The sequence below is a fragment of the Nelumbo lutea genome, chromosome 6, assembly GCF_056320005.1.
Source record: "Nelumbo lutea isolate HS-2025 chromosome 6, American lotus-T2T, whole genome shotgun sequence".
NCBI lineage: Eukaryota > Viridiplantae > Streptophyta > Magnoliopsida > Proteales > Nelumbonaceae > Nelumbo > Nelumbo lutea.
Window position 1 is genome coordinate 1,983,351 of NC_142689.1, and position 113,835 is coordinate 2,097,185.

The 113,835-nt window shown below is 38.7% G+C and overlaps 6 protein-coding genes and 2 long non-coding RNA genes across 16 annotated transcripts; 5 read left to right on the forward strand and 3 right to left on the reverse strand.

The window, feature by feature from the left end:
* Positions 1-6,271: 6,271 nt before the first annotated feature.
* LOC148846774 (protein TIFY 10a-like) lies at positions 6,272-8,334 on the forward strand. Its single transcript, XM_088952475.1, has 5 exons — positions 6,272-6,664; positions 7,066-7,183; positions 7,287-7,561; positions 7,725-7,782; positions 7,930-8,334. Exons 1-5 carry the CDS (start codon positions 6,493-6,495, stop codon positions 8,081-8,083), a joined length of 777 nt encoding a protein of 258 aa, XP_088808601.1. The 5' UTR covers positions 6,272-6,492; the 3' UTR covers positions 8,084-8,334.
* Positions 8,335-20,006: 11,672 nt separating this feature from the next.
* On the forward strand, positions 20,007-40,240 carry LOC148846775 (sterile alpha motif (SAM) domain-containing protein). Of its 3 annotated transcripts, none has more exons than XM_088952476.1 (10): positions 20,007-21,825; positions 23,460-23,633; positions 25,220-25,573; positions 26,171-26,234; positions 29,251-29,468; positions 29,575-29,688; positions 31,495-31,600; positions 31,755-31,966; positions 32,733-32,836; positions 39,818-40,240. In XM_088952476.1, exons 1-10 carry the CDS (start codon positions 20,137-20,139, stop codon positions 39,960-39,962), a joined length of 3,180 nt encoding a protein of 1,059 aa, XP_088808602.1. In that variant the 5' UTR covers positions 20,007-20,136; the 3' UTR covers positions 39,963-40,240. The 3 variants fall into 3 exon arrangements, 2 of the variants coding, with proteins under 2 accessions (XP_088808602.1, XP_088808603.1); XR_016101410.1 differs by having other exon boundaries at positions 20,024-21,825; positions 29,579-29,688; XM_088952477.1 differs by having other exon boundaries at positions 20,024-21,825; positions 23,472-23,633.
* Positions 40,241-48,435: 8,195 nt separating this feature from the next.
* Positions 48,436-59,590, forward strand: LOC148846776 (oligouridylate-binding protein 1-like). Its single transcript, XM_088948870.1, has 13 exons — positions 48,436-48,633; positions 49,552-49,663; positions 50,018-50,116; position 50,197; positions 54,041-54,117; positions 54,193-54,254; positions 54,349-54,436; positions 54,693-54,768; positions 54,882-54,912; positions 56,056-56,175; positions 57,220-57,305; positions 58,788-58,961; positions 59,091-59,590. The coding sequence occupies exons 1-13, from the start codon at positions 48,564-48,566 to the stop codon at positions 59,379-59,381; spliced, it is 1,287 nt and encodes a 428-aa protein (XP_088804996.1). The 5' UTR covers positions 48,436-48,563; the 3' UTR covers positions 59,382-59,590.
* Positions 59,591-63,717: 4,127 nt separating this feature from the next.
* Positions 63,718-64,754, reverse strand: LOC148846777 (uncharacterized). The gene is made up of 2 exons (XR_016101173.1): positions 64,196-64,754; positions 63,718-63,933 (listed from the first exon to the last, which is right to left on the reverse strand). It is a non-coding gene; the product is annotated as an uncharacterized LOC148846777 (long non-coding RNA).
* A 540-nt stretch (positions 64,755-65,294) lies between these two features.
* Positions 65,295-73,068, forward strand: LOC148846778 (uncharacterized). Its single transcript, XR_016100387.1, has 4 exons — positions 65,295-65,754; positions 70,354-70,698; positions 70,831-70,903; positions 72,411-73,068. It is a non-coding gene; the product is annotated as an uncharacterized LOC148846778 (long non-coding RNA).
* Positions 72,269-73,736, reverse strand: LOC148846779 (FCS-Like Zinc finger 13-like). The gene is made up of 2 exons (XM_088948537.1): positions 73,064-73,736; positions 72,269-72,780 (listed from the first exon to the last, which is right to left on the reverse strand). The coding sequence occupies exons 1-2, from the start codon at positions 73,663-73,665 to the stop codon at positions 72,612-72,614; spliced, it is 771 nt and encodes a 256-aa protein (XP_088804663.1). The 5' UTR covers positions 73,666-73,736; the 3' UTR covers positions 72,269-72,611.
* Positions 73,737-79,276: 5,540 nt separating this feature from the next.
* Positions 79,277-91,445, reverse strand: LOC148846780 (protein FLUORESCENT IN BLUE LIGHT, chloroplastic-like). Of its 6 annotated transcripts, none has more exons than XM_088948873.1 (6): positions 91,176-91,374; positions 90,894-90,976; positions 89,844-90,139; positions 88,572-88,734; positions 85,965-86,285; positions 79,277-79,752 (listed from the first exon to the last, which is right to left on the reverse strand). In XM_088948873.1, the coding sequence occupies exons 3-6, from the start codon at positions 90,102-90,104 to the stop codon at positions 79,550-79,552; spliced, it is 948 nt and encodes a 315-aa protein (XP_088804999.1). In that variant the 5' UTR covers positions 90,105-90,139; positions 90,894-90,976; positions 91,176-91,374; the 3' UTR covers positions 79,277-79,549. The 6 variants fall into 6 exon arrangements, with proteins under 6 accessions (XP_088804999.1, XP_088805002.1, XP_088804997.1 ...); XM_088948876.1 differs by having other exon boundaries at positions 89,836-90,139; positions 91,176-91,301; XM_088948871.1 differs by lacking the exon at positions 90,894-90,976 and having other exon boundaries at positions 91,176-91,445.
* A 12,091-nt stretch (positions 91,446-103,536) lies between these two features.
* On the forward strand, positions 103,537-109,928 carry LOC148846781 (beta-galactosidase 15-like). Of its 2 annotated transcripts, none has more exons than XM_088948608.1 (19): positions 103,537-103,967; positions 104,110-104,205; positions 104,331-104,443; positions 104,541-104,607; positions 104,731-104,823; positions 104,949-105,092; positions 105,291-105,379; positions 105,639-105,744; positions 106,003-106,087; positions 106,290-106,408; positions 106,556-106,729; positions 107,120-107,319; positions 107,462-107,556; positions 107,855-107,964; positions 108,206-108,319; positions 108,417-108,527; positions 108,701-108,915; positions 109,206-109,485; positions 109,602-109,928. In XM_088948608.1, exons 1-19 carry the CDS (start codon positions 103,764-103,766, stop codon positions 109,710-109,712), a joined length of 2,526 nt encoding a protein of 841 aa, XP_088804734.1. In that variant the 5' UTR covers positions 103,537-103,763; the 3' UTR covers positions 109,713-109,928. The 2 variants fall into 2 exon arrangements, with proteins under 2 accessions (XP_088804734.1, XP_088804733.1); XM_088948607.1 differs by having other exon boundaries at positions 103,694-103,967; positions 106,535-106,729.
* Positions 109,929-113,835: the final 3,907 nt, after the last annotated feature.

Consider the following 113,835-nt stretch of genomic DNA (forward strand, 5'->3'; position numbering starts at 1 on the left):
TCCTAAATCCTTGCCTCTTCAATTCAAGAAAATTGAGTCACTAGAATGCCCATTGAGACATGAATAGAAGAGAAAATGATTTAGGACTGTTATTATTTTTTTTATCAATATTTAGATGGTTGATAAAAAAAATTAGATGATACTCAAAGGACATTTATGTCTTTTCAAATGCCATTTAACAGTTAATTAATATTAGTTATTAAATTTTTACATTTTAAAAGTTAAGGCACTGAATTGTCCCATTTTAAAGTCGAAAGACTAAAATGGCACTAGACGCAAAATACATTGGGTAATTTTTCCTTGAGGCTGAATTCGGAAGGGGTTCAAATGCAAATATGTAGAATACAAAACTTTATATTTTTGTATGTATTTATGTTGTACATATTTGCATTTATACTCTTAACTGACCAAGTCAATTTTGCGGTCTCCGTCAAACTGCTTCTTTGACCTATAATGCATTTTCTCGAATAACCACTGTATTTCAGCTGATTGAAGGGAGAATATAATTAATTGGATAATCAAAAATTCTGATTTGTTAGACGAAGATAATGGTGAATTGGTGATGGAAAGGTTATAAAGATGGGTTTTCATCAAATTTGGTTTTGAACTTTTGATTGGTCAAGGCCTTTTACGATATCGTGTCTTTCTAATATTATAGATTTTTTATATTAATCTGAATATTAACATTTATACATGTTAAGATGTTTTATTACCTAATAAATAAACCTTGAAAATCTATAGTATGGATTTTCAAGGTTTGAGCCTTCTAAACGTTGACAGTTGAATGAAAAGACAAAAGAAAGCGAACCGAACAGTTTTGATTGTTGAAGAGTAAAAGAAGATGACATAATTTATAATTTGCCATGTGAGGCTGGCTGTTTTGGGGTTGGTCCCACTTGAGTCGACCCAACCCCAATCAATCCGCTGTCCGCATCATCTTCTTCAGTCGGCCATTTGCAATTCAATTACAAAACGTGTTCTATTCATATCTTGTGCCTGGAAAGAATCAGGGGATTGGGACCCAATCACAGAGACGCTCTATGGACTATGATGTTTATGCGTCCACGACAAGCGATTCTCCGTATCAAACAGATACTGTGGGGTCAAGGTTTTCTTTGGTTTCGGTTTTTTGGGAATTGGGACCTGCTGGCCTGGATCTGGATGGGAATACTTCCGTGTGAACCGGGTTACGGAACCAACTACAACTACAAGGAGACACTTGTATTCACACTATATCCTTACTCTTGTATATGTCTTAATTGGCAAGTAAATTCATGCAATATATGGGGTTAAACAGAAGTTTGATTAAGTTTGGGTTTTTAACATCAGTTTGGATTCAGACGAACTAATGTATGGGTGGTTTGCTCTACCAAATCCCATCTAATTTGTGTATTTATTAGTGATTTGAGGGGTTATTCTATATAGATGAGAAATTGGGTGATGTGTTTGTAGATGAAAATACACCATCCCAATAAGATATCCAAATTTGAATTTGAGATTTGGCATAATCGAATTGAATTCAGATAGTTTGAATTGAATATTTGGTCAAATTCGAAAATCATTTTTTTACCAATAAATTATCGGATCAAATTCGAATATGCATTGATCCGATCTAATAAATATCCGAACCGATTATATATATAATATAAAGATTATATATATTAATATATTATATTATTATATAATATAAAGATTAAAAAAATAAAATAAAAAATAACTAATGACTTAATGAATAATGAGTTCGAAAATCTCAAAATCAAACTCTTTCATTCGAATGAGCCTGAACCTCCTTACCATCCTTCTCTCATCTTCTCAAAACCCTGAAGTAAATGTGTAAAACCCTAACCTTCCAACCTCTGTCACTCCCTTCGTTGTCGCCGGACGCCACCCAAGCAACCACCGTCAGTCCGTCACTGGTCATCGCCCTTCATCACCGTTGTCACTCATCTCATCACCTCTATCTCTCTTTTCTCAATCTCAATCTCAATGACAATGAGAGTGAATCACCGCCAAGAACCCATCACTATTCACCTTCTTTTCTCAATCTCATTGACAGTGAGACAATGAATCATCGCCAGCATCACCTTCTTGTGCTGCAATTCACGATTGCCGTCGGGAACCCATCTTCTTCTTTTCTTAGTCTTAGTGTGAATCGCCAGCATCACCTTCTTTTCTCAGTCTCAGTGTGAATCACCAGCATCACCTTCTTGTGCTGTAACCAACGCCTGCCGCTGTCCCCTGCCTCTTTTCCCAAGGTAATTTTCAAATCACAAATTTCTAATAGTGATTTAGATAATGATTTACTGGTTTTTGGGTTTTTAGTTATGATGTAGATTCACACTTTCTTTGCAAAATGTATACAATGTCTATTTGAATCGAATCTTATTTGAATCAAATCGGATTTGAATTCACATTTGAAAAGTCAATAGGTCGAATTCGAATCGAATAGGACATTCGATTTGATAATCGAAATCGAATTCAAACTCAAAGATTTGATATTCGTCGGATATAGAATCGAATTCGAATAACAATGTTCATAATCGGCTTTGAATTCGAATCTAGCCTGATTCTATTCGAATTCGATCCATTTACAAGCCTAATTGTAGACAAAGATGTGTGAATTCAACCACACCACACCTTCGTATGTGTTCTACAAGATTTGCTGCATTTTAGTCCACACCTTATGTTATGATTCCATGCGTCTTAGTTACAATATGGATTAACACACAATATGATAGTAATGGGAAATTGGGAATGCTTATCTCAAAATCTAGCTAGGTGCATAAATTCTTACTAGTGATGATGATAGTTGTTGCAATGGAAGATAACGAGGGTAGGGGTGCAAATGGATTGGATCATGATCCGATCTGATCTGAGTTCTGATTATATCTAGTCGAACTCGGATCACCCCTGTTTGGATCTTCGAGTCGGATAATAGGATCGTATGTATGTTATTTATTTATTTATAAATATATTATTTAAATTGTATTTTTGAAAATTTTTATATTATTTATTTTTTATAAAAAAACATGTATATATAATGAAAATAATTAAAAAAAATACTTGCATTTTTTGTTTTTCTTTATTTAAATTGGTATATTTGATTTTTCTTTTAATAATTTATTATTTTTTAAAGAAAACCCAATCGGATTTGAATTCAAATCATTGCCTATCAGATCTGATCGAATCGAAATTGTAATGAACAATGTATGATCAGATTTGGATATACCCTTATTCGAATTCGATCTGATCTGTTTGCATCCTTAATGGTGAGAAATGGTGAACAATGGCGAGCTTCTACCTAGCAACGGATTAGCAGCGGCAAGCCTTGTAATGACCAATAAAATCAAACGGTAAGAGGGAAATATTGCACAAAAAAATAAAAACAAAATGATAGTGAAAAACGGAGATGAATCACTTACATTTGATGGTCCAATCATGTAGTGGTGTACGGAGTAGCAATAGTGCCCGATGTGAGATAGAGAGGTAGCAGACGCGAGCTTCACAATGGCGAGCCCTAAATGCAACGATAATACATTGAGAGTAGTGTGAAGCATGGGAAAACACACTATAGAGTAGTGCAAAGCATGGAAATATATTAAAGATAAATATTTACAATAGAAATGGATTGTCCATGAGAAATAACTGTAGATGATATTTTGCCTTGTGGCATAGACCAATCCACAATATAGTATGATTTAATCCACCATGGTGCAACCGAACCACTAGTTTTGGGGTGGCGTGCTTGAAAACGCAAGATCTCATGGAGCATCCACACCACCTGAGTCAAAATGAATCTAAAGATACTTAAACTTAAATAGGAAAGCAACAATTCACTTTTGCTAAGATAATGTGTATAGTGGAGAGGTAAAGCTGAGAATCATGGCCTTTGATTATATTTATTGTTGTATCCCTACCAGGATGTTACATAAGCTAACTTAAGGTAGGGTCATAAAATTGTTACAAGCATTAACCATTGCATGGAGAGAGAGAGTTAATACCTAAGAGTTTTTCATAATTTTATTGCGATTTTATAGTTTTTTCTTTTTTTTTTGTAAAATTTCTAACATATATATATATATATATATATATATATATATTGTTTTGGTTATTGAATTTTTATTTGTGCACCAATGGTTGTTTGCTCCTATTTTGTGGTTTTCTAGATTTATTGTTAAAAACATGGTTTTTAAAAACGAACCGGTCAGGGTTCGGTTACCGGTTCGAACAGTCCAACCATTTGACCCGAACGGCCGGTCCATTCTGACAAAAAAATAAAAAATTTAAAAGATTAGAAAACGATCAAAACAGTTCGAACGATTAACTGGTCGATCCAGTGGTTTGCTGACCAAAATAAATGGTTTTGGGGGAAAAAGTAGTTTTGGAGGAAAATAGAACTAGTTAGGTGATCGATTCTCGATTTTTCCGGTCCGATTTTGAAAACAGTGGTCACTCTTCTGCGGTTTAGGGCGAACCGGGCATTGTTAGGGTTTCTGTTTGGATGAATCATGGCGGGGGTAGGGAGCAGGGAGTAGGGAACCTAATTAATCAATGTAATGACAACAACCACCAAACGACCGTCTTGTCAAACAATTTAATGTATTTTATTAACTATTTAATTATTATTATTATATACTTTCACATGGTCTTGTTGCATTATTAATGTGCGAAGATTGGGGGGATCAATCGACGGTAATTACAATTGCCACGTATGTATTGATATAAAAATATAAAATGGTAATAAAAGAAGAAAAACAATTAGCTTTATTCTAACAGTTGATTGAGTCAAAATGCATAAAACGTGGAGAGCGAAATATTAGTATATATTTCCTTTTTTCCCTTGTCGAATTAATTAATTACATGGTGGTGGACCCCGGCACCCATTATTTCATTAGTTGGAATCGCGTTATCAGACATTCTTCCTAATCTTTCCTAATATTATAAAAAATTTAATAATAACCATTTGCATTTTTTTATATTTTATTTTGATAGGCGCTTGCTTGGTAACTTGGTTCCACCAACTCTAGTCAATAAAGATAGATGGATAGTTTGGTTGCGTTTCTTGACTTAAGATAAGAGGGTCACAACTATGGTGGGTTTGTCACTTACTGTTAGTCGACCCAAGTCCAACAGTAAGTATTGGAAAGCCCAACCCAATGCTTAAACTCGTGCAGTCACGCTGACCCGACCCCCCAATCCCCTGAATGATCTTCCCAACCCGACCAAAAGGCTTCGGCCTTTGGGTCATTCTTTGTTCGGGTCAACCCACCACCATTCTGATTGTGACTCACAATACATGTACTTGTGAGAGTGGTTAGATCATATGAGAATCAGTTGTTCTGTCTCGCAACTCGCAAGGAAAAAGCACAACAACAGTGAACACGTGATTCTTGTGGTCGACGGTGCCCGAAAGAAAAGCTTAGCCTCTTAACCTAAATTCACACCATTTCATTTCGTAGTATATATCTACATGTGCACCATCAATTTGAATATGAATGCTTGGCCTTAAAAGAATTAAACTGAAAGAGAAGAAATTCAAAATGTTTTGGCTTAACAGAACAGAATGGACAATGGAGTCATGACGGATGGACCACCAGGTTCACCACTACAATACCAAACGACAAAAAGTCGAAGCCGCCCATCAAAGAAAAATCAATGCAATCACGAGGAAAACGCTTTATCCCTTCCGTATCCCAATATTATCTTGCCACGTCTCTTCTTTGCGCGTTTCCCAATTTTCAATGCTTCTCTCTCTTCTCGTCCTTATTTGCCACGTTGGCATTCACAGAAAACGTGTTCTTGACTCCTGAGTCCTGACCCATTCGTCTTTCTTCTCTTTCACTTGGTTGATTGGCTCTGTGTGGGCTCCTCTCTACTTTCTTTCTTTGTCGGTAGTTGGCTCGCCACCTAAAAATTTCATCTTTTTTTTTTCTCTCTCTCTCTCTGACGCCGTTAGTTACCGTCTGTTAATTTCAGTGGGTGATCTTGTTTGACACGTTATGATACCGTCAACGTATGAATTATCTATCGATCATGATTTGATGAATTGATGGCTCCACCCAACTTCACATCAAGAAAACGAAAATCCAGATTAGATCCACCATCATGATCGGATAGTATGGAAAGCACCATCAAGGTGCATGTGGGACCCCAAATATAGCAGTATGTTGTATGTCGTTTTCTACGTCTCCGTCCGGCGTCCGGCGTCCAGTTAACTTACCTAAAATTAGTAGTCAGTCATATATACAGACTAAAAAACACAAATACCACTGAGTACTAGCTCGTGCGTATTTTAACAAAGAACACGTGTTCGAGTCAAACTAGACTTGTTATAAGTGGGAAGATCAACCGGTGAGTCCGGAGACGAGATAGCTAGGGAACCGAGGCTTCTAGAATTTGCGTTTTTACAAGTGGGAAGACTTGATTGAGAAGACTGGATTTTGAGGGATTTTCTGATCGATTGCGTTCTTTGAGTGGTCGGAGTCGGACAACATGGCAAGTTCGCCGGATTCGTCGGACGTGACGGTGGGGAGGTACCAGGCGCGGAAGACGACCGAGAGGTCTAACTTCTTGCAGACGTGTAGTCTTCTGAGCCAGTACATCAAGGAGAAAGGCGGCCTTGCTGATCTCGGCCTTGGAATTAGTTCCTCTCTTGATGGCAAAGGTACTACCTTCAATAATTTTCCTTCTATCTTTTATTCTTTCTCCGATTCAGTAGTAGTTCGCGTTGGTTACTCGATCTGTTGTGTTTTAAATTTCCTCCCCTTGTAAGTTTGGATTTTTTTTTATGATCTTGCCGTTGATTTATTCAGAATTTGTTTTCGATAGGGTGTTAATTTCTTCAGAAGAAATCATGACCTTAGAATCTTTATTTTTAAGAAACATTGTGATCATTCAGCTTGAAATGTTTGACGGTAGAGGCCGTTTTAAAAGTTAAAACTTAAAAGAAATATAATGAATACCTCTCTTTAATCTTCTCCGAATGGAGAATATCTTACTTCATTTTTAGCCAGGCAGAGAAGAATCTGATGTTTTTGGCTATTTTGTTGGCCCCTTATGGTTCAGGAAAACCCAATATGTTTAATCAGAAGGCATCGATGACGACAACCATGAATTTGTTTCCTCAACTTGCCGGTTTTGGGAATTCTTCTTCTGAAGACCAACCTAAGACACCCGATTTCAGGTATCATTTGATTCACAAATACGTACAGAGAGCATGCAGCTTCAAGCTTAATGAAGTTCTCTTCGTTTAATTAGTTAATCACGATCCGTTTTGGGTGAAACAGACCGGCGGAAAAGGAGAACGAGAAAGCCCAGATGACGATATTTTATGCCGGAAAAGTGCTTGTGTTCGATGATTTTCCGGCAGAGAAAGCAAAGGAGGTCATGCTTTTTGCAAGTAAGGCAAGCTCCCTCGAGTCCAACAGCTTGGCCTCTACTTCCGGCGGCGACCAACCGAACTCCAGAGGCTTTGCCTCTTCCTGTTCAAATGTCGTTCCGATCTCGGCCAAGAATCCTAACCAAGACCGAGTACAGTTGCCCCCTCAACCGAATGGCTCAGGTACCCCTTTGGTTTCCCTAAAATTTCTTGCTTTGCGTACTGAGAATTTCATAGGCATTAAGAGCTAACGACTACTATATATGTTTCCTTACGATTTGCAAACCTTTCTTTTCTTCTGGCAACAAATAACTAAAGCTTTTGTTTATGATTGTTTGTATTGCAGATCTGCCGATTGCAAGGAGAGCTTCCCTCCACCGTTTCTTGGAGAAGAGAAAAGACAGGTGAATACATTATCTATGTACTTCCAACGAAAATCATATATATGGGTTCACGGAAACCAATCAATTAACACTGATTGGAATCAGATTGAATTGTATTGGGTTTTAATCTTATGGTTTTCTTTTTCTTTTTTTATGTAAAAATTCCAGGATTAACACGAAAGCACCCTACCAAGTGAGTAGTAACCCGGGTGAGCGGAAATCTGAAACCGAAAGTAATTCCGGCAGCTCCAAACCAAGTGAAAGCAAGACATGGCTCGGCCTGGCTCCACAATCTCCACAGCAATTTAACTTCCAACTATAGACATTTAACTATTTTATATAGGTACCTCACTGTCTTATCCTGGCTGGGTAGTGGCTAGTGGGTATCCCCGTCTCTGATATTATTTTCCCTTGTCAACTCCACTCCAGTTTTGTAATACATGCATGTAATATGTATATATACATGTCATTATTGATGTTTTTGAATTACGTTCAGTCCCACTCCCCGACCATTCTTCTACATCTCTTTCGTGTACTTCATAATGATTATATGAAAATCCGTTTCATTTGTAATTTCTAGCCTGCCAGCCCTACTCACTGATTCCAAAATATCAGAGTAGGGCCAATATTGATTCCTGTGACTGTGAGGAGAGCTTCAAAACAAACCACAGAAGATGCATCAGATCAGGCTCCTAACTAGCTAGTTGGATTCAGGAATCAGGTCGAACCTTCTTGTCAATGATTTGTGTGGTGCTATTGATTTGAGGAGCATCCATCCTCCTCGATCTCCTTGTTTAGTTCGGCAGATTTACCTTGTGGTTGGTTTCATTATGTTTTCCCTTTAGGCTTTAGTTTGGTTTGTTTTGGTCTTCTCTTATTTCTTTTTTACTTTGAGTTTCGCCGTGTTGTTTCTTGTTTTCCCTTTGTTTAATAATGTATGGCTTTATCTACCCAATAATAATAGCCCAACAGTCAAAAGCTTAGGCAAAATTAGTAATGTTCCATATATTTGAATTTTTTGCTTGAGTTTTACCAAAAGACCATTTTTGGCCCTAAATATTCAAAAGGATCACTTTTACCCTGAAATTATGATAAAAATGCCACATTTTAAGGTAAAAATAGACAACCTTAGAGATGTCGTCGACAATTCCATATTTCCATTAAATAAATAATAAAGCTCGCTAATATGGCATTGCTCAAATTAAAAAAAATAAAATTTTGAAAAATTACACATGGGTTCCACTTAAGATTTTCACCTATTCACATGCTATCAAGAATAAAAACAAAAATAATTATTTTTTAATAATTAGTAATTAATAAAACACATGGTTTTCAAAATCGGACCAAATTGGATGGTCAGACCAGAAAAACCGATAACCGATCAGCCCCCAAGTCTGGATATACTATAAATCGGAATTTTCTTAAAAACGTTGAAAAAGTTAGAAAACCATTGACCCGGGTGGTTGGACCGTTAAACCATTTCACCCGGGCAGTAATTCGTGGGTTATCCTTTTTATTTTCATTGTTTTAAATAAAATAAAAAAACAAAAAAAATAAATAAAATGATTTCAATATCCTCATCTCAAATCGAATGTTTAGGCCCTCTAGGGTTAGAACCCCCATTTTAATTCTAACCCTTTCCTCCTCTCAGCCCTCACACCCATCCGACCACCTACGGCAGTCAGCACCTTTGGCATCCGACGGTGGCACACACAGACCGACCGTGATTAGCGGTGAATTTGCAGCGGTGACCAACGTATTTTGTAGCACTTCCAGGCTCCATCAGTAATAGTTGTGGTAGGCGAATTTGCAGTAGCAGCCAATTTGCAGTGACGGGCGGCAAATTTGCAGCTCGGCAAATTTGAAGCGGCAAGCAGGGATTTGCAGTGACAGTAACACCACCATTGGCGATTCTGCAAATTACAGCAGCACTTATAGCAGCATTGGAATGATTACAAGCTTGACTGATTTTCTGTTGCTTCCTGTCACTGCCCCGTTGGTTGCCATCGCCGATTTAATTGAGCGCTTAGTCCTTGGCATTGAAATCTTGGTCATCGTGACCACTGTTGAGCTCATCCGCACACATGTTGTGATTCACCTTCTTTTGTCATTTGGCACCGGATTACCTCTAGTTCTTTTTCATGCAGTCTTTGGAATTGGAGATGATGATGAGGATTTACAAGTAAAGCTAATTGAGTTCAGTGTCAGATTCTCAATTTATGGATATAGGATGATCTAGTTTTATTTTCTTTTTTTTATTATTTTTTATTATTTATAAATATATTTTTATTTTTAATTTATTTATAACATCATGGGTCAAACTGTTCAACTCAGACAGTTAAATCGCTTAACCGGAAACGAATCCCCCTGACCGGTTCTGTTTCTGATTCGTTTTTAAAAATATTGATAAAACAAAATAATAAAGAAAAATTTACCCAAAAAAAAATCCTCTTGCACATCAAATCAAAATTCCTCATTCTCGTCTCCCTCCTTTGAGCGCCACCAACAATGGCGACAATATGCCAAGACATCCCCAGAGTTCTCTCTCTCTCTAAAATCCCCTTGCCTGCTTCCCATCCAATTTTTTTTCTAAATCTTCCCACCCAAAGCCCCTGGCTTGTAAGATTTTTTCTTCATTGTTGTTAGCAGTGATTGTTCCTTGTTCCTTCTTTGATCTTAGATTATTCGATTTTTATTTTTTAAATTTGGGTATACGGTCAAAGAATGTTGTAGCCTTGTAGATTGTGGCTCCACCGTCGTAGGAACAAATGGGTGAATCAACTATTGGTGATGGGTAGAAGCCTTTTCTAACACCTTTTTTAACAAATACATACCAGCTCACGGATGATCCTTCCATTGGCGATGTGATTTTATGGAATGAGAATGGTTCCACTTTCATCACTTGACGTTCAGCTGAGTTCACCAAAGATCTAGCTACTAACAAGCACGATAATTTTTTCGAGCTTCCTTCAACAGCTTAACATATGCATAAATAACCTTTCTAAGAAGAAAGAAGACACATTTGTTTAGTGCTCACTTTTGACCCTAAGAAGAATTATTTTGACTTGAATAGTACTATATCATAAAGCCATATTATTTTATTGGATAAATCCCTTAAACTACCCCTACTATTCTCTAAATTGATATGCGGTATTAACTTGCCGAATCCTTAAGTTTTTTGACAATTATCATTGTCGTTAAATGCTAATGGAAGGAAACGAAATGTCAAATTTACCTTCCACTATTCTTCTAATTTCATCATCTCTTTTGCAACTTATGAATTACAAAATTTTGGTGATCATACAATACTAATCAGTACCCACCCATTCACTACAGCAGATTTGAATGCCGGCGTAGGTTTCCAATGCCTCGGGAAAACTGGAATCTTCAAACTTCCATGTGTAGGTATATAGTGTTTGTTCAGTCCCTCAAATCACAGTAAACACTGCATTGATACCATATGGACGCTTGCAATCAGTCTGCAGCCAATCTTCCCTCCGTAATGAACCTTCAAAGCATTGCAAGTCTGCGGTGAACCCACAGCACATCGCAGGACTACGATGAACCCACGGGTCATCGCACGCTTGCAATGAACCTATTCCTAAGCTCAAACCAAAGCAAACCCAGGTCGAACCTGCGATGAGGTTCGCACACACTTAGCCCCGCAATAAACTCTCAATCAATACAGCACCCCAGTTTACCAAGAACTAAGCCCAGATGTTGCATTCGAGCATAGTTTCGAAGGAACAAAAGTGACAGGGAGCAACATAGGTCTAGTAAGACGTCGCCCGCCAGACGGTGACATCATTAACATCACGTCAGTTAAAAAATGCACACAAAGGATAGTAACACACATGGGTTATGAGGATCTTCGAGTGATAGGAAAGCCAATCCTTAAAAATATCCCCATAGGGGCACATGGTGAAACCCCAATAATGCCCTTAATGATTTATAGAAAATCCAATATTCCCTTTCCTAATAGGAAATGAACACCTTTGGCTCATTCCTTTTAGGATCTCGTGATTTCCCCCATAAATAGATATCCTCCTCGTAATGAAATTCATTCAGTCATCGAGCATCCTCATCGTTGATTCCCAACTTTGGCTTGGCGCCCTAATCTCAGACTCAATCCTCTTTACCCACGGTCTTTATCTTGTCTTTCAAAGAGACAGCCTCGTCTATTTAGCCACCATCTCACCTACACCGTGCATGTCTTTTTTTTTCTCCTTTGATTTTTGTTTATACAGAATTCAAGGACCTTTGCCCTCCCCCTCATCGTTACAACTTGCTTCGACCATCCTTCACCTCCTATCATCTCTCTCTCTCCACCTATCCCTCTATCTTCCTCTTCTTCCCCTTGTTGATCTCTGTAATTATCTTGGAAATAGAGCACCGCCACCAACATTGAACTGTGCTTCCACCGCTACCACAGGAAGCTCCCAATCACCCTTCCAAAGACATTTGTGTTGGTTCCCTATTTACGGCAAAGATCTGATTGATAACAATCGGTGAGACCCAAAATGCTGATGTGCATCACTTGTTCAAAGCACGTTGAGCCTCGTCGGTGGCTGCCGAACTGAATCAGTTATTTTCATGGAGGAAGAAAAGCCCAAGGAGTGGGTGGCATAGGTTGAGCCTTGCCAGTGGCTGTCGTCGCCTGCAATGGCTATGACGAGAGGGAGAGAGAACGACAGATGTGCTTGCGACGAGCCCTTCGTTCTCTCTCCCTCTAAGCTCCCCACCTCACCTCGCCGCTGCATCTCTAGTTCAGTCGATGAGGTGCTTACAGTTGTCGCCGGTGGCACCGGCATCTGCATACCAGACACAGCGAGGCTACCAATTGAATGAGGTGGCCATGGCAATCAGATGATGACCGCCTTTCGGCTGGCGTATCACCACTGCAAGATGATGATGATGGCCTTGTTCAACTTCAAAAATTTCACCACTTGCTTCACCACTGGCGTGTTGCCCCTGTAAGTGAAAGGCATGATTCATCCTGGCTCCTTCACCAAATGTTAATTCTCCTCCAGCTGAGGTCGTCCTACTTCAACTCGTCCTGCTCTCCGACGAAGACAAGTGGAAAAACCTCAAGCAAAGACAGGGCCCCGCCTGTGCATGGATGGAGCCTCGGCCGGAACCACCATCACGACCACCACCACCTCCGTTTGCACAAAGACAGGGCTCCGACAAAGACAGGGCTCAAACTAAAATATGGAGCATGATCTGATGTGGGCGAAGAAATGGGAGCCTAATTTGATGGCGGATCGTCCAACGACCTTCAAAGTGGAATCTAGAGCCCGATCTGATGGGTGAATACCGTGGCAAAGCCTCACGTTGCTCTTGGCTCTTTCCCAAACAATGATGGAATCCAATTCAAACTCCGATGGGTTTCACCGCCACCGCTGTAACTTCTAACAGCGGCGGTGAACAATAAGGGAACGGTTGTAGAGTGGTTCGCTATAGCTGCCACCAGGGAGAGGGATGGTGAAGAAGAAGGGAGAGGGACGAAGGGCAAATTGGGTTTTGAAAAAAACGTGATGTCACGTGTGTATGAATTTCAACGGAACATTAACGGCTGGGGTAGAATTAGTCAATTGTTGAAAATTTAAAAGACATGCAAGACGATATGTAAAGGTGCCGCATGTCAATTTCATAAACAGTAGGAATAATTTAAGAGATTTATCTTATTTTATTATTTATTTAACAGAAGTATAAACAACATTTTTAATGTGATCACTTTTGGGTTTAATATGACATTTTCCCATGATTTGAAGGCAAAAATGACACTGTTTGAATCTTTAAGGTTGAAAGTGATTTTCTATAAAGTTCAATAGTTGCTAGAGTCAAAATTCCATTTATATTCCAATCCAAACATCATAAAATGTTTAGACAATTATTATTCCTCCAATAATGGGACGGCTGTGTTTATTAAAGTATAGGGTAAAAGATTTAAACCTATCTTCATATTTATGCTCAATATTAAGACCTCCCCTTTCATTCTAAAATGGATTAAGACCTCCCTTCTTGTATGGCGATCTGCCAAAGATCTGGTTGCTTTCATTACTGGTATAATCTATACATCCAGTAGAATCTTTCTCCAATTAATTCCCTCTGGCTTTGACTTACCAATTCGACAAATGTACATGGACCTTTAGAATGCATCTAAAGCACTTTTGGAGAGAGAGAATGTGTATGCGCCATTTATATGGCAACTATGAATGACCCCAATTTCTTGTGGTAAATTTAAGGTTGGAGAGGAAGTGAGGGGAAGATGGAGAGGGAGGGGTGGTGCCTTAATGTTGGGGTGTTCTGTCATACCTTCTCTTTGTTCTAATGTTTTGGACTATTTATACCTTGTTTTGACTCATTACTTGATGAGCTAGATTTGGTCACTGGACTGGACCGGGTTGACTCGGTCTCAGTTTGGCCGGGGTGGTTAAAAGTTAAAACCAAATTTCTGGAGGGACATGCTCTTACAGAGAGAAAGATGCATGGCTTGCTTAACTTGATCTTCGGCGGCTGTAGCATTCAAAGCCATTGGCGGTCCTATTCTCTCTAGAAATCTGAATCAAATTAGGTGGCGTATATTTGTTGAAGCTCTCCATAGTCCATAGCTTTAAGCTCATATTTTTGGGTTACCTTCACCCGTGGAATTGAGGATGATTCCGGCCTACTTCTCGTTGGTAGCTATGGATCTGTTGAACAATATGATAGTTTCCTTTCAGATACCTCCATCCATGGTGGTCGTCTTCTTCTTCGAAAGATATCAACTTGAGTTTTTGATTTCTTCCTCCACTTCCAGTATTTCCAATTTGTTCATCTTCACACCCATGAACAATCGGGATGACGAAGGAGAAACACAAATTAAAGTGGAGAGAGAAGAGAACATTGGAGAGAAAATTGCATTTTTGTAGGGATGAGCAAAAAAAAAAAAACGAAAACTGAACCGATTGGAAAACCGATCAAAACTTAACAAAAAAATCAGTTAACCAAACTGGTCGGTTCAGTTTTGGTTTGATATTCTTAAAAATGACAGTTCCGGTTTGGTTTTAATTAACCTTTTAAAAAACTGACGGTTAATCGAACCAACCAATATATATATATATATATTAGAAACAGTAATATATATTATATATTTATTTTTATTTTTTAAAATCAAATAAGAAACCGCCTGTTCAGTAGTTCCCCCTTTCCCCTTCTTCGTATCTTCGAAACCTAAACCTAATACAATAATACCCTTTCTCACTCTCTTAGTCTTTGGCAACCATAGTTCCCCTTGCTTTCTTCCAACGTCGGTCGTCCTCCGATCAACGGCTTCTCCCCCAATGTCTTTGTCTCTGTCTCTCTCTTCTTTGTGAGTCTATGTCTCTATCTCTCTCTTCTCGCATGTCATCTCTGTCGCACCAACCACCAAGCCACAACACCGGTCGTTGCCTCGCCGGCAAGCAAGCACCAACACCGGTTGCCACCTCGTTGCTCTCCCTTTCCCTTATTTTCTCTCTGACCATCTGTCTCTCTCATCTCCACGGCTCTGCCAAGTGCCACCTCTCAGGCTATCACTTCAGGCGACAGACAACAACAACAACCAACTAGTCCAGCACTAGCAAATCGGCCACCACTTCGTTCTCGCCCCTCTGCCCTGGTTGTTCTTTTTTTATTTTTTATTTTTTTATTTTTTTGTATTTTTAGAATGAATGAATGTTTGTTGTATTTTTTATTTCAGCTAGAATGAATTTTTTTAACTGTTACAAATTTAAATGAATGAATGTTTATTATATCTTTTGCAGTATTATATTTTTCATATGCCTAAACAGTATTACATTTTTCATTTTTTCGGATAGTTAAGACATAGAAAAAATGAATGATTGAATGTTTTTTTTGGAATAAATAGTAGTCTATTTTTGGAATATCTATTAGAATAAGTAACAAGATAATTCTTGATTTAACATGGAGAATTGGAGATGAGATGATTCCTTATTTTATTTCTACTTTTTTGGCTTAAATAGACATAAATCATATGTCTTTTTTTCTGAGATATGGCGAAGAGAAAAACGAGCCGGAAGGCCAAAGCTTCTTCATCTTAACTGGAGAACAATGCAAAAACCAAAACATGAGGGAGGATTGGGTATTCAAATTTGAACTAGAGATGCAAGAGGGAAGGTTTTTTCTCCTTTTTTTTTTTTTTAAATTTTGAGTGCATAAAAAAAATCAAAATACTGAACCACAGTTAACTGATCCACCGGTTGCATTGGTTCGATTTTGGTTCACGAGTTCAGGTGGAATATGAAAACGAGTTCAGGTCATCATTTAGAAGGTGTTGTGTACATGAGATGGCGGAATGTCCCCTGCACCAACGGTCTAGTTGTCTATGCCTTCAAGGATAGGTTGGATTTAAGAAGGAATAATTTGAGTTCAGTCCACGTAGGAATTCATAATGGGGTCATTTTGCAGTTTGGGGGAACATTCTCAATTCATGGGATATTGTTTAGTGTTTATATGGGGTGGGGGATGGAATGGATTATCAAAACCATGGTTTTTAAAACCAACCCGGTGACCAAATTGGTCAGGGTCCGGTTACCAAGTCGAACGGTTTGACCATTCGAACCGAATGCTAGGTTCATTCTGGCAGAAAAATAAAAAACGGTCAAAACTATTTAAACAGTTAACCGCCTGGTTCAGCGGTTCGACCTGAATGTGTATGCAGTATCCTGACCAGTTCGACCTGGGGGGAAATCCAGTTTTTGGGGAAAACAAAACCAGTCACCTGACTAGTTCGACCGTCCAGTCCGGTCTGGTTTTGAAAACCATGATCAAAACTCAAAAGGCCTAATAAAAATTAGGGAAAATTTCTGGTTAGTGCATTGAATTTTAGGTATTGTGTCAAGTGAGTTCCCAAACTCCAAAATGTGTATGCAGTATCTCGCAGAATGTGTCTAATAGATCATTGTCGTTAACAGCTATTCAGCTCTCTGTATCATGTGATGACATGTGCCACTTGAAACTTTTAAAATATCAAAACTACCATTTGAAAGAAGACACAGTTCATTGTCTTCTACCTTGAGATTGAAGAATTGTGCCATTGCTACAATGGTGTCAAGAACAGATTTGAACGAACCAACGACGGTGTTAGGAACTGACCAAGTTCCGGTGATGGTTGAAATCGCCATTGCTATATTTTCTTATGTATTCTTTTTTTTTTTTTATGTAGCTGATGAAAAGTTCATGTATATTCTAAATTCCATCTTGGATAGTTGCTACAACTTTCCTATCTTAGCTAGGATATAAGGGGAAATTATGTCGATCTTAGCATTTACAAGGGAAAGGTTATGTTGATTGTTAATGTTGAATGGTATAATTTAGTTTCTTCTTTGCTTATTTCAGAATCTACTTGTGTTTGGATTTGACTTCATTAACCACATATTCATCATTGATAACCGGTAATCTACATTCCACAAACCAAAAAAACAAGATTTCTTGGAATCAAGTTGAAAAAACAACATAGTTTACTTGGAATCAATATTTAAACGGAATGAGCTTTGTCTAAATTGGTTTATGTAGAAGTGATAGATAAAGAAAATTAGATGACACCTTATGGGTAGTTTTGACATTTTCAAAATTAATTGACGGACAATTAATGACAAAGACCTATTAGGCACATTCTGAAAGTTTGGGGTACTACATAGACATGTTTTAAACTTCGGGGGACTGACTTGACATAACCCCTAAAGTTCAGGGTACTGATCATGAATTTTCCCTAGAAATTATATAATCACGTGACACACGTGCAAACGTTTTATAATAGTAGGCTAACAGCAAGGAAGATTTTGTGAATTATCAAAAAACTTGAGCAATTTAGTAATTTTTTAGATAGTAGGTAGTTTTAAGTAGGGAAAAATTCCACTTTATTACCCTAAACTTTGGGAGTAGTGTCAAGTTAGTATCCGGACTTTCAAACGTGTCACTATAGTACCAAAACTTTCAAAAAGTGTCAAGTTGGTAGGGGTGCACCGAACTGTGAGTTTTTCTTTTTGGAACCAAACCAACTTGGTCGATTTCTTAATAATTCAAACCAAAATAGAACCAATGCAACCAGTTAAGAGTGGCCACAAGCCGAGCTTCTCACGAGCTATTCGAGATCGGCTCGTGAAAAGCTTGGCTCAGCTTGGTTTAAACCGAGCTTTGAGTCAAGCTTGAGCCTGATACATAGACTGGTTTGCTAATCGAGCTGAGCTCAGGCCCAATGAAGCTCAGCTCGTAAGGCTCGCAAACCTAGTATAATAAATAAATATTTTTTTATTATATACATACATATGCATAAATACATATACATTTAAATATATAAATATATATATATATATAATAAATAATTTTTATTATATATAATAGTATTTTTTTATATAATGTTTTTATTTTTACGTATAATAGTAAATGATTTTCATAAATATTATTTTTTGTATGTAAAATAAAAACACTTTTTTATATGCATAATTTTTTTTTAGAAAAAACTTGGCTTGTAGTCGAGCTTGAGCCGAGCCGAGCTCAAGCTCAAGTCTCTAGCTCGAATTGAGCTCGAGCCTAAGACTAATTCAATGAGATGAGCTCGAATAGCCAAGTATTCAGCTCGACTTAGCTTGAATCCACCCCTACAACCAGTTGACTAGTTAACCGCAATTCGACTTTTTGTTTTGTTTTGTTTTTTTTTTTGTTTTTTGTTTTTGCTTGTGTAGTAACCTTTGGCTCAAAAAAAAAAAAGAAAAAAAAACTTCTCTCCATCAAAATCAATTTACATATTAAAATAATTTGATTTAAATTTACACACTTTTTTTTTCACTTTTATTTTATTGAATGTTCCAATAGGTTATAGACTTATAGTTTATGTAATTTGTTCAATTCTTCTAATCTAAAAAGTGAAGATTATAAATTGTATGTACAAAAGACAGTCATGTACAACTCTCACTAGATGTTTGGCATAAAATTGAATGTTCTCATTTTGTAATCATTCTCATAAAACGTGAATAAATAAATAGGCATTAGGGCATACTAAAGTTTTGAAATGTTAAAATTTTATTTCTTCTAAATCATTCAAAGATTCACTTGTAAAAAAATACACTATAAATAAATAAACACACTAGTATTTATGCAAAAAAAAAAAACCTAAAACAAGCTGAAATGAAAATACAACAAACTAAACTATTAATCAACATTTATTAGTAACTATATAAAAAAATACACTATAAATGAACAAACACATAATATTTATGCAAAAAAAGAAAAAACCTACAATAAGCTGAAATGAAAATACAACAAACTAAACTATTAATCAACATTCATTTAGTAACAATCAAAAAACAAATAAAAAATACACTATAAATGAACAAACACACTAATAGTTATGCAAAAAAAAAAAAAAAAAAAACCTAAAACAAGCTGAACTTAAAATACAACAAACTAAACTATTAATTGACATTCATTTAGTAAAACAAATTAAACTATTAATCAACATTTATTCACTCATTTAGTAACAATCCAAAAAAAAAAAAATACACTATAAATGAACAAGTTGAAATGAAAATACAACCTAAAGCCTGAAGGCCTATATATTTATGCAAAAAAAAAACACTATAAATAATATTTATGCAAAAAAAACCTTAAACAAGCTAAAGGCCTGAAATCGAACTTGGATAACTGATCGTCTGTTATGGGCTTTCTTGCTCACCCCTACAAGTTGGTCCTTGCTGTTAAATGACCGTCTGTTATCTATTGAAAATGTCAAAACTAACTTTCAAAAGAAGACACTACTCACTATCTTCTACCTCGAGATTGAACCAATTATCTTCAAAGTAAATGAGAGAAAAAACATGAAATATGATAGTAACTAAAAGAAAAGAAATAGAATATGTTTTAGATCTAAAGGTAGAATACAATGAAGTCTAGAATCTCAAACACCTAAAATGGTCCAGCCAGAAAGTAGAATACAATAAATAGTATGTTCATTTGAAAGGTAATTTTGGTATTTTAAATATATAACTGCCAATCGGTTATGGATAAAGACGAACTTGACACTTTTTGAAAATTTAGATATTGCAATGACATGTTTTAAAGTTAGAGGGCACTTTTTGAAATGTTAGGTATTGCAATTAAATATTTGAAAGTTCGGGTACAAACATGACACTATCCCCAAATTTCTGATACTAAAGTGGAATTTTACCTTTTAAGTATTTTACCTTTATCCGAGTTCCCTCCACGTCCCATTCTCAAAACATTAAAACCAAAAACAATTTCAAACTCTCAAACCAGTTCATAGGCACATTACATTAAAACGTATCGAAGGCGACCAGATGCTCTGGAATTCAAGGGCATCGTTTTATCCAAAACATGCCTTTAAATCCTAAGCTGTCCTTGAAATCAAGAGTTCCACAGTCCAATATCCTAGCACTTTCAATGACGGACGACGACGACGACTTTCAGAATCCCGTCGCTGCCATTTCTCGCACCCGGAATTTCAATATTTCATCATTCGGGAAACCCACCAGGACCAGTTCTTCACAACCTCTGAAGCCCTTTAATGGTACTCGCTCATCAAAGAAATCGAAGACTTCGATCGGTACTGGCAAAGAGAATGTCAGAATCACAAAAGGGATTGGTGAGATAAGAGGAATCAAGGCAAAAAATGTTTGCCATGAGGTTTCGACGGAGTCGAGAATATTGAAATCAATCATTGGTTACAGTTCTATTGAGCGCAATGAGGTAAAGGGCTCTGAATTTGAGATGGGTTGTTCGACAAGTTCAGTCGAGTCTAAGATGGTGGATTTAAGCAGGGATCTCTGTTCTGGGGATGATGATAGCATTCGGGTTGGAGTATCTGCTGAAAGCAATGACAGAACAAGAGATAAATCCGATAAAGGGTTAGTGTTTCCCTTAGTAGAAGCTCGTTTTCCTAGATCGAGCTTGAGTTCCATTTCTAGGTTTGATGATGGGTGCTTGAATGAAGGTGTGTTTGGGGAAACTTCGTGCAAAGTTGGAAAAGAATTCAAATTAGATGAAGGGTATTCATCAAATTCAACTGAACACAGATTCGCGTCGGGAACAGATTTCATCTCAACTGTCGATAATGGTTGTTCTGATGTGGACGATTGTGGGGATTTTGTGCCAGGTACACGGCTTAATGTGTTAATGAATTTATGTTCTGAGCTTGATGAGGATTTAAATTCAAATGGATATGTTTCTCGAGAAGATAATGGTGAAGGCGATAATGTGGTTGAGTGTCCGTTATGTGGACTTGACATTTCTGTTTTGAATGAGGTGCGACGACTTATCCACACCAATGATTGTCTCAATAATAAGGAAGCACAGCTGGTCCTCAAAGAAGATTGTTGTGTCATAGATGAAAAAAGGAAGTTACTAGGAAATGATTTTCCATCATATGGTGGCATTTTTACTGATCACGGTAAGGAAAAGGGGCTTAAATCCGAGACATGTTGTTCGTCTAACTCAATTGAGTTTAGCTTACCAGAATCAAGCACACAATACTCTTTCAGGGTAGATAGTGCTTGTAGTGTTAATGCTAGTCTTGGAGATAGTGTCTCAGCTGGAAGTGATGATAAATGGAAATGTAAATCAGATAAAGGTAGAATCTTGCCTTCAAATGAATCTTGGGCTATGGATTTGAACATGGATTGCAATTCTAGGGTGGATGACGAATGCTTGAAAGATGATATGTTCAATAATAGCGTTCCAGCTTGGTACAATGGGAAAAGGGGGTCCAAGTTGGAGACAGTTTATTTATCAAATTCCATTGAATCTAGATTGTTGGCATCAAGGACAGATAGCAGGTCTGTTGTTGATAAGTGTTGCTTGGATGAGGGCAATTGTGTGGATTTTGTTCCAGGTGATGATCAGGAAGATCAATCAAGTGATGGTCTATTTGAGTGTCCCTTATGTCAAAAGGACATTTCTGATTTAACTGAAGAACAACGGCAGCTTCACATCAACAATTGTCTTGACAAAGCGGAACAACAACAATTCTGCACTGATGATTGTCATGACAGATATGTAACTCAAAAGGTGACTCTCTGTCATTTTCCTTATATTCTAAATTTCTGATTAGATTCTATCATACTCTTTTGATTGGTAAGGTTAACTCCATCAGAAAAAAAGTGGTATGCACTTCAGTTGTTATAGATTCTATTTTTGTTCTATTTTAGAAAAAGGTTATCTGTCTTTATTTGAAGATGGGAGTTTGGAATAACCCATACACTTAAAACCAGGTGCTATGTCAGTGTTGGGTACCAAATTTCTATTGTAAGTTCGGTATCACTGTTAGGCGCCTTGTTCATGTTGTGTCTAGTGGATTTGCAACTTAGGTACCTGATTTGAAGATTTTCCACTGCAACCCTTTAAAAATTTAACAAGTGCTTATCCTATGCCCACCCAAGTTGCACCCCTAGTGTCTAGGTAACCTAGGAAATAACAGTTTCAGGGCTTCTTTCTTTCTAAATTTAAGGATTTGTCCTAATACCATTTATAATTATTTGTGTAAGTAACCATAAAAACAAACTGTAAGTTTCTATCCTAGAGGCTGCTGTTTGGTGCAATGGAAAATCTCAGGCTGACAAGCATGAAATGCTACTTTGTGCAAGACATGCCTAAGGTTAGGTCCATATCCAGTTTACTCCTGACCCTCCCAAGACCCTAGATATCTGGGATCAACATTAGGAAATGTAGGGCTGCAATTTGGGCAGGGTTGAGCATTTGCCAAAATTTTAGTGGGGCCAGCCTGTGTAAATTCTTCAAGTCAGACACCTGACTTGCACCCCTAGGGCAATGTCTCTTTCGTGTGTGTGTCTCTCTCTCCTGAGAGCCTCTTATTCCAACTTTTGTTATAGTATTCTAAATTAAGTTATCAACCTTTACTTAACATGGTTTTATAGTAAGCGTTAACTTATAATGGTTTGAAATCTGAAGTCATTGAGATGTTGGTTATGCACTTCTATATAAGGCATGCAAAAGATGTTGATTACTGCAATTGAACAATGTAATGTTACCAAGCAGGATAGTTTCACCTTTTACCTTTGTCTGAGAATGTTAAAGAAGATGCCAAAAAACAAGAATGTCAAAGTAGAAAGCAACAGATCATGCTATTAGACATTGTGGATATTTTTTCCTTTTAACATTTTTTTTTGAATGGAAGATGGGGCCATGGGAGTATCTTGCTTGTTTGTTAGTTGGAGAGATAGGATTCGTCTAGCTGTGTATGTTTTTGTTAAATTGTTGAGTATTATGTGTGTATATAATATATATATATATACATTGCTGACATGTATTATCCATTGTATGGAGTGATATTACATTTCAATGTTCTGAACCTGCATTGTTCATTTTCTTCATGTGGACCTGCAATTTTTCCTTGTGATGTTATATTGTTATATAGACTTAATGTCCATAAAATTCTAAATTGACCTATACCATACAAGCATGAGGTATACATCAATATGCCTTCCAAATGTTACTTTGCATTTATGAATTATGACTGCACACTGTGGAGGTTAGCTCTAAGTGGCAGTTTACCATACCAGCATTATATTTTTGTTTTACAAGCATCTTGGACCCTTGGACATTACAACTAAATCTGACAATTTTTCATGTTTCCAATATGATGCCATTTTTGGGATGTAAATGGTTGATGGCATGAAACCCAGATCTTCTTGCAGGTTGTTCCTCCCAGTGATGGCATGGAATCTAGACCTCCTGGCAAGCCAGTTGATGTTTCCCCGGTTCTAGAGTGGCTACAGAGGCTGGGCCTATCAAGATATGAAGAAGCTTTTGTCAAGGAAGAGATTGATTGGGACACCTTGCAGTGGTTAACAGAAGAGGTAAGCTTCATTCTTTTCTGATATGTTGTGTGTATGACCAGTGTTGTATGAACATGTCCACAGGAATCAGAAGCTGTTCCATGTCCTGGAGTCTGACTTGGCAAGGAGAAATATCATGGACCCACAAACATGTTTATAGAGAGCTATAAACTATTTAAATAATCCATACTTTTTCAAATTCGAACATTATATGCATATAAGTAAAGGACTAGAACTTTGTCTTTGTTACTTAATAATGGTTTCTAGAAAAATGGGTTCATGTGCATGGTTATGTCAAATAAGCAAGTTGATAAAGGAAAATATTATGTTTAAGTGTCCATCAAGAATCTATGGAGTGTTGGAATCCTATGTGTGTCTGACATGGACACTTCATCCACTTTGGAGGGTCCATGCAACAGTGTACACTGTACAATTCGATAAGGAACGCTGCATGAATTTGATTCAGAGAACAAGGTGCTGAGTTTTCTGATTACCACAGATTTATTCAACCAACAATCAAAAGCTGTCATTTTAAATTTTCTTTTTTGAGAAACTTTATGATAGATAATATTTGATGTATTTATTATGCTTGATTTTTCTGATAGATATTATTTTAATAAAAGTACTTTATTAGAAGTTTAAGGGATTATAGCAGTTAAGGGCAACTTTTGGCCCTTAATATCAATAAAAGTAATATATTTAAAAAATGTTCAAAAATGGGTTAACTTTTTAAAAATAATATCAGTTAAGGGCAAAAACACTGTTCGTCTTCTTCCTCTTGCAATCCATTCACCGGCGCCACCGTCCACCACCGCCTCCAGCAATGCCTCCGCCTATCTCCACCACCTCGTCCTCCACCTCCAACAACGTTGCTGGAGGTGGGGGGAGGCAGAGGCGGTGGCGGCGCTGGTGGTCATTCCTCTGCCCAACGCTGCCACCTCCGCCTTCGTCTTCGGCAACGTTGTCGGAGACGGAGGCGGAGGTGGGCGGGGGCGGCGTTGGGTAGAGGAATGACCACCAGCACCACTGCTTCTGCCCACCTCCGGGAACATTGTCGGAGGCGGAGGCAGAGATAGGCAGAGTCATTGCCGGAGGCGGCGGTGGACGGTGACGGACAGCGGTGCCAGTGAATGGATTGCAAGAGGAAGAAGATGAACTATGTTTTTGCCCTTAACTGATATTATTTTAAAAAGTTAACCCATTTTTTATTTTTTTTAAATATATTACTTTTATTGATATTAAGGGCCAAAAGTTGCCCCTAACTGCTATAATCCTTTTTTTTTTCCTGAAAATAAAGGATTTTATCTAGGGGTTAGATGTATACCTGAAAATGTGTTCTTCCAGAGAAAATTGCTTGCCTGCATTCAGTTATGTTTGCACCTAGAGCTGTGGTTTGTTTACTTACATAGTTGCTATCTACTCATAGCCAGTGTTTGGAGAACTGGACTGGGCTTTGAACTGGAAAGGTGTCTAGTTCCAAGTTTTCCAGTTCAATTAGGTTGTCTCGTTTTCAAAACATTGCCTGTTGCATAATTTCCTTCTCATTTTGTGTACCAGATTGCTGTTGTGATTAATCTAATCCCATCTTATCAATATTATTGCTGCAGGACCTACTCAGTATAGGTGTTACTGCACTTGGCCCTAGAAAGAAGATTGTGAATGCCCTTAATGAACTTAGAAATGGAAGCACAAGTGGGGAAGACATACACGCTGGTGATTCTTCTAGAATTACACCTAAGGATACCAGTAAGCTTGCTGGGAATAAGTTAATTACCGAATATTTTCCAGGTTCTTCTATTAATAGGCCAAGACAATGTGCACTCATCAAAGGTAACCATAAGTTAGAAAGAAGCAATAAAGATTCTGGTCTTGGAAAGATCTCAGTCAGAAATCACAACAAGAATGGAAAGCTAAGAGATCTTCCTTCTTGGTGTTGCATACCTGGAACACCTTTCCTAGTGGTATAATGCCCTTTCATCTAAATGCTCTTTTGGTTGCCATTCTATATGTTTAACACACTTGTGATTTGTTGTAAGATTCTTCGTTTTCCTTTTTTTTTTTTGCTTTTGTAATGTTATGATCATTGTTGTATAATGTTTAGCATGATGGGACAATGAACACTATGTCATGGAACCTATGTCCAATATTTTAACATTAAAACTTTACATGGGTTTCACCTGATGGTAACAGTCACTTCAAAGTTGTTTTTTAGCAAATTGTTGGTAAGAAAAAATAACAAATGATAAAAAAACAACAAAGGACCTATTATCTTTCTGTTCAAGGTAACCATATTTTGTAGCTTGAAGCAATATTTTTTTTCCCAGATTACAATAAATTCTTAACCTCTTGCTTTCTTCTAATTAAATTCCAACTTTATACTATTGGTGATCATTCTATTGGATTTTAAATCATAGGAGTGAATGAATTGCACCATTGAATCTTCATACAACATTTTTGACATAGTTGTTTTTCTATTTTCAATATTTGCATAATTTATTTTTCATTTTGAACCTTACCATTGCAGACTTCAATTCTAAGACCTGGCATTGATCATGCAGGATGCTTTTCGGTATTTAAGAAGTGATTGTTCCCACTGGTTTCTGACTCATTTCCATATAGATCGTAAGTAAATTATACCATGGGTAATCCAAACATTATTTTCTTGGTTATTGCACCATTCATTTTTCCACTTATTTTTTGGGGTTTTTCGAGGACCTTGATTAATATGTAGGAATACATTGGTAATCCAATTAGTGAATCTTGATGCCTATTCATCTACTAACTTTTTCTTTGCATTACTTGCTTTAACTTTTGAAATTTAGATCCATCATATCTTCGTCTTTTTTTTTTCTATTCTTTTTATAATGAAGATTTATATTTGTTATTAAAAAAGAAGTGTTGTCCATGAGAAGGTCATACTACACCATGTATATAATATGGCACCAAGTTTTTTGCCTGTCATGTTGTGAACATCCCATTGAGATTGGGTGTCACTTCATGGCTATGAGAGGAGCTGCCACCCATCAACAACTTGAGCAAGGGAGTGATGGGCCTCCCAAGTATGAAACAAAGAAAAAAAATAGTTGACTCCTAAACCAAGATTAAGGCATGATTCTAGGCATCCAAGGGAGGGAGAGGGAAGGTATGAAGCACCCCTTTCCCCTTCTTATCTTGTGCATGCCAATTCTAATGAACACTAAAAAACATAAGGATTTCTCCTATCTTTCAAATTAGAATTGATGGAATATTATCTTCCATGTTCCAATCCCCTCTTTCCCTCTTTCTGGCTGTGGGAAGCCCTTAGAGGAGCAAAGGGACGAGTGCCTACACATCCATCCCCTCTTTATCCAAGACTTCCAACAATCTTACTTGAGGGGGGAAAGGGATTGTATCATAGGGAGCACACTACTTGTGGACTTCCTGTCAAATTGGGTTCAAGAGTCTAAAATCAACATAAGGAATGCAAAATTCAAACAATAAAAGCTAATAATAAAAAAAAAAGATAATTCTAATTCTTGAATCAAAGGATAAAGAAGCTACTCATGAGAAACCTACTAAAGACAAATGCAATCTTAGGTAGACATGCTAGAAAAAAAAAACATAATGCCCAATCCAAAGTAAGAGCAATATCCAAGAGAGATTAAGGAAGGATTCAATATGCATTAGTCTATTGGAAAACACCCAAATCACTAGGCATCCATAGGAAAGCCAAATTCAGGCTACCATTTTCAGTCATTCTTGAATGAAATAAACACAAAAAAAAAAGATAAAGATAAAGACAATATAAATCACTTAAATTCAGTTTAGACAATTTATCTATGAGAAAACATAATTAAGCAATGCAAAAGGAAGAAGAAAAAACCTAATTCTGGATAGGTTAATCCCAAGCCATTAGTTACTATATGGGTTGTACAATCAAAGGCTAGCTAGACTGTGGGCTTGTCGATAAGTCCTAGGGGCATGCCTTGTAAAATGTTTTGCCAGTAATCCTGGATTCAGTGTGAAAGGGGTAACCTTGTTGTGTTGAAACTGTTATCAAGAGCATTGAACCTTCATTGAGATCACCTGCGTTGACTCAAACTGGGGTAGTCACAAATCCAAGTGTCTTGAAAAGAGAGAGAGAGAGAGAGAGAGAGAGAGAGAGAGAGAGAGAGAGAGAGAGAGATCCAAGCTAGCACAGTGTGAGGCATTGTGAAACCCTAGTACTACGCCAGTCGATCAAAGAAAGGATTGGAGGCCATCCTCGGCCGTTTAATTTCCCAGTTGTCCCCATCATCTCTCTTATCGTTAGTCAACCCATTGAACTAATCAATCAGGCCTTTCCTTTGTTAAGCCAACCCGAATTCCTCAAGATGCACTTTGCAATGATTGAGAAAATAATTCATAAAAAAAGGAAGAGAAGAAAAAGAAGAAGAAAAAGAAGGGGAGAGAAGAAAAAGTACAAAGAAAAGAAAAGAAAGAACACAAAAAAGCAAAAAAGAGATGGTTTAGGAGTCAACTATTTCTTTTTCTTTGTTTCTTACTTGGGAGGCCCATCACTCCCTTGTTCAAGTTGTTGATGGGTGGTGGCTCATCTCATAGCCATGATGTGACATCCAATCTCAATGGGATGTTCACACATGTGATGGATCTTATCAAGAAAATCTAGGTAAATCTCATATCTTTGGATGATTATCACCAAGCCATCCTGAGTATCCTAAAAATCTAAGAATATATTGACTTATGTGTCGTTCACCATAGCTTTGACTGCCCAAAACATCAGAGTTTGGATGTTTGAGATGACAAAATGTGGTTTTCTATCCTTGTTATGGCTGCAAGTTTCCTATTATTTTCTTGCCTTTTCTTTGGCATTAAAGTTAGGGCTATAAGCAGGTCTGATTTCCAACGACATCTGAATCGTGAATCGTGATCCAATTATTAAAAGATAAAATTCAAATCTAATCGGATCTAGGGGTCTCTGGGTCTTGGATCATGTTTTGATCCTATTGGATTTTGGATTGAATTCGGATTTAATCTGAGTCCACTCCATGAAAGTTTGGGCAATAATCAGGTCTGATTCAGATTGGATCCAGTGACATCTGAATGTGATCCAATTGTTAAAAGCTTAAATCCAAATCCAATCAGATCTAGTGGTCTTGGATCATATTTTGATCCTATCAGATTTTGGTTTGAATTCATATTTAACCTGAGTCCATTTCATTATCTTTAAAAGGAAAAAAAAAACTAATCAGTTTTTAATTTATACATATGTAGTAAACTTATATAAATATAAAATACTGACTTTAGTAATTATAAACCTTATACAATTATACTTGTAAATATGTATACATGATATATCATATAAAATTTAGTCAAGCAAATAAAGTTTTTGATTGATTTCCTCTAGGGAGAAAGGAGGGATGCTTACCCACCAGATATTTTTACAAATGATTTTTTTTTTTTAAATCTTGACATCCAATTGGATTGGATGCAAATTTCAAAATCCGAATCCGATCTGATTATGTAAGTGGATCATCTGAATCCAAAGTAATCGAATCAGATCTCAGATCGTGCGTTCAATTAATGGACTCCATTGACATTCCTAATTAAAGCCACTTGGTTATTCAATTGAAGTGCAGTACTGTATTTCTTTGTGCAGATTATCAGGGCCTTACTAGAGGCTTCTGTTATGGGAAGATCTACTGCTCTTCAGTCACAGCACGAATTTTAAACCTGAAAATCGGGATTCCATGGGATAGATTGCAGATCTTACCGCTCAACCAGAAGATTAGCATAGCAGGTGTTGGTGTGACATGCTTGGATGCAAACCATTGCCCAGGTTCCATAATCATTCTCTTTGAACCACCAAATGGTAAGGTGGGTATCGTTCGTCTATTTTGGCTGGTTGCTGCCGCTCTATTTTTTTTTTTTAATTGTGTCCTTGTCATCTGGGGAAAATGATCCTGCTTACTTTTTGATTCAGACAGTTCTACACACAGGGGATTTTCGATTTAGCAAGGAAATGGAGAGCATGTGTGTTTTGCAGGGCTGCCCCATCCATACTCTTATCCTTGATACCACTTATTGTAACCCCCAGGTGAGTGAAAAGATATGTGTAGCTCTCATCAAACAATATATGCTTTCTGTTGGATAGAAGGTAGGAGCGATCATGGGCTGGACTGGTTGGGGCTTAGCACCCATGATAAGGGCTATCACCTGGGTCTAGGTCTAGCCTGACCTGCACACTGAGCCTGAAACATAAAGCTTTTGGGCCTATAACTTTCAATACATTATGTTAAATATTTAAATATATTAATTTTCTATTATAAGACAATATATGTATAAAATATATAGCTTGGAATTTTGTGGGCTGGGTTAGGCTTCCTGTGTGGACTAGAAATGGTCACCCCTATCTGAAGGTCCCTGACTCAGGCACAGTCAACATACTAGAAGTTGGAAAATATATTATTAAATATAATGGTGCAATTGAATTGAGCTTTAATCAAACTGTTCAGCCTCGAGTTCTATTAGGCTTGATTCAAGGTCAATTTATTCTAATTGAGTTTGAACCTTAGGGTAAGTTAGACTAGTTATTCGAACTTGAGTTTGACCAATAAAAGGTTCAGCTCAAAAGCTCACGAGTCTAGCTTGATTATATAACTATATATATATACAAATAAATATATTATACAATATAGAAATATTTTATAATATATAATATAATACAATATATTATATATTTTTAAAATATAGTTTTTGAGCTTTCAAACCTAACTCGAACTTGAACAGAGTAGTCTTTTAGTTGAACCGAGCCAAGACATCCCAAAGTTTGGCTCAATTACACCCCTAATTAAATACATTTTTTTTTTTAGCTCAGCCTGATGAGAAGACAGTTTTTAAGCCTCCAAGAGTGTATGTGAATTGATAGTGACTTTTATCTGTTAAATTAGGGAAAGAAGCTGCAGATTATCTAAAAAGGAACCATGCATGAATATTATGCCATTATTATTATGATTTTTTTATTAATTTCTGCTCCGGAATTATCTTCTTTAAAAGTGCAAGTCTTTCAATCCTTTATCACTACATCATTCCATCTCTCTTTTTGGCTGAACTGCTATATCTATTTCTCTTTATTACAAATGAATTTTTTGCACCTATTGGTGACCGATTTCTCTTGGATGATGGGAAAGAGGAAAATTATAAAAGTGAAAAGGAATTGATAGGTTTCCTATAAAAGAAAAAGGAATAATGGATTGGAAAGAAAGTCATTTGCCTCAAGTACCTATTTCTCTTTTATTTTAAAGTATGAATGAATACAATAAGAGGAAAATCACAGCTTGAGTTTCAAATTTCATCAAGCATCAAAGTATGAACCAAGAGTTGCAACGAAAAAAGAAGTATGTTCATTGAGCTAAATCTTTTAGAAAAAACAAAAGGAATGTGACCTCTCTTGTTAATGTTTTTCAAGAAACCATGTAACTTGCTAACTTTATTGATTCTAATATGTGTGAGGTTGCAAAATAATGGGAGGATAAGTTTTAAATCCTTTTTTTTATTGCAGTGGTTGGGAAAGCTTTTTCCTGGTAGTACCTAAGGTTAGAGGGGTAAGCCTTACCTAAATGATATACAAGCCTTTTATGCAAGTGCTCAATAACTCAGTATCTCAAACATTTATTTAATACTCTGTCACGAGCCATGCCTTTTAAAACAGACATGCAAGCACATGAAAATTCTATAGATGCTATGCTTGAAGGTTAGTCTTTTAAAAACAGGGTCATTATGTAAAATTCAATTATATTTTATTTTTGATAAATATTTCAAGTATAGTTTATTACTTTGGTAAGCTATTCCTTGTGAAGGTTTGAGAAGCTGTAGGTTTACCCTGAATTGTGATTCCATGCAGTATGACTTTCCAAAACAAGAAGCTGTGATACAGTTTGTTATTGATGCCATCCAAGCTGAGGCTTTCCACCCAAAAACTCTATTTCTGATTGGTAGCTATACAATTGGTAAACTCCCTTCTATATTTCTTAAGGTTCAATCAAATTTCTAGTTCCTGTACTGTTACTAGAATTTGATGTATTAATGATATCAACCCCCCCCCCCCCCCCCATTCCAACAATTTGAATTACCACTCTCATTTGTCTTTGCTTGCCAACAAAGGGAAAGAAAGGCTGTTCTTGGAGGTAGCTCGTGTACTTCGTAAGAAGGTGTATGTTGGGTCAGCAAAGTTACGCCTTCTTGAATGCTTGGGACTTCCTGAGGAAGACATGCAGTGGTTTACTGTAAATGAACAGGAGAGTCACATACATGTCGTGCCAATGTGGACAATTGCAAGCTTCAAGCGAATGAAACATATATGCAATCAATACTCGGTGAGGCATGCACGTTCTTTATTTCATACTTCAAACAAAGATTCTAAATATGATAGGGCCTTTTTGATAACAAGGAAAATTGTCTTCTTTTTAATAAATGGTAAATTCCATTTAGTCAAAAAGAGGGAGAAGTTCCCCTAGATACAGGAAAAAGAAAGCAGAAGCAAAGGAGAAAAAAAGACACAAAGGTAAGAAAACAAAACTAAAAAGCAACATTAAACTACTGCACCCCCATAGAACAATCAAAAAACGATAGTCCTATTGCCTCTTAAACTGATCCTCTTTGAACCCTCAAACACCTCGAGGGAAGTTGTCCATTGCATGAGGTTGTCTTCTATAGCCCCTGCTGAAGAATGCTTCCCTTCAACCATTTTGGAGCTTCCCTTCAACTGATGCCATTCTATCAGAATCTACCCCACTTCCTGAGCCAACAGCAGATGAAAAAGAATCATACCATTGGGCATCTTTCTTGCTTTCAGTGCAACCACCATACCATATTGCATGCACAAGTTTGCTTGATTTCTTCTAGGTGGAAAGGAGATATGCCTTAACCACTGGGCATTATTTCAAGTGATTTTTCCTCTTGACATCCCCCACCCCAATCAGACACTGTGTAGGTGGTCATCCTCCTGGCTGCTACATTATTAAGCCTCTCTCTCCCCTTCTTTCCATTTATGTTTTATTTTTATTTATTTATTTACTTACTTTAAATTCTTTAGATCCTTTTTTTATTTTATCTAATTCACATATATGCTGCTCATATCAGGGTAGGTTCAATCCTATTGTTGCATTCTCTCCTACTGGTTGGACATATGGTAAAGGAAAGAAGAAAACTCCCGGGAGAAGGTGGCAGCAGGGTACCATTATCAGGTGATGCTCTTAGTTTATCTTATTTCCTTCAGTCTAAGGTTGAATCTGTTAGAATGCCAAGGTTTCTTTAATAGTCAACATTTTACTAATTTACTTGTCTTTCCGGTGCATGTGCACTCCCATTTTTGCCTAGTATTGTATGTTATGAGAGTCCGGATCACCTGCCCACAGAACTCTACCCACGCCTACCCACAATACACTATCCCTCGTGAATTGGGAACATCTCCCCCTGCATAATACTATGCGAGGATGAGATGTTCTCCATTTGTGGCTCCAATAAACGTGGGCAGAGTTCTCGTGGGCAGGAGATCCGGACTCATGTTATGAGGGCAAGCATATGCATTTATCTATGTTTACGTACCTGAGAGTTGATTGAACTTGTGGTCTGCTGTCACCCTTGTCCTTATAACATAAAATTGTTTATCCATGATATCAATATTGTTAGAGTTAGCTGAATGAGGGGTAGATTAGTCTTTTCAGTTAGTTTAAGTTATGTGCTTATGTGGCAGGTCTAATTAGACTTCCTGTCCCATATTTAAGTGGGGGTAATTAGTCATTGTACTTAATTAAAACCCCTAATCCATATTATGGTCGACTGGTGGGGTTTAGGCTACCAAGTTCGACTGATTTGTTTTCTTCTTCTTCTGCTCTTTCTCCTTCACTCTCTTCTAGTTCGAACTGTTGAAGCTATTGAACAAACATGGTATCAGAGTAGGACATTGCTCTCTAAGCCTGCTTCTCTCTGATCATGACTCTTCCTTTTTTTTTTTTCTGGACCGAAAATGGAGAATACAGACTCGACCTAGGTCTGTGAACACTTACGGTCTTTCTTCCTCTGCTCAGAAGTTGATTGTTTTTCAAGAAAATAACTTCAGAATTAAGTGGATGGTCGACTGAAGCTCTCCATCGAGGTTGGTTACTTTTTTTTTTCTGTATTGTTGGTATTTCTAGGTTGAAAACCTTCAAAATTTGCTCAGACTGATCAGAATCTAAAGAACTAGGTTGTTTGTAGCCTTGGTTCTTGGCAAAAAAGTCCAAGGACAGGTTGTGTTTATAGTGACCGAATGGTGTAAGGGTATGTTTGACCCTTTTGTGTGGATTTGTAGATTCAAATCTGTAAGGTTTTGAAACCTTTGTTGGTCATGAGTGACCTGAATCAACTGACAGAGTACTACAGTGGTAGTAGTTGATGGTTTTGGACTTGTATTGCCCTTTGAAAAGGTCAGATAGGCCTGTGCCATGTGTGACAACTATGGTTGTGTGGTGGTGCTTGTGATGTTCACCCTCTATTGAGCAGTTTCAAGAGGGCTCGTATGTGGTTAGTTGAGTTGCTGAGTTACTGTCATTGTGATTTATGGTTCTGTGTAATCAATAGTGGTGTGAACAAGAACAAAAGTCTGTGTTTTTATGCTGGAAGGAGTGGCCGAATTGTCTACATCAATTTTCTGCCTTGTTATTGTTGTCTGAATGCTAGTTTACCTTTTGTTCTTTAATCTGAAATGGTCGCCGAACCTGTATGAAACATCAAGCTCTTAATCTGAAAGGTAGTTTACATCAGTGGTGATTGATTGTGACTGGTAACTGGGGATTCATGACAGCAATTGGAGATGGTTGTAGTGATCAGAAACCTAGTGTGATGATTCCCTCTAACTATCTAGGTGTGTAGATGACTTCAATTAAACTTAATGGTGAGAATTTTGCGCCATGGGCCAAGTCAATGGAAGTTGTTCTCAAGGCAAAGAGGAAAGTGAAGCATGTGAAGGAAGATAAACAATCAGTTGACTCTCTAGGGTTTGATGATTGGGAATAGGAAGATGCCCAAATCATGACATGGTTGTGGAGTAGTATGGAATAGGGTTGTTCATGGGTTGGGTTGGGTCGGTTTATTGGCATTTTTCCAACCGATCCGACCTGGTCAGTATACTTAGAAATGAAACCGAAACCAACCTAGTACTAAGTAAAATCGACCTAGTTGGTTTGAGTCAGTTTGGGTTGGTTTTGTGAATGATTTGATGGATGCTTGGAAATTAAAGATTTGATGGATTAAAGCTGGAATTTTATATATAATATGTATATTTTCGAAATAAAGCTGAAATATATATTTCCACAAATATATATCTAAAATATATATTAAAACTGAAATATATATATATATATAAGTCGGTTCAGGTCGGTTTGGTTTCAGTTTTCACACACGAAAACCGAAACCAAACTGAACCATCGGTTTGTGTTTTTTTGTAACCCAAAACCGACTAGTGTTGAAGAAAAATCAGCCAACTCGGGCTGGTCGGTTTAGTCAGTTTGGGTCTTGTTATGAACAACCCTAGTATGGAACCTAAAATAAGTACCAACTTTATGTTCTTAGATACAGGTAAGGACATATGGGAACATGCCAAGAAGCTTTGTTTTGGGCAAGATAATACTACAAGGGTATATCAGCTCTATCAGGAGTATTTTGATTTGCAACAAGGGAATAAAACCCTAGAAGAGTACTATGCCAGTATGAAAAACCTCATAAATGAACTCAATGTCTATCATCCCTTAACTCTGGATGTTAAGGTTCAACAACAACAGAGGGAGCAACTGGATGATAACTAGGTTCTTAGTGGGTCTAAATTCAGAGTATAAACCAGTTAGGGCCCAAATGTTGGGAGGCTCTACTCTTCCTACACTTGAGGAAGTATTTGCAAGGCTTCGCAGGATCACTTTAGGTTCTACAGAGAGTACCACTCTGTCTGATAGATTAGGATTTGTGGTAGCCAGAGGAGGTGGACGTGGTACTAGAGGGGGAGGACATTGATCTCGAGGAGGTCGTGACTTAGGGGGAGGCCGTGGTAAAGGAAATGGTAGCTCTACTAGGAAGTGTACACTACCCACTGTGGCAGGGAAGGACATTCAATGAATTTTTGTTATGATCTCCATGGCCCACTGCGCTGGTGGGGTTGATGTCAGTGATAACCAACAACCAGATCTCACACCTTCTACATCTACATCTGTTTTCGGGGAGGAGATGATGAGTATACCACGAGATGAGTATGAGAGGTTCCTTCAGGCTATTTCACAACATAATACAACCACCTTTGCTCACTCAGGTATAGCTTGTCTGGCGTCCAAACCCTTTCCCTGGATTATTGGCTCTGGAACCTTTGATCACATGACTGGGACTCCAGATGTGTTCTCTTCCCTCTTTGAAACTTCCACATCTCAAACTATTACCCTTGCCAATGGTTCCTCTTCTCCCATCAGTGGTGTTGGTAATGTTGACACGACTTCTCTTTCATTATCATCTGTTCTATCCTACTACCACCTTGGAATCTCCTTCAATTATTAAGTTTTGCACTCCAAGTTGATAAGCAATCTGTACCCCCTGTGCCACAGGTAGAAGTTCAGCCCTTACAGAGTCTCCTATTACCACCGGTCCCAAAAAAGGGCAATGATGTTGCTGTTTCATTTCTCGGTACACCACCAATCCCAAACGGTCCTGGGTTACCCTGACTATTTCTGTCAAAGTTCAGCTTAACAAAACCCTCTACCGGCGGAGTCCAAGTTACTCGAACTCTAGGCTTCCTAGAGGAAGTGAGGGCAATTGCAGACCAATTCCTCATTAAATCCTCAAAGGAGTAATCATCAAAGAGCTTTAAGGATTTCACCACAAATTAATCATTGTAAAAATACATTCTTTGACCTCAAGAATGCTTCTTTCCTTCTCCTAAAAAATTCTGGAATTTCTCTATTCCCAAATAGTCCAAAGGAGAGTTGCTCTTATACACTTCAACATAATTCTCCCTCTTCCTGTGGTCCACACAAAGGTAGATGGGGAAAACAACAAATTTACCTCAGTTGGCAAGTTCCACCTGCACTCAAACAAATCAAATACCCAATTCCAACCACTCACATACATTAAAATTAGTAATTCATCCTTATACATTGCCAATCACTCACAAAAAGAGTGCTGACCCCAATCAAACTAGAAATTTACAATACAGCCCAGAAAAAGTTCTCCCTGAAGGCCCCCTGTTTTGCCAAACCATCAACCACAGAGTTGGCTGATCTCCTTACCCATTTGAAGATTATCCCAACCTCCCTTGCTAAGCACAGTATTTCCCTTATCTATTGTCTTAAAGTCCATATACCCAGATTTTTTGTCTACAGCCATCCTGTCAATAGTTTAGAATCTCCCTCCACCTCAAAGTTCTGAAATCCCCATTGCTTAGCCAATCTCAAGACCTGTCATAGAGCCATAATTTCAGTTCTAAGAGAGTCTCTCACACCTATGTGACCAGAATATAGTGCCATTAGTCTGCCCTCCCCATCCTTGAAGACTCCCCCAACTCCAGAGTGTCCTGGATTACCCAAGGAGCTTCCATCAAAGTTTAATTTTACCCTTTGTTGTGCTGCAGGAGTCCAATAATTTGAAACACAGACTATCTAGTTGAAAAGTTTGCCACTGCTGACCACCCCCTTAGTATATCATCCATTCAAAAGTCTTTGAACAAGTCAATAACTTTCAACTAGTGTATAGTTTTAATGGCTATACAATCAATGACTTGTTCTTTTGATCTTTGTACCCCTTGGAAGATTCTATTATTCCTTTCCTCCCATATAGACCAAAGGATGACTGCTCTTGTTGCCCTCCACTTCACTTTACCCCTTTTCTTTGATAGTGAGAAGAAACTTGGGTAAAAAATGCTTACCACATCCAGAGGAGGGGTCCACCTACAGCCAAATAGGGAGGAGAACCAATTCCACACAGAGGAAGCAAATGAACAAGATATTAAAAGGTGTGCAATTGTCAAACCATTTCCCAAACAAAGGCAACAAGCATGAGGAGAGAGGTAGTGATTCAGCCTCCTTGTAATTTATCCATAGTATTGATTTTCTAGAGCACCACCTCCCAACAAAAGGCTCTTATTTTTGGGGGTACAGGATTACACTAGACTTCCTTTGTAGGGAAAGAAACTACAGGGTTTGAGGAGTGAAGGAGGGTAGAGTACAAGGAAGCACAGGTAAAAGAGCTAGGGGAACATCGAATAAATCCTACTGTCCTGACAAGAAGGGTCCAAGAAAGCACTGCTAAGAAAGGCAATGAGATCATCTTCTATGCCCAATTCATATTCCCTTAATCCCAAATTCCATGAGTTTACATGAACACACTAAGAAAGACAATGAGATCATCTACTATGCCCAATTCATATTCCCTTAACCCTCTCCTTAATCCCAAATTCCATGAGTTTACATCAACACACATAGAAGAAATCACACTCCCTTTGTTGAGGGATAAGGAGTAGATAGGTGGAAAGCTGTCTTTAAGAGGAGTATCCCCAAGCCAAACATCTTCCTAGAAATGCACTCTATTGCCAGCACAAACATCATACTTGATATAGAAGAGGAAGGAAGGTAGCAAGCTGTGGATTGCTTTCCAAGGAGATGCCCTTGATGCCTTAGGATCAAGACCAGCATCCCATCCGTTGTCTGCCATACCATGGATACTTACAATTACATTATGCCACAAATTTTCTTGTTCCATAGGAAACCTCCATAACCATTTGCCCAACGGTGCCAAGTTCTTGAGTTTGATATTTCCTATCCCTAAACCTCCACTATCCTTGCTCCTTGACACCATCTCCCACTTTACCAAATGATCATTTTTTGTATCCCCTAGCTCCCACAAAAAACCCCTCATAAAATTTTTCAATTTTTGGCCACTTTTGTGGGGGTCTTAAAGGTAGAAAGTTAGTAAACCGACAAATTAATCAAGGTTATTAGAGTTATCCTACCCCCTAAAGAGAGATAATTTCGCTTCCATCCTGCAAGCCTTTTTATGAACCTTCCCACTATTAGATCCCAAAATCTATCAGAATTTAGGTTCTCTCCCAAGGGTAGTTCCAGATATTGTAGAGGCCAATTTCCTATTTCATAACCCAACATTCTAGCTAGTAGCTAGGTTTTCTACCTCCCCTCTCTCTTTATTTAAACTTGCAACACAACTCTTGTTCCAATTTACTTTGAGATTGGAAACCCTTTCAAAGTGTGTCACCAACCTTTGTAGGTTGGTCATTTCCTCCCTTTCCCCTTCATAGAAGATAATATCATATGCAAATTGTAGATGGGTAACCACCGCATTATTCCTCCCAACTCTCCCTTGAAATCAGGTCACTAAACACATCCGCTATTAGAGTAAAGAAGATGGGAGACAGGGGATCACCTTGTCGAAGGCCTTTAATAGTTGGAAAGAAATCTCTAGCTACTTCATTGACCAATATGGAATAATGACAGGAGGAAATACAACCCTTTATCCATTTACACCATTTTGCTCCAAAACTTCTTAGACTCAAAACTTCTAGAAGAAAATCCCAGTCCACCAAATCATAAGTTTTCTCCAGGTCCAATTTACAAACTAGGCCTTTTTCCTTTCTCCTTTTCCTGAACTCCACACACTCATTAGCAATGAGGATTTGGTCTATTATTTGTCTTCTAAACACAAAAGCCCCTTGATTTGGAGAGATTAAAGAGGGAATGACTTTTTTAATTCTCTCAGCTAACACCTTGGAGACAATTTTATACATGCTACTTACAAGGCTTATGGGTCTAAAATCCTTTGGACGAGAGGCATCTACTTTCTTAGGGATTATGGCAATAAAAGTAGCGTTTGCCCCTGAGTTTGTGGGCAAAACCAAGGTGTTAGCTAGTTAGGTCTATTATGTTTGGAGGTTTGAAATCTGGCCTCCTACTGCTACTGCTACTACTACACAACTATTGCTCCTGCTGCTTCTTTTACTGCTACTGCTACTGCTACTGTTTAGTTGAGAATAGCACAATGGAAGAAAATGGATAGCATGCAAAATGAGATTAGTTATCTCCTTGGCTATTTGTTTATTCCTGAATTCAAATATATCTTTTGTTACAAAAAAAAAAAAAAAGACTAACATCTTTGTATTTACATTATAAGCAGAACTAATTTGCCTTTTTTCTTACTTGTAGGTATGAAGTCCCATATAGTGAGCACAGTAGCTTCACAGAACTAAGAGAGTTTGTTCGGCTTGTATCTCCTGACAGCATAATACCAAGCGTGAACAATGATGGCCCAGAGTCCGCTCATTCAATGGTTGCCCTTCTGAAGTCTTGACCTGAAGAGTGGACCATAAAAATCTGAGAGATTAGTTTTGAAAGAAATGGAGTTTTGTTTAGATTTATATTCTCCAATAACATTGGAAGCATTGTGTAGGAGGCTATTCTCAGAGCATGAGAACTTGTTTTAGTTCTCCATATGAGTTGAGTTCCAGACATTATTGATGGTGTATGAACCAGCAACCATGGTTCTAGAACCAACAAACCTCCCTTTTTGAAGTTTGAACACACCAATTTCTCATTTTCTAACCCAGAAAATATGGTTTTTTGATGTAAGCATGAAATGGAAGTTTAATGGTGTCTTACACAACAATAAAGCTCTAATCATATATATATATATATATATATATATATATATGTATGTGTGTGTGTGTGTGTGTTTGCTCAATAGTGATAGTATGATCAAAGTAGTGAACATATACAAATGAGCGCACAATCAATATTCACATATTATAGGAGACATGAAGAAAATAGCATCTTTGTATCGTCTGATTCCAAAAAAAAAAAAAAGCATTGCCATTTCCTAAAAAAGGGTAATTTTTTTAATCGTCCCCCTTTTAGAATTGTGAACTGATTGGTGAAATAGCAATGTGAGAGAGCCATATATATGGTGGTAATGGTGAAGACTGAAAAGGAGTTTAGCCATATATACGAGGAGATATTTTTTTTTCTTTTTTATTTTTTCTTGTCATGGAATTTTTTTTTGGAAGATAAACAGAATATATATTAAACTAAAGAGATATTTACAAACTGCTCCACTTTTGGGATCCCTTCAGGATAGGCGTCTTTTGGGATCCCTTCAGGATAGGCGTTACATTCAAAATAAGATGGAGGATGAGTTTTTGCCTGTTGGGATACCTTGTGAGTAGGAATATTAAAAGTACGGTTTATATGTTTAAACAAAACAGTAAAATGAAGATTGGAAATTAAAAACTTGGTTCTTTGCAAAAGCCATCGGCAGAACCAAGGTAATAGAGAGTCCTTTTGAAGAGCTTGGATTACTAGAAGATTGTCTGAGCAAATACAGATGTTCCTTTCATTCCATTCTTGAAGTTTCAAAAAGACCTGCAACACTGCAAAGAGTTCAACGTGATCAATGGCAGTAGGTTGAGATGTTCTTCCTTCAATAACTTTTAAGTATTGAAGATTTGTATTCAAGATTACAATTCCAAATGTAAAAGAAGAGTTAGAAAGTTTGCCTGCATCAATGAAAATGATTAGATCAATAAAACAATTGAGAGAAAGATTTAAAATATTGTTATGAGAGGTAGAGGACAAAGAATTTTCCATAGCAGTGGATTGAGAAGATTTTTGAAAAATTTTGTTAATTGTAGATAGGATGTGCATAGGAAGGATCTGTTCATTTTCAAAAATCTTTCTATTTCTTGCAGCCCAGATGTAATAACAGGCAATTGCAAATCAATTTAAAATTTGGAGGAAAAGTTGATTATCTTGAATTTGGTTACAAAGATGATTAAAATAAGTTGCCCAAGAATCATGAGGAATAAGGCTTAGATCAATATTCCAAGGATTGCCAAAGAGGACAGAATGACCAAAGGAGTAATGAATAAAGGGATGATATGTTGTCTCTTCAAAATGGTTACAAAGTATACAAATTTTATCTGCAGGATCAAAGAAAATAACACTTTTGTCTATGGTAAAGTTGTTGAGAAGCCTCCACAAGAAAAGTTGATATCTTGGAGGATTGCAAGAATAGAGAGTGTTTGTTTAGTTTTATATTCCTCCTTAACAGTAAAGTTCCTAGATTTATGCTGTAACCAAATCCAGTGAACATCATAGATGAAGGGAAGATGGGAGTTTGTAATATTTTCATAGCTTCTTCTCTATCAAAATATTGCTGAACTATGAGAGGATTCCAATGACCTTCTGAAAGAAGGGCAGAAATATGAAGATTCCTTAATGAGGAGAAATGGGAAAGGGAATCCAATAAAATTTCTAATTAGTTTGGACCCAAGGGTATTAGGAGATTAGGAAGTCAGAATTTTCACTAACCAGATAACCTACTTCATATGCCAATTCTCGAAGCTAGGGTTGTTCATAAGAAGGCCCAACCCGACCAAACCGACCAACCCGAACTGACCCAACCCGAGTCGGCCGAGTTTTCATCAGCACTGGTCGGTTTCGGGTTGGGCAAATTTATAAACCGAAATATCGGGTCGGTTTCGGTTTTCTTGTGTAAAAACCGAAACCGAACCGAATTAGTCTTCTACTTGTTCAGTAGTTCCTAGTTTCCTACTTAACTAGTCTTCTACTAGAACTAGAACAGCCCTATCTTCTAGTTCCTACTTAACTAAATTATATTTATCCTAGTTTATATAGTCTTTTACACCAAATAGGCAACCCATTAGGCAATTATAATTAGAATTAGGTGTCATCTTTTACCTAGATTAGAATTTAGAAAGTTTCTTTAAATATAAATGTTTCAACCTTCTTTCTATAAAACAATTTGACTTTCTATTTTATTATCTTATTGAATGTTGATAACTTTTGTCTTTTGTCTTATTGAATATTGAATGTTGATAACTTTTGTCTTCTATAAAACAGTTTTGTCTTTTGTCTTATTGAATACAAAAGCTTTTTGAATGGAATAGGGGTTAGTAAGGTTGACACTGGACCAAAGGTGAGACAAGTTTCAGAAATAAGGTTTGACTATAGGAGCAAAATCGAAACCGACCCAATCTGACTCAAACCGACCAGGTCGGTTTTGCCTATCAGTGGATCGGTTTCGGTTTCCACCTCAGGAAACCCGACCAAGTCGGGTCGGTTGGAAAAACCCTAGTAAACCGACCCAACCCGACCCGTGTACAGTCCTACTCGAAGCTTTGGACAGACTGACTTTCAACAAGCAGAAGCATTAGAGGAAGTGGTGTAAGGAAAGATATTTTCTGGTTTATTTAATTTTCATATTTGGGCATAGAGTTTGTGTTGTTCATTCAAAAATTTTCATGCAATTTTCTTTAGGAGGGCATGATTAACCAAAGCCAGATTTTTAAACCCCAAACCACTAAAAACCTTTCGTAAGGTCAAGATATTCCAAGAACACCAACAATAACAGTGTTTACGAGAGTCTGAAATATTCCACCAGAAACTTTAAATTATTTTAGTGATTTGATGAAGGGTTTTATGGGGGAATTGGATTAGACTCATTGAATGGATATGAACAGCTTGTAGGACCGATTGGATCAAAACCTTTTTCCCAACTTGACTTATGGCTGATGCTCTCCAACTGTTTAACTTAGCTTTCAGATTATCTAGAACATAGCTAAGTTGGTTATGTTTATTTCAGGACCAAAGGAGAGGAACGCCAAGGTATTTCGAATTCTGATTGATGGAACCTATATAGAGTTGTCTTTTGATCATTCTTTGATGGTGATGATAGATATTTTTACTAAAAAAGAGCTCAGACTTTTCAAAATTTATTAGTTGCCTAGAAGCATTTTGGAATTTAGAGAGAATTAAGTTCAAATTATCAAGCTCTTCTCTATGGGCTCTTAAGAAAAGCAGAACATCATATGCAAAGGAGAGATGCGAAAAAGTGGGAGAATAGGGAGATAAAGTTATTCCTTTAAGTTTATTCTTAGCTTCCGCTTGATATAATAGACGACTCAGCCCTTCCATGGCTAGAATAAAGAGATAGGGAGATAAAGGATCTCCTTGACGTAGGCCTCTAGTGGGACAGAAATGACATTCCAAAGTGCCATTAATCAGGATAGAGTAAGAAACTGTGGAGATGCATTCTTTAATAAGGTGATAGAAATCCTCAGAGAAGCCTAGTGAAGATAGAACACTTAATAGAAAACTCCACTCCAGACGGTCATAGGCTTTTGACATATCTAGTTTAATGGCAATGTAGCCTGTACCCAGCTTTTTATGTTGTAGGTAGTGAAAGGCCTTTTGGGATCAGTTTGGCTATGATCTTATAGGTGACATTGCATAAGCTAATAGGCCTATAATCTTAGACTTTTGTACACTCTATTTTTTTAGGAATAAAACAGTTAAACGTGTGATTTAATCTCTTGAGTAATTTCTTATTCCTAAAAAATTCTTGAACCACCTGAACAATTTCAGATCCCATGAAGTCCCAACATTCCTTAAAGACCAAAGCTGGCATCCCATATGGGCTAGGGGATTTTAAACTTCCTATAGTGAAGAAAGTTGATCTGATTTCTTCTTCAAAGGGGATGCACAATAACATGGAGTTGTCATCTTGAGAAATTATTGGTGGAAAAAGGGACTGTAGGTCTTCACTTTCCTAGGTTTCTTGGGAGGAGAAAAGATTCAAAAAATAATCCACACAAATTTTGGCTATCTCCTGGTGAGTTGATTTCCATTGATTAGCACTATCCTTGATTCCTTCAATGTAATTCTTTTTTATTCTACAAATAGTACTCTTATGAAAAAAGTTGGTATTCTTGCCTCCCAAATGCAGCCATGTGTGGCGAGAGTTTTGCATCCAAAAGCTCTCTAACTGTCAAGATACCTCTTCTAACTGTTTGTACAGGCTTTGAATTGATAAGTGGTCTTCTGATTGTTCAGCCTGAATAATTTGTTTCTCCAAAGTGTATGCTTTTAATTTGGGATCAATAAAATGAACTTTCCTCCACTGAATTAGATTTTTTTTTTATTTCATCCATTTTCCTAGTTAACCAAAAAGCTGCATAGCCATTCACTTGAATTTGCCACCCTTCTTCTAGTACATGTTTGCAAGAGTCATATGAGAGCCACATTTCAAAAGATCTGAAGGGTTTGGGTAATTTTTGGTGTTGGGGGTGCAAATTTAAAATTAAAAGATGATGATCAGAATCCTATTTTGATCCTAAGGAGAGAGAGGTATCAGGGAATAATTGAAGCCAATCTAGAGATAAGATAGCTCTTTCTAGAGTTCTCTGTATGTGGCCTATGGCTCTTTTATTTGTCCAAGAAGAACCTCCCCCTTGGAGGTTAAGTTCCAGAAGATTATGATTAAAAATTATGTTTCTATATTGAGATGAGGTCAGGTGATTACTATTAGAACCAGAAGAAGAAGGAGCATAAGAATCTATAGATGAAACTTCATTAAGATTGCCCATTAAACGAAAAGGAAGATTAATAGTATGTAGCAAGCTGTTCATATCTTTCTAAAAAGCATTCCTTCTATGTCTAACTGATGGACCATGAATAAATCCTAAAATCTAATTTTCAACAGAGGAGTGAATTTTCAAAAGCACATACCTTGCATGTGAGCAAAAAGCAGAGACATTTAAAGCAACTTTCCAAACAACTGCTAATCCTCTTACTTGGCCTTCAGGATTAATGATGAAGGAGTTAGGGTAACACAAAGTATTAATTAAAGAAATTAATTTAGAATAATGGATTTTGGTCTCACAAAAAAAATAATATTTGGGTTGAACCAGGAAACCAAATCCATTAGTCCTTGAACTGCCTTGGGACGAGAGGCCCCATGACAATTCCAACTTATGATTAACATAGATACGGGTGGGGCTGAATCGGGCTACCCACCTCCGCCCACAGAGATAAAAAAAGAGAAAAGCAGTAGAAAGTAGAAATTACCAACTCCTGGTGCTCTGTATTTGAATCCACGTCTTGAGGAGAAGCATTGTCCATATTTATGATTTGAGCAGGAGAGTCGGTAGGATCTGACATATTAGGACGATCAAAAGTCGGGATAAGATTTGGGTTAGACTCAATCTGGATACCCGAAAGAAGATCTACATGAGGTCTCTTACCTCGGATACCAGGAGAAGGCCTAGGATGATCATCTAAAATACGAGCAAAGATTGGGCACTTTCTGCCAGGTGAAAAGTAGCTGCAGAGACTTTGACATGAGACGGATTGGAAGAGGAGGCTATCTCCAAAGGATTTGGTGATTGGGTAGTCGGAGAAGCATGATTCAGAGTAGGAGTCACAGGGTTAGTAGGCGGTGTGGAGAAATCTTCTTGGTGAAGACTTGCATTTTGGGGAGGTGTAGACTATGGAAAATCAACAAAGTCTTTGAATTGATGACAAATTGTTTGTGTGGGGCATAGGTTGCGAACAACGACGGAATTGATGGCCAATCCTTCCGCAGATGTAATAAGTCCATGGAAGATCTTCATAACGATAGGTAACCCATTGATGTATGCCAACAAAGCAATCAAACTTGAGAGGTCTATCTATTGAGATGGTTACCTTTGCATGAATATAATTTTGCACAACTGAGATAAGCCTAGTGTGTCCTATACGTTCGAATAAAGGTCGACCAACATCCACTAAGAGAGTTTCAAATGGTAGATCATGTAATTGGACCTAAATTTCTATCTATTGGATATTCCAAAAATACTGGGGCCTACCAGGAACCTAGGGTTCCATGAGAATTCACTGTCCATTGATAGTCCAAGGACTTTCATTACGGATTCGATTATAGTCTTCTTCATAGCGAAAGTTTAGACGGAAGTGATATCAGTGGAAAGGTGCTAACAATAATCTATCTGGGTTAAGATTCCACAACTCATACAGACCTTGGACAACATCTTCAAATTGGTCAGTCAGTTTGGGAAACAAACGGCAGATGAGGGAGAGGTTCCAAGCCTCATGAACATTGGGAGGGACCAAAGATTGGATATTTACCACATCAACTCCTTGGTCATTAGCTTGGAGCATGTTTTGAAAAGCCTAGTTAAGAGCTTCCATATTCTCCATGAAAAAGGAAGGAAAGCAGATGATAAGAGAAAAAGATTATAAGGAAAGACACATAAAAGAAGAGAGTAAGGAGGGAGAGTAGATAGTAAAGATGGAAGAGAAACAAAGGTAAGAAAGTAAACTGCCTACTTCAAAGTGAATTATTTAAAACCTATAAACTAGTTCGTGTAACAATAACAAAGTAACAAGAATATGTAACAAGTAACAATAACAAAGTAACGAGAATCAAATAAAGATTTTGAGATACTTCCTGATCTTTAGTTCTATTGAACTTGCATGGGAAATAAGTGCAATGTGTCCTACACGATGGAGAGTGTCACAATAAATCTCTGCTCCGAGAGGAAGATATGATGAGCGTCAAATCCTACTATTAAAATAAGAGCCTGTTCGTTTGCTCTGAAGTCTGACATTTGAAAGTGTAATAATTACAGTAAGAGGTATATTGGTATTGATTGATGTACTTTTCTTTCCTCTAAACTCTGAATGAAGAAAATATTGTTTTGAATTCTGAATTTTGAATTATAAAAACTATCAAATATCCATTTTGACCCCATATATGAGAGTTTTTGTTTGTCTTTTTAGGAATATCATTGGAAAACAAAAAATTGTATGATCTCACTTTAAGAAATAAGAGATAAGAGGAAATAAACGATCAATTTTCTCTTAAAATTAAAAAAATCTCTTAAAAAATATGATTTTCTCTTAAACTTAGCAACTGGCCCTAAGTTGATAGAACCTTTCTGTAAGATTTTTGTGTTGCCATAACTGCCTCTTGCTAACAGCTGTCCTTGAAATTGATACAGCTGCATTTAGTTGCTATAGGCCTTGTACAATATGTCTAAACTCTAAACCAATCGGCGATCACAAAACCATAATTATTACCGTCCCATAATTCGACCAGTATAAACCAAAACAATATTATCATACTATGATGTCTACATGTATAAATTTAACAAATAAGTAGATGTATGGTCAAATTACGGGTTAAAAGCTTAGCTGTCAATTAGGTTATTAGGTCGGACCCTATGGGTTCTAGACATCTAGTTCGGAATTGGTTCTTCACATTTAGACCGGACCTGACCCATTTAGACTAAACCTGAACCACTGTTTATTCAGATAGATGTCCAATTTGAAGTAAGTTAATTGCCGATTCAAATATTAACGGAAGCTCAACCCGAGCTCGCCCGAGTTGCACCTGAGTGGTCCAACCTCTAAACCAGATTCAAAACAGTAGTTCACACTTCACAGTTTTACTCTCCGTAAACCACGGTGAGGCATTTACTTCGTTCCTATCGGATTCGTCTGTCATGGCAATGTGCCATCTGCCATGAAATGTTGCCGGAGCCACGAACTCGATGAGAACAGCAATTAGCAAGCAACGCCACGTACAGTCCATTTCAGCATCCACTAGAAGATAAATGACCACCAACTGGTGGATCGTGTAAAGTAACTGATCTTTTCTCGCTAATCAAGTAGTCATGTTCACGTGTCGTTAAAATAGCGAGTGCATGAAATTCTACCTTTTCCATCCTCCGACTCCCCGAGGACATAACAAAAGGGTGATCGTAGTATCGTATCATGTCTGTAGCGCGAAGAACCCAAGAGTTGCCTAAAATGATTGCTTACTGGTATTCCCGAAAAATTAACATCACAATTACCCTTCTCTTTCCATCTCTATTAAATCTCTGGGTCGAGAGGGTTTCACAATCCCTTTTACGAGGGCCTTTCTTTCTCCCGTTTCGTTCCCTCCGCTTCGAGGGTTTCCCCCCTTTTTTTCTTTTTTTTTTCCTTTTCTTTTCTTTTTCTTTTCTTTTCTTTCTTCTTCTTCTTCTTCTTCTTTGCTACAACTGAAACCCTAAGAACCTCTTTCTTTCGCTCTCTGCAACTTCGAGTTTGGAAAATGCAGCACAGGCTGAAGCAACAGCAGGCGTTAATGCAGCAAGCTGCTCTCCTTCAGCAACAGCAGCAAAGCTCCTCCTCAGATGTCCTTTTTTTCCTCTTCGGTTGAATTTTCTTTTATTTTTCTTTCTTTTCTGTTTGTTGTTCTTTCCTGTTGTGTTCTATGGACTTAATCATTGCGTTCTTTCGTCATGATTGGTCTTCAGTTTGGGAGCTAGGGTTTTTTCTTTGAGATACCGTTTGATCTTCGTGTTGATTTTCTTTTCTTTTGTTCTTTCCTGTTTTGCTTTATGTAGTCAATGTTTACGTTCTTTCTTCATGATTCGTCGTTGTTCTTCAGTTTGGGAGCTAGAGTTGCACTTTGAGATACAAATTGATCTTTGTGTTGCTTTCTTTTTTAAGAAAAAAGTATGGTTCTGGGAGTGTGAGTGTTCTCTTTGGTGGTTTTAAGGGCTTCTGTTGACTTTTTCTTTCACGTTTTTGGGGTAAGTTGATAAAAATTTGGTTGTTTTTTTTTCTCTATTTTATTAAATAGGTTCTTAGGTAGGTTTTTGTAGAGTATTATTATTTTATTGTCATTGTTCCCAAATAATGATTTTCTTATCAATTGTCATTACCTATTTTTTCTGGGTTTATCCTGTTATATATCTACTTTTAGGACTAAATGTATTTTTATGGGTAGAAATAAATCGAAATTATCTCGTCCACAAATTAACAAGGAAATTTTAGTTAAGATAAAATATTATTAGGAATTATGTATTACCAGTTTAGGGTCATTTGTTGGTCACAACCCTCTCAAGAAAAAACTCACCTCTGAATGGACGCTAGTTTTGCCTTTTTCTCTGGGCTACTTCGGTTACTACTGAAATACATTAATTGTGCCAAAGTTTCTTTCTTTTGGTTCCTAGTAGGCGCACTCATGGATACTTTCTGAAAATAGGTTTTATTATATTTTGAAACACCAAATGAGGGTAGTCTTTTATCGCTAGGGCTATTTTTTCCTTTTTTCTTTGTTTCTTTTCACATTTCTCTTTTGCAGATTGAGCTGATCCCAAGTGGAAATCTGCCTCCTGGGTTTGATTCAAGTACATGCCGCAGTGTGTGAGTGTTATTGGGACATTCTCTTTCTTTTATTTTTTGTTCTTCCCCCTCTCTTTCCCGTTAATTCTTCTTTTGCATTTTTGTCTTATGTTTATGCCTTTATGGATTTATGCTTCATTTTTTATGCTTATTTACCGGGCATGTAGCTTTTGTTAACTAGGATAATTTTTTAGTTACCAAAATCTTTCACTTTCATATGGTTTGAGGCTATATATTTTTCATTTTCTTATGAATCTGTCAACTTTATCCACACTTCCCAAAAAAGTATTTATGCACCACTATTCAGTAGTGATGTCGTTTTATAATGTTTATATTTCCCCTTTAGTTTTCTTTGTTAACTTGTAGGAGTTGCAGGTATGTGGGTAACATTCATACACAAGTTACTGAACCACTTCTTCAAGAGGTTTTCTCAAGTACTGGCCCCCTTGAAGGGTGCAAGCTCAGGAAGGAGAAGTATATATTCCATTTGAAGTCATTTGGTTTGCATTACCAGCCGCCACATGGATCTATAATAAAACTATGATGTAATTAAGAGTGAGGGTTTCTCTTTAATCCTTCTTTTGTTGTTATATTCTGATTCATCCTTCACCAGTTTAACATAAATGCTGCCCAGAGGTTAATATGCATTGATCACATAACCAGTGATTTAAAAGGCGTGCCTAGGCGCACAGGCGAGGCAGATTTTAGGGTATGCGCCTAGCCCAGGTCCTATGTGCACCCGTTTCAAAAGGCACACCTAGGCGTGGAGTTGTGTAACTGATGCGCCTCACCCCAGCGTGCGTCTTTTTAAAAATTCTGTGCTTTTTGTTTTTTGTTTTTTTTTTTTGTTTTTTTGAGCCTAACGGTTGGGCTCTGGGCTCCGTCCCCAAACCCGACCATGCCCCTTAAAGCAAGCCCAAACAAGTCCATGTTAAGGTTGTTCATTCATTCATTCCAATAAAATATCCTCTTAAAAGTCAATTAAAGTTACAAATTCATTATTTTTTATGTGAGAAATAAGAATTTAAGACCCTAACATGGACTTGTTCGAGCTTGCTAGTGGCATGGTGCAAAGGCGACTTAAAGAATCAAGAATGCAATATGTTTTACATCACATTAGCTACTTGAAGTAATGCAATTGGAGAAAAAAAGAGATTGTGGGTTTTAAATGTTTGCTTTTATTTTCAAATTTCCATTTGAATATGTTTATGTATTTTAAGTTTAGATAATAGTTTTCTTAAAACATTTATTTTAAAATTTAAGTTTATATTTTTATTAACATTATGTTTAATATTTTTTTGTTTTTTTTTAATTTTTAAAATTTTTGACATTTTTTTAATTTTTAAAATTTTGACTTTTTTTTCTGATTTTTTACCTTTTTTTTGTATCTTTGTGCCTTGCTTCAAAAAGGCACGTGCCTCGCCTTGTGCCTCAGGCACAACTTGGCCCTTGCGCTTTTAAAACGCTGCACATAATACTCCACAAACATCTCTCCACTTCATTGCTGATCCAAGGACACGACTCCCAAGGACACGACTAATGCTGTTAAATGAAGATCTGATGTGTACGATAGATGCTGTAGAATAATAAATGAAAAGAAAAGGATAAATTCACTTAGGAGCAGTATTGCATGAACCCTCCTAAATGGATGTCCTACACATAGAATTCTGATACCCATGGTTTCTTGGGGAAATTTTTATATAGCATTTCCTTTTTATCTCCTATATTATTTGACATAAATGCACCACTAATATACAAGATGAATGCCATTTTTTTGTATCGAATGTTGCTAGCAACTCCAGGATGTACAAGTCCAGCTTGCAATGCTAGATTACTACAAGATTGGATGACTTGTGAGTCTAGAGTCTTGTGAGACCAAATAAGCTGTGAGTTTGGACAACCTGCAAGACTGGATATATGGACTTCCAGTGTTAAGGGAATCATAAATCATTCAATCTCGCAAGGCATCCGGTCTCGTAGATTTCTTAACCAGACCCACAACTTATCTGGTCTCGTGATACTCCAAGTTCACAAGTCGTCCAATGTCGTAGTAGCCTGGAATTGCAGGCTGGACTCACAGGTCCCAGATTCACTAAGACTCTGGACTCCCATTCTTAGCAATTTTGTGGGGTTGACCTGGTTTAGGGGTTTCTCATATAAATAACCTTGTACCTAGCACAGAAAGTCATCTTGTATTTTGGGTGCCAAGAAAAGATAACAGGAGAGAGTGTGAGATATAGGAAGATGGAACTTTGGGTGTGTTGGGAGCTGGGGCTTTGGTCAGATGGCTGTGAACATATTGTATCTGTAGTCTCCATTGTTTCGTGGATTTCTTCTCCTCTGATACCCGTGGATGTAGGCTATAAGTCAAACCACACTAATCTTTGTGTTTTGTGTTGCTTTGTTAATCTGTTATACGTTTCTTTCTTGTTTCCCTACTTGTTAATCATTTATCTTGTTCCTCGGTTTGTTTGTATCTCAACATGTGTACTACCTTAAAAGTATATACTTTCCATTGACATGCCTAAGATGCTTTGTTTTCTCACTTGTAGAGTCAGACTCTTGGATACACGTCAGATTCTAATTTCTGTGTCCATGTCCATGTCCATGTCCATGTCTGTGTCCATATCCGTGTCCGTGTCCGTGTCCGTGTCCATGCAACACTGCTTAGGAGTCAGCACCTAAAAGCTTGAAGGAATCCGCATCAGGCCCTTCTTTTAGCCCTGGGCTCTCAGTGTTTTAAAAGCGCAAGGGCCAATTTGCGCCTGAGGCGCAAGGTGCAAGGCGAGACACGCACCTTTTTAAGAAAGGCACAAAATTACAAAAAAAAAAACTAAGAAATAAAAAATGTCAGAAAATTTCAAAAAAATGCCAAAAAATGCAAAAATATTAAACATAATGTTAATAAAAATATAAACTTAAATTTTGAAATAAATGGTTTTAAAAACCTATTATCTAAAATTAAAATACATAAACATAACATGTAAAGTGTATCCAAATGAAAATTTAAAAATAAAAGCATACATATAAAGCATTTTCAAGCATGTAAAACCCACAATCTCTTTTTTTCTTTAATTGCATTGCTTCAAGTAGTTAATGTGATGGAAAACATATTGCATTCTTGATTCTATGAGTCGCCTTTGTAGCACGCCCCTTGAGGCAAGCCGATGGAGCCCCCGCTCAGCCGTTAGACTCAAAAAACAGCAAAAAGCGCAAAATTTTAAAAAGGCGCAAGGCGCATCAGGCACATGCCTAGGCGCACCAGGCACACGCCTTTTGAAAGAAGTGTGCCTAGGACCTGAGCGAGGCGCATACCCCAAAATATGCCTCGCCTGTGCGCCTGAGGTGCGCCTTTTAAATCAATGTGGGCTTTACATCAATCCCACTTCAGCTCTTATGAGAACATACTCTTCAGTGTTCTTGTCATGAAACTATTGGGCATGGTAGTGCTTAGTGATTATGATTTGAGGAAAAAAAATACCGAGTTCCCCATCATCCATAATGCAGGAAAATGGGTTAGTTTTACCTCCTTGGCTACTTCCTTATCATGCACAACATTTTCCTAACATGTTAGAGATAATAATGTGAAAGTAGTGGCCTTATTTTTGGGTTCCTATTGGATTCGGAGACACCACACCACAGTAGCAACTATTGGTCATATGGTCTAATTTGGAAAGTCTTTAAATTACAAAAGCATAGAGGTGGAGGGAGGTTGAAAAGTTGTGATGGGCTGGTTCATAGAAAACAATTTAGGCATTTGTTACATAGGCAAGTAATAAGAGAGGTATAAAAGTAGGGAGGGAACTGGGAGTAACATTTAAATGGGTAGGTATTTAATAGTATTGCTGATGCTCTGGAAGATGAGTGAATAGGAACACTTGTATAAGGAACTAAAATACTGTTGTTTTCTGGCGGGTAGCACATGCTAACCTACATGGTGTTTTTGGTAGCTCACCCTGACTAGCTTGTTCATTGTTTCTTGCAATTCTAATAAATTGAAGTGTTACTGATAAGAAATTCTCCAAACGTGTCTGTAAAATTACCTGGGACCCTTTGCCTTCCCTTCTCAAGCAACTCAAAACAGTATGCTTTCTCTAACGAACAAGGTTTATATGAAACTTACTTCACTTCTATTTCAATTATTAACCATCTCTCCAGACTCGTGAACAGGCATTTGGTTCCAACTCTACAGACTAGTTATCAAACAAATATTGTATAAAACTATAAATTATTTACATTTCCTAGACATACAAAGGATTTAATAATTTGTGCGATTTCCCTCTTACAGGAAAGAGATCCTGCTCTTAACTGAATCAACATTCTAATTTCATACTTCGATATTATCTTAGTGGCTTGTTCATCATAATATTGACACATCTCTTGGTTGCACGTTGACAGTCATCCTATGGTTTTATAGATTACTTTGATCGTAGGTCAGCTGCACTTTCTATTTTGACTCTTAATGGAAGGCATCTGTAAGTAAAGTCCTTGTGGATTTCCATTTGCTTCTGTGTCAACCCTGTCTCCTGTTTCTTACTTCATATTTACAGGTTTGGGCAGCCTATTAAAGTTAATTGGGCATATGCCAGTAGTCAGAGAGAAGACACATCAGGTTACCTATTGTTATCAATGTTACAGTGTAATGTATTCCTTGATTCTTTTGATTCTTAGCTTGACACTGAATGATTTTTAAATTTTCTATGCAGGCCATTATAACATATTTGTTGGTGATCGTAGCCCTGAGGTTACAGATGCTATGTTGTTTGCATGCTTCTCTGTTTATCCCAGTTGTTCGTAAGTTCTCAGCAAATCTCTGTTGTTTAAACAGTTTCTTTCCTCATGTTTTGAACATTTAAGTAAGGTATTAATGTATTATATTACTGAATATCAAAGATAGATTGCACTGGAGGTGTGATCCAGCCAGATAAGGCTTGCTACATATTGTTTTAGCACTTCCCTTGATTTTCTAAAATCCTTTTGCTTATGCTTGGCACCCTATTCAGTGGTAGTAAATTGTTTTGAGATATATTAACAACTATGGTGATTCCAGAGATGCAAGGGTTATGTGGGATCAAAAGACTGGCCGTTCAAGAGGGTTTGGGTTTGTTTCTTTTCGCAATCAACAGGTAGTATGCTTTTTTCTTTTTTTTGTTATTTTTAGTACCTTTTGATGATGATGAAAGTGTTCCTATGTGCTAGTGTCTAACAATGATATTTTCCATTGTTCCTTTGTGGCCAGGATGCTCAAAGTGCCATAAACGATTTAACTGGTAAGGAAAGATGTATTGCTTGAATATTTTGTTGGCTTCCCTTTCCAAAGCATATGATACAGTTCCTTGAGAGAGAATATAGTGAGCTTGTAAAAAAAAAGGAGTGCCACATAGGTGGTATTGGACCAAAAAAGGACGTGTATGAGAGTGCAACAACCAATGTTAGAACATCTATGGGAGAGACATGAAAGTTTCTAGTTATGATTGAACTTACTCAACACGTAATCCTTATTTATTTGCATTAGTCATGGATGAATTGACCATGGATATTCCAGGTGGAGGCAAGGATCAAAATATCAAGACAATAGGCCCCATATCGAATTACCCTAATTGTATCTAATGTCATGGAAACTCGTGGAGACACTGTTATACACAGGGTTGGGTGATTTTGAAAGTTTGGGATGATATAAGCATCCTTCTCAGGTTAATAAAATTAAAAAAGAGTATTGGTCTTATTGAAACACACCGATATCGAATTTTTGATTTCAGGCATATAAATCTTTTGATCCTTGGGTGGAGGCCCGGTGGTTGATGACATGGTATTAATTGATGAAACTAAAAAAGGATTTAAAGGCAACATTAGATTTATTAACAAATACCTTAGAAAACTAAAATAGGCATAGGGCCATAAATGAATTTATTTGGAGGAGCCTAGTGGTGGCGCTCAAATAAGTGATAAAACAAGTTAAAGTAGATAAAAGATGGTTTGATAATTTGATCATGTGCAAAGAAGACCATTTGCAGTACATTTGTTACAATTCAAAGGTTCTAGAAGAACTAAGGGCACACAAAAAGGGCATGGGCTGAGCTGTTGAATTAGTGAAAAATGATTCAATAAACAATAATTTAATAGTGGATACTCAATGGTAATGGATGGTGGAATAGGATTTGTGCAGTTGACCTTTTATAGTTGGGACAAGGCTTAGATGATGGTTTACTTTTTGGGGTGCCATTTCTAGCAATGCCTAGTGCAACCTTATGCTTATCGTACTTACGAAAATATGAACCTTTTTGAAATCTTTTACAAGAACCTAATACTGCAATTTTCATCCCGAGGGGAAATGTTAAAGTGACATTATGGACATCAAAAAGTTTGACACCTGAGTTCTTTGTTTGATTTGGTTTAGTTATTCTCTAATGCAGGAAAGTGGCTCGGTAGTAGACAAATTCGTTGTAATTGGGCTACAAAAGGTGCTGGAGCTAATGATGACAAGCAAAACTCAGATGCCAAAAGTGTGGTAGAGTTAACAACAGGAACATCAAGTGGTTTCATCTCCAAAATGGATTTTACATGGTTCAAATTCTGCTCCAAAGAATCACTGGTTGTGTAATGATTTTTAAGCCAAAATGCTTTTTAAGCTAAATTTTTATCTCCAAGAATTAATTCTTAGAATGAGTTTTGAGTGTTCCCCACAAAAATAGGGGATTCGGTTCCAGTAACTTTCATACATGCAAACTTAAAATTAGTTCTTAAAATCACAAAGTTCGTCAAAATTAATTATTTGAAAACATGCCAAATGCCAGCCTAACAAGCCTTTTTTGATATAATGGATGTGGCTGTTATGGTGTCCTCAGGAGCTGCATTATTAGTTGATTAAAAACCAAAAATCATTGGTGCTCTGCTTTTGTGTTGAACTGACTGATACATGTACAGTCACATGCATAGGTGAACTTTAGTTGTTTTATGGCTATGGGTCATAAAGCGTATATGGCCCACAATCACTGAAATCTCACTTGAATTGGCTGGTGCAAAGCAAAATGATTGGTCCTACAGCCTGAAAAATGGCTATGAAGTTAAGCTAATCAACTGTCATCTGATGCACGTATAGCGGTCTTGCTTGCGAGACAAAGAAACAAGGATTACCTTGTTGCTTGATAACATTTTGTCAGAAAACTGACATTCATTATTCACAAGTCCTCTTGCTGTGAATTAAAGGGGCTCCATGTTGCATGTGGGACCTGGTGACATTAAAGTGAGACTGATATAATTGGAAATGTTTAACATGGGCTCCAAATGAGTGCCACTTTCTCCGCTGTTGGTATCACTTTAATGCGTGTGTGCCTTTGACCAATGCAGATCCTCTTAAATCATTGCAACAACGCAGGGCCTGAACCTCTTTACTGCAAAAGTTAACTCACTTAGCTGTTCTTCTATGTCAAATGAGCTAGGAAACAGAAAATGCTATATCGAAGTGTCCTTCAAGAATTGGAGTACTGGAGTCTACATGTGTCCAACATAGAAACTTTATCCATTTAGTATAGTCCATGCGACCTGGCTAATATTTTGCCTCTTATGTTCTTGTGCAGAAGATGGTCAAGAGACAACGAATTATGATGCTCCAGAACATAATCCTCAGTATACCACAGTTTATGTGGGCAACCTTGCTCCTGAAGTAAGAAAACATCTTACCCTGATTCTTTGTTTTTACCTTTGATCATTGTACCAATTTGGTAAAGAGGCAAAAAAAAGAAAAAAAAGGAAGGGGAACGATTTATCAAAAAAGGAAAGGGAAAGGGCCATTACCTTATGGAGTCTGGATTTCCTGCACTAAACACTCACCATGTGACAATAGTAAAAGTTTGGTCAAATAATCGCATCAAAGAGAAAGTTCAAAGTAAAATATTTGGCATATTTTAAGACATTTTCAACATACACATGTAAAAGGTTTTAAATTTTTAAAATATTTATGAAATTAAAAATTCCCAAATTTCTAGACCTGTACATTTCAAAACCTGAGTTATTCATGTATTGTATGTTCTTCCTGAATTATTTTCCGTTATCTTTAATGAGATATGATTCTGAATGTTTGATGTATTTTTGAAATGTCAATATAAAAATATAATACAATGTATTATACACGAATTTTCTCTGACAGGTGTTCTGTTACACGTGTAAACACCCATGCATGTAATAGTAACTGATTTTTGCACAAAGTCCTGAAAACCTGTCACAGTGATTGGTTGGTCCAGGAAGTGCTGGAAATCTGGTCCTGCTATGTGGGATCTTAGTTGGGAGTGGACTGGATACCTGAATTTTGATGAACAAAAGTGTTAAATTGGCCATCGTATATAAAATATTTTAAATGGAAAAGTATCGAGAGTGCCAAAGTTAGGAAAGGGAACTTTGAGGTGAAAGCCCTTCATGTGGTTCACCAACCGCTTTACCTTTAGCTCTCCATATTTCTTAACCAAACATTGCCTTTTGGGTTTCTTTGCCTTGAAACTTCTGAAACTGAAAACAGATCCAATCATAATATTCAAATATTAACAACGGATCCACCTGAGCTAGAATGTCATCACTGTTGAATTTACTAAAGGTTGAAAAATCTCCCACCAAACAATGTGATTTGTAGATCTTGTCATCATAAGGGAAAAAGCAATTACTAAAACCTACTAGTTGGAATTCATTCATCCATCCATGTGTTGCTACCTTGTTTGCATTTGACATGCAACTTTTTTATTTTTTTTTATTGAATATTATTGGTAAAGAGGAGTAGAACACTTGCACAATTAATGCCATTCGCCCTATAGCTGCGTAGTGGTGAAGGGGGGGAGGGGGGCCTTTTTATCAAGGCAATCACACTGCTGTGTCAATATTGAACCAGATGAAGTGCCCATGGGACATGACTTGTAACGCTTACGCTCCGTTATTTTTAACTGTTTTTTACATCCAGACCCAGTGTATTGTTACTAAACCAACCTGACACCAAGTCTGAAGCCAGATCAGATTGCCGAGAGTTCTTGAACAAATAGCTTTTTGGGCAAGTGCTCTTGGTAATGTAGCTTTCTGTATATGACGCAGTGTTTTGTCTGACAAATCAAGACATGGTTCTTATAATATATTTCTTATATATACAAGAATAAATTATTTTCAGGTTACTCAGCTTGATCTCCACCGGCATTTCCATGCTCTTGCTGCTGGAGTGATTGAAGAAGCCCGGGTGCAACGAGAAAAAGGCTTTGGGTTTGTCAGATACAGTAGCCATGCTGAAGCAGCTCTAGCTATCCAAATGGGCAATGGCCGAATTATCTATGGCAAGCCAATTAAAGTAATCTTGTTCATACCATTGATTTTCTCTTGTTTTGCAGAATTGCTGTATACTTGTTCTTTTGACTATGTTTTTGGCGAGGTTCCAAACGCCACCGTCAATTGATTTTCATTTCTCCAAACGTTGCAGTGCTCATGGGGTAGTAAACCTACTCCTCCAGGAATAGTCTCAAACCCTCTCCCACCACCTACAGGTCCTATTCCTATGTCAGGTCTTTCACCTGCTGATCTTCTGGCCTACGAGCGGCAGCTGGCAATGAGCAAGATGGCTGGTGCTCAGGCCGTCGTGCATCCACAGGGTCAGCATGCATTGAAGCAGGCTGCCATGGGAATGGGTGCTGCTGCTGGAACTAGCCAGGCAATTTATGATGGAGGCTTCCAGAATGTTGCTGCTGCACAACAGCTCATGTACTACCAGTAGTAACGTGTTTCTCTTTTTTACATTGTATTCTCCAGTCTTTGTTGATTGGTTGGAATGTTGGAACTCTTGAGACGTTTGTGGTGCTTTTTCTTGCCCATCCCAGTTGTGACGTATATATAATATATGTGAATTGTGACGTATGGTCCATGGTTCCTACTTCCTACTTTAAATAGGGATCAATGGCTATTAAGCTTATAATTTTATTGTAAGTTGCTCGTGTTAACATAGCAGCCTGTTGAGTGGGTTCCTTTGCTGAGCTCAAATGAGAAAGGGGGAGAGATTCCAAAGGGGAAGGGTAGTAGACTGGTAGTTAGAGAACCGGTTTTTTCATGTTTTCTATTCACATAAATTGAGAAAATGGGAGTGGATCCAAATTGCTTTCAAAGGTGTGATGTTACGGAAACCACTGCATTACTAAAAAGCAGCTGAGGGAAAGAATCTACAGCGGCATTAATAATCACTGCCCCAATGTATCCGCCAGCGAAATGCAGCGTTCTATAAAATCTGCCGTCAAAAGCTACATGCTGGTAACCGCCACTATATAAAGATATAGAGTGGCGGTTATAATGTTCATTAACACCTGCAGTTATAGAGCGCCATTGCTACAGTCATGAACCTCCGCCCAAAATAGGTTTTTTTGTGTTTTTTACGACGTCACCATAGAGGCCTAGGAACTGCTATAGCGACGGTTTTAAACGCTGTTAATGGTGATTTATGACCGCCGCTATATGTTAACTTGGCTTTTAGCATTAGAGGAAACTGTAGATTATATCCTTAATCTAATTCCCCAGCCATATCGATGGTTATATATCAAGTCCCAGGCGTATAATGGCGATGACAGCCACTATATGGTTGTGCTTTATTAAAAAAAAACATACTACATACATAAATTTGTATCCAAGTTCTCCAATAAAAGTATATTATCAAAACTTGAATCACATCTCAAGTATATCCATACATTCATGTTTTAATATAATATTACAATTTTGTCTTCAAGAAAATATTGCAATTGATTAGGCCCGGGTCCAGCCCTAAAATCTAAACCCAGCTGTACGCTGGGCCGATCTGGGCTCAGGTTGGGCCCGCAAAGTTACACCCCCTACTGTGCACACATTTGAATTCTCATACGAGAAAGTTCCACAAGCCCTAAACCTTATCTACCCAAACAAATCAAAATCCAATTGACACCCAAACAACAAGAACTCTCCATGTCAAAACAGACACTCCTATTGAAAAGCATCAATAATAGTAATGATTCCTTCCACCCCAATCTTTATTATTTTTTTAATTTTTTCCTTTTTTTGATCAGCAATAAAAAATATTTCATTAATCAGTAATGAAAAAGGGTACATCTCACATTCTCTTGGGTAGCCTCGGCTACCCACCCAAGTTCATTTATTTGTTTAAACAAAACCCAGCCATTCTTCTTTTAAATATTGAGGCCAAAAAATTGCCCTTTGTTAACCCCTTGCTTTGTTGGTCCGCTAAGCCTTTTGTCGATCTTCATACCCAGTGTTGTTAGTTGCATGTCTCTTGCAAACCATTCGATTTTTTTTTATTTAATTCTTAAAATTCCATGGAGACTTTTCAGCCTGTGTCAGCCTACTTATAATCACTTTTGAGTCTCTTTCAATTACAAGTTTCTTTGCCCCCATCTCCAAAGTTTGCTGCACCCTAAAAATGGCAGGCTTCATTTCTGCCTTAGTTAAAAATTCCCTTCTCCAATTATCCCTGAGAACATACTTGAATATTCCATTTTCATCTCTTATCACCCCTCTTATTTTAGAGCGACATTCGTTACCAAAACTGCTCCCATTGAAGGTTAATTTTTAGAATTCTTTTTTTTAGCTGCCTAATTTCTTTGCAACTACCCTCCACTTTTTCATTACATAAGACTCAGTTTGGAAGGAGTACAAACACAAATATGTACTGTTTAAATACATACAAAATAATACAAAATAGAATTGGGGGAACTTAAACCTCCCTGATGTTTAACATAAATAACCTCCCCTCTCATTTCTCACAGGACTTAAACCTCCCTTAACAGAATAAGGTAGGGTTATATTTAACTGTATTAATGAAAAGACCATGTTGGCCTTGAGAATTCTTTAAATTTATAAAGAAAACCACTGAACCGGAAAACAGGGTGTTTTATTTTTTATTTTGGCAAAACTAGGAAACACGGATTGTATTCTGAATCACTTCACCGTCCATTATGTAATATCACTTCATCGTCCACTTTGTATTCTGAATCTCTCTATACATAGATAGTGGATGTTCATATTAATTGTATGGAATCTGACTCTGTAGAACCAGTTTGGCAGTACAGGAAGTGCAGACATAATATGCTATGAACGGACCGACAGCCTTGGTGGTACCTAGGGGAACAGAGTTCTGAATTCCCCAGTTTTGTATGCAAAAAGGAGGAACTCTAATCAATTGTTCTGTAACCAGAGGAACCTCAATTTTGTGCATGATACTTGTTCATATGCAAGCAAAGGGGAAATGAGGGGTTTATAAAAAAAGAAATAACTCTCACAGATATCACATATAAAGCAATTTGGGCAGAAAGCTAATGGAAGGGGATATCTTAGTCCACAGGGGAGGTCTTAGTCCAATTTGAAAATAGAGGGGATATCTTAGTATTCAGGAGAAACATAAAGAGAGGTTTAAGTCTTTTACCCTAAAATAGAAGATTTTGTATTCTATATATTTGTATTTGTACTCCTTCCAAATGAAGCCCAAAAAATAAATCCTGAAAACAATTCCAGACATTTTACCCATTGTGCCAGCCTTTCTCGTTATATCAAAAAGAAAAAAAAAAAAGAAACTAACGTTTCTTTCTTTCCAAATTGTCTAGATTACTGCCTTTTGGCCACCTAAATGTAGAGGGGAGAGGATAGGATGACACCAAACTTCTTTAATATGAATATATGGCAAAAGAGGGGAAGGCAAAGATAAAGACTTATAAAGAAAAAAGCACAAGAGAAAACCCTAGAACGGTGAGAAGTCCAAAAACTGACTATCCCCTTTACTAGTATCAAGAAACACCCCATAAAGAACTAGCAAAAGATCTAATAAAAGCCCAAGCTCTGAGTCCTTCACATTCCTACGAAGATCCAAGTTCCAGCCAAAACCGGATAAAGAAGAAGGGACCATGAACTCAAAAAATGGTCTTCCCCTGATATAGAAGGACGGTAAACTCAGAAATTGGATTTACCCCAATCTTCTACACCAATCTTTCACTCTCAAAAAAAAAAAAAAAAAAAAAACGCGCATGCATAACCTAGAATCAGCAATGCCTATCCAACTCAAATATAACAGCAGATTACAATTGCACTAAAGAAGCAGAATGATGAACTGTGGCATGATGTCAGACCAATTCCCATCAGGCTCCATGGGAAGAGTGTAAATGATGAATTGATACATATATGAGCTGTAAAGTACAGAATTGCATTAAAAGTAGAAGGAAATAGCAAAAGTCCCATGTACACCAAGGATCTGTATACTAGGGATTTACAAAACTTTAAATTTCATTCACCCTCCTGTTTGTACAAAGAGAAAAAAAAGAGCTATATGGTCTCCCCTTGAACAACTTATGGACTCCCAACCATGAAAGAACCAACTTATCTTCGGTCTCGCTTTTGCTTTTAAATATCCGAGAGTTTGTTTGTTTGTTTGTGTTTGTATTTGTGTTTGTGTTTTTTTTTTTTTCAGTCCAAATAATCCAGAACACAGCAAATAGACCTCTCACGGTCTCACCGAGGTCTGCAACTTTTTCTGAAAAATTGCAGTGTAGAAATAAATGGCTCACAGCTTCTGTACAAGTATTACATAACCTGCACAAATCACTATTCAGCCTCATTCCCCTTCTTTGTAAGTTATCCTTAATCAGATATCTATCAAGAATAGCTGTCCAAAGACTCCAAATCAGAAAAAAAACACGAGTCCGGATTCTGTCAGGGCAAAGCCCATTCGAACAACTTTTTCAGCCTTGCATTGGGAATATTTCTCTATTTATGTGCTTTATTTCGTCAATAGATATTTCCAATGCAAATTACAAGAGGCTGTTGGAACTGTGTAAGCACAGGCTTGTCCTGACCAAAGCCAAACTTGATGCTGGGAAATTGTTTCAATTAGAAGTGTGTAGTTTTCAAATTTTTAACTATACATAAGATGGATTATTTTCATTTACATGTACTTGCATTCGGCATGATAAAACAAGGTTCAAAGTATTGATACACCCAAAATGCTAGAAGGGGTGTATAGACACTTCGAATTTTAAGAGAAGCTTCAAAAAAGGCGTATTGACCACCTGCCAATACGGGGCGTATTATGTCAAAATTTTTAATCTTGTGAGAAATATGAAATTTGTATTAAACAGTTATCATAATGGCATGAACATTGAACCATATCAACCAACAATCCAGCAAAGATACAACTAAAAGTGACGCATCCACTAAAAAAACCAACAGATTAGAATAACTGAAAACATAGCATTTACCTTTTATATCCTATATGGTTCTTCATTTATCCATGTTCACCATAATGTCTGGGCAATGACAATCATGTAGGCAGTAAGTTTCACAGAAAAACAACCTTTCCATTATAAATAAAATACACTACAGTATATCCTTTTTTTCCCAGTCCCTTATTGTACATAGATTCTTTTTGATTGACAGAACCTTATACTTTTACAATTTTTTAATATATATATAAACGAAACAAAAGTTGTGTTTTATAACTAATAAACTGAAGAATTTATTAAAAACTGAATGAAACCCAACTCACAGTCACAAAAAGGACGGATTTACCTCTGATGTCTCCACACTTGATTCGGTTCCTTTAATTGATTCATCCCACTAGAATTGCAATGCATAGCATCGCAAGATTAAATTATGAAGAAGAAGGCATTCGCTTAGTGCTTGGCTGGTTCGTCGATCCCATTCTTCGTACACGCTTGAGAGGTTGTAGAATAGACAGCAGTTCCGCAGAGTGAAACGTAAGGTTGAGCCCGTGCTGGAGATTTGCCCGCATTTCTAACCCTTTTTCGATTTTTCTATGGTTCGCTCCAGAAGAATACGCGGATTCAGTTTCCGCAACCACCGACTCTGGGAGGAGGTTATCAGGTGATGCATATCATCAAATACGCAAATATCAGAAAAAGAAAATCTTCGAAGTGACTCCCGCAAATTTTCAAGTGGCTCCAATTGGATTCCGAATCTCCTGCCCACATTTACTCGCATAACATCGCACCCCACATGGGCGAGACCGGATCTGCTTCTCACACGCACATCACATTCTATCATGCATGAGTAACATCTCCCGTACTTATTATTCACGGGAAATGTTTGGGCATCTCACTCTTCTTTTATGTTTTCTCTCTCTCTTACAAAAACAAGTATTTTCCAAATAAAACCTTGCCCCTTTAAGTGAGTTCAGCATGCGTTATGCGTTATTGTGGGATACAAGGAAAAGAAAAACAACCGGAATCTCTGTAGACATTTAGTAAACATGTAATTTTACACTGAAATACATCAATAATTAATGTAATAAATATATCAAAATTATCGATATATTTATTACATATATCTCTCACTCACTCTCTCTATCACTTTTCTTCTTCTCCTTCTCTCTCTCTCTTAACAACAGGTGGTGTCTATTGGTGGCATCGAAGCAAATCCAGATGGGCATTCTCCTTCACTGCTACTACCTCCAACAGCGTTTGATTGGGGGAACTTGGAGGCCGATTCAGATGGACGTTTTCCTTCACTGTCACTACCTCCAACGGAGTTTGATTGGGGGAACTTGGAGGCCGTTTTCTTCAAATTTTCAAAATAAAATCCAACCAATAAAAATTTGCCCTCCCCCTTTTTCCTTCCATCTTCCTTTCCCATTATAGAGCATATATTTATGATGGACTTGCGCCATTCTATGACATCCTCACGGATGGCTAATCCCCAGACTCAGAACCGGAAAGTCCTCATCGACATCCTCACCAACTATAACACAACCTAAAACGCAAACCCCCAATTTGCAGAATGGGTGACGTGGTTGTGGAGCCAAGACCAGAGTCATCAGCCGTGTTGCCTGAGTGAGCACCATCCGTGGTATCAACATCCAAGCGATGGAGAGACATTTTGAAGAAGGGTGAAAAGAAAGCAGCAGCAGGCGCAGCAACCTCCACAACCACCAACAGCCACAAGGACAAAGAAAAATACACAAACAAAGGAAAGAAGAAAGAGAAAGAGCAGCAGTGACGCGACTGTTGCGGAGATCAACATCAATAGCCACTAGTGGCCAACTTTCTCCCTTGGGCTAGAACTCTCCTGAATCCCACCGCTCAAGCTCTCATCAGTCATCATCTCTACAGGTAATATTATTCACCAGCTCACCCACGTCTTATTCCTCACCATTGATAATTTGATAATAGACAAGACTGTTTTGGCCACTGCAAGGAGGAACTCAATCAAGGATTTCTCTAACGTCCAAGCCTAGCTAATTTCAAATTGTCGTCGGCCAGACCGAAAACTACTTCTCCCTGTGTTTTTTCAATTCTGGAACTCTGAACGTCCAAACCTTTTCTGATCGCACAAAATCAATCTCAGAAGCCCAAAAACATAACTCTTTATCTCTAGATAAGCTTTCATTCTTTCGATTAATTTGGCGAATCATCCCCCTCAAATTCCATATTGCCTAGATTCGGCAGAGACACAATGGGAGAATCTCTGGCACGGGGAAGTGCCAGAAAACGCCGACGAGATTACGAAGTACAAAGAGGAAGGGGAGAACCGGTGTAACAATACTGCTCACGGGAGATGATTCTTACGTGAGTTACAAAAGAGGGGCGAAGGAAAATATTGGATTTTAAAGAAATTTATAGGTCACGTGATTTTAAAGAAATTTACAGATTTTGGCAGAACATTAATAGAGGTAGAGCTAATCAATTGTCAAAAAAAGTAGAGATAGTTTAAGAGAACAGTTAAACAATAAGAATACAGTTTCCCAATTAACAAAATAATAGGGATAGTTTAAGAAACTTTCCCTTATTGTATTTGATGTAATCGTTTTCGGTCACGTACCAATTTTTGTGGTGTATCAATTTTCTTGGTGGTGAGTTACTTAGTGGTGTATCATTTCTCCAATATCACGTACCAATTTTTGTGGTCTATCATTTGACCTAATGGTGAAGTGCTTGGTGGTGAACTGCCTGGTGGTGAGCTACTTAGTGACGAACTCTCTGGTGGTGAGTTACCTGGTGGCGAGTTACCTGGTGACGAGCTGCTAGTGAGGTGGCGAGCTGCCTAGTGGTGAGATGCTTGGTGGCGAGATGCCTAGTGGCGAGCTACCTAGTGACGAGTTCCCCGGTGGCAAGCTCCCTACTCCTAGGCGACCTGTGACTCAGAGAATGGCGGAGCTCCCCGGTGCAGCGCAACCCGATTGCCCTCTGCATGAGGTGATCTTCTTTCCTTTGTAGGCAGTGGGAGCTAAGGGACCTGTGAGAACTCCATCTCTTCCTCCTTTTTGTAGGCGACGGGAGCTGAGGGACTTGTGAGAACTGAATTAGAGGACCCGTGGGTATTTTCCTGGCGGGGGCTCTCCAATGCTTAAGTTAGCACTCTGATTGTAGAGAGTTTGAAGATGATATTGGAGAAATGAGAGAGCTAGAGCAGGGATTACCTCTATTTTTTCCCTTCTCCCCCTCCCCTTTGGGGGGTGAGGTCTTTATATACTGGAGTCCTCGCGGGTTAGGTGGGTGAAAAGCCCTCAAACGGTAAGACTTGTCACATCCCGTCAGAACCGGGGTACGATGGTGAACTCCTCGAGGTTGTCAGACTAGCGCTTGTGTCAGGCGGCCAGGTCGGTGCCTAGGCCAGGTTGTCAGGTCGGCACCTATGTCAGTCAGCGGGTCGGTGTCTAGGCCAGGTTGTCAGGCAGGAGATCTTCCTGTGATACGCCAAACTACTCTTCTGTACCGAGCTACCCTACAAGTGGCGAGCTGCCCGGGGGGAGCTATACCGAGCTGCTTGTGGCGAGCTCTGCCGAGCTGCCTAGCTCCTTGGCGAGCTCTTTGGTGAGCTATCGAGCTCGTGGGGTATGCATGCCAAGTTTATCAGTGGGCGTCTTATGGGAGGCTAGGTCGGCCAGGTCGGATCATGTGCCAGGCTGGTCCAGGTCGGCCAGGTCGCGTAGGCCGCGCCAGGTAGCACGCAAGCCGCGTGCAGGTCACGCCAGGCCGACCAAACCGGTGCCTGAGCTGAGAGTAACTCAGCGAAGGGAGTAGATTTCTTTTGGCCTGTAAGTCGACGAGCTAGTAAGTGCTAATCCAATTCCTTAGGCTTTGGGAGCTGCCTGTATGTGGCGAGCTGCCAAAAAGGTGAGGAGGTTTCCACCAGTTCAGTAGTGTGGCCCTCAGGCTTTGGGGGCAACTTATAGTTCACCTTTACTGATTTTGCTCATGCTGAGGAAGCAACTGGGTATTTACCAATAGTGTGGCTCATAGGCTTTGGAAGTGACTCGTAGTCTACTCTTTTTTGACTTTGCCTGTGCTGGAGAGGCGACTAGGTCTTCAGTAGTAATGTGGCCCGTAGGTTTTGCCTGTGAGGTGCCGAACTGACCAGACGTTGAGCTACCAGTGAGGTGCCGAGCTACCTGCAAGGTGCCGAGCTACCTGTAAGGTGCCAAGCTAACCAGGTGTCGAGCTACCTGTAAGGTGCCAAGCTAACCAGGTGTCGAGCTACCTGTAAGGTGCCGAGTTGACCAGGTGCTGAGCTACCTGCAAGGTGTCGAGTTGACCAGGTGCCGAGCTACCAGTGAGGTGCTGAGCTATGATTGCGCTGCATCAACTTCGTAATGTCGGTCACCCACTCCTACAAGAAGCTACTAGGAGCTCGACCTTTGGGGGCAGCACTACTAACTTTAGGTCGCCAACTCACACGGGAGCTTTGGAAGGCTCGACCGGTAAGGGCGCCTATGTAGTCTATTGGCCGCCAGCTCCCACGGAAGCCACGAAGAGCTCATCTTTGTAGGGGGACCTTGCGGAGAGGGCTGATGAGGCTTTATCTGAATTGAAAGTAAGGTTGATAGAGCTACTTAGTCTGCTAGCTCCCTGCATAGTCTTTGAGTTCATAAAAAATGTAAACTATAAAGCGATAGCTTCAATTTCTAAAAAGTGAGGACTTAGCTTTGGTAAGATGAGAAGTTAGCTTTTGTAGGATGAGAACTTAGCTTTTTGTAGTGTGTTCCCATAGACGACACCAATTGATGTAACCGTTTCCGGTCACGTACCAATTTTTGTGGTGTATCAATTTTCTTGGCTAAGTACCTCGTCATTTGACCTAGTGGTGAAGTGCCTGGTGGTGAGCTACTTGGTGACGAACTCCCTGGTGGCGAGCTACCTGGTGACGAGCTCTCTAGTGGCGAGCTGCCTGTGAGGTGGCGAGCTGCCTAGTGGCGAGATGCTTGGTGGCGAGCTGCCTAGTGGCGAGCTACCTAGTGGCAAGCTGCCTGGTGACGAGTTCCCTGGTGGCGAGCTCCCTACTCCTAGGCAGCATGTGACTCAGAGAATGGTGGAGCTCCCTGGTGCAGCGCAACCCGATTGTCCTCTGCATGAGGTGATCTTTTTTCCTTTGTAGGCAGTGGGAGCTAAGGGACCTGCGAGAACTCCATCTCTTCCTCCTCTTTGTAGGTGGCGGGAGCTGAGGAACCTGCGAGAACTAAATCAGAGGACCCAGGGGTATTTTACCGGTGGGGACTCTCCAACGCTTAAGTTAGCATTCTAATTGTAGAGAGCTTGTAAATGATATTGGAGAAATGAGAGAGCTAGAGCAGGGATTACCTCTATTTTTTCCCTTCTCCCCCTCCCCTTAATTTAGATTTTGTCCAACCTAAACCTAGTCCATTGACACTTGTACTCTTATTTTCTATCAATAGATCAAATATTAATTGGTTAACTTGACCCAGTCTAATATAAATCTATTATGAATGGACCAGCTCCAATCTAATCCAATAAATATTTTGGACCATTAAGTCTAGATTGATTCTAATTGAATATGTTTATTCGCATGTCTAACCCATCCAAATTGATTTTGATTCAGATAGGGTGCAACACAAACATTATCTATTGGCACCTCTATTTGTAGGTGGTGATTTATTGTATGACTTTAACTTTATCATAAGCCATTTTTTTCTTGCCCACTAACATTTACCATAAGGTTTATTTGGTTTGAAGGAAAAGATAGGGAAAGACAGAAAAACCTATACAAGATTTGTATAAGTTTTCTTGTCTTTCCCTTCCTTTCCCTACCTTTTCCTTCAAACCAAACATAGCCCAAATTACTCATTCCTCATCTAAATAAATTTTGTACTTCCTTCCCATCACTTCTTTTGTTTTGGGTAGATTTAACAGAGTAAGGGAGGACTTTGACCTTATTGTTTTAATTTTCTTTTTAAATTTTTTTTTATACTTCTTTGTCCATACTTGCTTGTGTGTGTGCTTTCCTCTAAGTCAAACACTCCCCTATCAGTGCATTTTTACATCACACAGCTTTGACAAATTGCAAGAGCGCTTGATGAGTGACACATTATACACTCTTTCAAGGTGGTTTCTTTTAGGCAAACCTCCTAGTTGTCTCATGCACCCTTACCTCCTTTATCATTGAGTTAGGCGCCTTAACGGCTATTGATCGGCTATTTCCGTCATGTAAATGGAATTGCTTCCATGAGCATTCCTTAAAAGAGGAGCTAAACCACCTATGTACTATGTAATTAATGAAAATAGTAAAGGAAAAACCATACTTTAACATAACCAAATAATCAATTATCATGATATAAAAGATAAAATCAAAATCCTAAACAAAGGCATCGACAATTACAAGGATAAAGAAAATATAGACTTCAATTTATGTACTAATGAGAGATAATTTGGCACGACTTAGTAAATAAAGGTCATGTGGATGTGATCTGCCTGTAGAATGATAACTCAGCAAGGGGAGCATGGTCAGTAGTATGCGGAGTTTGGATGTTTGGCCACCTCGGCGCCTAATCGAGTTCGGGGCCCAGGAACCGAAGTAACACGTAATCAATTGCAATAGCTTCCCAGCAAACTCTAAATATTACGGGATCACACTGCATAACGACAAGCCTTATCTTTTCCTCACCTGGATCGGGCAGCGACAATAAGGTTCATTGGCTGATACGTTACTCCCCGACTAAAGCGGAAACAGATCTTGTCCATATAGGCCGCAGATCTCGGAACTGTTTTGGGAAACCTGCGATAGCTCAGCTATATAAAGGCATCAATCCCTCCATGGTCCAGGTACGCATGATTACTTACATCCAAACTCTCTAGCACTCAAATTCTAGCTCGCAACCACAACAGAATATTGACTTAAGCATCGGAGTGACCTCCATGGGTCATCCACCCCAGTCACTGATCTCTGTTTTGCAGTTTGCTCCAACTCATCACTCGAGTACGTCCAGATAACTCTCCCGTTAGGAGCTTCTAGATCGCGCACCATCACGTATGTTTCATCAAAATAATTTTTCTTTTTAAATTTTTGTTGTACAAACTAGAAACATAATTTAGATATAAGTAGGAAAGTGCACATAATAAGGTCTAAAATACAATCTGATGAGGTGAATTCAGGTTGGGTTAGGTTGGATTAAGGTCAACCCTAACCCAACATGAGCTGTTGAAACCCCAACCCTAAAACTTTGGGTTGGCCTGACGTCACTACTACCTTTTGCCAAATATTCTTATTTCTAGACTTAAGAGTCAAGTTCATTGAATTTTAGCATTATTATGTGTATAAAAGAACATAGTTATTAGGTTTTAGAAAATTATTGTCATTAAGGCATTATTTGACAACATGGTTGGTTTTGTTTTTAAAAACCAATTCAATTGTCATATCAGCAAAAAATAATATAATTTTAATATATATATATATTGTCAGGTTTGGGTTGCACAAGCACAAGTTGTCAACCCTAGGAACGGGATCTGCTCCACACATGGGTGCCTCACAAGCACATCCACCATGCATTGGGAACATCTCCTGTGAATAGTAACTTATAAGTATGGGAGATGCTCCCAATGCATGGTAGGATGTGTGTGTGAGGCACCCTGTGTACGGAGCAGATCCGGTCTCTCAACCACAACCCAAACTTCAGTCTAATCCGACCCAAGTTGCAGTCTTAGGTGGGTGGATCTTTCTCCTATACGTAGACCACTTTTGAACTATATTTAGGCCCGATCACTTTTTGGGAAGTTATTTACCTGGGTAGGTGCATTTACCCAGATTCTTTTATTTGCGAGGTAAATAAGACATTTAGTCCTAAAATTCTATTATTAAAAGGGGCAGGGGCAATTTTATCCCATCTACGTGTTGTCAATTTTTCTTTATCATGTAGGAATAAAAAAGTTATATATCCACCTAGGAAATGGGTATTACTTACCCAAGAAAAATAAAATTTTCCAAACCCCACATAAATATGCTTGTTGAATAGGAACCAAAATTCCACGAACCAAAATTTCCTTTCAAAATGACCCTTAATTATTATAAATGCTAAATGTACCCTGGGGTTGGTATAAGAGAAATCCTGGGGTTTCAGTCAAATACCAGTATACCGACTTATTCATCGCTTGTAGTTTGAGATGAGAAATTATCACTTTCACCACTTTGCTGATCGTGGAGTCATGCATCAGTTTTGTATTCATCAAAGAAAGATCCAGCTGGCCTCTCGACACTCGAGTCTTATCTTATTGTAGGAAATGATTTAGATATTTTTTTTCCAGGATATTACCTTCGTGCATGCCCATTTTTCTCCATTCAAAATTTGTGAGTATGCTTATTCTGATCAGGGATAGCAAAAGTAAAAAAGACCCAAAAGAAAATAAGAACGTGGATGATCATCTTAACAACATCCGGGCTTTTAGTTTTCATTACAATGCATATGCAAAATATTTTACGCCAAAAGAACATCTTATTCTTCACGTTTATGATTCCAATTTATTGGTCAATTGTTTTTCAGATATCATATATCAAACTCCGAGTTTCCGACTGATTAGTGCTCTACTGCTCTTACGTATAATTATTGTTATTGTTGCCGCATGTATCTGTATCTCGGATTGTCTATCATTCCAAGAGTTGTTCCCTGGTTGCACAACCACCATCGCCACCGCCACCGCAAAACTATGCAAGCATTTGTTTGTGCTAGTTGATGATGATATTGCTAGGCGGCAGTGATACCGGTAGAGAAGAGTTGGCCTCCGGTACCGGTAGAGTATGGCGAACAACACATGTCGACCGATCTTGAAACTTCAGGCCCACATTTCTCTTTGTATTCATCAATCTCTATCTGTCTATACCGACACTCTGAGCTACAAAATGCTTTCTCTCCTCTGCACATATATATACCACACATTAATTATATATGCACAATTAGGCTCTTCTCATCACAAGTTATATGTACCGGGTTCTTACTATTATTCGGTTAAGACTATTGGCTGATCCAATGGCACCGCGCGAGCAATCAGTGTGGGCTACAACCCATTATTCATGCTCAACCGTGGATTTACACTTCGACGGGCAGCCATATATATAGATGAATCCTAGCTAGCACTTGTGAATTAATTTATTTATGATATAAGAAGAGGAAGAAGAAGATGTTGTATTGTATTGTACCTGTACATATATATGTCTTTCCCGTGCAGCTTTTTCCTACACAAGTAACATGAACTGAGAAAATCCGACGTCGGAATCACAGGAATATCTCCGGTGCATCTCGGCGGTGACTCGTAGAAGACACCCAAGTTGTTCTTGCATCTCTTATCGAAACCTATTTTGTCATAACCTCTACTGTTACCATCCTCACGTACTCTATCAAAATACACTACTCTTGAGAAGGTGGCCTTGTCGGGTCCACGAGAAGTAACACTGGTATAGCTCTCCAAATCCTCTTCCATGCCTAAACCTCCCATAATCTTCGCAGAGGTTGTGGCAGAAACAGCGACCGAAATCGGATCAGACCGGTTAAAATTCAAGCTACTGACGATAAATTTTGGTGAGATTTCATTACCCTTACTACCCGATTTATCTAGAGCGGCCACGATGCCCAACCCGACTGCGCCAAGATCACAATTCTTCGAGCCTCTGGGAGATGATATCTTGATGCCTATGGGGTTTTTGGGGCTTGTAATTAGGTCCTGATTTGCGGATCGCTCACCACCATAGAGCAATGGGTCCGGCAGCTTTCCGATCGCCGGCCGGGATATCTTGCCCAACATGTTGAAAGAGAATTATATATGTTGAGTGAAGATGGGGCTTCCGCTTCTCCCCTCCCTAGTGTATATGCTCGCTCTCTATTTATTTATGTGGTGTGGGGGATGGGATTAGCCCATGGTTTGGAATTATATGGTGATTAATAATTTAGCAGAAAAACAACTTAATAAATAATAAACAAAAGAAACCTGGTCCTGGTCCTGGTCCTGGTCCTGGTCCTGGCCCTGGCCCATCAAAGCATCAACCCATCAACCAAGAAAGTTTTTATTAAAAATTAAATAAAATAAAGTAATAGACGTTAGACTCGATTCGACACAGACAGTACTGGAGTGGAGAGAAACGGACTTGAAGGAGTCTATAAAACATCACATATCAGCGGCCTAATAGATTCCAACCTCCAACTCCATTGATTGATCTCGATGCCGAGATCTGACCCAGAACCACCGGGATCTGACGCAAAGCAGAATGAACACCGATGGTGGTAGCTAATAAATACCCGGTAGCTGGTAGGTCCCCCGTCCCTGATGGGTGCTGATACTCTGTGGTGCTGGTCAGCCCTAAACCCTAACGTCTTCAAAATATCCTTTGGACCAACGAATAACCAACAATGTGTGAATCCTCAACCTATGCCTAAGGCTATAATCCTATTCCTCTGTCTCACTCCCTCTCTGCTTTCTGCTTGGACTTGGGTTAACGGTGATCCTTGATGACTTACTCAAGTGTTTGTGGGCCTGATTGTCACTTGTCGTCAAGGTCATCTTCGACGTTTCGGGAAAGGAAAAGATGCTAGATGCTGTGTCCAATTCCTACATGTGCCTTGGAGGTTTAAGGCGATCATGGACGACGATTTTTGAATCTTGATTGCTGTCTTGCGAAAGAATTCTCAATAGTCGTCGGGATGAAGGAAAACCTTATTACTCATTCTATGGCCTGGTCGTTAATAGTTGGTCTTCAGTATCTCTCTTTATGGAGGAGGGGCATTCCTCCTGATTGTATTGGTTCACACTCCACAAGGGGGAAAAAAACACAAAAAAAGTTTATACATTGGTGTTGCCCCGAGTTCATGATACCAAAGGGGATCGGTTGTTATGTTCCTTTTTTTTTTTTTTTTTAATTTTTGAGTGTTGTAAGGACGCTTTAGCCGTCCCCTGAAGGATCTGGTGTTATATGATATGAGTCAGGATTTCCTCAAATCAAAGTAAATATGTATAATGTAAGATTTAAAAATATTATATACAAAGGTGAAAGGTTTTGTGCCGAATATATCTGTATTTGTGCTATTGAGTTAGGAATATTTCCTGTATTTGTATATTATATTCATGCGGATATATGTTTTCATACTTTTTAGTTTTCAAAAAATCCCACCTTATATATTATACCTTAATGTCTCATTTGTTTTTTGGGAAGTAGGAGGGGAAAGTTGGTCAACAGGAAAATGATTTCCATTGACCAATTTTACTATTTTATTTTCACCTAAGCTTTAGGCTCCATGGTAAATTTAGTTTCAATAGGTAAGAATCTCCTGCCCATGTCTACCCACAACACGCTACCCCTGTGAATTGGGAACATCTCCCCTACATAATACTATGCAGATGATGAAATATTCTCCATGTGTGACAGATAAATGTGGACAGGAGATCCGGACGGTAAATAATATCCATCTCTCAAGTGAGTAAAATAATTTTCTCACATGAAGAAAAGTTTACAAAATATAATAGGACTTTTTAAATAAGCACAGCCTGAGCACGATAATATCATAAATAATAAAAAGTACATATTAGTAATAAGTATTAGGTAGTAAGTATTACTATTTTATCTTTTGTATTTTGCATGTGATTTTTTATTTGAAAATAAATATATAATTATATCTTAGGCAACACTGTTTTTGAGGTATTTGATTGGATAGGAACAAGCTAAAAATTATAAAATTAAAAGAGTGAAATAAGATATTACATAACCTATATTAGGATTTGGGCTTTATATTAGAATTTAGAACAAGTGAAATTACGTAGGTTTCAGTTCACATGGATGTCGAAGGCAGTAACAGTTAACAAAATAACATCACAGACATCCAATTGTCCAATAAGGATTTTTTTTGTCATTCCAAATACGACCCTCCCCTCCTACAGCTACAGTCTACAGACCCCCACTTTCACGTTTTAATGCAAATGATCGACGTTTTTCTTGAAGGCTATATTTGGTTTGAAGGAAAAGATAAACTAAGGAAAAAAAAGAAAAATATATACAAGATTTGTAAAAATTTCCTCACATTTTCCTTCCTTTCCCTACATTTTCTTTCGAACCAAACACAACCTAAATTCTCATCGGGATGATTGATTTATATCCAAAGAACGATCCTGCAATTGTCATCGCTGCCTCTTTTGTGATGACTAATGAGCCCTCGAGTGCTGACTTACGGAATAATTCTTCGCCCCGAAAAAAAAAGAGAAAAAAAAAAAGAAATTTACGGAATATTTAGGTATGTGGACGTCTGAGTGGGGCCGATTCCTCTCTTTTGCTTGAGAACGACTTGCGTATCCACTTCATAAGAACATTCATCGTACACGTGTCACTTTAGTTCTAAGCGGTTAAACTAAACCATGGGCCACGGCCCATGTTTTAACAACTCCTCCCCGACCAAACCCCACTAAAATAGAAAAAGGCAAGTCTTGATTACGTGTCCAGTTATTCCATCGGTCCATCAACGTAGACTTGTACCAATTGAACCCATAGATTCTGGAAATGAAAGAATATTATTGCAATCTTGTTTATTCTAAACTACTAAAATGATTGATGCAGGCTTACTTACACTTTACACATATTATAAGCTGGTTTTCGCTTTCAATAATTCAGGTGATATTTTGTCATTTCTCTAGTTGTATAATGGCCCGTAAAATCATCTCTTTCTTTATTAAATATATGAAGCTTTGCCCAAAAGATAATTAATCTCTGGTCCACAAAGTTTGCTTTATAGATTTTCTTTTTAAATCCGATGGAATACGCCTACATTATATTCCCTGGAATATTTAGTTTAATAGTGTAAGACGATTGGAATAATTTCTGTTAAATGATAATATGATTAATATCTAATATTCTTATCCAAGAGTATATGTCGTTTGGCATTTAAGGGGATATCTTAAAACTAATTTAATGTTTGTTTAAAATGATAATTAATATTTATGTAAATACCTCAACTAACCCTTAAAGATTAGTTACTTTCTTATATCTGAATCTTTTTTATGCCTTCTTTTATCTGAAAACGGGTTTGATTTGTCTTCACCTATGAGAATTTCTACCAATTCTTGTTTTATTTATTGCAGCTTAGCCAATTCTTTATTGAAATTACAGATATAGCCTTGTCTCATAATCCATATCATGGAATTCCTCATTTATTGATGGATTCCTGGGGTTTTATGTAAATGTTTACAACATTAATTAGAAAAAGAGAGAAATGCTTGTATAATAATTTTTTTCTTATGAAATGTTTGTTAGAGCTGATAGCTCTCTTCTTTTTTAAACCTTAAGGCATAAAAACAGCCGAGCCAGATATCCAGATGGTCATAGCGGAGGCCTGGGTGTTTGGGAGTGCTACCCCTTGTGTACCCCAACTTTTTACCTACGAAAAAAAGATCATAGAGGCAGCTGCTGACCTTTTATCGTATCTTCTTCTTCCTGACCAGAAAGGGGTTTGCTTTGTTGTACATTGGGTATCAACTGGATTGGATTTTGGTCCAATCCGATCCAGTCAGATTGGATCATTACAAATGGACCAGATCCAATCCAATCTAATGAGAATTTTGGATTGGTCCAATTCAATGTTTGGACCATCCTGTTCAAATTTGTTTTAATTTAGATTAGTTTTAACCCAAACCTGATCCATGGTCACCTATATTCTTATCTTCTATCAATGGACCAGATATTGTTCCAATCCAATATAAATTCATTACGGATGGATCAGATCCAATCCAATAAATATTTTAGACCATTAAATCTAGACTGGTCCAATTTAATGCCTTGTTGGTCCATCCAATCTGTCTAAATTGATTTTGGTTTGGGTGGAATGCAACGAAGGTTTAAAGTATCGGCACATATTGTGCCGATGGCTATCTCAATACACCCCTCCAGGGGTTGCATCAGGTCAAACCATAGTTTAGAGGGTAGTCAGGATTTAAACTGACCCCTCTGAACCAATTTTAAAAATAAAACACCAATACAAGTTAATACACCGGTAGATATAGCGTATCGGTCTATGTCGATACTTTGAGCCTCGCTGCAATCCAAAACTGATCCATTAACACCCGTAATTGGAGATGAATTTTGACTAATTCATTCAAATGATCAATGAGAATAGTATATCAGGGTTCAACTATAATAGTGGAAAAATTTGTAACCAAGCAACCGACAACCAATAGGTCAATGGTATTTATCAAAAATCATTGAAGGTTTTGATTAGTCAATGCTCTTCAGGTATTTTCTGGCAACAAAATTTCCATGAACAAAGATCGGGTTCTCTCTCTCTCTCTCTCTCTCTCTCTCTCTCTCTCTCTCTCTCTCTCTCTATATATATATATATATATATATATATATATATATATATATATATATATATCCCAGGATGGCAACACGTGACACAGCCAGATGGCATCCTGGCCTGCCCATAACAAACTCCAGGTAGGTTCAAGTAAAAATAAGTACCATCATTCCCTAAGTAAGCTATCTTGGCTTCTATAGCTCTAAGCTCCCTAGCTCTTTGGTGATCTCATCTGAACTATCTCTACCCAGGTCTCGTCCAACCCCTCATTGTGCATTTGCTAACTTGACTATCGGAGTCTCCGCCCCTGAGATAACACCCGAGGCCTCTAACATACTTCTTCCTCCACAGGTCAGACTTACAAGCCCTCGGCTCTATCAACCCTCTAATACATCAACCAGCCCTCGTCTACAAAAATGAAATTACATTGTTGCCCTCAACCCAACCTTAAGTGTGTGTATATACATATAGGATGCCAAAATCTAAAATCCATCACCGACCACTTATAAATATTTGTTGTCTATTAAATCAAAATTACACATGGTCTACTTCGCTTTCATTGGTTGAAGTCTTGAAGATTAACAATGTATACTTCTACCTTTCACAAAGTGTGCTTATCATCAAGATTTTAACAATGTTAAAGATGCCAGCTGTGATGTATTGATATGTCGGCATCAAAGTATACTTCTACCTTTCACAAAGTATACTTCAGTTTTTTACCTCTGCAGTTCTGCACCATAGATTTTACCAAAAACCCAAAATCTAACTTGATATGTCGGCATTGATGTCATGCCAAAACTCAAGAACACAAGGAACACAAACAACAGAAGTAGTGAGCATTCAAAAGGGGTGGAATCTCTATGCAGCGGCATGAGAAGCAAAGCCATGAGTCGTACACTTGGTCAAAATTATACTCTAGGATGATTTGAAGAGACCATAGACTTTGCCGATGGATCACCAAACTATAATGAATGGGTTCGACTATGATATGGAAAAGATAAGATATCCGAAAAACAACTAACAATAAACTGGAATCATAAACATGGTAGCGAATCAGGTGCTATTTATCAAAATTCATGGGTGGGTTTTGATTGGTCAAAACTCTTTTCATATCATATATTTTCTGTATCATAGAGTTCCCCATAATGATATCTTAGAGGTAAAATACAACTAATATCCTAATGATCAATAAGCATTAAAAATACATTGCAAAACGCAAGTTTCAATATACGGTGAAAATTTACCAAAGAACTTCCCGCAAAGTTTAGGCCAGAGGCCATCCTCAAACCCAAAATCATGAGCTTTGCCAACGTGCCAATCCTGATACAACATTGAAAAGGGAAGAAAAAGAGATCAGATTAATCCATTTGTAACCTTGAAATGTACCTGTCATAAAATCTTCCAGCTCTCTCAAGATCTCCGAGTTCAGTGTAGCAGTCTGCAATTGCTCCATAAGCTTCCGTATTGCCAGAATCCTCTCCTTCTCGCTCTGATACTGATAGAACCATAGAGTGGTATTTTATTGCTTCTCGGTACTTCCCTTGCCTCTGCAAAGATGCTCCTGAACCAAGCATTTTTCATCATTACAAAGATGCATAAATAGCATATACAGATTATATACTTTGTCACGTATGAGAAAGAAAAACTAAGTAATACTTGAGGCAAATTGGTGAGAGTCAGAAAATTATCAAAAAAGAAAAAAAAATCGATGAGTCAGAACCCAATACATGACTAGTAAAATAATAAAATTTGCAGCCTTTCCTCCAATAGAAGAAAAAAAAGTAGAAATGTTATGACATTCTAGTTTGTAACCAATGAAGATCAACAAGAGCTCTTAAAGAAGGTAGAAAGCATGCATTGTATCCTTTAACTTCAAATCTAGCTCCACTATGTAAGAAAGGGCAGCCCAGTGAATGAGGCTCCCGTAAATGCAGGGCCTGGGGAGGGACAGATGATAGTAGCCTTAACCCTGAGATACACAGAGGCTGTTTACAAGATTTGAACCCTGGTCACCCAGGTCACAATAGAGGAACCCAACTTATACAAATTATATGAAACCATAATTGGCATAAAATAAAACAAGTCTTAAGACTCATCCAACTTGTTATTTCATCGAGTTCTGTGGGTCTGTATGTACTCAAATTTAAAGTATTAAGCATCTTTATAAGTGTGCTAGTATTTTCATCAGTCAATTGGCAGCAGACATTTTGGAGAGTACACCACATATCTAGAAAAGGGTTTATATGCTGCCATTTTGTGGGCTCTATATGTAGAAAATGCAAAGAGTGCAATGAAGCCAGCTTTCAAAAGAAAAGGGTTGATTGGGATAAATGGAGAGTACAAAGAATAAAATGTGCAGAATTGACTTAAATTTTTTGGGCTTACTGCCCACACAATGCTTGGTTTAATGGTAAACTCTCGGGCTAACAAACATGAAAACATGATTAGAATCTGAGTTGCAAAAACTGCTGAAGGTTAGATCCGTATCCAGTCTACCTTCCCATGACCCAAGATATCTGGGACCAACATTGGGTAATGGCCTTTCCTTTTATTGCTTAAACAATGCATAACATCTTGCTGTACAAAATTATACTTGCACATGGAATCATTGTGTATATTAAAAAAATATTAACACAATACTCTACCACAATTCCAACCAGCCATCTTGGCAGTTACAAGGTGCTTGTGTACATGTAAATATATTAGAGAGTACTACTCCCTGTCCTCTAACGAGTTCATTCCATGGGCAAAATTTTCAACACTGGTGACTCAATGGTATAGGGGAAAAGTATACTAAGAGTCATGGTGCAGTTGCTCTCTGATCAGTGCCAATAGATCAGGGCAAGACATCTATCACACCCCACATAGGAGAAGGGTCATATTGTTCCATATGGTCAAGATTGCTGATATAAATAAGAAGCTCAAGGGAAAACCAGAAACTCAAACCTTTGGCAATGATTGAGAGTGAAAGCTGTCTGACCTTAAGGGAGAACACTGGATGGCTCTTGTCGCACCAAAACTCCTGTCCTCCCCTCCACTCCCATCTAAACAGTCCAGCAATTTTTTTCCGGAAGGGTCCTATGAATGCATGGAGGACAGAATAATGGAGCTCTTAAGAGAAACAGAACTTCACCCAATCTTGCAAAGAGGGGTCAAAGAGAGACAAGAGGGGCCAACCCAGAGAATTTCTGTGACTTACATGGTGACTCAATGACAAAGCAGGCAGCATCTCAGGGACCAATGGGGAAAAGGAAGGAGTAGAGATCAGTGCCTCACCTAAATGTCGTCATGCAAAATACTATCTTGTGTGCAGTCATCAAATCAGGAAATGGAATCTAGATATACTCATTGTGCATGAAAAAAAGCTTTAAGTGTTCAACTCCTCAATCATAAGAATTATCTTGGGTGCATAACCTTGTGATTGGTGCTATCTTCCATCGGTAGGAGCTGCTTGCAAAATATTTGGGACACAAACAATTACAGTTCTCGTGATAGTTGTGTAAGAGTATAAAGTGGCAGTGGTCTATGAAGTTCTGAAAGCTGGACAGAAAACACCAGTTGTGTAAGGGCTTGATGTTAAAGCAGTGGGAAAGTCACCTAGAAGAGAGGTGTTTGACGTTAAGGCAGTGGAATAGTCAGCTAGGAACTATGCCAGTGGGAAAGTCAACTAGAAGAGAGGTGTTTGAAACCCTAGAAGTGCTAAAGTATTGAAAAGGTCCCCGAAAAGGAGATCAGGCTCCTTATTTATAGGTCAAGGCAGCCATGCCTCTCGTGCATTGCCTTGGATAATGTTCTGGAATATTCTTCGTAGGAAAGTTCTTTAGTTAGTTATACCAGCTCAGCATAGGCGGTCATGGGCAGGGACACATATGAGAGGGGACCAAGTACAACCTTGCACAGTTTTCCCCACCTCTCACACGATCTCCATGTGTCACCATCAGATCTCGTTGCAATCACTGCACTCATCATGCATAAAATGATGGATTGTCTAAATGTTGGATTCAAAGTCTTCCAAGTTTTGAGAGTCTCGGAGAACCTGTATGTGAGATTTGTGCACAGAGGTTTGGGAATCGCAGTGTGTGTTGTGATTTCATGGCAATAATCATGTCCATAATATCTTACAAGTTGACCAGCAACTTCTAGGTCTTGATAGTTTTGGAATCAATAGCAAAAGGCTTGTTCTTTTATTTTGTTTGGTATTTATGGTCCAACAGAATAAGCACCAAGACAACTGTTCTAGAGTGAGAGTGAGCTAGATGAGATCAAAGGTATATGGGATATACCTTGGTGCATGGATGGTTCAACTTGATCAAATTCTCATATACGGGGGGGGGGGGGGGGGGGGGGGGGGGTCAAGAATCAGGCCAGCAATGGAGAAATTTCACATTTTGTTAACCAGTGGGATCTGTTGGATGTGCAATTGCAAGGTGCAAAATATACATGGACAACCATCAAAAAAAACTCACCATGACCAAACTTGGCAGGCTCCTAGTCTCTCGTAACAGAAAAGACGCTTATCTTAAGCCCATACAAGAGGCTCTTCACTGGCCAACTTCAGGCCATGCCCCAAGTCTATTCATATGTAGAGGCACATAGAAAGGAGAGTGACTACCTTCAGATTTGACAATATGAGGCTGCAAAAGGCTGGAGTTTTGGATCGGAACACTCAACAGTGGAAGTCAGTGATATTGGATGGCATGACTAGTTTCACTGGAGAAGCTGAACTGAAAGCCTATAGGTTTATAAGCCTTACTACCAGCGTTTACAAAATTATAGATGAAGTATCGGCAGGCGTCAGGCAGGTTGGAGAAGGTCTACATTCAATCATCTCTAGAAATGGAGCTTTTGTGATAGGAAGGTAAATCCTAGATGGGGTGTTTTCATTATAAATGAGCTAATAGATTCACGACAAAAGAGGAGGTTACCTGGCATAATTTGCAAAATATCATGTCAATTGGGATTGTCTACAATATATTCTTAAATGATGATTGATTTGGTCATGTGCATAGAAGACCATTTACAGCACCCACAAGAAGTAGAGATTTGTTACCTTTCAAAAAAACAAGCAGTAATCTCTTGCAAGTTGAAAGGGCTAGAGGCAGACCGAAAAGGACATGGGTTGAAGTAGTAAGAAATTATTTAAGCGCTCATAATTTAACAATGGATATAAATTAAACAGAATGGTATGGCAAAACAAGATTCATATAGTCAACCCATATAGTTGGGACAAGGCTTAGATGATGATGGCGATATTTTTAAATGATGATCTTCAGCCAAAGTTGGAGAAACTGGATAAGAGTCTGCACCAAGATACTATATTTTCTCAATTCTAGTCAAAGTGTTGTTCTGGGAAGATGTTTGGGTGGGAGAGAGTCCCCTTAGTTCCCTACTATTTATTCACTGTCAGAAAATAAAAGAAAAGTGATCTCTTCGGTTTTTATTGATAATTCTTAGGACTTGGGATTAAGGAGAGGTCTAAGGGAGACGGAAATGGCAATGGTGGATGAACTAGTTTCCCTTTTAGGGTTGACCTTTTTGGATCAGTCTTGTGAGGATAGTAGAATTTGGAAACCTTCCCTCTCTGGTGTTTTCACTTGTTCATCTTTCTTTAATGTCCTCATTCAATCAAATAACCTTCCAAGAAACTTTCCATCAAAGGAGATATGGTGTAGCCCTGTACCCCCAAAAATTCGGGCTGTTTGTTGGGAGGTGGTTCTTTAAAAAAAATACTCCGGATGTGTTGCAAAGAAAAAGGCCAAACTTTTGCCTTTCACCCCATGTTTGTAGCCTTTGTTTGGGTTTTGGTGAGACGATCACACACCTATTAATATCTTGTCCTTTTGTGCACTTTATTTGGTCCTAGTTCTCTTCTCTTTGTTTGCAGGTGGACACCTCCCCCGGATGTGATAAACCTTTTTGACCCAAGCTTTTTTAGTCAACCAAAGAGGCGTGGTAGATTTATGTGGAGAGCCACAAGAGTAGCCATACTCTGGTCAGTCTGGGTAGAAAGAAATAACAGGATCTTTAAAGGAGTGGAAAATCCAAGGAGGCAACTATAGAAAGAATAACCATTATGACTACCCATTGGTTGAAAACTCTAGATTTGTTTAAAGATTTCTCAGTTGAGGACATATTTAGGAATTGGGGAATGGTGGCAGCTACAACATTTATAAAACCTATTCTGTAGGAAATTTGATCCCCTCACAACAAAGAATAAAGTTGAACTTTGATAGGAGATCTAGAGGTAACCCAGGGCCTTCAGGTATAGGGGGAGTATTCAGAGATGGTGATGGGAGAATTGTTGCTATGTTTTCTGGGCTAATAGGGGTGGGAGACTCATTGCGAGTAGAAGTGATGGCTCTGCTTCAAGATGTAAAATATGCCAAGCAATTGGGATTACACCAAGTGGAGATAGAAGGAGATTCTAAATTGTTAATGGACTGGCTGCAATCAGGAAAGTTGGGAGCATGGACATAACAAAAGCCCATACGGAAAATTCTCAATATAACAAGGGAGCTTGATGTAGGCTTCAAGTGGAAAAGAAGATCAACTAATGGTCTGGCTTATACCTTAGCCAAACAAGGGACAATGAGGGAAAGTTTGTTCTGGGTAGTTCTGTAATTCAAATTACTTGGGCCCAAGTTGGGGCGGGCTCGGGCCGGGCTCGGGCCAGGCTTTTAGTGTTCATTAACAGAAAAATAATAGGCCCGAGCTCGAGCCCGGCCCGACCAACGGGCCTAGAACTTGGGCCCGAGCCTGGCCCTGATAAAAAGCTCGAAGCCCGAGCCCGACCTAATAAAAGAAAATCAAAATTTTCCCTATTCAAATAGACATTATCTATTTTAATTCAGGTGTTTTTTCCCCTATTTAAATGAACAATGGGCTTACAAGTGAATCAACAACCTTCTCAAATCAAAAAATTTATTCAAATGGATATCACATAGGGTTTTTACTTAGGTTTAACTATAGGTCGGGCCGGGCCGGCCCATTGGGCCATCCGGCCCATGAACAGGTCTAGGCCCAACTCCTATCTTAGGGGTTGATAATTGTATCTTAATTTTACAGTAACGAAGTTACCGTTTCCGATAAAATATATATATATATATATATATATATATATATATATATATTCTAGTCAACAGTGCATCTCATAGATATTTCAGAAACTCTAGACCATAGTTATCAAGGCGATGCCTAGGCGACAAGGCACCCTTTGAGGCTCGCCTCGCCTAATCGCCAAGCAGTTTTGTACTATGTATTATACAATACTTTTTTATTCTTTATTTTTTGACATTATAATTATAAAATAGACACTATTAAACTAAAATATTTATTGTGTGTTTACATAGTAATTTCTTTTTATTATTTTACCCTAGGATCTATGTTTTCTACATAAAATATCCATTGCCTAGGTACCCGCCTAGGCAACTAGGCGACAAGGTGCCCCCCTGTCGCCTAGCCTCGCCTTGGCACCTTAGAAAACTATGCTCTAGACTCTAGAGGCCTCTACCAGGGTGACCCTCTGTCCCCCCTCCTATTTGTGTGCTGTGGACACTTAGGTTTTTGAGAACAAATTTTCACAACGAGAAGAGCTCATGTGGCTTTACTTTACAGTTTTCAAAAAAAATAATAATAATAATAATAATGCCAAAATTTGCAGATAACTTTTGAGCAGAGAGGGTTTGAGTATTCCATTTATTTCGTTTCTAGAGTTCATAAACAAAAAGGACTAAACAACATGACAATAGGAAAATGAAAGGCTGAAATACAAACCTAAGCCTCGAGCAGCCTTCTTTTCCTCAATTGGATCCTTTAGATTCTGAGCAAGCTCAAGAGCCGTCTTAAACTCTGTAAATGCTTTCTGGGGATCCTGATTTCTCAGGAATTTCTTCCCATTTTTCAAACGTGAAATTAACTCCTGCTTCCTTGAATCTACAATTATTTCATTCTCTGATATTCTACTACCTACTGGAGCATAACTCAAGGTGGGGGCATAGGACTCAATTTTTGCTTGCCTCCGAAGTGCTTCATTAATCTGTCGAAGCTGATCATTTAACCTTTGAAGTTCTCCTCTCCTCTGCCGTGCAAGCAAACCTGAAACAAACAGTGTGGTTTAATTACAAAGAAGCTCACAGATAATACTTTCTCAAATAGATAATACCTGGGCAAGTAATTATCAGAAAATGGGGGAGGTTTAAGTAATTTCTTTTAAACATTATAAGAATATCTTTTTTTCCAACTCAAGTTAATATCCTATGACAATTTCAAATAGAAAAAAGTTACCATATGTAACTTTTGATTCTTATATTGCATTTGGTTAGGAATATTCTTCTATTAACGTATCAAATTGAAATCTGCATACAATCAAATTTGTAATTCATTTCCATAAAGTAATGTTTTTTGCGTTTTGTAATTCGAACAGAGTTGAGGCATCCAAAATAGAAGCATCCCATAGGTTTCAAAGCACCAAGGCAGGGCTAGGAGACAAGGGGTTGCCTAGTCGCCTAGGTGATGGTTTTTTTTTAACATCTAGGGTAATTCCCTAGGTTCCATAGCAACCAACAACCATCTTTCACTGGTAATTATCTATAACCTGCATATTAAAACATTGAAATCTATACATTCATGAGAAAAATAAAGAAGAAGAAGAAAGAATAGAAAATTAAAAAAAATACGGGGGTTTAGCCCCTGTTTTGATCCAAGTAAAAGATGAAAAGAAAGGATGGAAGAATATGTTGAATTGTTGACTGGACAAAATTTAAATTTCTTCCTTGCTCATCAGTTCAGGTTATGAAGCCTTTGAGGGTTCAAGACAGCATACACTAACATGTGTGTTGATTGAACCCCAACAGATAAGAAAATAATAAAAAGAAACTAGTATATGAACCCACAAAATAAATAATTTAATTTAATGATGTATATATAATTATTATAATATAAAAATAGAAAATATAAATAATTCATAGCGCCATGTATATAACAACTAAGCACTTAAAGCTAGGCGACTCTCCATGGGTGCCTTGTCACCTAGGAGTTGCCTTGACAACTAAGTACCCTAAGAAAAGACAACAAACCCAAGGGCCAAAACCTTTTTTTTGAGAAATTATTATATAATAACATATTTAAAAATTGCATGCCATTTGACCTCTTAGGCACCTGTGGCAACCAAAGCATAAACCTTGGTTTTCTATGTCTAAAAGTTAAGATCCAGTACCCAATTATTATGCAACCACTGATTTATAGTTATGACATTCCTTTCGAGAAGTCAAAATCTTATGATTTATTATATGATTCATGATTTGAATCATAAATCCCAATAGTTTTGTTTTGAATCGTATGTTTCAATCCTTTTCTACAAAAACCTTACAATTTTTGTTTGAATCCTATGATGTCATTATGAATCTTACAATTTATATGATTCATGTGATTCAAATCAATTAAGAAATAGTAATATATTTAGTCATTTCTTTGTGTCTATTTAGTTTTGTCAAGAGAAAGTTGTTTTAAATTCCTTACCAGAAAATCATTTATTTAGGTTACTTAAAACCTTTTTTATGAAGAGGTAGAGTAAGATTTTATTAAGAAAATAAAAGATGGATACAGGTCAAACTTAAAACCTTTTAGTAGCAATATTGAGTTTATTTCCCACCATATGTAGGTTAATGAGCCATTGTATGTGGATTATTTGACTTTCAAGTCAAACTTATCATCTTAGACTTCTAGTTTACAAGTGGTGAACTCTTTTGTTTTAGGTACATATATGGTACATATGGATTAAAAGTAGAGTAAAACAAGGTTCATAATATCGATACAGTCCAATACGTCAATAGGGGTGTATCGGATTGTATCGAGGCTCACGTCTTTTTTTTTTTAGTTTTTTTTTCCAATCTGGTTCAGAGGGGTCGGTTTAAGGCCCGTCTACTCCCTGAACCGGGTTAAACCCCGAAACACCCTCTATAGGGGTGTATCGGGAAGCCCACGATACGATACGGCCCAATACGTATCGAAATTTTGAACCTTGGAGTGGAATCACTTTTCTAAATATATTCAAATTTTTTGTATATCTATTTTAATTTTTTAGACAAGTTTGTAAAAAGAGGGAAATAATCTTACAATTTATTATACAATTCACAATTTGATTCAATTCAAATTTCTCTATGATTTAAGATACAACTACATTCAGAATATTATTTGAGAATTATGTCAAATGCACATATAACAACACATGTAAGGAAACAATAGAAACTGAACAACTATAGTTCAACTGTCACTACTTTGCTAATAATCCATAATCCATTCCAGGAAGCTAATGAAAACTTTCATTATAAGTACTAGTGGAATTCCATTGAAACAAACTGACAGAAATTAATACTACCCTACCTCCAACAGTGGCCCCTACAAGGGCTACAAAGAGCAAAAGAGGCATGTTGAAAACAGAGTTATCAGCCTCACATGTTTCTGCCAGAGCTTCAAAAGGCATGGCCAGCATCAAAATATTTGCAACAGTAAATATTGTAGTCGGTGAGTTGAATGGTGTCGTGATCTGCAACAATCATAGCTTCCATCAAATGGGGGAACGTGATAATCTTGACAGTGATCTGCATAGGATGATATACTACTTAAATCTAAGCTGGAGATACATAAAGTATTGTGGAATGTATGCATTGATGCCAAAATCCAAAGACTTCCATCTTTCCATGATAATATATCATATCATGAATTCATATTTTTAGCTATGAAAATGCCTATACTAACACATAAGAAAAAGACAAAAGTATTCAGTCATTCCATATTTTATCACAAACCCCAAAAAAAAATCATTGGTGTAATAAATATAGAGACGTAAAAAAGAGGGCAAATAATGCCTCAAAAAAGGCTTTACAGTATGCTACTCCCAAGACACAAAACAAAGACCAGTAACAAAATTCCTCTAAACCCAAAGTCCTCGAATACTACCAAATCTGTGAGGTAATAACTGGCATCCACACATAGGCAGCATGAAAAGCCTCTCAATCCCTTCACAGATACTCCAGCAAACAACAATAGACAGCATCCACCAGAGGGTACCTTGGATCCCATTGATGGGTAGGGAAAGGAGAGGAGAATTGCATGAAAGGAGAATAAGTGAATCAGAAAGAAACTCTCAAATCATAAGTCTCATTAAACAAATAATCTATAGTATAGAGGCACGGGTTCCTCTTTTTGATTTATGCATCATACATCTACTAGAGATATAACGGTCCCTATGGCTCAGATGATCAAGCAGAAAATCTCCAGGAAAACAAGTCAAACTCCAGTAACACCACAATTTAGGTTTTTAAACAGGCTGCTTCTAACACAATGATCTGAAAATTGACAACCTAATAGCAACAAATACAACTTCGCTCCAACTTCCAGTCTTCCACCAATAAAAGCTTCTGAACTTAAAGCAAAATTATGTTGCAATTAACTTGAGGATATTGAAATGCCAGGCTGAGCAACTAAACTTCTTTGTACAATACTGAATATGTTAATGCACAACTCTGAGGAATGGAGCTTCCAATGCTTATAAAGGGTTTATTTGTGACACTTGTAGGAAAGAGAATATAAAATTAATAAAATCTAAATAAAGGAAATATCAAAAGCATAATATAAGGAGCCTCACCATCATACCTGATGAGCAAATAAGTGTTCCACAATAACTTTGGAAAAGCCTAGTAGCCTATGATCAGTATCACAAATTCCTTTCAACTTGTTCATCTGCCCTGAATACATTGATCGGCAGTTTGGCAATGTGCATCTTGTCTCAATTGGTGTCTGGGTTCTACAAGAAGCGTTGACAAAGGAACAGAGACTTCTTTCCCCTCTAGTTGGTAATAAATCAACCTTACCCAATGCTTTTTCTTGCATGACATGCTTAAAGATCTTCACCATTCTCACATGCAATATATCTTTTAGACCTCGTTCTGCTGCAAGAATTAAATCAGAGTTTCAAAGGGAAGGAAAATAAAAACACGGGAGTCATAGATACAGTATATTTTCCTTATTGATAATAGATTATGATTATTAAACAAAATCTGTATGTTGCAATCTCATGAATAAATTCCATATGCAGATGAAATGTGTAATGAATAAAATATTTTGCTTTTGGAAAAAATGATATAAAAGATAGTATCAGTTGCTAATTTTAGAAGGACTAAAAAGAGTTGGTTCTTTAGTCTTTCTTCATTCGGTAATAGCACATTAACATAGAATATTACGGCAAAAACGTTCCTCTACAACAATTTTTCCATAACAAAATGTATGTTAAAATGAGACGAACCAAGAAATCCAAATAAAGAACTTAAAATATAGAATTGCATGCAGATAGTGAAATGACCGTTATTTACAGAATTCAAAGCAAATAATAGTAGCAACCTAAATACCAGAAATCATAACCAATATCGAAAGCACTAGAAGTTTGTTCAAAAAAGAGAAGAGGAAAAAAAAAGAATTTAGAACTTAAAATCATACTAAAACCTTTTTATTTCATATTCTTTTAGCAAAAGTAAGTAGGAACTCTAATTAATGATAAAAAAGCTATCATTTTTTTCTCTAGTAAATCATATTCTTATCATTTTCATTAAATGTAAAGAATAATATAAGTTTTGTTTCCAGCAAAAAAAAAAAAAGAATAAGAAGAACAACAGAAAATCATTTGAACTAATTGAAGGCGTAACTTACAAATGTAACCTCAGAAACCAGAATATAAAACATGCCATGCGACAAATAAGTAATATCTGCCGAATAAGCTAGCATTTCAGTTCCTGTTACAAAAAAACAACAGAAACTGGAGTACATTCTAGGAATAGATGACTTAGACTCAAGTCTAATTCAGAAAAATCGAAGTCTGGTTACAGTATTCAGAGCTATAAATCCATTAAAGAAGGTGGACAGATTTCCTACTCACGCTAGAAGAACTGAATGATTTGACGGTGAAAGTCGTCAAGAGATCTAATTACTTACCGGAGGGAACAAGTACACCGGGAAAAGCGGACGGAAACGGCCGATATGGCCGGAAAGACATGCAGTCGCAATGGAAGACAAAGACCGCCATGGGTTCGGATAGAGAGCGATGGATGTTTCTTTCGGTGGGCTTTTATGTACACAGTACACGTACGTCTGAGACCGAATCTGCTCCTCACATAGGGCGCTTCATATGCACATCGTATCATGCATCGGGAACATCTCTCGTACTTATAAATTATTATTCACGAGAAAAGATCCCCAATGCACGGTGGATGTGCATGTGAGCGCCGTTGTGTAAGGAACAGATGTACAGACTCTACCGAAGAATCTCGGCGAATGTAACTACCCTTGGATGCTGAGCTTATCACGAAAATGGCCCTTGTGTTCAAAGTTCAATGGCTACTAGCTAGCCCGTTGGTAGCCGGAACCTTGAAAATTGTCAGCCTCCTGATTGGAGATCTCCTTGAGATTGATTGGGTGAGCGGTGAACCCCACTTGAGATATTTGGATTAGAACCAGTACTATATCCAGATATCCTCCAGCTGGACTGCTCTACGACTCTGGGTCTATGACTAGGCCAAACAGCCCAGACAGAACATATGACCAATTTTGGCCTAGATTCGGCTTGTAAGCCCACGTTCAAATCTAAGTCCGATAAGGCAATGAGCAATACCCAACGCACGCTAAATGGGCCTAACTTGATATCTTAAATTAAACATTTTATTTTAGAATTTAGACGTTAGATATGGGAAAATCTTTTCAAATTCTTAATATTTGGCGTATTGGTGGGTCCAAAACCTGATACATATTGAGTGTGAAGTACAAATATGTTCAGTCACAGTGCAAAATCTTTTGTAGGGTATTTTAAATGTATTTGCATTTTACATATTTGTATTTACATGATGTTACACGAATTCATGATCTTTATATGAAAAGAAAAAAATTGGAGTGATTGATAAACAAAACATTGCAAAATCGAAAGCATTTCTGGACTATAATTAGATGAATGAACTGTGAGGAGAGCACATGGGAATTGTTTTATCTACCCTAAGCATGGTAGAGTACTTCTGGTGTGTTAATTATCAACAAGATGTAGGTGCCGTTTGAAAAGTTTTTTTCAAGAGATCTTTCAGTAGCCCAAAGACATTTTGAGCTTTTGGGTCTTGTCTTTAAAGATAAAGACTATTTAATAAGCAGGTGGATCTATCAGGCTTTAAAAAACATGTTTAGAGTCTATCTATTTGTAGAAAGACCAAAATATTTAATTTGAAGCTTCCTAAAATTTAATGTTTTCAGTCTTTTTAGGCCTTTCTATACATGCAACTTCTTATTTTTTAGGTTTTTGGTTATCAAATGGAAACATAACTATTTTTGGACTTTCAAATTTACGGAAACCCAGAAGATTGGGTGGAAAGACTTGCCAAATGTTGTTGTATTCTTATCAACATCTTCCCATTTAGTATAGCTACAACGTCATCTAGACTAAAGAACCACTGAACCACTGAGGTTTCAAACTTATCATGATGTAGCGCGATCCAGGCACTCCTAGCTGACCGCTGATTGGCTCCTTGCTGGCAACGGGCGAGACTTGAGAAGATGGAATGAAAGATTCCCGAGGGTTTTCCCGATAGGAATACTCCGATGCTTAAGTTAGTACTGTGTAGGGAAAATGAAAGGAAAAACAAGGGCTAAGAGTGTAGGTCGTGCAGTGTTTCTGTACTCAAGAGATGTTTTAGTCTATCTTTTCGAAAGGAATTTCTCCTCTGCTCTGAGGGCTTTTATAGGGGCGCTCCTTGGGGGATTGGGCGTAACCGCCACCGGATCTCCTGCCACAACCGTTATCTGCCAAGGCTGCGCGGGTGGCCGTTGGGGCGTACTCCTTACCTGGGCGAGTGACACGTCTCCAAGGTGGCAGGCACGCCTCCACCTACTGAGAGATGTGGGTGCAGACTGCCGAAAGGATAGGGACTACGCCGTCAGTAGGTGATATGGCACAGTCTGACTGGTACGGTCTGTCAGATAGAGGCTTCCTACGGAATGCTCGTGAGATCCATTCACGAGCTACTTTGTAGCGAGTTAGGAATGCTTCAGGAGTGCCATTAGTTAACTATTCTTCGGGACTTCTTGTCCGCTTGGGAGTTCGGGCGAGTTGGTTTTCTTAGTTTGCGAGCTGAAGTTGCCTCGAAATATTCCTTTGGGGGTAGCTCGGGGAACCGGGAGCTCGCATCGTGGCGAGCTATTTTAGGGGCCTGTTACTTAGCTATACCAGACCACGATGTTGAGTTGTCGCTTACGTCGGGCCAGTGTCCATGTGTCACTATTTCATAGATCAGGTCAAATCACCCTTGATCAATTGCCCCCCACTCATCGGGTGAAGAGTATTGCCTTAGCGCGGGGAGTTTAAGAAGCGCGATGGGTTGATTTGACCGAAATTCAAACTTGATCGACTACCCTCATTAAATGTGTTCACGAGAATCAAGAGATCTTCTGTCTTCCCTGACTTTTCAGGTTTCGAAAATGTGCTGAGGTGGCCTTTAATTCCGAACGTCGTGCGGCTACGACTACGACTACTTCGATCATGGAAGATGTGCCGCCAATTGCCTTCAGTTTTTAGGAGGCGTGCAGTCAGGAAATCTATGGACCGTTGGATCTGCTTTGATCCGGGCCGTTAGTTTGAAAGGGCAGGGGCTATAAATAGGGGCCCCCCCTCAGGCCCTACCTTCTTCCACACCATCCTTTGGATTCTGAGGTCGCATACTTCGCCTAGCTTTCTCGAGTTCTTCAGTCAGCTCCGTTCCATCTTACTCTGGTGAGTCCCAATTGTCGTCGGTCATGTCCGGGTACCCACGTCATGCTTATTGCAGGGGCGATAGCCAGGATGACGACGCTCCCTCGAGCTCGGGGGGAGCCTGGGAGCGTAATCCGGAGGCTCGGGAAGCCTCTGGCGATACTGCATCTACTTCTACGGGAAGGGAGCCTGATACCTTTGGCCCTTCCTTAATGACGGTGGAGAGACTCAGGTCTCTGATCCGCTATTTTCGTCTCCCTGGGGACCTGGTTTATAGCCTCCCTACTGGCAACTTCCCGTGGGAGCATGGTCCCAACGACATAGTAATTTTTCAGGAACAGCTCGAGGCTGGTTTGCGTCTCCCCCTGCACCCCTTGATAGTGGAGGTGCTAAATCACTTTAACGTCACTATTGACCAACTTCATCCCAATGCCATTCGGAACATGGTTTTGTGTTACGAGTATTGTCTCCCTTTAGATCTTGATATTTTTGCATCTATCCTTTGCACACTCCCCCCGTCGCGGCTATAATCTCTTATACGAGCTGCCGAATAAGATTCCCACCTGGAAGTGGGACTATTTTGTGGTCCGTAACCCCGAGGGGTGGCCCTTTCCTACTGCTTGGAGGGGCACTGTCCAAGACCCTGGGGCCGAGCTGGACCCCGAGACTTGGAAAACGATTCTGTCCTAGGCGCCAGTAGACTTCCATTGCTCAGACTACTTAGCCGAGGAGAAGCTCGTGCAGGCAGGCTTGAGCCCGGGTAGGTCGGTCTTTTAGGTCGTGTAGTGCTTTGCGACTGTACACATGCATTGTTTATTATTGGACTAATACCTTGTGGTATTGCGGCAGCCATTATGTCTAGTGCTGATTCGCGCTGCCTTCTCTCAAGCAGCCAGAGACGCCAAGCGAAGAGGACACGCCCTGACCAAACCCCGCCTTCGGGGAGCACTGAGTTTAGGTCCGCCGAATCGGTCCTTCCCTCTCCTTCGCCCAAGGTTGCGATGCCCCCCCCCTGAGGGGACTACTGGGGCTAACCCTGGGGGGAGCGAACTCCCTAAGTCGGGGGAGGCATCCTGCAACCCCCTTCAGCCCCGTCCTTACCCCCGATTCCCAGTGGGGAATTGGGAAGGGGTAAATGACTATCCGGTGGCCCGTCGGAGGAGCCAGAAAGCGGTTACCAATGAGGAAATCACTCAGTGGGGGAACATGGAGCCTGGGGATTTATCCGCGTTTGCCTCTGCTCACTGTATGGTGGTAAGTGAAATTTCTTCTTCTCTTGTTTTACCCTTTCCCGCTGTCTTCTGATCTTTCTTTCTTGCCGACAGGTGAATTCTGCCATTCATGTCATGGCTCTCCAGACGCACATCCATCGCATCGACGCTCTCGACCAGCGTGCCACCAATCAGAGGCTCCAGGGCAAGCTCGATCGGGTCCGGGGCGAGCTCCAGCACACCCACAAGGGGAGCGAATCTCAGGAGTTGCTCGTTCATGACCAGGAAGCTCAAATCGCTTGGCTTACTGAAGAGAGCGCACGCTACAAAGAGGAGTCATCGAGGATGGCGGGGGAGAGGGAGCTTCTCAGGCAGCAAGTGCAGGAATTGGAGTCCACTCTTCTGAACCGGACCCGAAACTTCGATCAAATGGTGGAGGTTGAGCGAGAGAAAGCGGTCTGGGATTTTAAAGATTCTCATGAATTTCATGACCTCCAGGCAGAGTACGGTTTGTGTTCATACCGCTCGGGGTTTAAGCTCTGCTAGTGGCTAGTTCGGAAGAAGTTTTTCAGGCTCAACCTCGACGGCATTACTATGAAGGGTCTGTCTCCTGAGACAGCGGCCTAGGCGGATGAAGAGGAGTCCGATTCTCCAGAGGAAGAGGAGGCAGATTCTTGAGGTGGTGTTTCTCTGGGTTTCTGTGGCTTCTGGGTGCCATAAACCTGGTCTTTCACAAGTTTCAGTTGGGCGGTTGTGCCCAGTGGTGATGGAACCTTACCCGAGCTTGTTTAGCTCGGTTATTGCACTTGTCATTCATTTTTCATTTTGTTTTTTTTTTTGAATGAATGAATGAAAGTTTCTTCCTAATAAGTATGATGGACTTTACTTTTACTAAAGCAATCTCATCACTTGAACTGTTGAAGTTACATACCTGAAGTAGGGCTCTTTGGTAGGCATTATCCCGATTTGTCACATTTAAGGCCAACGTGCTATATCACAGAGTGATTGCAACGTATGCCCGAACTAAGCATCAGTTGGCTTTTTCTCAATTCGACCAACGTATCGGGACGAACTATGTTTCGCGGGGTTTATACCCGAACTACTTACGCTTTTAATGTTTTCATGCCTTTGCCATTGTCGTTTCACGCCGAGGTCTTTGTCAGCTCGGTGTTCTGGTCCTTAGGCTTTGGGAGGGACCGTAGTCTGCTCCCGAATTTCTCCTAGGCCGAAGTGGCAACTGGGGTCTTCTTGTGCCGAGGTCATGTTAGCTTGGTATTCTGGCCCTTGGGCTTTGGGAGGGACCGTAGTCCGCTCCTGAATTTTTACAGGTAATATTGCCTTAGGTTGACAATATTCCATGCCCGAGGTACTTGTTTCCCTTCGAGGGTTTCGAGTTCATATGTTCCTTCCCCGAGCACTCGTTTCACTCGGTAAGGACCATCCCAGTTGGACCCGAGCTTACCAGCACTGAGCTCAAGCACCATAACTTTACGAAGGGCCAAGTCGCCAACACGGAGGTTTCGCCTCTTGACCCTGGCGTTATAATACCAAGCTACTCTCTACTGGTAGGCTGCGGTCCTAATGTACGCAAGGTCCCTCACCTCATTGAGTAGGTCGAGGTTGGTGCGTAGCTCATCTTTGTTTATTTGATCGCTATGCTTCCAGGCACAACGTGGGTACTTCGATCTCTGCGGGAATCACTGCTTCAGTACCGTAGGTGAAATTGAAGGGTGTTTCTCCCATGGCGGTCTTCTCCGTGGTTTGGTAGGCCCATAAGACATTGGGTAGTTCATCTGCCCACAATCCTTTAGCTCGATCCAGCCATGCTTTTAATCCACGGAGGATGGCTTTGTTCGTGACTTCTGCTTGACCGTTTACTTAAGGGTGCACGACTGAAGTGAAGTTCAGTTGGATCCCCATGTCTCTGCACCAATCTTGAAATTTGATGTCTTCGAATTGTTTGCCATTGTCAGAATTCAATACCCGAGGTAATCTGAAACAACATACGATGCTCTTCCAAAAGAAGTTTTGGACATTTCGGGCTGTGATTGTCACAAGGGGCTCAACTTCTACCCACTTGGTAAAATAGTCCACCGCCCGAGTAGATCGATGCCCCACTGCGCGAAGGGCCACAAGTTGGTGAGATACTTGAGGTCGGCAATGGGTTGGTGGTGAATATTGGCATGTCTCTGATATTTGTCGCATTTTCTAACGAGTTCAATGGTGTCTGCCTTCATTGTTGGCCAATAATACCCTTGCCGAAGCGCTTTCTGGGCAAGGGCTCTGCCCCCCAAGTGTCTGCCGCATAGACCCTCATGGATGTCGCGGAGTACGAGCTCGGCTTCGGTAGGTCGCAAGCAACTCAGATAAGGGAGCGTGTAAGATCTCCTGTACAACCGCTCGTCTATCACGATGTATTTGGCTGCTTGGCGTTGCACCCCTCTGGTTGCATTGTGATCTGCAAGGAGGTTCCCATGTAGCAAGAAGCTCGTGAGCGGGTCAACCTAGCTCGGCTCTGCTTGAACGACGGGAGTGACCTCCTCTGCCCCCCTGAGAATGCTAGGCCGAGATAGGTCCTCTATGTACACGGTCCTCATGGTGATGTCACTAGTGCTGGCTAACTTGGACAGGGCGTCGGCCTCAGCGTTCTCCGACCTAGGGATCTGTCTGATGAAGTGTGACTGGAAGTTGAGTAGAACCTCTCTGACTTTGGCTAAGTAGGCGATCATGGTTGGCTCGCGACCTTCGTACTCGCCGGTGACTTGGTTGACCACAAGCTGGGAGTCACTGCAGATAACGATGTGCTTGGCTTTTACTTCTCTGGATAGGGTTAGTCCAGCTGTCAACGCTTCATATTCCGCTTCATTGTTGGACGCCTTGAACTCGAAGCGTAGCGCGTACTCCAATTTTATGCCGCTTGGGCCGTGTAGGCAGTTCGCGGCTTGTACTAGAGGTCATACTCGCTGAGCTCAATGGCCCACTTCGTCAATCGGCCAGAGACCTCGGGCTTAAGCAAGACTTGTCTCAGAGGTTTGTCGATAAGGACGATAACAGTATGAGCTTGGAAGTACGGGCAGAGCTTCTGAGCTACAATTATCAATGCGTATGCTAGCTTCTCCATCTCTGGGTATCTCGTTTCTGCTCCCTGCAATACCTTACTAACATAATAGATGGTTCATTGGACCCAATCTACTTCCTTTATTATTACCAAACTGACCACTTCGTCACTCGCCGAGAGGTATAGTTCTAAAATGTCGCCCTCCTCGGGCCGGGTTAAGGTCGACACACTAGAGAGGTAATTCTTGAGCTCGTCAAACACGAGCTGACAGTCTTGGGTCCACTCGAACCCTTTGCTCTTGATTGCCTTGAAGAATGGCAAACAACGGTCCACCGATTTGGACATGAAGCGACTCAGGGCGGCTATGCGGCCATTTAGCCTCTGAACCTCCTTCAACTTACAGGGTGGTCTCATGTCTAAGATGGCCTTAACCTTATCCGGGTTGGCTTCAATGCCGCGCCGGTTAACGATGTATCCCAGGAATTTACCTGAGGTCACGTTGAACACACACTTGTTCGGATTTAATCTCATGTTAAACTTACACAAAATTTCAAAAACAGAATGCAAGTCCTGTATTAATCCATATGAGAATTGGGTTTTGACGACCATGTTGTCTACATAGCATTCTACTTTTCTGTCGATTAACGGCACAAACAACTTATTTACAAGTCTCTGAAAGGTTACTCTTGTGTTTTTCAACCCTAAGGGCATAACCTTGTAACAGTAGAGGCCGAACTCTGTGATGAGGGCAGTTTTTTCTTCATCTGTTGGATCCATTTTGATCTGGTTATAGCCCGAATAGGCATCCAAGAAACTAAGCAACTCATGCTCTGAGGTCGCGTCCACTAGATGGTCAATTCGGGGGAGCGGGAAGCAGTCTTTCGGGCAAGCCCGGTTTAGGTTGGTGTAGTCGACGCACATGCGCCACTTGCCGTTGGCCTTCTTTACCAGGACGGGGTTGGCTACCCAGCTCGGGTATTGGACTTCTCTTATGAAGTCTGCCGCGAGGAGCTTCTCGACTTCCTCGTCGACTGCTTTCCACCGTTTTGGGGCTAGGTTGCGTTACTTCTGTCTAACGGGCCTAACTACAGGATCAGTGTTCATCTTGTGAGTTATGAGTTTGGGGTCTATACCGGGCATTTCTACCGCGGACCATGCAAAAATATCTAAATTTTGAAGTAAAAAACTTACCATTTCGGATCGTAGGGGCTTCTGGACGGAAGCGCAGATCTGGAGCGTCCGAGCTGGGTCTGTTGTTGACGTCGAGACCGCGACTGTTTCCTCCGTGGGCGCGGCTCGCTCTTCGCCTTGCTCCATGGGTCATTCCAGTTCAAGGTCATCGGCCACCTTGGTTTTTCCCTTTGGGGCGGCAACGTAGCACTTGCGGGACTCGAGCTGGTCACCCCGCGCTACTCCCTCGCCGAAATCTGTGGGAATTTCATAGCCAAGTGGTAAGTGGAGACCACCGCCCATAGAACATGGGTGATTGGTCGACCTATTATGGCATTGTAGGGAGAAGGGGTTGCTACCACCAGGAAGTTGTGTTCGAATCTGACCACACAAGGCCACGTGCCGATCTCTATAGGTACTGTTATCTTCCCAATGGGGCGGACTTCCTCCCCACTGAAGCCTACTAAAGGGGTGTCCGTAGGCCTCAAATCACTTCTTTGCAACTGAAGCTGGTCGAACGCAGCTTTAAAGAGGATGTCGGCCGAGCTGCCCGAGTCTACGAGTACACGCCTGACCTTGAAGTCGTTGATTCTTAGTTTTATTACGAGCGCGTCATCATGGGGGTAATGGATCCCTCGCGCATCATCTTCCATGAAGAAAATGGGGTCTCCCGTCTTCGGTCGCTTTGGGGGGTTCTGCTCTTCCCGGGCGGCCTCACGAACTGACGTCCGAGCTGCTGCTGAGGTGCAACCCGCAACGATCGAGCCTCCCACTATCACGTGGATGGTTCCTCGAACTGGCCTCTCTTCTGGAGGCTGTCTCTGCGGTTGTTCGACCGGCTTGCTGCTGGATTCCAGAGTGTCTCTGTCGTGCTCCCCTTGCCGACCTACTCTATTATTATTATTATTATTATTATTATTATTATTATTATTATTATTATTATTATTATTATTATTATTATTATTATTATTATTATTATTATTATTATTATTGTTATTATTTTGTACAAAGTTTCTCAAATATCCACGACAGATGAGCTCCTCTATCTCGTCGCGGAGGTTTTTACAGCTTTTGGTGTTGTGACCGTGGTCTTTGTGAAAACTACAATACAAACTCTTATTTCTTTCGTTGGGGTTCCCCTTCAGACGGGGTGGCCACTTCACGTACGGGGCATCCTTGATTGCCATCAGGATTTTGGCCCGCTTCACGTTCAGTGGGGTGTAATCAGCTCGGTCTGGTGCAGGAGCTCGGAACAATTGACCCGGCTTCGCACTCCGAACTGTTTTCTTCTTTCTTCGGGTGTCTGCTTGAATGGATGGCTCTTTCCTTTTCCTTTTTTCTAGTGCGCCCTCCCCCTTCTGGTTGATCTCTTCTTTAGTGGCTATGAATTTATCCGCAAGCTTTAGAAACTCGGTTATGGTCACGGGTTGGTTGACGACCATGTACCACTTGAACTCCTTATGCTTCACGCCCTTCTTGGCCGCTGCCCGACGTATAGCGGGATCCAGGCACGATATCTGCATACAAGCGTCGTTAAACTGCTTGATATAACTCCTGATGGACTCTCCCTCCCTTTGTGCTATGTTGAAGATGCTTTCTTCAGTTCGTGGGCACCGCTTGCTGGTGACGAAGTGCGACGTGAAGGCTTTTGCAAACTGCGCCCAACTTCTGATTGACCCGGGCGCCAAGTTTCGGTACCATGTGCAGGCTGCTCCCGTAAAAGTAGTGGAGAAGGCCACGCACATGCACGACTCGCTGGCTCGCGCTAGGTGCATCTGCGACTAAAAGGCGTCTACGTGATCATTCGGGTCGAACGACCCGTCGTACTTATCAAGAGGAGGGAGTTTGAAATCCTTGGGCATCGGGACTGCCAAAAGTTTGGAAGACAGGGGGGACGAAACTGAAAGAAGGGGAGCTTTGGCTTCGGCCGAGTGTACCTCTTCTTTGCCCATGAGCTCAGGCAAATTGCGGGTGACAGACCGGCGAGCTCGGCGTCGGCGCTTCTACTTCCTGACGAGCTTGACGTTTGTGCTGCTCACTTCCGTGCTATCCAGGACTGTTTGCGCCGGGGGTAGATCGGTCCGCTGGTGATGGTTGCGGACAGAAGGAGCCAGCCTAGAATCTGCTGCTAGGATTTCGATCCGGTTCTCTAGGATTAGGGTTCCAAGCTTCGACTGCCAGGGCGACGCAGACCTGCCCGGCCGGGGTCCTCCCGACCTGTCCGCCCGCGGCGAGATCGGGGTAGCCGGTCTCTCCCGTCTGCCGTGGGGGGAGGCCTGACTTTTGGGAGGTTTTGGGGGGCCTCTCCTCGGCCGAAGTGCTCATTCTGGTGGCGAGATATGGCTTGCTGCGAAGCTAGGCGCTGAGGCGAGAGATGGAGCTGAGGTTGGGGCAGTTGGGGGAACTGCTGCTAGTATTGGTACTGGGAGACCTGATGCAGTACGTGCTGTTGGTAGAGTTGAAGTTGTTGGAATTGTTGCATTTGAGCTTGCATGGCCCTCATGCACTGCACCAGGTCCTCCAGCTGGTTCGGGCTGGCCGCTGTGGGCACGACCGAAGGTTCAGTGAAGGTTGTCCCGATTGTAGCAGGAAGTGGGGCGATGACAGGTGCCATTGTGAAAGGCACACTTAAGTTGGGGATTCTGTCCGCTGAGAGGGGAACGATGAACTGTCCGATACAGACAGTAGGAAGCTGGGAGTGTTTCCTGGAGTTATCCATCTCCGTGCTTTGTCCTACGTTGCAAGAGGAGGCCATGAGCGTTGGACTGTTTCAAGGAAGAAGAAAGGACTGAAAAAGCTTAGAGAGAAAGGCCTTTTGAAGCATTTCCCACAGACGACACCAAATGATGTAGCGCGCTCCGGGCACTCCTAGCTGATCGCTGACTGGCTCTTTGCTGGCAATGGGCGAGACCTGAGAAGATGGAAGGAAGGATTCCTGGGGGTTTTCCCGGTGGGAATACTCCGATGCTTAAATTAGTACTGTGTAGGGGAAATGAAAGGAAAAATGAGGGCTAAGAGTGTAGGTCGCGCAGTGTTTCTGTACTCAAGAGATGTTTTAGTCTATCTTTTCGGAAGGAATTTCTCCTCTGCTCTGAGGGCTTTTATAGGGGCGCTCCTTGGGGGATTGGGCGTAACCGCCACCGGATCTCCTACCACAGCCGTTATCTGCCAGGGCTACGTGGGTGGCCGTTGGGGCGTACTCCTTACTTGGGCGAGTGACACGTCTCCAATGTCGCAGGCACGCCTCCACCTACTGAGAGACGTGGGTCCAGACTGCCGAAAGGACAGGGACTACGCCGTCAGTAGGTGATATGGCACAGTCTGATTGGTACGGTCTGTCAGATAGAGGCTTCCTGCGGAATGCTCGTGAGATCCATTCGTGAGCTACTTCGTAGCGAGTTAGGAATGCTTTAGGAGTGCCATTAGTTAACTATTCTTCGGGACTTCTTGTCCGCTTGGGAGTTTGGGCGAGTTGGTTTTCTTATTTTGCGAGCTGAAGTTGCCTCGGAATATTCCTTTGAGGGTAGCTCGGGGAACCGGGAGCTCGCGTCGTAGCGAGCTTTTTTAGGAGCCTATTACTTAGCTATACCGGACCACAATGCTGAACTGTCGCTTACATCGGGCCAGTGTCCATGTGTCACTGTTTTATAGATCGGGTCAAATCACCCTTCATCATATCAATTTGCAGCTAACAAAGCTACTATGACTGGCTAGATCATAATGCTATACATATGGTGATCAAGTTAATTCGAACTGTTTATTGTGATCACTAAACTTTATTAGGATATTAATTCACTCAATAAGTCATCAAATATGGGTTAATTGGCTATCTAGTTTGCTACAAGGAACTGTTTTAAGTTTTGCAATAACAATATCCTGAATTGATGGTTTCCCGCTTTACTCTTTCAAACAAAGCACATTCCAGGGAGTTAGAGACTTCCGGAGTGGGGGAGCCACTGTCTCTGGCAACACTTGATAATGTAACGCGTGTACAATTAGCTCAGTTGATTGGGGATGACTTGGGACTTGGGAGCACCCACCTCGCCTCACATCTGATTCTAATCATCGACAGAATACGAACGAGTCTGTAACGGATTTTAATTTTAAAATGGGAAAGAGAACGAGTCACTGAGATGTGTCTCAGTAGGCATGACATCTGATTCAGATGGACATGCAAGATCACAGAACAGAAGTATTCCAATTGTCTCCTCTGTCCAAATTTAGAAAAATACAGATTAGTTATTTTGATTAATTTATAGGAATTCTTTCCTATAAATGTTGTATCGAGTACGTATCGACACGGAGGTGGAGATATACGGAAGTAATTAATTAAGCTTCATTGACAAGGAGGCTAGGATATGATTAATACGATGAGGAGGAGTTGTAATAGAGAAATGGTAGTTGTTTTAGGTGTAGCTTTGGTGTGTTGTTTTTGGTCTTGGTTGCCGGTGCTTGAAGTTGAAGCAACACAAGTAACTTACGATGGACGTGCAATTATAATCGATGGAATACGAAGAGTTTTGTTCTCAGGTGCGATCCATTATCCGCGCAGCACACCAGAGGTACGAAGGTTAATAATAATTAATTAAGTAGTATAGAGAAATTAAAGAACGGACGATGGATAGAAATGGAACGAAGCGGCTGGCCGCTACTATCATCAATAATTAAATTTGATCGCGATCATTGCAACATATGCATATGCAGATGTGGCCAGATCTGATCCAGAAGGCAAAGGATGGTGGGATAGATGTGATAGAGACATATGTGTTTTGGGACCTCCATGAGATTCGTCGTCGTCAGGTTGGAATTAATTATCTTCTTACAAAACTAGTAGTGTAGCTCTTATATTGATGTATATAATACATTAATTTAATTAAATGAAGTAATTTAATTTGTTAACTTTGTATGGTTGCATGTGCATGCAGTATGATTTCTCTGGTGGAAAAGACTTTATCAAGTTCCTCAAGACTGTACGGAATGCGGGACTGTATGCGTTTCTTCGAATTGGTCCTTATGTGTGTGCTGAATGGAATTACGGGTGAGTGCGGATTATAATTATTTATATTTATTTCCTAAAAAATATTGTAATTAATGAAACTAATAATCGGCTAATTTTTATAATTAATTTGTACCAGAGGATTCCCGGTGTGGTTACACAATTTACCAGGAATTCAATTAAGGACAAACAATCAAGTATACAAGGTTATATTTTTAATTGCCTTTTTTTTTCCCTTTAATTTATTGATTTTTGTTTAATGCCGATCTTAGCATCATCTATCTGAAATCTTAATTAATTACCATATTTAGTTTAATTTATTTGGACAGGAAGAGATGCAGAATTTTACGACCTTAATAGTTGACATGTGTAAAAGAGAAAACCTCTTCGCCCCACAAGGAGGGCCCATAATCCTTGCACAGGTCTGTTTTAATTTCTCACATCTCTCTATTAATTAATTAATTAATTAAAATATATATATATATATATATATATATATTGTTTTATATATAATTATATGCATGAAAATTGGAAATTAATGGAACAGATTGAGAACGAATATGGAAACATAATGGGACCTTACAGGGAAGCAGGAAAAGAATATATCAAATGGTGTGCGAAAATGGCTATAGCTCAAAATATTGGTGTCCCATGGATCATGTGCAAACAGAGCGATGCACCTTACTCAATGGTATTATACTCTTTTTTTTTTTTTTTTTTTTTTCTTCTCTTTAGTTTTAGTTACGTAGTACGTACTAGCTGGCTGCTCAGGTCAGTACTAGTTTTAATTAACTTTTCTGTATCAATTCTCAACTGACCCATGCATGCATGGATCGATCATCCATGCAAGATTTGATTCCATCAGCCTGAATTAATCATGTTTGAACAGATCAATACTTGTAATGGGTTTTACTGCGATGGTTTCAAGCCAAACAATCCCAATAGCCCTATAATGTGGACTGAAAGCTGGATTGGATGGTGAGTAGTACTGACTATACCGAGTATTGATCAGTAGGTATTAGCATGTACGTAGTAGTCTCTTCTCTAATTAAATTAATTAATTATAACCAATGTAACACTAGCTAGTAGCTATACTCTCTTTCTTTGTTCATTACTCATTAGTCAGTTCTAACTTCTCAGTGATCGATCAACTGGTGCAAATGAATGTGTGCGTGAGCACTAATTATATAATATGATATTTAAAAAGATAATTAATTAATTAGCTTTCAACTTTCAGGTTCAAGACGTGGGGAGGAGCAGACCCCCACAGAGCCACCGAAGATGTGGCATTCTCCATTGCTCGTTTCTTCCAATTTGGTGGCGTTTTCCATAACTACTACATGGTCAGTTCCACACTAGCCCTAGGCCCTTAGCTAGCCAGAGCCTCTACACATCCCATGCACAGATCTATATTTTCAATTTAATTTCCCTAGCATAATTAATATTTAATAGTAATAATAATAAGCCTTGCTTAACTGATTATTGCATTATGTATTCATATATAGTTTAATAATTAATTAATTAATTACGTACATGTACACATATGTTGATGTTGTGGGCGCTGTTGGGCTTGCTTTAATTGGCTTCATCACCATCATCAGTACCATGGAGGAACCAATTTTGGCCGGACAGCAGGAGGGTACATTACAACTTCTTATGATTACGACGCACTACTTGATGAATACGGTAAGCCTAATTAATTAAGCATACAATCGATCAATATATATATATATATATATATATATATATATATATTTACATGACACATGCACCAGGTCACTAGCTAGAAATATAATTAAATAATATATATATAAATGAATTAGACACTAATTATTCTACCTACTAATTAAAACTAATTGAACTAGTATAATCAAACTTCACATATCAGGTAATTTGAATCAACCAAAGTGGGGACATCTAACGCAACTTCATGCTGTCATTAAGTCAGCACAGAGCGTCCTTACATATGGTACATATTCCACTAAGCTACTTGGTGCTGGACTGGAAGTAAGTGGTTCTCTTTCTATGTATATTATATAGCTTAATAATTAATAAAGTCTTAATCTTTTCCTTTTTTTTTCTATTTGTTTTTTCTTTTTCTATAACCAAAATTAATTTATTGTGAATGAGAAGGGTAACTTTGTGCTATCTCAGTTGACTACATACGTAAACAATGGCACTGGAGAGTCAATCTGCTTCTTGAGCAATGCAAACACGGTCAACGACACCAACATTGTCTTGCAATCAAATGGCAATGACTATTTCGTGCCTGCTTGGTCTGTTACTATTCTTGCCAACTGCAGCAAGGAAGTCTACAACACTGCCAAGGTACATCTCGTTCTCAAAGCAAGGGAGTCCAGAAAGAATTAGGAAGCGTTAGACAAGTCTTTTTGTGTGATTTTTTCAAAGACAACGAAAGATAGGAAGCCAGAAAGATGTATGTCCTAAAATTCAAAATGGCCAAAAATTTAGAATAACTTTAAATGAAGCTTATTTCTTTCTATACCTAAAATTTTTTATTTAACAACTTTGTACATAATGCTAAATAAGGATATTTACCAAACAAACAAAACCCCAAAAGTTAATTACATCGTCTTTTGACCATCTAAACTATCAGAGTACGTATCTTCCTAAAATGATTTCAGTGCCAAATAACACCTTAATTAGATTACTCTTAAGTCTAAATATATATAATAATAATGATCCTTCCACGCACAGGTGAACACTCAAACGTCGTTGATGACAAAGAAGCCAGCAACAACTGATCAAAGTAAACACAATCATCAACTCAAGTGGGTTTGGAAGCCCGAGCCTGTTCGTGACGTTCTTAAAGGATGGGGTCCTTTGAAGGACAAAAAACTTCTTGAACAAAAGTCAACAACAATTGATTTTAGTGATTACTTGTGGTACATGACCAGGTAAATAAATTGTTACGTTGTTGGTGTAAATTAATTCGTTACATATGTTTATTTAGATTATTAATTCTTTCTTTATTTTTCATTCCATTTTAATTTATTTAATTTTTATGATGATGCTACATACGTTGTTTCTCATATATAGCGTACTCGTTGCTAAGAAAGACGCAAAGAAAGCAATTCTGCGAGTGAATACAACTGGGCATGTACTCCATGCTTTTGTTAACAGAAGGCTCGTAGGTAATATAATTTAGGACAATATATATTTTAATTAGTTAGCACAAATTGTACAGAATTAGAATTCTATTTTCATTCTTGCTAGAATGGCATTCTCCCATTTGAGGGAATGGTCATTCTTTACTCTTTTTTTAAGAATGATATCTTATTTCTGTTTATTCCAATTCCTATTCTCATTCTTATTTGAATCAAATAGATTATGGGAATAAATTATTTCGATTTTGTTTTCAACTGTGAACCAAACGGACCCTTAATTTGTAATTAAAATTTTCTGAAATTGAGGGTTGGGTTGATTGCACAGGATCACAATGGGGGCAAGGTGGCAATTACGGATTCGTGTTTGAGCGACCAATCATGTTGAAGCCTGGGCAAAACCAAATAACTTTGCTCAGTGCCACAGTTGGACTCGTGGTATGTATGTATGCAACTTGTTTTTATCTATCTCTATTATATTATATCATGGAATAATTAAGCTAGTTGTATGAAAAAGCAAACAAACAGGCACAATTATATGGACAGAAAAGAAATTGCACTGGTTAGCTAATATATATATATATTGACAATTGATATGAATTGCATGGTTTAATTGGAACTAGCTAATTCAATTTTAATTTAAAAGGCCCTATTTAATTTGTTTAATATGTTTGAGCAGAATTATGGCCCTTTTTTCGATCTAACGCCAACAGGAATAGTAGGGGGTCCAGTTCAGTTGGTTCTAAGTGGGAATGTTACTAAAGACCTTTCATCAAACCAATGGTATTATAAGGTATTAATTAATTAATCTTTTGGAATTAAGCTAGAAAAAAAAAGACCAATTAGATGTTTTAACTTTTTTTAATATATATTGATCTTCGGACAATCAGATTGGGTTGAATGGCGAGTTGATGCAATTCTACAAGGACATCAAAATACACCATCACAAGTATTGGCGTTCTAATAAACTTCCTATCAACAGACCCATGACTTGGTACAAGGTAATTAAATCCTGATGTATATGTATATGTAACACTTAATTTAATTTTCTTAAGTAAAATGGGTGTTTCATAATTAATTACATGGTAAATTAACTTTAATTTTGATAGTATAAGTTAGAAAAGAAGTAGGGAAAGAATGAAAAGTGTTGGATGTGTGTGTATATGATGATCAGACCACCTTCAAGACTCCACTGGGAACAGATGCTGTAGTAGTGGATATGGTGGGAATGGGTAAAGGGCATGCGTGGGTAAATGGAGAGAGCATTGGTCGGTTCTGGCCTGCCTTCCTTGCCGACAAGAAAGCTGGGTGCAATGACACATGCGACTATCGTGGCACTTACGATCCAACCAAATGCTTGACCAACTGTGGAAACCCTTCCCAAAGATGGTAATACTTTACCTAATTACCAATTAATTAATAGTTTTATATATTTTCTAGCTATATATATATATATATATATATATATATATATATATAATGTACAAGCAGATCTAACTAGAGGTTGATGGCTGCTTGATGCATGCATTATCTCTCTCTCAGATCTCTGTATATATATATATAGCGATGGAGCTTAATTAATTTATAACTAAATACGTAATAAGTAGTGTATGTATATACAAAATAAGCTAATTAATCTACATTAATTGCAACTGCATGCATCGTCTCGTCATCATAAGGTACCACATACCACGATCATTCCTGATGAAAAACAGAAGCAACACATTGATTTTGTTTGAAGAAATAGGCGGAAATCCTTCACAAGTGAGTTTTCAGACTGTGACCGTGGGAACAGCATGTGGAAATGCGTATGAAGGGAATACATTGCAACTCTCATGCCAAGGTGGCCGGAAATTCACAGCAATCCAATTTGCTAGCTTCGGAGACCCTCAAGGCTCATGTGGAATGTTCCGCAAAGGAACCTGTGAATCTGCCAATACCTTAAATGTGGTACGCAAGGTACGTGATACCTCAACTTAATTAATTAATTAATATGATTTAATTAATAATTCTGACTTCTGATAGAAGAACCAATTTTTAAGTTTATGTATATGTTTGTAATTAATTTGCTGCAGGCATGTCTTGGACAAGAGAGTTGTAAAATTACTTCCTCTGAAGCAACATTTGGATCAAGCAAATGCAATGGCAACATCACTAGGAGATTGGCAGTGCAAGCCATTTGCTAGCTATTGAAATGTGAAATCATCTACCGGCCCGCCGGTGGTTTAGTTTTTCAACTTGCGGGATTTTTTTTTTCGTTAAACATTAATTCTAACTAGTTTCTTGAAGGAGAAGGAAGAGAAATGGTGTTAATTAGAGGGAAGAAATAAAAATTTGTTAAAATAATATTTTCTTGTTTCCATGCATGATGATTAAATGAATATTGCTCGGACCAAGTAGGTACAACCCTGTAAGTATGTTGGATGGGCACTTAGAAATTTTTTAGACACGTCCTTTAAAATACCCTCAATCTACCATTAAAAAAATTAAAAACCACTTTTAATACTTGTCAGAATATTTATCAGTACTCTTTCAACGTGCTTATCATATTGTATCTAATAAATCTGGTCTGAAATGAATAATACATACTGGACCCTGGATCTTAACTTTTATATATCTTCAGAAATTGTGTAGATCTTCCAATTATTTTTACATTTTAGTCGTTGATCTTATTGTCTATTAATCAACTTCGCTCCATAATTCAACTACTATCCGTGGCTTGAGTCTTCTTTGACGAACCAGACATGGTTGAGTTTGGGATCAATTGCCATTTGGCGGGTTGCCTCTCTAACAGCCCATGCATCAGTAATTAATGTTGATTGACATACATGCATGTGGGTTGTATTGTTGTGTCTCCTATTAGGTCACATTTGGTTCATAGGAATAAGCGTCTGGAATAGTAATTAAAATGGTTTATTTCAATTCTAATTATTTGGTTGAATGGAATTAGAATTTCATTCTCATTTTTGCTGGAATGACATTTCTCATTTGAGGGAATGATCATTTCCTATTCCTCTTATGAGAATGAAATCATATTCCTGCTGATTTTATTTCTCATTTTCATTATTATCTGAACTAAACAAACTATAAGAATGAACCATTCCAGCTCCGATTTTAATTCCAATTCCAACTGCCAATCAAACAGACCCTTAATTACTTATCTGCCATCCCGTCCCATCACATGCATTGCAACCTAGCTATATAGCTAAAAACAAATTAAAACAGGTATGCATGATCAATTTTATATGTTCAACATTCCACTCTTAATTTCCATAGGGTTTGCATTTTAATTTTTCCAAACGTTAGAGTTCAGGTTCAGGTTGACCCTTTTCTAATTCTTACTCAATATGCCTTTTGTTTCTTGATTGTTATGACTGAGGCCCACGAGTATGGCTTTTGATCTTTTTTCAACTACCCACGAACTTTTGATCTTCAATTAAGCTTCCATGGTGGTTTGGTTATGAAGCGGTTGATTTTGAAATTTGGCTTAAAGGGGGCTTTTCCTCTGGAGAGGACGCATAAAAAAAGTCAAAGGATAAGTTTAAGAGAGAAAAGTGGAATGGAGTTTCAGACAAAGAACCCTTCTTTTTCTTATCATCCTTAACCCAAATATTAGCCATGATATATAGCTTCATCTGCTTCGAGTCATCTATATTAACTTCTGCTCCAAACCCGGGAGAAAAACCGATAAGATATCCTTTCCAGAGTTGACGCATAAATGAGTGGGTAAGGGAATGGATCAAACTGAATCACTAAGCTTTGTTCAATGAAATCATAGAGAAAAAAAAACAAAAAACAAAAGGCTATTACTGTCCCACGAATGCAAGTGTATAGATAAGAGATAATAAGGCTATGTTTGGTTTACTGTTTTGAGTTTCATTCTCTTAATTCTTTTTTATTCTAGGCAAGAATGGGCAATAATGAATAACATTAGAGAGTTTGATTACAAAATTCTTGTCAAGAGCCACATTCTTTTTAGAATGAAAAATCAGCTTCATAGCACAAAAATTGAGTTGTCTGCAACATGAAAATAATCATGCCCCATTTTGCTCATTTCATTCTTTGAGGAAACTCTACCTATAAAACTATTGCCATAAATGTTTAGTTTTGCGAAAGCACTTTTATAAGAGTACTTTTACGAAATCACTTTTATAAAAGGACTTACAAAAATATTTTTACAAAAGCATTTTTATGGAAGTACTTTTATGAAAGCATTTTTACGGAAGTACTTTTACAAAAAGCACTTTAAGGAAAGCACTTATATAAAAACACTTTTACGAAAATACTTTTATGAAAGCACTTTTATAAAATGACTTTTACAAAAGCAATTTTATGGAAGTATTTTTACGAAAACACTTTTGTGAAAGCACTTTTACGAAAGCACTTTTATGAAAGTACTTTTATGAAGCACTTTTACAGAAGTACTTTTACAAAAAACACTTTTGGGAATGTACTAAAAGCACATTCATGAAAGTACTTTTATAAAAGCACTTTTATGAAAGTACTTTTGCGAAAGTTCTTTTACAAAACAGCTACGCCAAGTGGTAAACATTAACTATTGGAGACCTAGGTTGATGGTTTGTGAATACCAACACGATTTTTTTTTTAAGAATGAAAATGAGCAACATAGGACATTTGTTAGTATGAAAAGAATTCATTTTTTAGGAAAAAAGTGTTTGGTTCATAAAAATATTTGCTCATTTTGCCGAATTTTACCCATTCTTGTCCATTTTAGAATTTCATCTTGGGTAAGAATAAAAAAGAATGAAAATTGAACCAAACATGGCCTAAATACCTAAAAAAAGATGTTGAAGATGAGGAAGCCAAATTTGCCTTTACAAAGCCCTTGGACCAGATGGTTTCCCAAATTCCTTTTTTCAGGCTTATTGGGATGTTATTGGGCCAGCATCATCATAGTAATTAAAGATTTCTTTCATAATGGGATTATGAACAAAGAGCTAAATAAAACCTTCATAGCCTTGATCCCCAAGTGTAAGAATCCAAAATATGCTTCTTAGTTTCGACCAATAAGCCTATAACACCATCTATAAGATTAAGCCAAAATTCTGGTGAATAAGTTTAAACCCACTCTCATAAATTATAACTAGAAAGAATGATTTTTGACAATGTGCTAATCTCTTGTCAACTTTTGCATTTTATGAAAACTTCTAAACAAAAGCAAAGATTCATGGCTATAAAGCTTGATATGAACGAAGCGTATGATAAAGTTGAATGGATTTTCAAACTGGATAATGCAATGCATATCTTGTGTCTTACCAAATATTGGTTAAAGGTAGCCCAAATAGATAGTCCTATCCTTCTAGAGGCTTGAGACAAGGAGACCTCCGATATCCCTATCTTTTCTTGCTCACTTCTAAAGTTTTATCCTTGGCTCTGTGAAATTTACATTATTCAAATGCTATCTTTGGAATTAATCTTTGTCCAGTCATCACTCACTTTTTTTTTGCAAACTATTCCTACATCTTATCAAAAGCAAGTATCTCGAAAGGGAGAGTGATCATGGATGTTTTAAAGCAATACGGGAAGGTCTTAGGTCAGAAGGTGAATCTCTCAAAATCAAGTCTTTTTTAATCTAAAATTACATTCAAAGCTAAAAAAAAAATAGTATTTAATGTTTTGGCCGTTAAAACAGACCTTTATTTATTTAGGTATTCCTTCTTTTCTAGGTACTAAAAAAAGAGTATTTTCAACTATGTGAGAGAATGGAGAGTAAGTCCAAGGGTTGGAAAACTGCTTATTTATCCTTATAGGAAAGGAAGTAATGATTAAATCTGTGCTAACTACCATCCTTCCACATGTCATGTCTTGCTTCTTGATTCCAAAATTATTTGCAACCAACTTGCTAAATCCGAAAGAAAATTCATGTGGAGGGAATCAAAAGATAAAAGAAGGATGAATTGGATTAGTTGGAATATGATATGTAAAAGTAAGTTTTATGGTGATTTGGGTTTTAGAGATTCTCATCTTTTCAATTTAGCACTTTTGGCAAAGCAAGATTGGAGATTTGGTGCAAATAGAAAGGGTTTAAAAGGGAGATTTGGTGCAAATTGAGTTTTATGATATGTAAAAGTAAGTTTTAAAGGGAGGTATCTGAAAGGTATGGAGTAATAAAACTCTATATAATTGCTCTTGGGGGTTTAAAAGCCTATTGGTAGCAAGGTTTTAAAATCCGACCCAAAAACAGAACCGTTCTAGTTATCGGTTTCTAGATCAATGGTTCGACCGTCCGAGTCGAAAGGTTCAGACGGTTTGCATTAGGGAAAATAGTTATATACTTATATGAGAAAA

What these genes read in the sequence shown, in the direction of transcription:
- LOC148846774 (XM_088952475.1), top strand. Translation starts at nt 6,493, where the DNA reads ATGGCAAGTTCGCCGGATTCGTCGGACGTGACGGTGGGGAGGTACCAG. An exon ending in CCTAAGACACCCGATTTCAG is followed by an intron (nt 7,184 to 7,286) that starts GTATCATTTGAT and finishes TGGGTGAAACAG; the next exon opens with ACCGGCGGAAAAGGAGAACG. An exon ending in TTGGAGAAGAGAAAAGACAG is followed by an intron (nt 7,783 to 7,929) that starts GTGAATACATTA and finishes TAAAAATTCCAG; the next exon opens with GATTAACACGAAAGCACCCT.
- LOC148846775 (XM_088952476.1), top strand. Translation starts at nt 20,137, where the DNA reads ATGCCTTTAAATCCTAAGCTGTCCTTGAAATCAAGAGTTCCACAGTCC. An exon ending in GACTCATTTCCATATAGATC is followed by an intron (nt 26,235 to 29,250) that starts GTAAGTAAATTA and finishes TTCTTTGTGCAG; the next exon opens with ATTATCAGGGCCTTACTAGA. An exon ending in TTGAACCACCAAATGGTAAG is followed by an intron (nt 29,469 to 29,574) that starts GTGGGTATCGTT and finishes TTTTTGATTCAG; the next exon opens with ACAGTTCTACACACAGGGGA.
- LOC148846776 (XM_088948870.1), top strand. Translation starts at nt 48,564, where the DNA reads ATGCAGCACAGGCTGAAGCAACAGCAGGCGTTAATGCAGCAAGCTGCT. An exon ending in ACTCTTAATGGAAGGCATCT is followed by an intron (nt 54,118 to 54,192) that starts GTAAGTAAAGTC and finishes TCATATTTACAG; the next exon opens with GTTTGGGCAGCCTATTAAAG. An exon ending in TCAGAGAGAAGACACATCAG is followed by an intron (nt 54,255 to 54,348) that starts GTTACCTATTGT and finishes TTTTCTATGCAG; the next exon opens with GCCATTATAACATATTTGTT.
- LOC148846779 (XM_088948537.1), bottom strand. Translation starts at nt 73,665, where the DNA reads ATGTTGGGCAAGATATCCCGGCCGGCGATCGGAAAGCTGCCGGACCCA. An exon ending in AAAGACATATATATGTACAG is followed by an intron (nt 72,781 to 73,063) that starts GTACAATACAAT and finishes ATATATGTGCAG; the next exon opens with AGGAGAGAAAGCATTTTGTA.
- LOC148846780 (XM_088948871.1), bottom strand. Translation starts at nt 91,266, where the DNA reads ATGGCGGTCTTTGTCTTCCATTGCGACTGCATGTCTTTCCGGCCATAT. An exon ending in AACACTTATTTGCTCATCAG is followed by an intron (nt 88,735 to 89,843) that starts GTATGATGGTGA and finishes TGATTGTTGCAG; the next exon opens with ATCACGACACCATTCAACTC. An exon ending in GAAGGCTGCTCGAGGCTTAG is followed by an intron (nt 79,753 to 85,964) that starts GTTTGTATTTCA and finishes TGCTTGGTTCAG; the next exon opens with GAGCATCTTTGCAGAGGCAA.
- LOC148846781 (XM_088948607.1), top strand. Translation starts at nt 103,764, where the DNA reads ATGATTAATACGATGAGGAGGAGTTGTAATAGAGAAATGGTAGTTGTT. An exon ending in ATCCGCGCAGCACACCAGAG is followed by an intron (nt 103,968 to 104,109) that starts GTACGAAGGTTA and finishes ATGCATATGCAG; the next exon opens with ATGTGGCCAGATCTGATCCA. An exon ending in TACTTGGTGCTGGACTGGAA is followed by an intron (nt 106,409 to 106,534) that starts GTAAGTGGTTCT and finishes GTGAATGAGAAG; the next exon opens with GGTAACTTTGTGCTATCTCA.